This window comes from Camellia sinensis, chromosome 14 (assembly GCF_055761805.1).
Source record: "Camellia sinensis isolate YWXY chromosome 14, ASM5576180v1, whole genome shotgun sequence".
In the NCBI taxonomy this organism is placed as follows: Eukaryota; Viridiplantae; Streptophyta; class Magnoliopsida; order Ericales; family Theaceae; genus Camellia; species Camellia sinensis.
Genome location: NC_138974.1, coordinates 55965786 through 56109964, shown reverse-complemented (window position 1 = coordinate 56109964; position 144179 = coordinate 55965786). Strand labels below are relative to the sequence as shown.

General features: G+C 36.6%; 2 protein-coding genes, 2 non-coding genes and 1 pseudogene across 28 annotated transcripts; all 5 read right to left on the bottom strand.

Annotated features, from left to right (window-relative positions):
- Nucleotides 1-3722: 3722 nt before the first annotated feature.
- Nucleotides 3723-4610, bottom strand: LOC114288961 (mitogen-activated protein kinase kinase kinase 20 pseudogene; annotated as a pseudogene).
- A 72233-nt stretch (nucleotides 4611-76843) lies between these two features.
- LOC114272437 (putative threonine aspartase) lies at nucleotides 76844-83044 on the bottom strand. 19 transcript variants are annotated; one of them, XM_082906033.1, is made up of 5 exons: nucleotides 82914-83011; nucleotides 81554-81635; nucleotides 81269-81431; nucleotides 80548-80656; nucleotides 80012-80332 (listed from the first exon to the last, which is right to left on the bottom strand). In XM_082906033.1, exons 1-4 carry the CDS (start codon nucleotides 82949-82951, stop codon nucleotides 80595-80597), a joined length of 345 nt encoding a protein of 114 aa, XP_082762159.1. In that variant the 5' UTR covers nucleotides 82952-83011; the 3' UTR covers nucleotides 80012-80332; nucleotides 80548-80594. The 19 variants fall into 19 exon arrangements, 12 of the variants coding, with proteins under 12 accessions (XP_082762157.1, XP_082762163.1, XP_082762159.1 ...); XM_082906031.1 differs by lacking the exons at nucleotides 80012-80332; nucleotides 80548-80656 and adding an exon at nucleotides 76844-77208 and having other exon boundaries at nucleotides 82914-83014; XM_082906037.1 differs by lacking the exons at nucleotides 80012-80332; nucleotides 80548-80656 and adding an exon at nucleotides 77225-79130 and having other exon boundaries at nucleotides 82914-83015.
- A 5650-nt stretch (nucleotides 83045-88694) lies between these two features.
- On the bottom strand, nucleotides 88695-96368 carry NET4A (Kinase interacting (KIP1-like) family protein). Of its 7 annotated transcripts, none has more exons than XM_028214119.2 (6): nucleotides 96285-96368; nucleotides 96100-96139; nucleotides 95348-95510; nucleotides 92922-92973; nucleotides 91526-91637; nucleotides 88695-90736 (listed from the first exon to the last, which is right to left on the bottom strand). In XM_028214119.2, the coding sequence occupies exons 4-6, from the start codon at nucleotides 92934-92936 to the stop codon at nucleotides 89022-89024; spliced, it is 1842 nt and encodes a 613-aa protein (XP_028069920.2). In that variant the 5' UTR covers nucleotides 92937-92973; nucleotides 95348-95510; nucleotides 96100-96139; nucleotides 96285-96368; the 3' UTR covers nucleotides 88695-89021. The 7 variants fall into 7 exon arrangements, with proteins under 7 accessions (XP_028069920.2, XP_082762146.1, XP_082762149.1 ...); XM_082906020.1 differs by having other exon boundaries at nucleotides 96100-96194; nucleotides 96285-96349; XM_082906023.1 differs by having other exon boundaries at nucleotides 95348-95577; nucleotides 96285-96337.
- A 28022-nt stretch (nucleotides 96369-124390) lies between these two features.
- On the bottom strand, nucleotides 124391-124473 carry LOC114272569 (small nucleolar RNA SNORD34). Its single transcript, XR_003632767.1, has one exon. It is a non-coding gene; the product is annotated as a small nucleolar RNA SNORD34 (small nucleolar RNA).
- A 301-nt stretch (nucleotides 124474-124774) lies between these two features.
- Nucleotides 124775-124861, bottom strand: LOC114272567 (small nucleolar RNA SNORD34). The gene has a single exon (XR_003632766.1). It is a non-coding gene; the product is annotated as a small nucleolar RNA SNORD34 (small nucleolar RNA).
- Between the last annotated feature and the right edge of the window lie 19318 nt (nucleotides 124862-144179).

Sequence of the window (144179 nt, the reverse complement as noted above, 5' to 3'; positions counted from 1 at the left end):
AGAAAACAGATCTTATTTCATTATTCAGAAAATAAATAAAGTGGAACATAGCTTTACTAAGTTATTACTCACAGTTAGCTTCGGGTGCAGACAGATAGAGCAGGCTAAGCAAACGGTCTACGGCACGTGACCTACATTAACACATAACAAATACACACTTGAAACACACGTTCAAATTGTACATAACTTATTTCACTTGTTCTTAGTGTGTTTCTACTCTTATTCTTATTATGGTGACTTAATCATGGCCTAAGAATGCCTAGGATGGAATGAGGATGCAAAAATTGCATTAGAAAACATTTTTCAAAGTTTGCTGAAAACAGGGTCCACGCTCGAGCGTGGCTTTCCTCGCTCAAGCGGACATGAAAAAAGTGAAGGTTCGCTCGAGCATGACTTCCTTAACTCGAGCGGATTGTAAACTCTTAAAAAAGTACTGGTTGCTTATTTTTCACGTTCGACGGACGCTCGATCTCCGCTCGAGCGTGAGACTCAGGCCCTTGCTCGAGCGTGACTTCTGTCGCTCAAGCATGCTGCAAGATATATGAACTTCTGGATACATGCATTTCACGCTCGAGCGGGTATCATGTCGCTCGAGTGGAAGTGCACACATTCAGAGTGTTTCGCTCGAGCATGAACTCCTATGCTCGAGCGTAGATTCAAATTCTGAAATTTCCAGATTTGATCTCCAAGTTTCAAACTCAAACCAAACACTTCAAAACTCATCCTCTTGGGCCAAAATTCTGGAAAACATTTAGAAATTCACAAAACATCATGATTTAAAGATCATTTCATGAAATCAAGGCCCAAAAGCATACCAATTGTTCAAAAATTCAACCTAAACTTTATGAATTTTTATGAACATAATATGCATGAATTTCTTGATCTTGAGCTTCTCAAAACATGATCAAATGAACCTAATTATTATAAGTTATGATGAATTCCCAAAATCAAGTGAGACTTAGTACATGCATGAGGAAATTTTTTTGCAACAAGAATAAAACTCCAAGAAATACACATGCATGCATGGGATAATCATCTTTCTTACTTCTTTAACTCAATTCTCATGTTTAACCACTTAATCTTTTGAATTCCTCCACTAATGTCTAGAATGCAAAGCTTAAGAACAAATCCTCACCTAGAGTCTTCAATTCCTTGGGATTAAATAATGATTTGAGCAATTCTCCAATTTCCAAGCAAATTCCTACCAACTTCAAGGTTTGATCTCAATTCTTACCCTCTCTCTCTTTCTCCCACGCTTTCATCTCTTGGAGGCTTAAAGATGATATGAAAAAGAGGCTCAAGTGGGGTATATAAGCCTTATGTAGGCTTGAGTAGAAGTGTACTTAATTAAAATCAAGTATATGGACATTAAGTCAAACTAATTTAATCATTCCAAATCAAATTTCAATTGAATCTACCATAAAATTTTAAAAATTCTAATTAATACATAAATCAAGTCAATTTTTGAATCGGATGCCGATAAAGCTTTCAATTGGCAAAATATAGTAGAATCTCAAACAGATATTCCTACAATAAATAGATAGAAACACAAATAATGCACCACATATGCAATTAATTCAAAATCTGATCTTAATATCTTATTATGCATATTAAATCATGGATTATCATTAATCTTGGGTCGGGGTTATTACATTGATGAGGATGGGAAAAAGATTGGTCCTATATGCATTTAGTTGGCATAAGTAACAAATGCCAAATAGACAAGTGTGAAAAAGGAGAATGAAGTCAGGAAAAGATAAACATGAAGAAGCACTCTATCCTCTCTCCAGCATCGTCTTATTCCATTCATTGTGGATGTCCATGGTCTATGTGCTCTCATAATAAAGGCCAACCAATTCAAGTTGACATATTTGCATTGATTATGTTTTCCATCCAACCCATATATAGAAAACAAACAACATAACCATCCACCACATTACAGTCAGACTACACAATTAACTGATGACAAAAGTTTAAATGCTCTGTTGTGTTTCTACAAACATGGAGAAAAAAATTCTAAAATTGGTTCATATTTTGTTTCTCTATTTCAAAAAATGTTTATCCAACCTCAATTTGGAAGCAACCATTTTGTGGACAGTAGGTCCAATGAGTTAAAATAAATAAAAAATAAAAAAAGGAAAATTGGTAACAGATTTAAAAGAAAGAATTTTAAAAAAAAAGTTCAAATACGCTGTTGTGTTTCTGCTGGATTAGGCATATGGGACAAAAAAAATTCTAAAATTGGTTATATTTTGCTTCTCTATTTTAAAAAATGCTTATCCAACCTCAATCCGAAAGCAACTATTTTATGGACAGTAGGTCCAGTGAGTTAAAAAAAAAAATTGGTAACAGATTTAAAAGAAAAAAAAATTTTTAAAAATGTTCAAATGCTCTGTTGTGTTTCTGTTGCATTAGGCACAGTTTTGCAAAAAATTTCTAAAATTAGTTCATAATTTGCTTCTCTATTTTACAAAATGCTTATCCAACCTCAATTTGAAAGCAACCATTGTATGGACAATAGGCCCAGTGAGTTTAAAAAAATAATAAATAAATAAATAAAATAAAAAATAAAAGTTGGTAACACATTTAAAAGAAAAATTTTAAATAAATAAAAAATAAAGTTCAAATGCTCTATTGAATTCATCAAGAAGCAAAACGAAAGGGAATACAAAAAATATGAAAATACTTCATCAATTTGGAAGCAATCATTTCCAGTGAGTTTAAAAAAACATGGTAATAGATTAAAAAAAAAAAGACAAAAAAAACAATATTTGTTGGTGTATGATGTTCTTCGTTGAGTTCATGGAGAAGAAAAACGAAAGTGAAAAAAAAAAATAAGTTCCCATAATCACAGTTCACACAATTTGTATAGAGAAATTCGGGTTTAAACCTCAATGGACACCAACAAAAGCATTTTAGCACTAATCGAAACAATGACGGATTTTGAACATACACACGATAAACAAGTAAGATCTCGTACAAGGAGAAGAAAACCCCAAAATAAATCAAGTTATGCGTACCAAAGATGCAAACACAGAACAATGTTACGAGTAAAGAATGGTCGAGGCGTTAAGGAAGCGTTGTTGGCCTGGATCGGTCGTCCGATGTTATGCAGTCTTCTCCTCCTCTCTCGTTCTTCTTCGTCGCCGTCTGCTTGGTGTGTTTCTGCAAATGGAACCCTAGCAAATACACAGAGATGTGTATTGGTGTATATGGGATAATTTGGTAATTGTACATCCTCCTCACGTGTATGAATTTTTGGTAGTTTGTGATTTTCTAGCAAACTTTTGTCCACATGTGCTTGTATAGCTTGAAAACAGTTTCCAAACTGGGGTTAAATCAAATAAATCGCACAAGTCATTGTTTTTTAATATTATTATAATTAAACTATGAAGATCGATATGTAAGGTTCATACACAAAATTCTATATGAATGATATAGTAGTGATATTTAAAAAATTATAAATAAATTTAATAAATTTTTGGAAAAATTATTTATAAATCTTATTTTGAGGAATGGTGATTCGTTTAGTCCCAATTTTTTTTTTGGCCAATTAGTCCCATTGATTTTGAAAAGATAGATTTAATATAGGGAGATTTACCAATAAATCCCAAAATGTAAACTTATGAACCAATTGGTCTCATTTTTATTCTAGTAAACCGTTTAGTCTTAGAAAATTCTAAGAGACGTAATTGCCCTCATTTAGACACCACTAATCTCTCTCAGCATTCTCTCTCTCTCACATGGAGACCCAACCACACACATATCTTCTCTCTCTAGCAGACACAAGACACCATGAACACAAAACACCATTAACACACACACCATTAACACACACACTCAGCCCCAGCAGTCACACTCATACACACCATACACACAACACACACACACACACACAGCACACACCAAACACAGCACCCACACTGATACACACGCGCACACACACACACACACTAATGGCTTCAACACGTGCACACACACACACACACACACACTGATGGCTTTAACACACACACACACACATTCTCCTTCGTCGAGCACCGCCACGGCGGCGTTCCGGCCACCATCTCCGCCACCAAACACCCCAAAGCCCATACGTCCGCAACCGCCTCCTGCTGTCCGGCCACCACTGTCTCCGGCGGCATATACATTGGCGTACCTCTCAACTCAAAACCCACGATCTTCTCTCCCGATTTCTTCGCCAAACCAAAATCGGCGATCTTCGCGACATCATTTTGACACAGAAGAACGTTTTGAAGCTTGAGATCACAGTGAACAAACCCATTCTCGTGAATACATTGAAGACCCTTTAAAATCGACTCTGTGTGTCGCCGGACTTCGGATTCCGGCAAGCTCCGGTGACCGGAGTTCTTGAGCTTGTCAGCCAAAGAACCACCCATAGCGTATTCTAAGAACAGATTGTACAATTTCTCGCCGTTTTCGAAGCTGAAATCTCCTCCGAAACACTCGATAATCTGTGGGCCATCTTTGAGTTGTTGTAGAATCGATTTTTCATGATCAAGCAAAGCAGAGTGTGAAGACCCACAAGTTTTCACGGCCATTAATGGAGAAAATTGAAGGCTCTGACTAATTGGGTAAAATCGTCCACACAGTTACACTAAATATGGAAAATAGGATCAGCAAAAAACAAACTTCCCCACTGATAGGACTTATCCGAACAAAAGAATAAAGTTGGGACTAATTGGTTTAATAGTTTGTGAAATAGGATTTATTGGTAAATTTTCCTTTAATATATTATTTAAAAATTAGATTTACGGTTATATCTTATTTTTATTATGTTTCCTTTTTCTTTTCTTTTTTTTTTTTCCTTTTCTTTTAGAAAGGTAAGATACATATCCTATGAGAATCAAATTTGGAATGGATTTTTATATGAGAATCTTTTTTATTTGGAATGACTTGAAATGTAAGATTCTTCAAACATTTCAAAATGAGTACAAAAATAATTTGAAATATGAGATTCTTTAACCATTCTAAATGGATGTGAGATTCTTCAAACATTTCAAAAGGATTACAAAAACTCCTTAGTAAACTTTGGATAAATGTATAATTTCAAAATATAACACTCAAACATAACACTCCAAAAAAACTCCTTACTTTACCTTTCCTGAATGTAACACTCCAAATAACACTCTAAAAAAAATCATTAGTATAACACTCCAATGTAATACACTAAAAAAATTTTGGTATACTTTTTTCAAATGTAATACTCCAAAAAATGAAGTGGGATTCTTTACACCATTTTAAAAGGAGTATAAAATTTCTTTAAAAATTTCTTAGTGTAACACTTTAATATAACACTAAAAAAAAATGTGGGATTCTTTAAACTATTCTAAAAGGAAGACAAAAATTCTTTAAAAATTTCTTAGTGTAACACTCCAATGTAACATACAAAAAAAATTTCTTAGTGTGCTTTTCCTAAACGTAATACTCTAAAAAAAAGATGTGAGATTCTTCAAACTATTCCAAAAAAAGTACAAAAATTTCTTAGTAAGCTTTGGGCAAAATGTAAATTTTCAAATTGTAAGTGTTGCATTTGGAAAAAATAAACTAAAGGGTTTTTTAGTATTTTTACGTGTGTTACATTGAAGTGTGCTATATTAAAGTGTTACGTTTGGAATTACATTGATTGGAGTGTTACATTTAGAAAAAATAGACTAATTTTTTTTTTTTTGGTTACATTGGAGTATTACGTTTGAAAAAAATACACAATTTTTTTTTAATGTGTTATATTAAAGTGTTATGTTATTGAAGAGTTATGATCTTATTCGCAATGTGGAATTTATTTCAAAAAGTGAAAAAATTCAAAACATCTATAGTATAGATTGTCTAAATATAATTTCACATTTGAAGAATTCTATTTTTATCTCTCAAAAATTAATTTTAAATATGTAAATGACTATTTTTTTATTTAATTTCTATTTCAATGAGACTTTTAAATTTTAAAAAAATATTAAATAATTTACAAAATTATATTTTAAAATTTATTAGTGCGCCATCTTAAATTTTTTAATTCTGTTTAGTTTGATTCATAGTGTCTTTTCTATATGTTTTGGCATAAATGATAAAGATTTTTTTTTCTTGACCACTACAATCCCGATAAACACATGTCAATGAATGATAAGAGAAAAAAAAAAATAAAAGTAAAAAATTAACTAATCTCAATACATAGGGAGTGAGTGATGGGTCAGAGAAAAAGGAAGTCCAACCTTTTTCTATGTTTTGATTATCCAAAAAAAAAATAGTCTTAAAAAAATCAAACTAATGCATCACTCCTTACGAGAGATGGCAACAATTAGGGGTGCGCATAATACCGTCGAAACTGTCAAAACTGTCAAAATCGCACCGAACCGCACCGTCATGGCAAATTCGTTATTATTTGCCAATCGAACCGTCGGTTTTTGGTAAGAAAAATGACAAATTCTAGTGACACTTTTATCAATCCGCCGATTTCTATTTTTCTTCCAAACCGCACCGACCCGCACCGCTATTAAATCATGTTTTATAAGATTTTAAAAATTCTTTTGTACTTAAGTTTGCTTGTTGTTCTATACATTAGAATATAGTATTACATTACTGCTCGAGGGGAATTCAAGATGTCAGCAATCCAAAATAAAGTTGGATTCCAATTCACTTTTCAATCTTTTTTTTTTTCTGGCCATGTTGCAAACTTGCATCAGCTCACTTTTCAATCTAAATACTTTTCAACAGTAAACATTTTCAATATACTGTAAACCCTGAATGATATTAATTTTATATATTGTATTTGATCATTGTAGCTTCCACAGATGCTTGTAATGAACTGATGGCATAGTCGTTGATATTATCATGTTGTTGCTACACTTGCTGCATCAGAAGAAAGTTTCGCAAGATGCTTAACATCACGGTATCTCTCGTCTTTTTTTACTCTTTGATTTAAGTTTTGTAATTTGAATTATATTTTTTATAAACCGCTAATCCGCCGGAACCGCCAAGGCAAATCTACCATTATTTGTCAACCGAACCGCCGGTTTTTAATAAGAAAAATGGTAAATTCTAGTGACACTTTTATCAATCCACTACCCGTCATACGATTTCTATTTTTCTCTCAAACCGCACCGACCCACACCGCGCACAACCCTAGCAACAACGACAGAATCGTCTAAAAAAAATCAAACTAACCCATCACTCCTTACGAGAGATGGCAACAACGACCGAGGAATCTCCTCCATTCACACAGTCCACTCATCCCCTATCAATTTTTTTTCTCGGTATATATCGTTAAGGATTGTATGAAATAATTTAAATGAAGATGAATTATAAATATATTTTTTGAGATTTATTTTAATTATAAATTATTTTTTATAATTTTAAAATTATATTATGCCTTCTAAGATTTATAATTTCATAATAAATAGGTTATTTTATTAATAAATTATCAAGTTAATTAATAATTTTTAATAAAATTAAAATTTTATTTCAATTAATAATTCAAATAATTTTATTATCGTATAGGTGAACAGTTACAAATTTTAGTTTTTCAATTAATTATATTAAATAAAATTTTTTGATAGGAAAGTATTTGTAATTTTCCAAAACACATGGAGCAATTCATGTTTTAAGCAAATCTCGGGGATGTATTTGTAATTTACCCTTCAAATAAATATATTTTTTAATTTTTTATAAAAAATATATAAAAAATAAAATTGTGATAAAATTTAAATAAATACATTTATTTAGGGATTAGGGGTCACTGCATTGCGGCTTGCATAAAAGTGACTGTTGTGCGGCTCATTAAAATTATTTTGAGTTTTATTTTCATCATTCGAACCATTTAGTTTTTAAAAAACATTGAGTAGAACATATTTATAAAAAATCAAATTGATCGGATATCGATAGAATCTTCGTCAACTTGAATTTGTATATATAAAAAAATAAATATATAAGTATTAAATTAAATACAAATGTAAGTTGATGAAGGATCGATTGATATTCAATAAATTTAATTTTTTACAAATATATTTTATTCGATATTCTTTAAAAATTAAACTCTTTACATAATAAAAAGAAAATCTAAAATCATTCTCATAAATCACACAACAATCATTGTTGTGCACACCTTTATTATTTAGTTTATGCGAAATAATTAATAACATAAAATTTCTAAGTTGGAGGGATGGTTGCGGCGCTACTACAAAATGGGTGGGACCCAATGCTGCTACGGGGTGCTTCCGTGCGCGTCGTTCGAACGCGATTGGTGTTTTTGATTTGTAGTTTGAGATAAAGTTTTAAAAAAAAAAATTAAAGAAAAAGTTTAAATTTTTTTTAATTTGTTAGTTGTATATTTTGAAAATAGTTTTGGAGTTTGAAAATTTGAAATAATTTTATATTTTATTGTAATTTAATAAATGTATGTGAGGAAAAAGTGATTAAGAATTAGAGAATAAAGAGAAAAGTGATTGATTAATGTGTAGGAGAGATATTTTGAAAAAAAAATTAAAAAATTTGAACCAAACAAAATTTTTAAATTTTTTTCTCAAAAATTATATCTTAAGATATAAACCAAACAAGCCCGATATAATTGCACGGTAAAATTGTTATCCCGCTATTTATAGTTTCTCTCGTTATATAAACCAAACCAAACCAAACCAAACCAAGCCTTAAGTCCCATCAAATGGGGTCGGCTACATGAATCATTCTTCTCCACGCGGCCTTATCAAAGGCCATTTCATTAGTCAAATTAAGTAGATTCATATCTCTATTTAAAACGCTAGTCAACGTTAATCTAGGTCTACCCCGTCCCCTAACACTTCCATCTACCGTTACAGCATCGTATCTCTTCACTATTGCCTCTGTTGGTCTCCGTTGAATATGACCAAACCATCTCAAACGATTCTCTCTCAACTTATCTTCTATCAGTGCTACTCCTACCCATTCTCGAATACACTCATTCCTAATCCTGTCTTGTCTAGTCTTACCACACATCCACCTTAGCATCCTCATCTCAGCTACACTCATCTTATCTACATGTTGTTTCTTAGTTGCCCAACACTCCGTCCCATACAACATAGCTGGTCTAATAGCCGTTCTATAAAACTTACCTTTTAGTCTAGTGGATATTCGTTTATCGCACAATACCCCAGACGCACTTCTCCACTTACAACATCCCGACTTAATCTTATGGGCCACATCTGCATCAATCTCTTCCACTGTTGTGATAATCAACCCTAAATAACGAAAATGGTCACTCTTAGGCAATTCTTGGTTCTCAATCTTCACTTCTCCTCTGTTTTCATTGTTACTGTTACTAAATTTACACTTCATGTATTCTGTCTTAGTTCTGCTTATCCGGAATCCTTTAGATTCAAGAGCTTTTCTCCAAATCTCTAACTTTGTGTTAACTCCTTCTCTAGTCTCATCCACTAGCACAATATCGTCTGCAAAAAGTATGCACCATGGCACGTCATCTTGAATATTTATCGTCAACACGTCCATAACTGAAGCAAAAAGATAAGGACTTAAGGTAGATCCTTGGTGTAACCCTACAGTGATAGGAAATTCATTTGTCTCTCCAGCTGGCGATCTAATAGTGGTTATCACCCCTTCATATATGTCCCCAATCACGTCAACATAACCTTTTGTCACCCCTTTCTTCTCTAACACCCAACATATTATATCCCGGGGCACTCTGTCATATGCTTTCTCAAGGTCGATAAACACCATATGAATGTCTCTTTTCTTTTCTTTATACTTTTCTATTACTCTCCTCAAAAGATAAATCGCTTCCATTGTTGACCTACCAGGCATAAACCCAAATTGATTCTCTGACACCTTTGTTATATCTTGCAATCTGCGTTCTATCACCCTCTCCCACACTTTCATTATATGACGCATTAGCTTGATTCCTCTATAGTTGTTACAATTTTGGACATCACCTTTATTCTTATAGATTGACACTAAAATGCTTTTCCTCCACTCATCTGGCATGTTCGTAGTCAACAAAATTGTGTTAAACAACCTAGTCAACCAACCAACTCCCTTTTTACCCAAACACTTCCAAACTTCAATAGGGATATCATCGGGTCCTAAAGCCTTATTTGATTTCATCTTCTTAAGTACAATTTCCACTTCAAAGTTCTTAATCCTGCGATAGAACCTATATAGTCTTGGTTTATCGTATTACTGGCTATTTCTTCCCTTATTGTCGTACCTCCATGTTTCTCATTTAATAGTTTCTCAAAATAATTCTTCCATATTTCCTTAATCTCATCATTCTTCACCAATACCTTAGAATCCTCACTCTTGATGCACTTTACTTGATTAAAATCTCTTGTTTTCCTCTTCCGTATCTTAGTAAGTTTGTATATCCTCTTCTCTCCCTCCTTACTATCTAGTCTAGTGTATAGGTCATCATATACTTTCAACTTGGTCTCTCTCACTACTTTTTTGACCTCCTTATTAGGCAATCTATAGTTCTTAAGGTTTTCCTCAGTTCTATCATTCTGCTACTTTTTAAAACACTCTTTTTTTGCCTTAACTACCGCTTGAACCTCTTCCCTCCACCACCAAGTTTCTAGGAATGGCAACGGGGCGGGGCGGGGCGGGGCCGGGGATCACCCTCCCCGTCCCCGATCCCCGATGGCCAAAACTTCCCCGGCCCCGGCCCCGATCCCCGACGGGGAACCTTTCGTAGTCCCCATCCCCGTCCCCAACGGGGATCGGGTTTCCCCGACCCCGAAATTCCCCGATCCTCATCAACAGATCAAAAACCAACAGATCAAAAACAAACAGATGAAGCTCATCATCAACAAAAGAGATCAAAAACAAAAAAATTACAGCTCATCATCAAATTACAGATCAAAAAAAATTACAGACTAAAAAATTACAGATCAAAAAAAAATTACAGATCAAAACAAAATTTACAGATTAAAAAATTATAGATCAAAAAAAAATTTACAGATTAAGAAATTACAGATCATCCGCGGTGGAGATCGGCGGATGAGGAGATCGGAGGAGATCGGCGATGGAGTCTCCAGTGAGAGATCGAGTGAGAGAGTGAGAGATCGACGATGGAGATCGACACGAAGCTCTCCAGTGAGAGATCGAGTGAGAGAGTTGAGAGAGTGAGAGATCGGCGATGGAGATCGACCAGTGAGAGAGAACGAGAGTTGAGAGAGTGAGAGAGAAGAACGAGAGTGAGAGAGTGAGACCGAGTGAGAGAGTTGAGAGACAGAGAAGAACGAGAGTTGAGAGAGTGAGAGTGAGAGCTTCGGGGACGGGTTTATCATATATATATATATATGTTATATATATATATATATTATATAAGGGGTATAAAAGTAATTTTATTTCGGGGAATTTCGGGGACGGGGTCGGGGCCGGGGACGGGGACGGGCCGGGGCTTAAACACTGATCACCGTCCCCGGCCCGAAACAGATCGGGGATTGATTTTCAAATACCGTCTTCTCCCCGTCGGGGGTATTTTTCGGGGAAAAACTGTTAAAATCGGGGTCGGGGTCGGGGATCCCCGTCGGGCCGATTTCAAATTGCCATCCCTACAAGTTTCCCTAGAGCTGGGTCCCGTTCTTTTCGATTCTCCAAGCACTTCTCTTGAGATTCTCCTCATACAATTGGCCATCGAGTTCCACATAGTGTTAGCATCACCTTCTAAGTCCCAAGTACCTTCCTTATCCATTCGATTCTTAAATATGTCTAGTTTATCCCCTTTTAGGTCACACCATCTCGTCCTACGACGCCCACCATTCTACTTAGCTTGGTATTGCCCTCTGTACGGGGAGCAAATATTCCGGCGTGCCCGTATTCCTTTCTTCCAAGCTCCGTCGATGTCCGATCACCTGTGAGCAAATAACGGTGAGCTACCCGGCGGTGTGTGGCCGGAAAAACCCTCCGACGGTCAAGTTAGCACACACCTTAGAGGGAATAGAGAGAAGGGAGAGAGTGTTTGAGTGTAAGAAATCCTTACAGATGTGTTCGTGTCTCGCGTATGGGGGGGGCAGACATGCTTATATACCTTCTGAGCCCCATATCCACTCCCTGTCATCTCCTGACGCGTGGCTCTGCTATCCCATCTGTCAGCATAAACCATGCCATTCATCACCTGCTCTCAACTGCCTGTCAGCACAGCTGGAGCTCGGCAGCCGAGCTGCCCTGCCTCGGTCATACCATGCTTCATACCTCAAGCGCCTAACCGGATAAACACACGGAGGACCGGGCTAAGCGGCATCCCGGCCGAGCCTAGCCTGGACACTTCGATCGGCCTTCCTGCCGACCATACAGTCTCCTCGGCTGATCATGCCTTTCCGGGCACCGGCCACTCAACTTCCTCGGTTGTCCATGCCTTCCTGGGCGCCGGTCACTCGGTCAATCCGGCTTTGGCCATCCTCGGACCGGGCACCCTGGTCCGACCGAGCACTGCCTTACCGAGCAGTTTCTGTCCGGTCCGGGGTGACACTCAGCCCGTACTCTGCCCGGCCCAAATTCTGGCAGCCCACTTTGGGTAAAAAGTCGATCGTCCCGGACCTATGCACCGTTGGGCCCTCAACTTGCTCGGTCGATATCTCGGCCCAACTCCAGATCATAAATTACCCTCTCAATTGCCCCTTAATTCCGTCCGCGGAAGCGTGACTGGGATTACCCACTTCGACCGAGATAACATTTATCCGGTCGTCAAGACGCCAAGCCTTCATCGAGCTAATCTGCTATCCTTCCCCGGTCATGTTCCTCGGCTTAAAGCCTTTTCGTCGAAAGTAGCTCGGCTGGCTCTTCGTCTCTTCATCCCGTCGCTTCAATCCTGACGTAGCCTTAAATGGGGACCCGTGGCGAGCTCCCATTGGTCATCGAGAAGCCAACCCGCCGTTCTTGTCAGATTTTTGAATTTGGGCGGCCTTTCACCCTTACATATACAACACCCTCCTCAAGCCATTTCTTCCTACTGCCTTTATACTACCTGACGATCCAGAGCTCAAGCCCTCTCCTCTATCTCGACTGCCATTTCTCATTCTTGGAAGAACTGCCCCCAACCTCCAAAGGTAAGGTTTTCGATCCCCCTAGTTGCTATTTTCTTTCATTTTACACACATTAGGGCATAAAAATGTAGCATTTAGGGCAAAGGCCATGGAATCCGTCCCAAACGCCCCAACTGTTCTTGGTGTTCTTCGTCTTCCTGAAGAACACTGAAGAACTGGGGTGAACCGGGCTTTGGGCCTTCTTTTGATCCAAAAAACCGACCAAACCGGGATAACAACATGTTTGTTTCAACCAAGGCGAAAACCGAGATAACAAAAGGACTTGGCCGTTCAACCGGGCTAACATCTGGTCCGCTTGGGCGACCGGGCTCCTTAGATAGAATAGACAACCGAGGTGGTTTGGCACACTTAATGACCGAGCTAAATCCAGCACCTTCGCGCGACCGCGCTAACACTTGCCATCCTTTTCCTGCAGAGTCCAAGGGGACCACTGTCATTCCTGAGGCTCTCAGGACCGGGTAACATCCAATACCCAGAGCCAAACCCCTCAGCCGGGATACACTAAGCCGGCCAAAAATGGGGAAGTTCCACTTCCTAGTGGATACTCCGGCTGCGCTGGCTACGTTCAGGGAGGACTACGGCGTCCCGGCCGATGTCCACCTGCAGCTCGCAGAAGAGGAGACCACACCTTGGGGTAGGGAGGAGTGCCCCTTCACCGTGCTATCCATCGTTGAAGGGGGTCTTCGTTTCCCGCTCAACCCTCTTATAACCGAGTTCCTCCGCCGCACCGGGCTGGCACCCACACAGGTGTCCACCAACACTTATAGAATAATCAACGGCGTTCACGAATTGAACCAATGGCTAGGCACCAACTTAGGCCTAGCCGAGATTTTGAGGCAATACACAATGGGCCACACCGGTGACGGCCTAGCTTACTACTTGAAAATAAGACCAGGCAAGGAAAAAATCGTAACCGGCACCCCGGACAAAGATATGCACGACGATGATTTTTTTTGGGTATCCGGCAATTACGAAACAGCCGAGGTGCCGGGCTGGTTCATAAGCAAGGACTTCGGTTCTTCATGTAAGCCACTCAAACTTGCTCGGTGAACTTAATTCTTTAGTTTAACTAACCGGTTTCCCTGTTTCTTCTGCAGCTATCCAAGCCTTGCAAGCCAACTACCAATTCCCCAACGTCGAGGCAATTCGGGCCGTGCTTAGGTACCGTCACCGAGACTGCAACGAATTGCTCGGCTACACACCGACTTACAGATATTCTGCTCCGCGCCGGAGTAGAGTAACTGACTTCCTCAGAGCTCCTTCGCCACCTCCAGATCCAACCCTACCAGACGTCCCATTAATCCGGTTAACCGACGAGCAAGAAATGGCCAAAAGATCTCGGATCAAAAACCTTCTAACCGCGACCTCAGCCGAGATACCGAGCGTCACCACCCGCTCCCCGGCTGCCGGTCAATCGAGTGCAGCCGTGGTGGCCCTTGCTTCTCCAGCTCCAGCTGCCGGGCAATCTGCCAGAGAAGCGCGCCGGGCTGGAAAAAGACCAAGGGCAGATCCCTCCGCCGAGCTCGTCGCCGAGCTGACAACCGAACATCCAGCTGAAACTCCTGCTCCCGTGCCCGCTTGGCGTCCTCAGCTGAAGCACCGGGGACAGGATATCCCGGCGACTGCTTCGATCAAGGCTGACAAAGAACATTTGCTCGCCTTTGATCTCTCCAAAGCATTTCTCCTACCGGGCGACGTGGTAGGCAGTGACCACGTCCCTGACACCCGGCTGGTAAAATCTTCCGTGAAGTCCATGGCCAGGGTAAGTCGGCGTTCTTTTTAACATTTCACAAGTGTTTGCTCGGTCCTTCTTGCTCGGTCCCCTTTCTGATGTACTTTGCTTCTTTGTGCAGGCTATTCAGAAACAACATTTGGTCTTGGAGCGCATCCACCGGCTTAGGCAGAAAGCCAATGACACTGCCAGCCAGGTTGAAAGCCTTCAAGCCGAGCTCGGCCGGGCTAAAGCTTCTCTCGAGATGGCCAACCATGATAATAACAGGCTGCTCGGTCAACTAAATGCAGCCGAGAAAAAACAAAACGAGCTCCAGGCCGAGGTTGACACTTTGAAGAAGGCGAAGAGGAAGGCTTGCCGGGCTGCCAACAACGCGGGTTTCAACGAGGCCGAGATGAATTACAAGAAGCAAGTCTTTGCAACACAAGACATATACTTCAAGGCTGGCTGGAAATCCGCTTGCGAACAGCTCGGCCAGGGCTCTGACACCGACGTTTTTGCCAATCCTCCCAAAGCTTCACTACCGGTCTACCTCGTGCCATATGCCAACGATGTTTTCAGCGCTTTACAGACCGAGGCCGAGGAGGGACTTGAAGATGGGGACGGGGAGACAGATTCTGAGGAAGAAGAGGCCGAGGTGCAAGAGCAGCCCGGCAATGAGGAGCCCGGTGCCCCAGATACCGGTCCAACCGTTGACCTTGAAGCCGGCGAGGACGAATTCACTCATCTATCCCCTCTAGTTTAATTTTCTTCTCTTTTGTATTTTTGCTTTCCACACTGCTGATGTAACCGGGCTTGGTCCCCACTTTCTGTAATGAATTTCTTATCAATGAAAGTTCAAATTTTTGCAAGTGTATGCACGGTTGTAATCAGTTCTGTCTTCAGCAAAACATCTCGGTATAACTCACCGAACCGGAATACATAGCACGGTCTAAGTACTTCAGCAGAACAAGATCAATTCATGAACCGAAATAGCCATCTCGGCTGTAACAAAGTTGAACAAATCAACACTTCCAACCGGAATACACCATCTCGGTTGGGAATCCAAAGTTGGACAAGACACCAACTCTTCCAACCGGAGTACATCATCTCGGTTGGGAATCCAAAGTTGGGCAAGACACCAACTATTCCAACCGGAGTACATCATCTCGGTTGGGAATCCAAAGTTGGGCAAGACACCAACTCTTCCAACCGGAGTACATCATCTCGGTTGGGAATCCAAAGTTGGGCAAAACACCAACTCTTCCAACCGGAGTACATCATCTCGGTTGGGAATCCAAAGTTGGGCAAGACACCAACTCTTCCAACCGGAGTACAACATCTCGGTTGGGAATCCAAAGTTGGGCAAGACACCAACTCTTCCAACCGGAGTACATCATCTCGGTTCGTAACATAAAAATAATAATCCAAGTGCTAATGCAAAATGACTTCTATAATTTGACAAAAAGAATTACATTCTGCTTTGCAAGCCAAAAAATTGTTTTACAAAAAGAGGAAAGTAAAAAGCTTAAAAATAATACAATTTCAAGTTGGCCGCATTCCATGGCCGGGGTATGGCTCTTCCCTCTAGATCCTCCAAGTGGTAAGCCCCCTTGCCAGCCAGACCAGTGATCTTGTAGGGTCCTTCCCAATTTGCCCCTAGTTTGCCTTCTCCTGGCACCAGGGTGTTGCCCATAATCTTCCTCAAAACCCAATCCCCAACTTTGAACGGTCTGGGGTGCACTGTCTTGTTATACTTCTTGGAGAGCTCTTGTTGGTAGGCGGCCACATGGATGAGGGCTTTCTCCCGGCGCTCTTCCGCTAGGTCCAGCTCCAAGGCAATAGCCTCGGCATTTAGCTCGGGCTCAAAACTCTCGGTTCTGAGGGTAGGTATTTCAACTTCCAAGGGTATGACCGCCTCCATGCCGTAAGCCAAAGCAAATGGAGTTTCCCCGGTTGAACGTCGCGGGGTTGTTCGGTATGCCCAAAGTACACTGGGCAATTCCTCAGCCCACTTTCCCTTGGCCTTTTCCAGCCGTTTCTTCAACCCATCCAGGATAGTCTTGTTCGATGCTTCGGCTTGACCATTGGACTGCGGGTAGGCCGGGGTGGAGTTGTAGAATTCTATCTTCAGATCTTCACAAAATCCTCTGAATAGGCGACCGTCAAACTGGGTGCCGTTGTCAGAGATCAAAATCTTGGGGACGCCAAACCGCGTGACAACGTTCTGCCAGACAAATCGCTTCACGTCTTTCTCTTTGATGGTTGCCAAGGGCTCAGCTTCAACCCACTTTGTGAAGTAATCTGTGTCCGCGATGAAGAATTTCCGGTTGCCCGGTGCTGTTGGCAATGGTCCCACTATATCTAGCCCCCACATAGCGAAAGGCCAAGGACTGGTGAGGGGAAGAAGTTCCCTGGCAGGCTGGTGGATCTGATGGGCGAATTTCTGGCATTTCTCGCACTTGCGGACATATTTTTGCGCGTCGGCCTGCATGCACGACCACCAGTATCCCTGCGAAATAGCTCGGTAGGCCAAGGACCTGCCCCCGATGTGGCTGCCACAAATGCCTTCATGAATTTCAAACAAGAAGGCCTCCACACTGTTCGGGTGCACGCACTTGAGATAAGGACCGGTGAAGGACTTCTTATACAACGCGCCGGATGGAGAGAGCCAAAACCGCTCGGACTTCACCCGGATTTTGTGTGCTTCTTTCTTGTCCGTTGGAAGAGTCCGGTCTCTGAGGAACAAGATCAAGGGGTCCATCCATGAAGGACCTAGCTCGGCGCAGAGTACATCCGTCTGCCCGGCGTTTTCAATGCTCGGCCACGGAAGAAAGTCAATCAACAGGGGGTTTGGAGACGTACTATCGACCATGGAAGCGAGGCCGGCGAGTTCATCAGCCCGGCTGTTTTCTTCTCGGCCAATCCGTTGGACTCTGATTGCCTCAAACTGCTTGATATGGTCTCTGACCAGAGCTTGGTACTTCGCCATCCTGTCGTCCTTTGCTTCATAAATCCCTGAAACTTGGTTAACCACAAGCTGGGAATCACTATATACCAGAAGCTCGGCAGCCTTCATTTCAATTGCGCTCTTGAGCCCAGCAAGAAGCGCCTCGTACTCAGCCTCGTTGTTAGACGCCGGGAAGCCGAGTGTGATAGAATGCTCAATGGTTAGGCCGTCCGGGGATATAAGAACGATACCTAGGCCGACACCATGACGGTTGGACGCTCCATCAACAAAAAGCTTCCACATGTCCCCCACAAAAAGCTTCCAGCAGTCAGATGGGTCCTGAGAGTTGCGAAGGGCAATGGGATCACAACTGCTCGGCTGTGCGGTGTCAAGTTTGGTGTTGACCGGTTCAAATTCAGTGCCCCTTGGTGATTCGACACCGGACTCAGCAAGTTGGTCCGTAATGCCCAAGTCCATAGGCGAATCACCAGGTTGCGGTGTGAAGCCGGCCGCAAGGTCTGAGCTGCCTGGAACGATCATTTCTCCCCTTGAGGATTCGGCACCGGACTCAGCAAGTTGGTTCAGAATGCCCAAGTCCGTAGGCGAATCATCAAGTTCTGAGCCGTGTGGAACCATTCCTTCCCCCCTTGGTGATGCGGTACCGGACAGAGTGGATGGGTTGGTGATACACAACTCCGTCATCGCAGCACCGGGAGGTATTACCGTGCAAACTGAGGGAATTTCGATGGTGCGCGCTAACTCCGCGGCGCGACCTTCTGCAGCTGGTAGTTCCTCGGTTGGCATTGTGGGTGTCTCATCATCTGCCTCGGCAATGTCGACCGGGCATACCGGATGAGTGCCAGGTGAGAACTCGGCAACAAAATCGGCCAAGGTTTGCGCTTTGATTGCGGTGCGCGGCTAGAACTTCACATCGAACTGTCCCAACTCGACCGCCCATTTTAATATTCGGCTTGAAAAGTCTGCGCGCTCAAACAAGGCCTTGAGGGGGAACTCGGTCAGTATGACGATGGTATGGGCGTGAAAATAATGTGCCAATTTCCTCGAAGCCATCATCAGTGCCAACGCAAGCTTTTCCAGCGGCAAGTACCTCGTCTCAGCCGGCAGCAAGGTCTTACTTACGTAAAAAAATTGGGAGGTGCTTAATTCCTTCAGCCCGGACTAACACCGCACTTACTGCGTGCTGGGAGACGGCAAGGTAAAGGTAGAGTTCCTCACCGGGCTCTGGTGTAACCAACAGCGGCGGAGAAGACAAATAATCTTTGAGCTCGGCCAAAGCTCGGTCACACTCGTCATCCCATGAGAACTTTGACTTCAATGCTTGAAAGAAAGGGCGGAAGCGATCTGATGACCGGCTTATAAATCGATTAAGCGCGGCGGCCATCCCGGCCAGATGCTGCACGTCCTTAGCCGAGCTGGGTTGTTTCAATTCTTGCACGGCTCTGATCTGAGTAGGGTCTGCTTCGATGCCTCGGTTCGTGACTAAGAATCCCAAAAATTTCTCGGATCCCACGCCAAAGGCACACTTCGAGGCGTTCAAGCGCAGCTTGTGCTTCTTCAGAATGGCGAACATCTCGGCTATGTCGGACAAATGGTGTGCCTCATGTCGGCTCTTTACCACCATATCATCGATGTAAGCCTCCATTGTTCGGCCGAGCAAAGGAGCAAACATTTTGGTCACCATCCTCTGAAAGGTTGCCCCGGCGTTTTTCAAACCAAAGGGCATAACTCGATAGCAGAAGAGTCCCCTTGGAGTCGTGAAAGAGGTGATCTCTTGATCAGGCCTATGCATGGCAATCTGGTGGTAGCCGCGGTACGCATCTAAGAAACTGAGCCGATTGTGTCCAGCCGTCAAATCCACTAGCTGGTCAATGCGCGGCAAAGGGAAGCTGTCTTTTGGACAAGCTCGGTTGACTGTCTTGTAGTCGACACAAACTCGCCACTTTCCATTCTTCTTAGGCACCACTACCGTGTTGGAAATCCACCGAGGGTAGTGCACTTCCTGTATTGCTCGTGCCTCGAGCAAGTTCTTTACCTCCTCTGCTACTACCTCGGCGTGATGCAGCGCCGATCTCCTTGTTCGTTGGATGACTGGCTTTGCTCCAGGGAAGACATTGAGGTGATGGCAGATAAAGCTTGGGTCAAGACCAGGCATGTCGTAGGGCGACCATGCAAAGACTTCGATGTTCGCCATCAAAAACTCAATCATCTCGGTTCTCTCCATGGCCGAGAGACTTGAACCGAGCAAGAAGAATCTGTCCGGCTGCTCGGCATCAATCCGCACCTCAACCAATTCTTCAACAGCCTTGTCTTCTGCTTTGGTGCCAACATCATCCAAGACACTCCGGTCCTCCGGTCCCTCGATCATTTGAACGAATCCTTTGGCAGCCCGGCTCCCGTTGACCGCCACGAAGCACTGCTTGGACATGACCTGATCACCCCAAATCTCCTCGATTGCCCCCATAGCCGAGGGGAATCTCATCACCTGGTGGTAGGTCGATGCTACGGCTTGCATGGCGTGAAGCCATCCTCTTCCAAGGATAAGGTTGTACGTTGAAGGCACTTGTAGCACCCAAAACTCCACTTGCTTGACCACGGATCCCGCTTTGACCGGCAGGATAATCTTTCCCAATGGCCACTCCGGCTGCGAGTTAAATCCAACCAGTGGCGAAGTGGCCGAAGCCAAGTCTGTCTCACGGAGTTTGAGCTGTTTGAACGCATCATAATACATGATCTCGACCGAGCTTCCCTGATCGATCAAGATCCGTCTAACATCAAATTCTTTGACGCGTAATGTTACTACAAGAGCATCGTTGTGCGGCGTCTGGATACGCTCTAAATCCCTTGAGGTGAAACTAATCACATCTTTCTCCTCTGTCTTCCCCCTTTTGATGGCAGGCTGTACTGACAAAACTTCCCTCATATGCTCTGCCTTCTTGATCATGCCCCGGAGTTCGCAAACGCGCTCCGGTTCCACGATGCCGTGGATGACATTAATAACTCCTTGTGGTGGTGCATCTCGGTCATCCTGTCCCCTGGGATCGACCGGAGCCTGATTTGGTTTCACGCCGCCATCAATGTAAAGGTCAAGATGCCCGGCCGCGACCAATTCTTCCAAATGTTGTCGCAAAGGCAGACAATCCTCAGTCCGGTGGCCCCTCTCTCGGTGAAACGTACAACGATACCGCGGATTGTACCCCTTTTGTCCATCGCCCAACTTAGCAGGAAACCGGACATACTCCTCGTCTCGGATTTCACTAAGTATGCGATAGATTGGAATCTTGAAAACCGTGGTTATTCCAGTCCTTGCCTTCATTCTTCTGTTTGCGTCCTCAATGTCATCTCGGGGGTAGTCATCCCGGTCATTCCGACGTCCTCTACCCCGGTTTTTACGATTTGAACCTCGGTCTGATTCCTCTGCTCGGTCATTTGAGCGGTTGGACTCTTGCCCAACTGCGTGCACCTTGCCTGCTGTCTTCTTGTCTGTTCCGACCGGAGTGGCCTTCACGGTGGAAGCCGACGCATCATCCTCTACTCGGATGTGCTCATTGATGCGCTGCATGAGCTGGCCCATGGAGGTCGGTTGGTGCATGGTAAGCGAGTCCCGCAGTCTATGTCCGACCGGGAGACCGCGCTTATATTGCGTGATAGCAAGGTTGACCGGGCAGTCTAAGATCTCGTTGAAGGTTTCCCAATACCTTGAATTGTACGCCTTCAGTGTGTCGCACGGTTCCATCTTGACACTTAGCAAGTGATCGACTTCCTTTGGTGTTTTTGTGTTGGTTTTGAAGCGCGTAACAAACGCCTCGGCCACCTGATGCCACCTTTGTATGCTCCCTTCCGGCAACCTCTCGAACCACTTTAGGCCCAGCTCGCCTAAACTTGACGGGAAGATTAGGCACATAAGTCCGTCATTGCGCCGATGTCCGGCCATAACCTGTCGGAAGTGGCTCACATGCATGTACGGATCGGTTTTTCCGTCGTAAAGTGTGAACTTAGGCTGATGGAAGCCTGCCGGAAGCGGCGTTGTTTCTATTTCCAGGGAAAAAGGAGTGGCACTCAGCCTTGCCAAGTCTGTATCTTCGAATATTGGCATTGCCTGGCGGGGTGGAGGCATTCCGACCTCCTCGCTGCCGTGAACCCCGTAGGAGAGCCGCTGGAAAGCAGGTATTCTCTGAGCTTCGCGCCGGCGAGCCCGCTCCCTTAACACTGCCCGTAGGTCCTCTGACTGAGCAGAATAAGAGTACCTCGACGTCGTCGCCGGACGTGAGGGTTTGTAAGTGCTGTCTTGCGCGCTAGACTTTTCTGCACGCATGTCGGAATCACCAACCTGGTAACTCCTGGTGATGGAAATGGACTGAGTACGTCGCTGACTCTGATCGCCTGACTGGCGGGATGGGTTGCGCTCACTGTGGTCTCCCACTCCAGCTACACCTTTCCCTTTGACATGCCGCTTAAGATCCTCCATCTCCGCCGCCATCCGCCTGATGACAGCGTCTTGGTCCCTTAACTTGCTTTCCAGTCGCCTGGCGTGTGAGTCTCTCCGCCGGTGACCGTCTGGGCTCCGTAAATGCCCATGACTCCTTCCGCGCTTATCCCGCGCGTCTCCTGACTGTCCTCCAGTGGGCGTCCCCAAGTCAGCCATTGGATGGACGGCAGGTGGTCCCTCTCTCCTTCGGGTATACTCCGGGGTGGCTCCGTCGATGGCAGACAACGGGAACTCGTCGTTGTTCGCCATGGACGGCGATCAGATGAACCTGGAAGACAAGGTTTTGTCTGTCAACTTTCCCACAGACGGCGCCAATTGTACGGGGAGCAAATATTCCGGCGTGCCCGTATTCCTTTCTTCCAAGCTCCGTCAATGTCCGATCACCTGTGAGCAAATAACGGTGAGCTACCTGGCGGTGTGTGGCCGGAAAAACCCTCCGACGGTCAAGTTAGCACACACCTTAGAGGGAATAGAGAGAAGGGAGAGAGTGTTTGAGTGTAAGAAATCCTTACAGATGTGTTCGTGTCTCGCGTATGGGGGGCGCAGACATGCTTATATACCTTCTGAGCCCCATATCCACTCCCTGTCATCTCCTGACGCGTGGCTCTGCTATCCCATCTGTCAGCATAAACCATGCCATTCATCACCTGCTCTCAACTGCCTGTCAGCACAGCTGGAGCTCGGCAGCCAAGCTGCCCTGCCTCGGTCATACCATGCTTCATACCTCAAGCGCCTAACCGGATAAACACACGGAGGACCGGGCTAAGCGGCATCCCGGCCGAGCCTAGCCCGGACACTTCGATCGGCCTTCCTGCTGACCATACAGTCTCCTCCGCTGATCATGCCTTTCCGGGCACCGGCCACTCAACTTCCTCGGTTGTCCATGCCTTCCTGGGCGCCGGTCACTCGGTCAATCCGGCTTTGGCCATCCTCGGACCGGGCACCCTGGTCCGACCGAGCACTGCCTTACCGAGCAGTTTCTGTCCGGTCCGGGGTGACACTCAGCCTGTACTCTACCCGGCCCAAATTCTGGCAGCCCATTTTGGGTAAAAAGTCGATCGTCCCGGACCTATGCACCGTTGGGCCCTCAACTTGCTCGGTCGATATCTCGGCCCAACTCCAGATCATAAATTACCCTCTCACCCTCTAAAACATAAATCTAGTACCAAAATCCTATATTGAGAGACCAGACTCTCTCCAGGAATCACCTTACAATCATTGCATTTTAGGCGGTCCACTTTTCTCACTAAGAAGTAATCTATTTGACTCTTAACTAATCCACTCTTAAAGGTTATCAAATGCTCCTCCCTCTTCTTATACACAGTATTGGCCACCACCAGGTCAGAAGCCAACGCAAAATCTAAGATACTCTCTCCAGCCTCATTTCTGTCACCAAAACCGTATCCACCATGCACCATTTCATAACCTAGTTTATCTATGCCTACATGGCCATTAAAATCTCCACCTATAACCAAGTTCTCTCCTACGGGTATCTCCTGTAAGATCTCATCCATTTGCTCCCAAAAATCCATCTTAGTCTAATCATCTAACCCTACTTGAGGGGCGTATGCGCTAATAATGTTCACTATATTCCCTCCAATAACTAATTTAACTAGCATAGTCCTATCTCCTTTCGTAGTGACCGCCGTTACACTTTTCACAAGACCCTTGGCAATTATGATTCCTACCCTATTCTTGTGTCTATCCTTACCACTATAATATAATTTAAAACCGGTATCCTCAATTTCCCTAACTTTCTCTCCTGTCCACTTAGTTTCTTGTATGTAAGCTATACTAACTCTCCTCCTAATCATAACATCTACCAATTCCATCGTCTTACCAATTAAGGTTCCTATGTTCCAAGTGGTTACCCTAAATCTATAGTCTTGGACTAGCTTCTTTACCCGCGCTCGTCCAGAACAGCGCGAAAACCTTTACCCATTTTTCACCGCACCCAAGCGTTTGAAAAAATTATTAGCTGTTCCTAAGGCATCACATTACTATATCTTTTATTAATCATAATTTATTATATTTTTTCATATTCTTTAATTACTCAACATAAATTTATAAATTTCACATTTATCACTAACTATAACCTTATTGAGGACCACATAACGGTGCTCAAAGGTCCACCAATGACTTCTCCTCTGTATGGCCTTTCCACGTTACTAGATTTATAACTAAATTAAAGGGTTACATTTTCTCTTTATAATCGTTTTTTTGCCACATAATACTCTCATGTTATATTTGTTTGGATGGATATATGCTTGACATTATGTTAATAGTTTAATAAAATTATTAATTTAATATTTGGTTAAAAAATTAAAACGCAGATCAATAATTTATTCAGATATAGTATCTCATACATGATGGACTATTCAATCTCACAGAGAAAAATAGGATATTAATTGAGGGACTAAACCAAAACCTGGACTAACTCATCAAATGACCAAATTAACCCTAACTATATATATATATTGATTTTCCAAAGTTTCGTCTATACCTTCTCTGTCTTTCTAGAACCAATGCTGATTTTCAAAAAAGAAATATCACTACAACTGCAATCGTGTGCTATTGTTTTCTTAGGAAATCATAATTAATAGATTTTATTTATTTTTACCTCATTTAAATATTTTCAAAATATTTAAAAAAAATTCCATAAAATATTTTTTTTTAAAAAAACCCAAAACAATTTCAAAATGTGACTAAGAACATGACATTGACATATTCTTCTCTGGAGATGATCTAAGAACAATAATATTGTTATTTATAACAATTATGAATGGTACTATTCATTAATTACCGTCATAGACTTTTAATTCAACATATCTACAATTGGTATTTTGTATGTATCTTCTCATAAATATATCTGCTCCGTTTTCTATATTTTATGATATCATTATTTTTCTAAATAGCTATATTTCATAGTTGAATGATTTTTTATATTTTTTTGTACCAAAAAAAAAAAAGAGTTAAATTTTGTTTAAATGAATGTCTTTTTGAATTTTGACAGTGAATGGTTGGATGATTAAAATAGCAATGCATATTTTTTAATAGTTATTTGTGTATAGAAATTTTATAGTTAAATGATTTTTGATATTTTCTATTTTAAAAAAAAGGTTAAATTTTGTTCAAATGAATACTTTTTTGAATTTGGATAATGAATGATTAAAATAGTAATGCATATTTTTTAATGATTGCTTGTGTATATATAAATTTTTTAGTTGAATGATTTTTGATTTTTTCTATTAAAAAAAAGTTAAGGTTAAATTTTGTTCAAATAAATACTTCTTTGAATTTGGACAATGAATGGTTAGATGATTAAAGTAGCAGTGTATTTTTTTAATAGTTGCTTATGTATATATAAATTTTATAGTTGAATGATTTTTTTTCTATTAAAAAAAAAAGTAGGTTAAATTTTGTTCAAATGAATCGAAACGAATGTGGAGCAACAATAGGGAAATATATTTTTTTGAAAGTATAACACATGCTAGTGCAAAATTTTACAATAATTGTAATAGGGATATTATGATCAATATATTAGATGTCTCATGTCTTGTCATGTCCTATATATTTCAATTCCTTTAAACAAACATTGAATTAGATAATATTTTGTTAATCTCTTCTTATAATCCTAACTCAATCCAAACATATAATAGAATATACAATTTAAAAGGATTCGTAATCGTAAGACTATTAATCATAAGAATACTAATCCAACTTAATTCAGTCCGCTCAAGTAAACATGGCATAAGGTTGGGAAACAATGGATTAGCCCCGTAAATTGATCGGATCTGGTCGGATCTGATTTGACCCGATTAAATGTTCGCTCGAATCCGAATTCGAATCTAATTGTTCAGCTTCGTTAATGACCCATCTGAATCCAATCCGATTTATACAGATATGCGTATTATAAATCTGAGCCGATCCATTTTTTTGGAAGTAAGAACTGAGTTTGATGCAACAACAATTTTTTTTTCCTTCCTCTCAAATCAATAGCCATAACCAATATCCAAATGGATTTCTGACCTAAATTAGTGGTAGGTTGTCAACAAATTCCAATGAAAATCAAGAAAGGATGAGAATTCCAACATCAAAACCAGCGAAGTTGAAACTATATTCAGCTTATTAGCTCAAGAACTCTCTTTGAAAATCTCGTATAAAAGATCCTACATAACAGAAAAATAAAAACATGAAACAGAAGCCAACCTCTTGATGTCAATTCGAATTTCAATCCCAAATCTCGCTTTAATCCCTACAATCTAGATGTTGGTGGAGGCTTGATAATCAAACTTCATTGTTGGAAACACTATGAGGCACTCCAGATCTAAGATTGTTACGCAAAAGAGAGTGGAAAGACGAGATTGATTACGTATTGCAGTTTCATGGCCGACTGGTGAAAGAGCAATCGCAGATTGCAAATGGTGCAGAAATCAGAGAGAGAGAGCGCGTTTACATCTTCTAGAGCTAGTATTCCACGTAAAATCGGATTTGGAGATTTAATCGGACCGGGTCGGTGTTATTCATATCCGTTCTGTTTAAAATCGGATTATGTGGATTCGGGCACTCGAGTTTTCGGATTCGGATTTGGATTTTAATATACAGATCAGATTATTCAGATCAAATTCGGATCGGATTCAGGTAAAGTCCAGCCCGTTGACATGTCTACAATGAATAGTTCTAGCGTATATCAAAATCATAGCATAATTGGCATTTGATTTTTTTTAAATATTTTATCTCATTTTTTCTTACTTATTTTATGACATGTGATGACTCCAATAATTTTTATTTGTAATGACATTTTAAAATTTTAAATGTTACAAATATTATAATAAACTCCCACTTATCAATATCTATCAAACTAATTTAAACTTCTAAAATCAGTCAAAACATTTTTATAATTTTTTTTCATTTTTTATTTAATTTCATTATTTAATATTTATTATTTTTTCAAATAAATTTATTTAAAATTTTATTTTAAAAATAACATAAATTTTTATTGATGTTTTATTTATTTAATTTTAAAAATAAAATAAAATAAAATTTATTTAATCTAGCCTAAAAAATTAAAATATTAAAGACAAATTAGTATTACTATGACTTCGTAAACAATTAAAAATGTTAATATAGTCTATTGAACATTTATCTTTCTTCGTAATATTTCAATCAAACATTCTATTCAATAGGATAGTTCATTCCAAATATATAATCCAATGAAAAAACAAATACGGAATATATATTTTTTCCAAACAAATAGTTTTAAGACTATGAGCTCGTTTTGGATTTTTAATTTTTTTATTATTTTAGTCTGACTAAAAAAAAATTGTGTTTGTGATGTTAGTTGACTTTTTTTGTAATTAATTTGATAGTTCTAAAATAAAAAGTGAAATGATTATGATTTAGATGTGATATTTTTTATATTAACTATTTTAGTTTATGTCTTTATTAGTTATTTTAGTCAAAAAAAAACCCTCCAACCCAACTTGCCAAACACTTTTTTTCAAGATTAATAGTCCAATATATTATAATTTCTTTTTATCTAATCTGTTCAAATAAGCATGACATAGGAAGCTTCGAACCTAAAATCGAAAGAGTAGCAAACTATACATGTTGGTCTACTTTTTGCTCTAATCAGGAAATGAATAGACTTTCTCTAATCAATGAAATTTCATTGTTATAATATATATATATATATATATTTGTAATATATTATTCAAGACACTTATTTTACAATAATTATTTTTTTATAAATAATTTTACATTTTATTAAGTGGTAAAAGAGTGGGCGGTGGGTTTGATCATTCGAAATTAATTAAGATATATATATATATATATATATAAATTAATTTGAATACTCAGTTAAAAATATGTGGAGAGAGTAGTTGACAGATTCTTGTGTCTATCTTCCCCAAACCCGCCGTTTCCAGAATTTTCTAAGATCCATTGCACATGGCCTGCTCAGGAATGCTTCTTGTGAGTAGTACCAAGTACCAACCAACCAACCACCAGAGGGTACCAGTCAAACATAGATATCAGACACTAAACGCCCGTTAGATTTGACGGCGCGTTGTTCTCAGGTGATCAGCTACCGCATGCTTTGTTTGTCAACCACCTATCTCATTCAGCGTTTTAGATTTGTTAGTAAAATATATATTCTAATTGGTGGACTTTTGTGGCCAACTTGTAGTATCAAATTTATAGTAGAAAGCATGTTACTTTATTTTGGGAAATTATGTTATTTTATTTTGATTAATTGATTAAAAATTAATTTTTTAATTTTTTTTTATAAAAAATATGTATATGAAAAAATAAAGAAATGATATGACTCAAATGTTTTCAAATTACCCTAAATTTTGTTGATTATCAACAACATAAAATTTGCATTTATATTTGTTCATTAAATGACCCCTAAGTGAAGTGTAGGGTTAGAAAGATATTTATGAATAATTCAAATTTGGCTAATTTAAAAAACTTATTTAAGTACAGTAAATTTGTTAAATAAATAAATTTAAATAAAATATTTAAGCTTATTTAATGTGGGGATATATTTTATGAGTACCAACACGTGGCAAGGTAACGCCGACGTGTCAGCCGAGGTGCCACGTGTCCTGGTCGTGACGCTGAGGTGATCTCGGCAAGGCCGAGGTTTTCTCCGAAGATATCAGAATCCGAGATAAGTGGATAAGGGACAAGAGTCCTAGAATGAAAAGGGAACTCAACCTGGATGAGGGATAAGAGTCCTAGAATGAGAGAATACTTCAGTTTGTATTAAGATAAGACTCTTAGAGAGTTTATCCTAATCTTACTAGGAGTTTAAGATTAGCAGCAATCCTGAGTCCGTAGAAGTTAGGCTTCTATTGGGACTAGGTTTATGTTGGCTATAAAAGATAGGCACCCCCATGGGTCTAAGGTATACTTTTTTGGCTCAAGCTTGTAAGTTGAATAATTGATTATATTTGAGAGATATACTGACTTGATCGCCGGAGTGCCCCCGGGTGGACGAATCACCGCGGGATTCTTATATTTCTGTTACAGGTCAGTCAGGTGCTATCTATTCTGTCGGTGCTCTCCAGCTGAATTACTGAGTTGGCAGTGTGGTCGAAAAATTTTCCACACAATTTGGCGCTGTCTGTGGGAAAGAAAGAAGAATAGATGTCCAATGACGGACAGAAGGATCAGACTGGAGACAACGCTCCTGCTGGGAATGGGAGATCGATCAACCTCGACGTTGAAGGGGACAACAGCAACACAGAAACTCGTGACCAGAGTCACAGACTGAAAGACGCCGGCCAGAAAGGTGACGCACCAAAGACAATAGATCGAAGCGGATACTACAACGAAGATGACCTCCAGGTATAGAAGGATAGATACCTGCGGAGGAACGAAGACCCTTCCAGAAGGGATGCAAAGACAGGGGGCATGAGCGCTCCTAAGGAGATAACATTCAAGTATAGAAAAACTCATCTTGAGTGAGCAGATCCCGGATTCCAGGTCCTAGATCCCGGATCCGAGAAGACATGATCTTAGCCTAGACAAGTAGGGCCGAGAAGACGAGAGCTCAACCTAAGTGAGCAGATCCCGGATCCTAGAAGACATGATCTCAGCCTAGATGAGTAGGTCCGAGAAGAGAAGAGCTCAACCTGAGTGAGTAGATCCAAGATTCTAGCAGACAAGATCTCGGCACTTAAGTCCAAAAAGAGAAGAGCTTAGTGAGCAAATCTTAGATCCCAAAAGATAAAAAAGAAAACACACAAGGTTGGACTGCAGTTAGCCAGGTTGAAGACCTTTTATAAGGTTCGCAAAGAAGTATGTGGAAGCCATGCAGGGGGCAGAGAGAAGAAGAATATGTTTATCACTTGTTGAAATTTGTAGCAATTTACAAGTTGGTTAAACCGAGATGATGTTTACCACTTGTTGAAATTTGTAACAATTTACAAGTTGGTTAAACCGAGATGATGTTTACCACTTGTTGAAATTTGTAGCAATTTACAAGTTGGTTAAACCGAGATGTTGTTTACCACTTGTTGAAGTTTGTAGCAATTTACAAGTTGGTTAAACCGATATGATGTTTACCACTTGTTGAAATTTGTAGCAATTTACAAGTTGGTTAAACCGAGATGATGTTTAACACTTGTTGAAATTCTGTGTGAATATACAAGTTGAAGTTAAACCGAGATCATATTTAACACTTGTTGAAATTATGTGTGAATTTCCAAGTTGAAGTTAAACCGAAGTCATATTTAACACTTGTTGAAATTTGTAGCAATCTACAAGTTGGTTAAACCGAGATGATATTTAACACTTGTTAAAATTCTGTATGAATTTACAAGTTGAAGTTAAACCGAGATCATATTTAACACTTGTTGAAATTCTGTGTGAATTTACAAGTTGAAGTTAAACCGAGGTCATGTTTAACACTTGTTGAAATTCTGTGTGAATTTACAAGTTAAAGTTAAACTGATGTGATATTTAACACTTGTTGAAATTCTATGTGAATTTACAAGTTAAAGTTAAACCGAGGTCGTATCGAAAGAAGATTGGTTTAACACTTGTTGAAATTTTGAGAAAAATTTACAAGCTGAAGTTAAGCTGAGGTTATGATAAAGGATGATGGTTAAACACTTGTTGAAATTTTTGAGAAAAATTTACAAGTTAAAGTCAAGTTCAAGCAATATCTGTGTACTTGCCGAGACTACCAGGTTGTCAAAACTTGAAATATGAAAAACTGAAGTCTTGATAAAAGACATTGAGAAAGTGACAAGTCCTAAGCAACACTTGTGAAAATATTTGTTATAATATTTTCAAGTGTTAGGACAAGACCGAGATGAGCAAGATTAGAAGTTGTGACAGAGGTATTTTACCCGAAGAGATTGCACAGTCAAGGTGTACTTTGAAGATATGCAAATTATTCTAAGTATAGAATCATACAAGAGCGGAAAAAAGAAGACATACATTCAAAGAAGAAATCAGATAAATGCATTTAAAGAAGAAAGAAGGCACTTCGGCCTGAATATTGAAAAATAAATTATTCAGACTACAAAAATGCCACGTCGGCCGGATTAAAAGCATACAAAGATGGACAAAGTACAAGGTACAAGGTACAAGGAGTAAAAGAAGGAAACAAAACTACTCGGCATCAATGGCAAGATATAGAAGACAGTTGGGAAGACTTCTTAGCAGCCTTCTCGGTCTCGAGCTCAACATCAATCTCCCGAAGAGTTTGATCAAGGCTCTTCTCGGCGATTGGCACCTCGGAGTTTGAAGGCAAGGATTGAAAGCAAGAATTTGGAAAAAGACACAGAAAACAGAAACAAGAATGTAATTCATAATTAAGAATGATGATGAAACTATCAGGAAATCAAGACAAAAAGATTGCACAAGTGTGTCAAGCCAAGAACAGTGGTAGAAATCAACAGATGTATAAACAGTGTGTATTCAAGAAGATGATTTGGAAATAACAGGTAAAACAACAATGGTGATTAACAATGAAGCAGAGCTTCTTGGAAAGTAACAAGAAATAAAACCAGGAGGAACAGTGGCTTACCAGAAAGAGGGAAACCGGAATGAAAATTGCCGAAGTCTGACGACAATGACAAAATGACGTAAGCTTCACCGGAGGAGAGGAACGAAAACAGTTGCAGAAGCTTAAAAGCTTGGAACAATGACGGATTTAAGCAAAAGAGCTAGAAAGAGAAAAAGCCAGAGGATTGAATGAAAAAAGAGAAAAATAGTCAAGAAGACGACAAAGTTCAAGAATAAAGCCAAGTGCACAGGCACTAAGTGAGTATGTGAAAGACAAGAAAGTAATGACCTAGACATGATACTAGCAACAGAAAGCGGATATGACAAGAACAGTGCTAGGCATTCAAACAATTCAAAACTTGAAGACAGACGAAAATAGAAGGCAACAGATGGCAAGTAATCAGATTCAGAAGAGTTACGAAAGATTGAGCTTAATAGCAAGTAAAGAGTTTATGAACCTACAAAGTGAAATGAACGCTGATATGAAAATCGCCGGAGTCAAATAGATGACTGGAAATCGGGAACTCACCAGAGAGTGTGAGTGGAGCAGTTACAAAGCTCTTGGAGTTTACGAATTAATGGAACTAGAACCTCGGCTAGGAGGTGTGATTTCAAGCAGCTTGGAAAGCATGAAACTTGATTCTTGACACCAGTGGACAGTAAAGTCCAGGGAACTTTGAGGTCGGCGAGTTTGATCTCGAACAGAGGGGCACAGATGAACGAACAGTGTAGGTTCCATCACCTTAGAATGCCGAGATAATAGAATCTAGGGGGCAGTTGTGGGGATATATTTTCTGAGTACCAACACGTGGCAAGGTGACACCGACGTATCAGCCGAGGTTCCACGTGTCCTGGTCGTGACGCCGAGATGATCTCGGCAAGGCCGAGGTTATCTCCGAAGATATCAGAATCCGAGATAAGTGAATAAGGGACAAGAGTCCTAGAATGAAAAGGGAACTTAATCTGGATGAGGGACAAGAGTCCTAGAATGAGAGAAGACTTCAGTTTGTATTAAGATAGGACTTTTAGAGAGTTTATCCTAATCTTACTGGGAGTCCAAGATTAGCAGCAATCCTGAGTCCATAGAAGTTAGGCTTCTATTGGGACTAGATTTATGTTGGCTATAAAAGAGAGGCACCCCTATGAGTCTAAGGTATGCTTTTTTGGCTCAAGCTTGTGAGTTGAATAATTGATTATCTTTGAGAGATATACTGACTTGATTGTCGGAGTGCCCCCGGGTGGACGAACCACCGCGGGATTTTTATATTTCTGTTGCAGGTCAGTCAGGTGCCATCTATTCTGCCAGTGCTCTCCAGCTGAATTACTGAGTTGGTAGTATAGTCGGAAAATTTCCCACACATTTAATAATCAAGTTGAACTCAAATAAACTTATGGTTCGGTTTGAACATACTCCTAAATTTAAAAATATAAAATTAATATTTTATTTTAATAATATATCAAATATATTATTATTTTATTTTATAGGTTTGTGTTTGTATAAATTACAAATTTGATTGATGAAATATTAATAATATAAGATTTCTTTTATATTTTTCTTAAAATGTTTTTTTTTTCTTCTTCTTGAAGTCCACGTTAATTTAGGTTTGATTTTTTAGTTCAAAATCAAGCTCAAGATCTGTATATTTACGTAACTCCAGTAGAGTTTGAGTTTTTCAAATATATATTCATCTGAACTTAGGCTTGATTCTTTGAATCTGGTTTAAACTCAACTAATTTTCAGCGAGTTAAGCTAGAACACATTAAAATTCAACTTAGCTCATTTGTTGTTTTAATAAACAAAAGTGATTTGGACCTCTAAAAAAACACCTCTAATGTACCTCTAATTTGTCTTTATCTTCTCTTATTTTTGTCTTTTACTTCACTGTTTGTTTTTTTTTTTTTTTTGTTTTTTTTTTTTAATTCCCGGACAGCTCATTAGAGCTGTATGGAATCACCTCTAATTAGAGGTCCGTAGCAAGATTGTTTAATAAATTGTAATGATTCAAATTAATTAAGATTTGTATTTGTCGGTTTAATTGGGTTTAATCTAAGATCCATCATCAAGAAGTCCAAAGATAGTATTGTAATTTCCTATGCAAGATTTTGGCTTTGTTTGAGGGGGTTTTTTTTTTGGTTGTTTTGAGTTATTTTAGGAAGTTGGTTAAAAATTGATATTTTAACTTTTTTTTTAATTTTTTTTGAAAAAAAAAATATAAAAAATGTGAGAGATAAATGTGACCAAAAATAAGTTAAAAGTTGGAAAGTAATTATCAAGAGCATCCTCAGCAAATCTCGTATAATAGTTTTTTTGCTAAATTAAGGAGTTGATTCTCCTAAAATCCTTTCTCACCGGATCCTTTTTGCAACGCCTTAAATTTAGTATTGATATAATTGCCTCGTTTGGTAAAGTTGTGGGAAAGTGATTACAACTTATACCCTAACAACTTATAGCTTATAGCTGTGAACATAAGCTGATTTTTGACTTATAAATTAAGCTTTTCCTCCCTCACTCAAAGAACAAGTTAATTTTTGACTTACAAAAGTTATAAGCTGTATTGTTAAGCTGAACTAAATACATCAAAATAACTTAAATTAAGCTAAAAGCTGAAATAAGCCCTACCAAACAGTGCCAATCACTTCCTATTTTTAGGGAGTCACTACAACTCCCTCATACTTGACAGTGATCATCTATTCAGATGTCCCAGATGAAGTAATCTAGGCAAAACTTACTTCACTGGTAGTCTACTCGGACGTTCGGCCGGTCGACCGCCTCTTGGCTTCTGCTGCTCTTTCTTCTTCTGCTTTCTTCTGTGTTTGTTTAATTATTTTATTATTAAAAAAATATTCATATTTAAAAACGATTAAAAAGATTATTTTAATATAATAGAAAAAGAATAGATAATTTGTTGGGGGAAGTAGATAAAAAATAGATTCCTAAAATAGGAAATGAAATTTTTAATAATATTTTAAGATAAAATATAAGTAAGTTGCTAAGAATGCTCTAACCTACTTTCCAAAAGAACCCTTTAACCACAAAATGATAAAATAAGCTAAAAAGTTAATAAAACAAAATATCATATCCAAATTAAAAAATTTTTTTTCTCTCACAAAAATTAAAAAAAAAAAATTCCATCTCAAATAATTTTTTTTAATTCCAAACTAAAATAATTAAAAAATTAAAAACCAGCTCACGTTCTAAACGAAAGCTTTGCTGGTTCCACCACGCAAGCTTGCGATGGATGATGAAGGAAAAAAATATATTTGACAATAGAGTTTGGTGCAAAGTTCTAAAAAAATGTAGTGTATAAATTACCAAATGGTTTATTTTTATAGAAAAATGCTTGGGAGCGCTAATTAGTACTCCCACTAATTAGGTGGCAGTGGATCCCGCCATTAATGATGTGATGTTTTGGTCTTGGAGTTGTGCTCTTTTTTTTTTTTTTTACTTTTTTAATGCATTAGTGCTATTAGTGGTGATGTTTTTAGTGGGATGAATCATTGTTGATTTTTATATAATTTGTTGTCAGATAAAAAACATGGTGTAAAAAATTTTTAAAAATATAAAATAAAAAAAAAAATTAAGAGAGGAGGGTTGAAAAATTTGTGAGAGGAGATTCAAAGGTTTACCTACTACCACATATAGGGACGTGCTTGGATGGCAACCTAACACCCAACAAAGCGACCACGTCTACCCTATCGTGGACGTCACTCTTCTGTCAGTACTATCTAAGAAAAATATTATTTAAATTATAAAATATAATAATAATAAAAAAATCATATTTAGACATTATTTGACATCTCATATATTAGTATATTTTTTAAAATATTTTTATTCTTTTAAAATCATATTATTTTTTTTATTTTTTTACAAATCTTTCGTAGAAAATCAAACAGTATATTTATTTAGATTATCTTAAACACCTTCTTACTAATGTGATATGCAATAATGAAATAAGTCACGAAAAAAAAAAATCATATTTATTAATGTAAGAGCAATTTCATCCATACTCTTTATTTTTTATTAGTTTAAATATTAAAAAAAATATATTCTTTATTTTATCTAATTCTTTTTTATCTATGTACTCTAATGCTATTTTTTATTTTACTTATTTATAGACACAAACTGTTTAAAAAGTCCTTAAAGATTTTTCAAATGTAACTAACGCATTAGAGAGACTAGAATATAATGATACTACCTATAATAATTAATATACCTCATTTAAAAACTCTTTTAGAACAGTAATGAAATAAGTCAGATAAAATAGTTCCTCTGTCTGTGAGATTAACACCTTGATCTTAATTTAAAATGAAATTTATTACAATAATACAATAATTGTCATATTAATACATAAAAATATATTTATAAAAGTTATTAAGTTGTCATCTAATTATCAAATAAACTTATCCATCGCCAATCCATTGAGAGGTAGGGGTCTTTCGCAGCTTTTCCCTGCTCCACGATTGGAACATTTGATTGATGGAGAAGATAATTGGAGGCTGAATTTGATTAGACTCTTTTTCCCATAAAATTGTATTGATCATATTCTCCCTATACACATTTTTATAATAACTTTTTAATTTTTTTTGGTTAAAATATGATTAAAAAAAATTGATATGTTTGAGATGACTTTTTAATTTTTTACAAAAATGTATCCAAAAAGTACAGAGAAAATAGAATTTTTAATTTTTTGATATAAATTGTTAATTTTTTGATTTTTTTAATGACTTTTTAATTTTTAAACTAAAAAATAATATTGCCAAATGAGACCTACTGAATAAATAATATCTAAACAAGACTTGCTTGTAGCCAGGCCGTATACTCCCAACTCTTTATTGGGCTCTACACAAATTGGTCCAAAATGGACCTTATTTATTTGGAATTGCCTACCTTGCATACTACCAGTGCAGTGGAAACTAAAAAAAGAGAGGTATGGCGGTTAATTTGATGTGCGCTAGGTGTCATTTGGGAGAAGAAACATTGGAGGGCATGTGTTCTTTGATTGTCCATTTTGGCAGAGGGTGTGGAGGGGTTGAACATTGGGGCTCGATTTTAACATTGGAAAGCCAATATCTTTCTTTATGTGGTTCAAAAATTGGGTAGAGTAATTTAAAGATGAGGAGATGATTATTCCATGGGTGGCTATACTTTGGGCTATAATTTGAGATTAGATTAAAAGTTTTAATCACAATGTGGTGTCTCTCGACGCAAATGAATTTTTTTATTATGGCTAGGCATTGTATTAGTTCGGGTTCACATGCACACAATTTTAATATCATAGAGGCAATGGAAGTACAAACTGACTTATGTGTTTTGCGGCAAGTGGAAGATCAAGCTGGAGGTTCAAAACTTTGGACTTTCCTAATTGACGGGTCTTGGAGATCAAGTGGGATGGATGCAGGACCAGAATGGGTATGCTTCGATGAACACAGTCAACAAGTGGATAATAAAGCAGTGGCTGTCCACTATTTAACATTTCCTTTGAATGCAGAAGCTAAAGCTATTGGTATTTTTTTTTATAATAATACATGAAAAATATATAAAATAAATTAAACAAAAATAATAAAATTATTATTATTATTATTATTATTATTATTATTATTATTATTATTAAAGAATGAAATATACAATAAATTATAGAACTAAAAAAAAAAAACACATGAATAAATTAGATTACACCATGGAACATATTACAAGATGAATTCAAATGAACATATAAAATAATATACGATAAATTATTTAAATTTAAAATTTTGAAGAACAAAAGATAAAGGATGCAAACCAAAACTTGTGTAATACCACAGTTTCCGTAAAATAGATTCATCGCCTCCTGGTAGGTTCTAGAGGTACGCCGACGTCTGTCTCCCAAGATACGATAGTCGAAACCAACTAATGCAGAAGCACCATCTGAATAGTTTTGGTAAACTTGACAATGAATGCACTTTCTCTAACAAGAACCAAAGAAGGGGCTAGCAAAAGAAGATAATTTTTTTTTTTTTTTGGTGTAAAATAAATATCTCCAACTTTTTATCTCAAAACACCACCTCCATTTTCCATTAAAAAAAAAAAAAAATCTCTCTAAAATTATTCTTTTCAAGTTGGAGGAGAAAAGCCTCTATTTATATAAGTAGGGGAATCCCTAGCCATGAAGACTATACATCAATAGGACCATCAAATGCTATTAACCAATGCCATCAACTCTAGCCATTAGGGCTAGAGTTACAAAGGCTAAAAACCTATGGCCACTAATATGGTCATCAAATCCATCATCAAAAGATAAGAGTTACAAAGTTCTAAACCTCCATTGTTCTTGTTCTCATTGGTGTGTCCGGTTTGGCTCTAGAACACTAGCCTGGTTCAGTGAGTGTTTTTAAAGAATTCGGTCTCGTCAATTCTTAAAAAAACGGCCCCACTTCGCACTTACATAGGTGGCCTACATAAGGTATCTCGTTATACCACAGTTGACTATTTACGACACTTAGATCATTAAAAGCATCAGCTTAACCTTCTACCCCACAGGATATCACTATATAAAGGAATGGCCAAGAGGATTTACCTCTTTAGTGACTTACCCGTTACACAAAATTAGGTTATCCCTTTAAACCTAGATTTTGAGATTTCCAGTCAGCTAGGTTTGGTTTTCCATTGCGATAACACTTGTTAAAGTGTGACAACCCTCACTACTGATTAATGCTAAACTGAGAATGATTATGATAATTGATTGAATTGACTGAAATCCTGAACTGATTGATTGCCTGTATCTGTTTAAGTGCATTTCTATTTATTCGACTGTTAAACTATCTGTTCACGTTTTATGTTTAAACTGTAAATTAAAGACCTTATCGGCGGCCGAACCCGAAATGGATTAGTGTTATGCAATGATTAGAATTTATAAGATTTTATGGTATAATTACTTGAATTTGAATTTGGTATGATTAAATTAGATTAAAATAAGTTAAATTATACAAGTTGCCTTATTTACTATATTGCCATGCTAGTGGACCATTTAGGCAATACATGTTGAGCCTTATTACATGCAAACACAACATTTCTTCAACCCATTCTTGTGATCATAGCCGACTAGGGAGAGAGAGAGATAGGAGAGAGCTTGTTTCCATCTTAAATTGGCTTAAAGACTTGGAGAATTGGTAGAAGATTTGCAAAATTGAGCTTCTAGGCTTGGAATTGGAGACCTAAGGTAGAGAATTCAACCTCTCTTTAATGTATTTGTGTGTTGTCTTGCATGATCCACGAGAAATTAGAGATTCTAGCTAAGAGTTGGTTCATAATGTTGAATTGTAGCATATATCATGCGTACATGTCTACATTGTTGCATTTTGAGGTTGATTACATGGAATTTGGTACATGCATGTTCATATTATTGTTATAGTCCATGTTTTCATCTTGTTTTTGGAAGTTGAGGCTCATTTGAGCAAGTAATTGAAGCTTTAAATTGGTTTAAACTCATGCATGTCATGTTTGAGTTATGTTCATGAAAATTGGTTTGAAATTGAATTTAATTGAACTACCTTTGGGCTTTAATTTCTCAAATTGATCTTTGAAACACGTTATATTATGAGTTTTGAAGTGTTTTCCAGGAAATTAGCCCAAAATGATCGAATTTGGTACATTGAAACTTGTTTTTGAGCTTGAGGTTCAAATCTGGAAATTCCAGATTTTGGACTCACGCTCGAGCGGAATGATTGGCGCTCGAGCGTGAAATTCGTGCATCCAGCACTTTACACTGTTTTACAGTCCGCTCGAGCGGGGTATTGGACGCTCGAGCGAGGACTTGTGTCACACGCTCGGGCGGGTATCGAGCGCCCAATCGCGCGTGATTTTCACGCATCCAGTACTTTTGGCATGTTTTACAGTCCGCTCGAGCGGGGTAACTCGTGCTCGAGCGGAGTATTTTGTTTGCCTGTACGCTCGAGCGGGTAAACCCACGCTCGAGCGGGACCTCTGTTTTCTGAAAATATTTTTAAAGTGCATCTTTGCATCCTCATTCCATCCTAGGCATTCCTAGGCCTAGTTTAAGGCATCTTAATGAGGATATTGATGTAGAACCACACCGAGTCAAGATAGGGATTAAGTTATTATTTTCCCAACTGTGTAGCTTAGTGTGTGTTCACTCTGTAACTGTGTAGGGTTGGCATCCAATGACGCGTACTAGCTTATCTGTAGCCCAGAACTCTGTGAGTAACAATGTTGTAAAAATATGTTCGAAAATGAATATTTTCCGAATGATCATCTGAACTTTTTACTGTTAACTGAATGAATGTTTGTCCTCTATTCTGAACTGTATTGTAGCATCCTTAGCAACTACTGTTACTGTTACTGCTACTGTTACAGAGATCTCTGTCAATTCCTATCTTGGAACTTCTGTTTACTATTACGATGGCCATCATTGACTGTTCGGTCTTTTAAGACCTACTGTTTACTGTACTGTTCTGCTAATGGATGTACCACATATGACTGTTATGACTGAATGACTGATATACTGATTCAATGAACTGTTTTCGTTACTGTAAGGACATTCATTCTTAATCTCTTTACACATTATGTTATTCACTGGGCTTTAGCTCACTGTTTATATATATATGTAGGTGTTCAGGCACCAGACCGGAGCTAGGAACGTGGGTTAGATTCCCTTTTGTCAGAGCCAACCACCGTGCCTCACTGCGAGGTTCCAAGTCCTTCAAACTAATTTAAATGTTCATGCTTTACATAAGAGTCCTAAAGATCAAACTCTATTAACTCAAAGTAGTAGTACTAATGAATCAAATATTAATGTTCCTCAAATGATTAAATAGAAAAATATCGACTTACCTGATCAATGGGTTACTGTTAATGAAAATTACAAACATAATCAACAACAATCCTCAATTCAAGATATCCAAGACATTCAACAATACAATAATGGTTCTGTTCGAATCAAATTTAATCATAGTCAATCCTCTCGACATAGTACATCTAGTGTTCCGACTGAAATTGAAATTGAAGATGAAATGTTTAATATTCCATTATTTCAAAAAAATAGTCAAATTCATCTTGGTCAAACTTCGACTTGTAAACTAAAAGGTATTGATAATACTACTTCCTCTCAAATTAGTAAACCTGTTTATTCTACACACACACACATGTACCTGAAGAAGAAACTGCTTCTAATAATTCTCCAACTCAAACTGATTTTGACGAATTTATATCTCCAGTTAATCCCCAATTAATGACAATCAAAAAAGTTTTTCAACCTGATTTAGACAAATTACTTACTGAGTTTAAATCTTCTAAAAATAAAACAATCCGACATGCTTATTATGCTAAATATAACTCTGCTCAAATATTCAAAATTACTAGACAATGGTATGATTTTATGGTTGAATATGGTTTTGAATTACCTCTATTAGAATATGTTGACAAATATTACAAAAAGATAAATACAAGCACCAAACATAAATGCAAAACTTCTGACACTACTTCTGTTAGTTCTAGTCATCCTCCTTTAGAGAAAATACTTCTTACTCAACAAGGTTCTGAAATCCTTGCTTCACCTTTCAAATTGCCTGGTAATGATAATGAAATTAAAAAAGTTATTGAACAAAATAATTATACTAATCAATGTCTAAACACAATTGGTAAACAATTAAACAAGATAGAAACCAATTTAGAATCTGTTCAAATCACATCTACTAAACAACCTTTAGATCCACCTTTACTTAATCTACCCAGTACTCGTTCCAAAAGAACTAGTTTAGTTACCAATGATAATTCTACTGTCAAAGCTATTGAAAAATTATTTACTAAACTAACTACCTCTGATAATGCTTCACCCTCTAAAGATAAAGGTCTTACTGTTCTCAATCAACAACCTAATACTGAAACTATTTCTAACCAATCTGACACTGAAACCACTGATAATGACATAAATCAATTAGCTCAACAATCCCAATCTTCTAATCTTAATAAAATTCATTATCCCAAAGTTAATCCTCAAACTACCAAAAATTGGTATTCTCGACATACTCCTCTTGATCTCCAATTCGAAGAAACTAATCTTAATAATCAGTTTTCTGTTTCTGCTAAACGATTATATGAATGGAATATTGATGGTCTTAGTGAAGATTAAATTCTCCAAAAATTAAATCATTTATCTATGGTTTCCAATAGTTATCTCTCCAATTATCCCCAATATTCTCAACCTGAAATTGTTACTTTAATTACCTCTGGTTTCACTGATATGCTCAAAAATTGGTGGGAAAAATATTTAACTGAAGATCAAAGAGAATCCATAATTTATGCTAATCAAACTGATGATAATGGTCTGCCTATCTTTGATGAAGATATTGGATGTTGCCACCCTGATGGTATTAATGCATTAATCTATACGATTGTTAGACATTTTATAAGTACCCTTACTAATATTTATTCTCGCATACATGATCAACTTAGTAATCTTACTTGTCCAACCTTAAGTGATTTTAGATGGTATAAAGACGTATTTAACTCAAGAGTTACGTTACGCGAAGACTCTACTAAATCATTTTGGAAAGAAAAATTTATTAATGGCTTACCTAGTTTATTTGCTCATAAAATTAGAGATGTTCTTAGTCAACTTACTGGTGTTATTGAATATGATAATTTAACCTATGGTGATATAATTAGCACTATTCAAAAAGAATGATTAAAAATGTGTATTGATCTTAAACTTAGTCAAAAAGCCACTAAAGATAAACATAAAGCTAAATATAAATTAGGAAATTTCTGTGAACAATATGGTTTACCTCCAGTAGCTCCCTCTCGTGGGAAATCACATAAATATTCTAAGCATAAATATAAATCCAAATATTCTAATAAATATAAAAAGAATTATTCACCTTCCAGATCCAATGATAAATTTTATACTAAACCCAAGAAGAAATATTACAAAAAATCACATCCAAAATCTAAATCTAAATTTAACAAAGATATTACATGTTATAACTGTGGTCAAAAAGGTCATTATTCTAATAAATGTAAAGAAAAACAAAAATTAAAAGACAAGGTTAATCAATTACAAATAAATGATGCATCTAAGATTTAATTATTTGAAATCTTTCAATTAAACCAATCTGTTAGTAATTCCTCTTCCGATAATCCAGAAACCTCTTCTGGTGATCATTCAACCAGTACTGATTCTGATTCTGATAATGTCCCATTAGGATGTAATGATGTCTGTTGTAAACCAGTTAAGCAAATTACTGTTCTTACAAAACAAAATCAAGAAGAATCTGCTCTAATTGAATTAATTAGCAAGTTAGATGATCCCAATTTAAAACAAAAATATATTGAAAAATTAAAATCTTTATTAATTCATTCAGATAAAAAACCTAAGTTTGATAAACCTATCATTAATTTATCTAAGACTTTAGAAAGATTTAAAAACACAAATAAAGAAATTACACTTCAAGATTTACAATCTGAAATCAACCAAATTAAACAAACTATCAGAGACTTACAACATAAAGATAAAAAATTAGAAGATCAAATCATCACTCTAAAACTTAATCAAAGTTTAGATAATTTCCAACCTAATCCACATACATCACCTCATGAATCTGCACATAATTCTGATCATGATTCTGATCATACTAATCCCGATAACCTTTTATTTGATAATCGATCTCAATCTAATAACCCTGAAGAAAAACAATTAAATCTAATTAATAAAATTTACATCCAAAAATGGTATTCACAAATTAAAATCGTTGTCGAAGATTCTGGTGTTGATTTAAATTGCATACAAAAAGGATTATTTCCTACTAAATATTATGAAAAATGTCATGAGAAATTAACTTCTGCTAATGGTAGTCAAATGTATATTAAATATAAATTACCTAAAGTTCATGTTTGTCAAGATAAGGTATGTTTTAGAACTTCATTTGTTTTGGTTAAAAATATGACTGATAAAATTATTTTAGGTACACCATTTATCTATTTATTATATCCATTTACTACATCTCGTGAAGGTATCACTACTCATGTTTTAGGCCAACCTGTTACATTTAAATTTTTATCTCCACCTGAAATGCTAGAATTAAATCAATTAAAAGATTGTTCTATTTCTCATACTATTACCCGATTAACTCGACATTTAAATTTTCTTAAACAAGTAATTAATTGTAAACGTATTGACCAACAATTAACTGATCCAGTTCTTATTTATCAAATTAATGATGTTAAATTAAAATTAGAGTCAACTGTTTGTTCAACTTTACCTACTGCATTTTGGCATACGAAAAAACATGTAGTAACTTTGCCTTATATTAAAAATTTTAATGAAAGACAAATTCCTACTAAATCTAGACCTATTCAAATGAATCATGATTTACTTGAAATGTGTAAAAAAGAAATAAATGAATTATTAAAAAATCGAATAATTAATCCCAGTAAATCACCATGGTCTTGTCTTGCTTTTTATGTCAATAAAAATGCTGAATTAGAACGAGGTGTCCCTCGCTTAGTTATCAATTACAAACCATTAAATGATGTTTTAAAATGGATTCGATATCCTATTCCTAATAAAAAAGATTTGATTAAAAGACTTAGTCAAGCTGTTATTTTTAGTAAATTTGATTTAAAAAGTGATTTTTGGCAAATTCAAATTCATCCTAAAGATCGTTATAAAACTGCTTTTAATACACTCTTTGGTCAATATGAATGGAATGTCATGCCCTTTGGATTAAAAAATGCTCCTAGTGAATTTCAAAATATAATGAATGACATATTCAACCCATTTAGTCATTTTTCTATTGTTTATATTAATGACATCCTGATTTTTTCCAAATCAATTCATAACCATTGGAAACATTTAACTGCATTCTTTTACACAATTAAAAGTCATGGTTTAGTCATATCTGCTCCTAAGATTAAATTGTTTCAAACTAAAGTTAGATTTTTAGGTTATGATATTCATCACAATACTATTCTCCCTATTAGTCGCTCTATTGAGTTTGCGTCTAAATTTCTTGATGAAATTCTTGATAAAACCCAATTACAAAGGTTCTTAGGTTCCCTCAATTACATTGCTGAGTTCTACAAGGACCTTAGGAAAGTCTGTCAACCTCTGTTTGATAGGTTAAAGGATAATCCTCCTCCTTGGTCTCCTGTTCATACTGCTATTGTTAAACAAGTCAAATAATATGTTAAGTCTCTTCCTTGTCTTGGTATTCCTACTGAGAATTCTTTCAAAATTATTCAAACTGATACTTCTGATATTGGTTATGGTGGCATTCTTCTTCAGAAAGTCACTCCTCAATCATCTGAACAAATTGTTCGTTATCATTCTGGTGTTTGGAATAAAGCCCAATTAAATTATAGTACTATTAAAAAAGAGATTTTGTCTACTGTTTTATGTATTCAAAAATTTCAAGATGATATTTTAAATAAAAAATTTTTACTTCGTGTTGATTGCAAATGTACTAAATATGTTTTAAAAAAAGATGTTCAAAATCTTGCTACTAAGCAAATTTTTGCCTGCTAGCAATCTATTTTAAGTATTTTTGATTTTGATATCACCTATATAACTGGTTGTCAAAATTCCCTTCCTCATTTTCTTACCCGAAAATTTTTACAGGGGGGTAAAGAATGACTGCTACACCATTTATTTCCTACCATAAATCCCAAATTACCCATTTTAGAACCCAAATCAAACAACTTACCTATCGTATTCATCGCCTCAAATTAGCCCGACCAACTACTAAAAGAGCCCAATACATCAATTACCACTAGATCTAAGCCTGTCAAAATTTACTTGCTCACAATTACAACTGTTTACATCATCATCAGAATTATTTAGATCTTCTTTCTGGTTGCTAATTATTGTTTCTTGATTAACAGATGTCTCGTCCAAGGCCTCCCTCCAAGGCTTTGGTCCCTTTGGTCCCATCTTCTAGTAAACCTAATCAACTTCTTGTTCCTCCTCTTTCGGAGTCAATAACCCAATCTCACCCTCTTGAAATGGTTAACCGTTACCAAGTCCTTGGTAACATTTATCGACCCAATTACTCATCTGCTTTGGCCTCAGACCCTTTTGCTTCTTCCAGCCAAGCAGTCTCAGTTACTCCATTCCCTGCTAACCCAGTCAGGTCATCTCGATCTGATTATATCAAATCATATACCACTAATTTGTTCTACAAAGAACCTAGTCACCCCAAAGGTCAAGTTATCCATGAAATTGCTAAATCCTATTTTGGCTCTGGATGCCATTTCATCCTCTCACATCCAGAGAAAACACTCACCTATTACAAGGATATTTTGATCCATCACCAGTCAGTTTTGATCAAACCCATTTATCATCGAACCTATGCTAGCAAGGTTCTGTATCATTCAAATAAATTCATAACATTGTTTCCTTAGCTGAATGGGGTCCTCCTTATCAGCTTCGTGATTTACCTGGTCACTCTATTTAATACAATTACCATGATTACATTGATGCTTAATTCAAGATCTTCTTGTACCAAAATGAAACTTTCAGTCACTCCTGGTTCATTTCTTTTGATCAAAAATTTAAGTCAGAATTACCTTCCTGGTTTTTGAGATGGTGGACTCATTATGGCGCCATCTCGGATATCCTCCCTAGTAATCTTATTGAGCTAATTAATTATTTTGCTTCTGTTTACCCATTCACTGCTCATTAGAGAACATTTCCATTTTTGTTAATTTTTATATCCAAATATAAAATCCATTGGATATTTAAATGGCACTATGGAATTGATGATAATATAATCACCCGTCAACACTCAGTCAAATGGTGGGCTAAATTCAATTTGCCTCGCATAATTGAAATTGTTCAAGAAGAATTCTCCATTGATCAATGTGCTCCTACTCCTGCCATTGCTCAAGCCCAGCAGAACCCAACTGTTGCAATCAGCCAAGGAAGTCAGCCCAGTCTTCCTCCAATCAACCTTGGAAGCCCCTCATCCAGTGGTTCCAAGCCCAATTCATCCAAGTCCAAGAATCAGCCCACAACTGATAAAACAAAGTCCAAGGCTAAGTCCAAAGCTCCTGCAGTATCGGCTCAGCCCAAGACTCAATCAAAGCACCAATCAAAATCCAAATCCAAGGCTCAGTCAAAGCCCATTTCACCTTCTGCTCAACCCAAAGTCAAATCCAAATTATCCAAAGACGAAGTGCTCCAGTTGGTCCGTCAAATTATGAATCAAGGTGAAGCCCAGTCAACCAATTCAGAAAATTCAGAAGACAGTTCAGACCAGTCACAATCTTCTGAAGGTTCAACTACTCAACCCATCTCATATGGAAGATCTGAGTTCCAAGATGCTCAGGACCCATATGCCTGATCAACATAGGATTCTCTATAAATACGAATTAGCTTCAATCAATACTCTTTTGAGAAAAGCTGCCAATTTGTATTTATATTGATTCCCTTATTCACATGTTCCACCAAAAGTGATGAATAGTAAAAGTTACTGTTCACTTTTACTGTTCACCGTCACTATTCACTCAATCAACTTTTGATAAAGCTACTCAACTGTGCAATCACTCCACCGAAAGCAACCGACAACATCTGTTTTGCCTCATGCGCTACCAGCTGCCTTCATCAATCAATGAAGTCCCATGATATTTTGCTTTTCTTTTATATATATTGTAATGAAATGAATTCATTCGGCACTTCTCAGTTTTTCTCCATTCTTCAGTTCTTCAGAAAAAACAGAGAGCTCTGAGTGAAAATTACCTCTTCCCATTTGTAACTCCAATTAAGATCCTTGCAGTTACTACAATTGTAATTGTAAGTTATTTTCTATATTTTAATTACAAAGTTTTATATTAAATGATATTTGGTTAATTAGTGCATTCCAATTCTGTTGTTCAAATAAAATTAATTAGTTGATACCACTTCTAAATAGTATTATATTATATGTTTAGTATTTTATATATAGTTATATTATTATATTATATGTTTAGTATTTTGGTATAAATTATATATTTTATATATTATATATATTATAAAATAAAATAATAAAAAAAATCATTTGATGTCGGTCAGCCCTCGGCTGCCGACATGAAACATCAACCATGTATATATATGTTATTAGATTATGTTTATATTATTATTATATTATATGTATATAATATAAAGATTAGGCATATATTATTATATTATATGTTTTGGCTTATATAAAGAGGGAGAGACTCATCAAATAAGGGGAGGTTTTTGATTAAGGAGAATTAAGACAGTTAGAAGAAAAAGGAGAGTAACTTTGTCTACATTTCAATCTTGAGCCAAAATACTTCCAAGCTTCCATAGCTACTGAGGATTTGAGAACACACTTCCTACACTTAAAGGTGATCAAGAGGGAGCTTGTAAACTAAGGAGTTCATCATTTTCAGGTGAATTTCATAAACCTTTCATTTTCTTGCATTTCTTACTTATTTTGCTCTTTTGCTTTGATTTATTGTTATATTGTATATTGTTGTAATCTAATTGAAAATGGTGAATTGAAATCCCATATATGTTGTTTTTAGCATGACAAAGAGACCTTCCATGCTAAATGGTTTAATCTCTTAGGAGGTTCATTACCAGAGCATTACATCTCTCTCATGTCAAGAACAACTCCTTGTTTGACACTTTCCTCCTTTTAGAGGACTTAATAATCACTTTGGACAAATGGACTAAAAAATGAAAATGACTAAGAAAATTGATTTAAAAGCAATCAACATACAAAAGAAAATGAGTCATTGGGCTTGGCTGGACGTGATGCCAAGTTTATTGTGTCAAGGCTTGTCTAAACACCAATTCATAATGTTTTAGACGAATCTTGAAGCGTCACTTCTCATCCGTTTCTTTAAATTGAAAGTGATTTCAAATGGTTGATAGTTATTCAAAATATGAGCTAGAGATCTATGCTTAATGGCTTAATCTCTACGGAGGTTCATCACCAACGGTATAATCTCTCTTTTATATTAAGAATTATGTCCTATTTGGTGCACTTCTCATTTAGTGGATATAATCGTCACCTTGGACTTAACGAATTAAAGAATGGAAAGGACTAACAAAAATTGCTAAAATGCATCAATCCACATAAAGAAAATAAAATATATTGTTTGGATTCGGCCGGACGTTATGCCAATTCTATTGTGTCAAGGCTTGTCTACACATCAATTCATGATGATGGTTTAGATGAACTCTCTACCTTCCTCTTTGACTTAAATCTATGATAGAAGGGAGGGGTGGTTCCATTCATTTATTAATTTTTGTCGAAATTGTACCCAAAATCATCAAGCGATCAACTTGCTCATTAATGATTTTAGAAACAATTCCACCTTTCTCTCAAGGCTTTCCAATGATAGAGAAGTGTGAAAAGGACAAACAGAATTCGGAACACCCTGTCTGCACTGTTTTCACCTCAAGCACGAATAAACAGTCTTCTGCAAAGAAATAAGGCATGGTCAGATTTATTTGAGCTCAAATCGATTGCAGATCATCCAAACCCCAATATATGGAAAATCGTACACTTTTGGTTAGCAGTAGTGACTGCAATAGTGACGGAGGGTGAAACAGAACAGTTCCCAACAAGGCAAGGCAGACAGAGTGGCTTCCGAGGAGTATCACGTGAGCATTGCATATGTGTTGTTATAATAAATTAGATAGTCTTTTTAATTGTTTATTTATTTGGATTTGTAATAAATAGTTAATTTGGACACTCGGACATTCAAACCCTCCTATGTGATGGTGCAATTTTGTAATAATGTGTATGTCTTCCAACCGCATGTTTTTCTCCCTTTAATTTAATCGCTTATGATGGTTAGATTAGAGACATCACGTTCTATTTAGCATTATTCATGTTTGCATCCACTTGTCGTACATGCATCGGGACGCGGTTCATCATCTTAAATTGCTTGTTTACATACTTCTTTGAATACATGTTCAACTGCATACTATCAAATTGATTCATATGCCATATTAGTAGCCGAGCCTATTTAATTGCATATCGTATGTGTTACATTAGCCATATTGCATAGTTAGGATCATGCATTTTTCTAACTAGTTTCTCTTTTGGCTTGGAGTACGAGGTAAGTTTTTACGCTTTAGCATGTTGCATAAGTGTGATTGTTGCCATGTCTAGCATGCTTACCATGAGGCGAAGTGCTTAATTGATATACCTGCTTGTATGCCTGTAGATAAAGGCTAATTGCTTGAATTGGAATAATTTGAGTCATGCACATTTAAGCCTACTTTTCAAGTGGCAAATTCAAACTCTTTTCAAAAAACAAACATGACTCAAGTGTTTCAATTATTGCAAGTTAGTCTATACTTGTATGTGCGCATCACATAGTAATGCTAGATTAATAACCAGAACGAGAACATATAAATGTAAAGTAAGATTCATATCATGATTAGTAAAGGTCGATCTTTGATCGGGCGAGCGGGGGTGTTCAATTCATGATCTTCCCCTCTCGCACCTAAGTTCCCGAGCCGAGATAATCTTGGTGATGACAGACCTTTGGCACGAGTTATGGGTTTCCTAAATTTTTTCAAAATAAAACATTTAGGTGGTGACTCTGTATCTGGCAAAGCAGTCCATTTTTGGCAATTTGATTCAAAATTGATTTTCCAAAAGATTCGCCGAATTTGGACTCTTTGGTGTTTATCTATTTCACATTGCACTTATGGAATCAGATTTAGAACCGCGGGAGTCCGATATTGTAGGGCTTATTTCGACTTCTGAAAGGGGACGTGAAAAAGTCGAGCTACAGTTTCTGGCGACTCTATTGGGAAAAGTAGAGAACTTGACTTGAAATTCATGATGTGAAATTTTATCTACATTTATATGTTTCTTTGCATTGCATTTGCACTTGTGCGCCTAAGTCACTGTGTTTACCATCTGCTATTCCTGAACGGTTTGTGGAGGCTCGCCCAAAAGGCTTGCCTAAAGGCTGACCGGTTGCGGGATCTGCCACGATGGGAACACAACTCTTGGATCTGGACTACCGCTGTACCATTTGATGCTCCTTTCACTTCTCGGTGTTAGGTGTGAGAGGTATATTAGGTAGTCTTGCTGAGATACCCTTTTTTGACCATTCGACCTAGTTGCATATAATGAAGCTATAGTGACTATTCCAACTTAGGACAGGAGGCCACCTATTTGTAGGATGTTGTGAAACTTGTTGTTTGAAATAGTGCATCTTAGATCATGCCAAAAATCTAGGACAGGGTAACCCTGCCCCCTCATAGGGGTGTTTTGGTGCTGTTACGTGATAGGTGCTGTTACATGATAGGTGCTTTTACAGTGAGACTATATAGAATGGTTCATAGCAGCATGAGTTTAAGAACAGAGTTCAGTAGGGATTACAGTTCAGCTGTGTGTTATGATTGTTGTGAATTAGGGTCGAAGTGCTGTCCAATTTTGATTTTATTTTTTCTTTTCGCTAGGTAGTTTACCAACATAGCTTCAGAAAGACCTAATATCCCTCAAGTACTCTAGACCCGTGTCAGAAGGCTTTACAGAACTGGAGATCTTGTTAGGGGATAGCCTGTGTTTGCTTCGCTCCCACCAGTTACTAGACGGAGAAGAGTTAGGCACAGTTCACCAATCCAGTTTTTACAGCAATCACCCCTCAATTCATCTGCGTCTAGTCAGGCTCAGGGATAGTCTTCTACTTTTAGTCCAGCACGAGATCACTCACCAATTCTAATGGCACAGTATCTCCCAGTCAGTATAGAAGAAATGATACATCAATTATGACAAATAGTAGAAGCACTACAACAGGATTCGGCCCATCAAGCCGAAGTTACAACCCGTCAGGCCGAGGTCATAACCAGGTTACAGTAGCAGCAACTGCCACCGGCCTCTGCATCCCATGTACCCACTGTAACTATCCCTGCGCCTGGTGCTACTGCTAATATTGTTGTAGCTCCAGATCCACCAACTCAAGGTGTCCCGTGTTTTTCAATTCCAGTGGAACCCGTCCCGGCACAGGTTTTCAAAACTTCGGCTTATCAAATCGAGGCACCCTTCGAATTCGAGGTTGACCCAACTACACTCAAGGTCAATAAACTGGAGAAATTGTTCAAAAAAGCATAAGGAGTCAACTCCATTCCAGACATAGAAGATAGGTATACCGATTTTGCAATGACATTGCCAGATCGGTTCAAAATGCCGCATATCGATAGATTCAATGGTTCCGGAGATCCTATGGTTCATCTTTGGTTATTTTCAAATATCTTGCGGCCGATGGGCCTAACCAGATTGCAGAAACTCTCACTCTTTGGCCGCTGTTTGGTATAGTCGCCATATAGTATGCAAAACTGGAGGATTTTGTGAAGCAGAGTTGGGAGGAAATTGCTGAGGCCTTTGTTGCACAGTATTCATACAACACCCAAATCGAGGTCACAACTCGTGATCTCAAAGCAACACGTCAAGAACCGAAAGAGGGCTTCTCTGATTTTGTAACAAGATTGAGAGCTAAAGCCTCGATGATGACCACGAGGCCTTCCGAGAAGGATCAGATAAGGATGGTCATCCGAAATCTCCAAGGCAAAGCTATTACAGAAAATGATTGTTCTCCCATTATCCACATTCTTCGAGCTCCATGAAATAGGGCTTCAGATTGAAGATGCTATGAAGCAGGGGCTCATTATTGATGATAAAGAGCTAACCAAAAGGTCGTTTGTTCGCAGTTCCAATGCTGCCAGTGGGAGCACAGTTGCCAGGCCATCAGATGTAAGTGTTGTCACCACAACTAATACCACCAATCCTTTTGCCAATACAACTCCACAACCTTCAGCCAACCCTATCCAATCCCAGAGGACCTTTACCTCACTCTACATGACCCTATCCCAAGCTATGAAAGTGTTAATTAAAAAAGGGCACCTCAGACTGTTAGAACCTCGCCCACTGCCTGATTATCTTCCACCCAAACATAACCCAGCAAAATATTGTACGTTTCACCAACAACACGGTCATGATACTGAATGTTCCGACTACGTCATGAGATTCAAAACCTCATTGACAACAAGGTGATCACACCACCCGAGAAACCAAATACAATTACAAACCCTCTTCTGGCCCACAATCAAGTCCCACCACCTCGAAACCTAAATCTAATCCATATACTGGCCGTCTCGTATGACCCCAGTGTATATATTACCCCCTCCTATCTACCAAAACCAATGTTGTTCATTCCAGAAAGCACAGATCTGTGCATGATGGACACGTCCAACCATCCATCCAACCACCAACCTAAACCTATGGTGACACTTACAGTAGACAGGAAGTTGACCTTGGAGGAAGGTACGAGTTTGCTACCGGAGAGTTCTGAGGACTTGTCCAGGAAAATGTATGATCTAAGCTGCTACACCGTGCCAATTGTTCAAATCAAATCGGAATTGGTATTGCCAACAGCAGTGGAGGTCAATGTGATTAGAGAGGATGGCCCAAACCACGATTTGGATGATTTGGCGGAGTTAGAGGAGGATCTAGACAACCTGCAGTTCTTTGATGAACAAGATCAAAGGAATATACGGATTGACTAGTTTGATTTGCATGGATCAATGGACAACTCTAGATGGCTTAGTGACAAGCCAGAAAAGAATGAAAAAACTAAAAAAAAAACCAAAGGGAAAGGAAGCAAGAATTACTGGGGTGGCCAGAATGGCCAATGAAAAGGGGATATTACTAGCAAACATCAGTGTGGAAACTTCAGTTCAAGTACTGGGCATAATAAGTACTGCGGACATGGAACAAGAAGCTGCATTGAAACAGTTTGCACGAGCGAGAAGTGAAGTCAACCAAAAAGCCGTAATGGCGCAATACCCTGTGGAAGATGTTAGTAATGTAAAGGTAATCCGAACAGAGCCAGACAACTGTTTGTCGATTGCCGAAGGAGTCTGGTGTGATGACGACGACTTACAATTGGCTCACACTGATGAAGATTGGGGTGAAGACCTTCCTGACAATATCTGGTATGTGGAAGAAATCGACCACATGACAAGGAGTAGACGGTATTTCAAGCCGCCGTACTTAGATCAGGCTGAGGCATCCGGGAAGGATAAAGAGATTGAGCACCAAAAAGAAAAGCAATTGGAGGAAAAAGCAGTGTTAAAGCAGCTGAAGAAAATCCAAGCTGACATCTCAATCTGGGGGTAAGACCTCCCGGGTACATCGACAGGTAATACTATCAGCAATGGACAAGGCCAAGTTATCCATCGACACTACCCCTAAAAATCTTGTGGGATTGGTTTTCCCAGGTGGCACTAGCCCAACCCTAACCTTCTCTGACAAGGAGTTACCGCCAGAAGGCTCAGCACACAACAAACCATTGTATATATCTGTTGAGTACAGAGGGAAATGGGTGTCAGTGGTGTTGATAGACACCGATTCAGCGATCAATGTATGTCCTTCCTGTACAGCTTATGCTATCGGTCTTAAACCAGCCAACTTTGCGCATACTACCCAGGTAATTCGGGCATATGACAATACAAGCAGAGAAGTTATGGGCACGGTACAGATCAAAGTTCAAGTGGGCCCAACTCAACAGGATGTCGCGTTCCATGTTCTGGACGTCCCGGCCACTTTCAACTTACTGCTAGGAAGACCCTGGTTGCACTTGGTAAAAGCAGTCTCTTCTACCCTCCATCAAATGCTGAAATACCCTCATGGGAAAGGGGTGGCGATAGTCTTCGGGAATTCGTCTATCCATTCCCTTCCAGAAATAACTACACCGGTGCTGGAGATTGTCCATGGCGAATGAGATATATTCCTCTCAGGGTTCACTTTGGCTGAGGCCCGGGTAGTGCAGAATGTCTTGACCGCTAACGAGGGCATGCATGTCAGCGCCCAATCAATCTATGTCATGAATAAACTCCAGTATGTGTCAGGAATGGGACTTGGAAGAAGTGGCCAGAAGGGTGTTGCAGCATTGGCCGATGTGCTGCATAATCCACATGCCTTTAGTTTGGGCTATGTACCCCACCAAAAAGGATTGGGTCAGGAAAAGAGAAGGGATGACAAGCAAAGCTAGAGCCAAGCAAGCCGAGAAACGCTATAAGCTCGTTCACAGGCCGATCCGCAGAACACTAAATGGTCACTTTGTTTGGGAGGGAAAGGATTTCCCCTTTTGTGGTTTTCCCGAGCCTTGGATAAATTCTGCAAAGCAGCGTGTCCCCGGCTTCTAAATCTTCTTCGACTTGCAGTTATAAGAGAGTGATGTCAAGGAAAAGGTTGAACCGAGTGCTAAAGCTGAACAGGGCATAGAAAGTAACTCCGACAACAATGAGCTTGGAGTAGGGGCAGCACTGACATGTCTCCTTTAGATCCTTTGGTCGACTCAGAGAGCTTGGGGGATAACCTTACTATCTCCATGATCGGGAAAAAACCGGGTATGAACCCAACCGGTGGCATTTTGGATGCATCAGATGCATCATCTCTTACTTGGCAGCTAGAGAAAGGCGACATTTCCAGTTCTAAATCAGATAATAAGCTAGAATCTGATTCCACAGTCCGTCGGGTCGAGATCAGATTCAAGTAAGCTTGAGGGGTCTGCGTCAGGCATTCCTGGAGGTGGTAACCCGGATGCCAAGGTCCTGCCTAGGTCTTCATTTTCTTTTACTTTTGAGTCTGTTGTAACCGAAGACGTGGACCTGTTGAATAAGAACTCTGCAGATTTTAAGTACTTCTCTGTGCTGCTTATTTATTGAATTGACCAAGATTTTCAAACTCTTAATGAAAACGAAGAGGAAGAAATTCCTCTGGCTTTGAAAAACTTGATTAATCAAGAGGAGGAGAGGTATATTAAGCCCTGTATTGATAAAATCATTACCATTAATGTGGGTACTGAGAAGGATCCACGCATGGTCCAGATCGGGTCCACGTTATCTTCGAAGGAATGCGAGCACTTAGTCGCTTTATTAAAAGACTAGCGTATGCTTGTGCCTGAAGGCACGATACAATTAATAATGAGATTAAAATATAAATAAAAATTAGAGAGGAATGTATTCAAATATATTGTTTTTGTTTTTTTTCTTTTCTTTTCAAAGAGTAGGTAATGAATTCACAGGAATGAGAAAAATTCCTAAATGAAGACATGAAACTCAAATGAAACACCAATTTATTAGTAACCCAAATAAATTTCAAGAACCCCCAAAATTAGAAACCTCCATGACTCCCAAATTGATGCAAACCAATCATATGGACCAATCACAGGTGAGTGAGAGTTATAAAGTTGTATTTTTTTAAGAATATGTAGCATTTTTTATATTTTTAATAAAAAAAAATCTTTCCAAGATAAATTGCACTTCCCCTAAATTGCAATCTCTCAATTTTCTCACCCACTCTCTCTCCTCTTCTCTATTACCTCAGTCTCTCTCCCCCAAAGATTGTAAAACATTCATCTTCTCAATTGTCTCTCTCTCTCTCACCGACTGATATCCCCCCGTTCCTCTCTCTTCTCAAACGAAGACTCTCTGTTTCCTTAAGTTATAGATGATAATATTAAATTTTTTAAAAAAATAATTGTAAACTAAAAATAGATTGAACAATTTAATTCCCAATAGAACCCAAGCATCATATTAAAGAATATTAATGAGTTAATGTTGTGCACTAAAATGCTATGAACAACTGATAATTTTTTTTTAAAAAAAATCAAATAAAACTATCCATTTGGTTTGCTCATATGAACACACCATGAAATTAGATCAAGGGATTGGAACAATAAAGCAAGGACCACAACAACATCCATCTAGCAATGTAGCTGAAGAGAGTGAATATCCTTTGTTCAAAAAAAAATAATAATAATACGACTATGTAAAAATAAAAAATAAAATAAAATAAATAAAAAAACTGAGAGTACATTCGCAAAATCCACCCCTCCTTTAGTCCCACGGGTCTGTGAGCTTTGGATCTAATGAATAAATGGAGAAGATGATGACCGTGGAACTTTTAGGGTATTCTCTACACTGTTTCCACTATTGTTGTGGGTCAAGAAATTTATCAAAAAAAGGAAAAATAGAACTTGAAAAATAAAATACATATTCTCACACACATAAATAAACACAAACCTAGAGATTACAAACTTTATGCCAAGTTTTTGAATTAATTTTTATGAACAAAAACATAAATGCAACAGAAATGACAAAATTGGAGTTGATATGCACAAACAAAACCCGATAATTTTATCACACTTCAAACAACTCAAACCCAAATTAATAAAGCTTAACACATAAATTGCAAGATCAATTACCAACAGAAATGATGATCAAGACCTCAATTCCACCAACAAACTTGAAGATGTATCACTCTTGGACCAAACAAAAATTTGGCTATCGTTAGAATTAGAATATAATATGTGCCTTAAGATATATCACACCTGGGCCAAACCAAAAAAAAATTGATATATTGATATATTTTAAAAACACGATGTAAATAATGATATATTTTTACAATAAAATTATGCTATTGATATATTTTTACTTTTGAGGGAATAAATTTAGGCACGGGCATATGATCTAAATATCATTATTAAATTGAAATGTAATTGAAAATAAAATTATTAAATTAATGGTATTCCCTCAAAAATAATGTTTAGATCTATGTTCCAAAATTAATGATATTCTTTGTAGTAATTTTATTTGAGGTTATTATTGTAATAAAAAAAAACTAAAAATTAGAGGGTCCAAAATAATTTATGGGGTGCTAATAGCAGCACTCAAAATGAATCCCGTAGGACTACGGGTTAAGTGATTATTTTGCCCTTGTGTTTATTGCTAAATTTGTTATAAAACTTGGAATGAGCCTCATAATATGGCTCATGTAATATTAAATACAAATAATTGAGTAAAATTTTATTCATAGTTAGATTCTTTAATATTTGCACCCAAAAAAAAAAGGTGAAAATAACATTGAGTAAAAATTTATTGATACTTGGATTCATTAATATTAAAAAAAAAAAAAAAAGGAATAACATTGAGTAAAAACATTTTGATAGTTAGATTCTTTAATATTTAAAAAATATAAAAAAAGAAAAGAAAAATAACATTGAGTAAAAATCTATTTATTCTTTAGTTGGTATAATCCTAAATTTGATAATAATGTAAAGAGTATTTGTGAAATTTTAAATGGTTAATCCCACTCCTATTTCTCACTGAAGGCATGATATAAATAAAAATTACAAAAATTAGATCTATTTTTCAAATCAAATGAAAATTCATTAAAACACATTAAAAATCACAAACCCAAACCCAAATCCTAAAAATACAAATCCAAACTCAATAAAAACCTTTCATAAATCAAAACACATTTCAAAATAAAACCCATTCAGAGCTGATCGGAGAGATTTTTTTTTTAGGTAAGTCATAAATTAAAGACAAAATATTACACATTTACAAAGAACATATCCTGGTAATATAACAAATCCCATACCCAAAAAAGGAAACCTAATAAAATAACTAATTAAAACACCCCCACATCAACAAAGTACCCCAAGTACCCTCTATCATAAATATATGGACAATTATACAAAAAGTGGTTGAACAACCCACTAAACAATTCAGTAGAACTGCGGTTGAACACCACACAACAACCCACGGCCTAACGCCCATTTACTAAATTAAACTTGGGACCAAGACACTACCTTTCAAATAACAACCCACCAAACACGGTCTAAGTCCACCAAGTTTGCATCAACAGGCATTGCTTCATCTTCATAAGCCCATGTGGAAACCAACTCAAAATAATTCAAAAAACCCTCCAATCACTCCCAAAAATGGTTTTGGAAAACCATGGGCTACAAAAACCAGAGAGATGTTTGAAATAGATATTTTATTGAGAAAAATACTAAATACATCGTTGTAGTGCTGCTAAGAAAGAGAGAGAGAGAGAATCAGAGCCCTCAAAGATTTGTAGAAGTTGTTTGCCTCTTAATAGCTGAAGAAGATAACCTAACTTGGATCATCATTAACCTGAAAGAGTGAAACAAAGAGAAAAAGATTCATAAACTACCAATTTCAGATACATAAAAAAAAATATAAAAAAAAAGTGTTGTTTTTTAATGGATAATGGGAAATGAGTGGCAATGAATCGAAGATGGGCTATCGATTTCACTTGTAAACTACCAGTTTCAGATTCATCTCGCAACATCCTTCATTCCCGTGGTTTCTCTCGTGCTTCTCTCGATCAGGTCTCTCTCTCTCTCTCTCTCTCTCTCTCTCTCTCTCTCTCTCTTTCTTTGTTGCATTGTGGGTTTGAAAATCAAAGAGCGCTCGAAGATTTGTAGAAGTTTTTTGCCTCGTAATAGCTAAAGAAGATACACCAATTGATTGGAACAAAGCCCAACTTGGATCACCATCCGTAGATCATCATCAACCTGAAAAAAGTGAAACAAAGAGAAAAAGTTTTAGATACGGAGGAAAGTTGGGGAGGCAGGTGTTTTTGGTGGTTCTGGAAGAATAACAGAAAATGAGAAAGATAAAGACGAAATGAGGAGACGTGTAGCAGAGAGGGAGAGAGATGAAAACGGAATGGGGGAGGAGACGTGGGTAGGTAGGAGAGGGAGAGAGCACAAAGTGTTTGGACGGGAATGAAAATCATCTCAGCCATAGATGTTTATTAGAATTGATCTGAGCCATTTAAATAAAATGTATCTCACATATATTTTATACATTTTCAAAATCCCTCTTGCCTTATTATATAGATTTCAAAGATGTTTTTGCGTAGTCCTACGAAGACATGCCTGAAATCGATCTTGAGATTGTACAGCATCGAATCCCTCTTGACCTTGAGGTCCAACCAGTCAAGTAAAAGTTGCGTAGAATTCGCCCGAATTGGGCATTAAAGATCAACGAAGAGGTCACCAAACAGATCGAGGTAGATTTCTTGTTAGTATCCGAGTATCCAACCTAGTTGGCCAACATCGTCCCAGTGCCAAAGAAGGATGGCAGAATTCGGGTTTGTGTAGACTTCCGGGACTTAAACAAAGCCAGTCCGAATGATGCCTTTCCTTTACCACATATTAATGAGTTGATAGACTTCACCGCAAGCCATGCATTGCTTTCCTTCATGGATGGGTTTTTCGGATATAATCAGATTCTGATGGCTTCCAAAGACAGAAAGAAAACTGCATTTACTATGCCGTGGGGAACGTATTGCTACCGAGTCATGCCATTTGGCTTGAAAAATGCTGTGGCTACTTATCAGAGGGTTGCAACCACCATTCTGCATGATATGATCCACAAATAGGTCGAGGTGTACGTGGACGACATGATTGTCAAGTCCAAAGAAAGAGAGGGCCACTACACTGCCTTGGAGAAATTCTTTCAACGGATCAGAGAATACAGACTAAGGTTAAACCCGCAGATGTGCACCTTCGACGTAACGGCAGGGAAAATGCTAGGCTTTTTGATCACATAGAGAGGCATCGAGATAGATCCTTCAAAAATCAAAGCCATCTTAGAAATGCCACCACCAAGGACTGAAAATGAGGTACGAGACTTTCTTGGTAAAGTGCAATTCATAAGACGATTTATCTCCAAATTAACCTTGACTTGTGAACCACTATTTGGTCTCCTGAAAAAAGGAAAGAAATTCCAATGAGATGATCGATGCCAATTCGCTTTTGAGCAAGTCAAGCAGTACCTTCAGAATCCTCCTGTGTTGTCGCCGCCAGAGCCGAGGAAGCCTTTGATTTTGTATCTGTCAGTAACAAACACCACGATGGGATGCATGCTTGCTCAAGAATTTGAGGATAGGGTGGAGAAAGCCATCTATTACTTGAGTAAGAAAATGTTGGATTACAAGACCCGCTACACTCTATTAGAGAAAGCTTGCCTAGCCTTGGTATGGGCTACCAGGAAATTGAGGCACTACTTGCTAGCTCACTCTATAATTCTGGCTTCGAGATTAGATCCCATCAAATATCTCTTTGAGAAACCAATACTTATGGGTAAGCTAGCCTGTTGGTTGTTTCTTCTCTCCGAATTTGATCTAAAGTATGTTACTCGCAAGTCAATCAAAGGGAGAACGGTAACGGAGTTTCTGGCATATCTCCCAGTAGAAGGGGACAAAGCAGTAGAATACCTCTACCCAGATGAAGCCATTCTGCAAGTTGAGGAGAAGACTTGGACAATGTACTTTGACGGAGCATCAAATCAATATGGCTATGGGATTGGTGTGTTGCTGATAACACCTGACGACTCCCACATATCTCTAGCTTTCAAACTCTGGTTCAAAGTGTCCAACAACCAAGCAGAATATAAAGCGTGTATTACTGGTTTAGAAGCTGCCCTGGAACTAGGAGCAAAAAGGTTAGATGTTATCGGAGACTCGAACTTAGTTGTTTCTCAAGCAAATGGAGACTGGAAAGTCAAGGAAGAAAAGATGAAGGTCTATCACAACACCATGGACGTTCTAATTCCTAGGTTTGAAAAGCTGACTTCCACGCATCTACCGAGAGAGAACAACAGGTTCGCTGATGCTTTAGCAACTCTATCTTCCATGGTAGACATCCCGCTTAGAGTCCGGATGTGTCCTATCCTCATTAAGCAGAAATACATGTCGGCCTATGAAACTATCGCCATAATAGAGGAAGCGCAAGACAAAAATCCTTGGTACTTCAATATCTGGAACTTCTTGGAAAAGGAGGCGTATCCATCGGGGGCAAATGCCAAGGACAAACGAGGAATACGGTGAATGACCGTTCAATTTATCATCTGCGAAGGCAAACTATACAAAAAATGACATCTGGGAATGCACAAGTTGTATGTCGAGAAAGAGGAATCAAAGCACCTAATGGAGGCCATCCATGGGGGGGTGTGCGGAGTGCACATGAACGAAGTAATGTTAGTCCGGAAGATTCTTAGGCAAGGTTACTACTGGTCCACTATGGAGGAGCATTGCATTGGTTTTGTTCGGCGATGCCACAAATGCCAAATTCATGCTAATCGCATGAATATCCCGTCGTCAAAACTATATAACATGACTTCACCATGACCTTTCTTAGTCTGGGGAATTGATGTTATTGGGGCAGTCACACCGAAAGGATCGAATGGACATGAATACATTATGGTGGCAATTGATTACTTCACGAAGTGGATGGAAGCTTAGTCCTATGCAATGTTGAAAGTAGCGCATGTAGCTAAGTTCATCAGAAACAACATCATTTGTCGATACGGAGTCCCAAACGAGATTATATCAGATAATGGCTCCCACTTCAAGAAAGAGGTGATAGACTTGTTAGAAAAATATAATATGACTTTTCATAAGTCATCTACATATCGACCGCAAACCAATGGAGCTGTTAAGGCTGCTAATAAGAACATTAAACATATTTTGCAGAAGATGGTTGAGACCTACAGGGACTGGCCAAATAAATTGTCATTCGCACTTTGGGGCTATAGAACTTCAAACCGGACGTCTACAGGGGCAACTCCTTATTCTCTTGTTTATGATATGGAAGTTGTTCTGCCAATTGAAATTGAAGTAACATCACTGTGGGTTATGGCTGAGTGTCAAATAGCAGAGGTCGACTGGCAACAGAGTAGATTTAAGCAGTTAATGTTATTTGATGAAAGAATGATGAAGGCATTGTATCATGTCCAAGGCTACAAACGTAGAATTACTAAAGCTTTTAACAAGAAGGTTAAGTCTAGGAATCTCAAGGAAGGAGATCTAGAGCTCAAAGACAACCGAGCTCCCATCCATGACCCTAGAGACAAGTTCAGACCCAATTGGATTGGTCCGTACATCATCAAGTCTATCTGGTCAGGAGGAACAGTCATTCTCATGGGCCTAGATGGCCTAAAATTTTCACAACCAATCAACATAGACAAGTTGAAGAAATACTACCCCTGAGAGGCTCGCTAGGCCGAAACGAAAGGGCGACTTAGGCAAAAGTTATAGCATGAAAAATTAGAAATGAAGAAAAACTGAGCTCGCAAGGTTGAAAACCCTAAAGGGCGACCTTGACAAAAGTTAGAGCGCAAAAGGAGAGAGTTAATACTCGAGTGAACCTTAACCAAACTATGTAAGGCCTGATTCCTATCTTCCGAATACGTAGGTAACTTCATCCTGAAGTTCGAATGTAATCAATCCCAGCTCAACTGTCCTGTCCATTTTGTTGATCAGGTCATCTTTGTCTGTTCTTTACCTGAGGGTTCAGTTATGATCTTTACTCTGAGAGAAGAGCTGGGTACAATGCAAAGCAGTGGTATTCAATCAAGGGGCAGTTATGATCTTTTGATCTAGCATTATACATCTTGAAGATTGATTCTGTGCATGTCAAGTGATGATCCTTTTCAAAAATGGTTTTTGAGAAGTTTTGATAAAAGTTGATTTTGGTCAAATTTTACCTTTTACAACTTAGACCATTTTTGGACCAAAAGGAAAATTTTCAGCGCTCACAACTTTAATTTCATTGATTTCAAACTTAAAGTTCTCCAAATCTCTAATACAAATCAAAGTTACTTTTATTACAATCAACAAAAAAAACTTGAAAAGAAAAGTCGAAGCAATAAACTAGTGGCATAGAAGGAGCAGTGCATGACAGCTAAACAGCACTGACCAACCTCTTTTTGAAGCCCGGCCGGGTCTAGGTGGTGGCCCAGACCAATGCAAATGCAATAAAAGTTGGCCCTTTGTCCTGGCATGTCGCGACTATGTTTTGAGTACTGTTTGTACCAAGTGTCTTCTAGTATTTTCGAGTTGTTTTCATTTTGTTTTCCTATTATCAAGTTGTATTTTACATGTTTTTTCGGTTGTGGGTCGTTATCCGATTCAAGAACGAATGCAAGAGCAGGTATTCATAGTTTTAAGTCATGTACAATGCTACCATTCATCACACATTATGCGAGAAGACCATCCAAACTGGTAGGTCCAACCCCGATCATTGTTTTGCAAAGCAATAAAACAAAAGAAAAGTTTTCTAATACAGCGAGTCTATCTGAAGCTAGTGTTTAAACTACAAAGGAAAAAATAATAAAACCAGTTTTGTTCCTATAATTCGTAAGTTGATCTGTTATATTGTGTGCTGGTATTCTGTCCTATACCCATACTATCGAGTTTTTATCGCCGGAATGTGTTTCTGATGAGTGACCGACCAGGTGATTGAGTGGTATTGCTCTATCTTGCGTCCATTTTATGTCTATTTTATCACGTTTTGTCATTTCATTGAGTTTTAATTTGTGTAATAATCAATAAGAGGCTTAATTTTTAGTTCGGAACTGATTGCCATTCAGATTTGCAAAAAGAGAAAGAAGAAAAAACAACCAGAAAAAAAAACATATATACAAAAATAAAAGAAAAAAAACAAAAAAAAAACAAAAAAAAAATAGAAAAGAGAGAGAGAGAGAGAGAGAGAGATCTTTTTCTTCTTTCTTCTCCGGCAGCAGCCCGACGGTGAAGATTACAACCGGCTTCATTTGTACACAGCTTCGTTGCCCAACTTTACCATCAGTTGCCTCGCTTCATCTTTACTCCTTCAAAACTCTTGAAGACTCTGCCTCGACCTTGGCAGAGATTCTGAGGGAGATTATTCCTCGCCGGCCATCAAATTGGTTGTACGAAGAAACTTCGAATCGAGCCACGGAGGTGGCCTGTTGTTTCAGCTCTTTATTCTACTTTTTCAGTGCACTAATTTCTACTCGAGTGTCTTTGTACATACGTTGGAGGAGGGGGAGTTGTGCATTTAACTGATGTACCTCACACGTCCTGTTCTACAGTCGACGGGACAAGTTAGAAACTGCAGTCACAGTCTCCACACATGACCTCAGCGTATATGAGTTTGCTTCGATGTCAGACTATGCCACCATTATTTGTTCAACTGACATCGTTGGAAAGCTGAAAACAGGGAAAGGAGAAAAAACCCGTGGTTGAGGTTCAGGTGAGTCAAAATCGGTCATCTCTATCGTGGACTTGTTCAAGTCTGGAAAAAAAGTGAGAGAACTGTGTGAATAAGCCATGGTAGAGAAGAGTAATGCAAAAGAAAGAGATTGCAAAGTGGTAGCAGAGAAAATTTGCAGGCTTTTGCTCTGCCTTTATCTCTCTCTGTCTTTCTCTCTCTCTCTCTCTTTCGCAGGCCTCAACTTAAGAAGAGAGCGAAGAAGAAGACAAAGAGGGAGAAAGGCCGAGATGATCATTAGCAATCGGGGCAGGATTGGATAACCTGTCGGTCAGGCGCCGCAATTGTTGAAATCGCGCGCTAGACACGACTCTCGAAGAAGATGAAAGAAGAGAGAGTGAGACAAAAACAGAGAGAAAGAGGGGTATATATACGCGTATATGTATTTGTGGACACCCCCTCGGGCTTTATGCTACCACAGTTCAGACTCAAATGTCGAGGTTCTTAATCTGATCCCACAATGTGCGATGTGAGATTGATAAATCACCAAAGAGTCCAAATTCAGCAAATCATTTTAGAAAACTGATTTTTAAGAAAGAAGTGTCAAACATGGACTGCTTTGCCAGATACAGAGTCACCACCTAAATATTTATTTTTGGGGAATTTAGAAAACCCTGACTCGTTGTCTAAGGCCACGTGTCCATCATCACCAAAGTTGCCTCGACTCGGGAACTTGGGTACGATTGGGGAAGGTCAGCTATGTGCACCCCCGCTCGCCCGATCAAAGATCGGCCACTACTAAACATGATATCTTGTTTTTCTGGTTATTTAGCTAGAATTACTATGTGATGTGCACAACACACAAGTATAGACTAGATTACCTAATTTGGAACAAAGTATCGCATATTTGTTTGTTTGGAAATGGTTTGAAGTTTGCTACTCGCAAGTAGGCTAAAATGCGAATTTGATGAATTGTTCCAATTCAAGTAATCCAACCTTCACCCACAGGCATTTAGGCAGTTATATCACATAAGCAATTAGCCTCATGGCAAGCATGCTGTCATGTTAATACTTACACACATGCAAGATGCTAAAACATAAACACTCACAGTGTACTCTGAGCTAAAACAAGAACATGTTAGTAATCAAATGTATGATCTAAGTCCATGTTAAGATGGCTAATGCAACACATACGAAATGCAATTAGAATAGGCTCAGCTAATCTAAGATGGCATATGATATGCAGCAATTTGATGCACGTATTCAAGTTGGAATTGAAATACTATGCAGTTAGTATGATGCGCCGAGCCCGGTGCATGCAATACAAATGAATGAATGCAAACATGCATAGCATAAGGTATGCTAAATCAAATATGCCCTAAAACTAACCATCATAAGCGGTTAAATAAAAGGGAGAAAGAAGTGGGGGTTGGAAGACATATTGCACAACCAAATCGAAATAAATAACCAGTCTAAGTTATTAAAACGCTGAAATGGCCTCGAGGCGAGCAATGCATGCATGCTTGTACGGCTTCGCTCAGAAATCCATCGCCATACTCATACTGCCTCTGTTTACACTGTTCTGCACCTCTGAACATTGCGCAAGTCTCAAAGTTGCTTCTAAACTACTCCCTGAGGGTTGTAGGAGGTCACCGACCAAGAGGTGAGGCCACCGGCCATGGGGAACTGGTCATCGACCATTTGTGGTAATCTCGTCTAACAATTAATGGTCGGCCGGCACTGAAGATGGTTGACCGGCCATCTCTTCCAACAGAATCCTGTTTTGCTGTAGCAGAGGACAAACAGAGCATGGTAGTGCATTTTCAAAGCAATGTTTGCACCACCACCCTCCTTATCATGTTTAAGACTCAAAGGAGTATGGTTTTCGACCCTCGGGCCACCAATCACGCATCTCGATGCATGATGGCCAAAGGAGCCAAGTGTGCAAATCAATATGGAATGAAATGCACATAACACGTAAGGGGCCCCAACCTCTATCATGATTGATCAAGAGGCAAGAGATGCATGCTCGATGCTTTGCAACCTAAACATGCGAGCATACTAGTGCAAAATGAGCATACAAGCAACAATGTTACACAAGGCAATTAGCATATAACAATATGCAAAGACAAGCATGCAAACAAGCATGTGACTTCGTTCAATCATGTAACAACATATGAGGCAAACATGTAACAACATGTTAAGCAACGTATAACCAAAAGAATGCATGCCAAATGCACTACCGCTTAAGCATGCAACAACATATTAATACGCCAAGTATGCGACAACATGCAAGGCAAGCATGCAACAACATGCGGGAATGGTCTTAAACCAAAATGGGCAGCTCTCGAATAAGCCCAAATCAGTGGCCAAAATGCTAAGGGATAAGGGACAAAACCACATACAAACATGCATGCTAATGGCCCATCACTTTAAGCACAAAAGGGGCAACCTTTAAGCACACTTAAAAGGAATGAAAAGCATGAAAATGTGACAACATTACATGCTCTGAAATGAAGCTAGGAGTGATGCCAAATCACATAAACAAGTCAAGCATGGCATGCTCAAGACTGAAGCCTAAGACTAGTCGAGGGACTTGAACCAAAACTACACAAAACAAAGAGCATATGGCAAGTATGACCCAAAACAGCCCTAAATCATGCTAAAGTGAGCCTAAAACATGCAATGACCAAAGCCAAAACAAGCTAAAACAAAGGGGCAAAATCATGAAGCATGCAAGGCCATCAAAGAGGTGTTACACTACACCTAATACAACCAAACATGGCATGATTTAGGCAACCAAAATCACAGGTATGGCACGTCAAAATGAGCCCAAAAACCCACTTAGATGTCATCCCGAATACCCAACCATGTTGGCATACACAATGACACATTCATGAGGCATAAAACACAAACTCTTTAAGACATTAAAGGAGTGACAAGTGTAAGTTTATGAGCATGAAATATGGACTGAAATAACATTCTAAGTGATGTCAAACCACTGAAATGATCCACATAAAGCATGCTAGCAACTTGGACACTCAAAGCTAACAAGCTAGATTGCATGGTGGCTATACAAAACAATGCAAGTATAACCAAAACAATGAAAAACAGAGCTTAAGCATGCTACAACAAGGCTAAAAGCTTCATGGAGTTGAGCCAAAATCATGCTAAAAACATATGTTACAACATGATACATGTTAAGGCCAAATCATGGGATTACATGACAAGTGTATGAAACATACATGGCATGTATGAACCAACTCAAAACAGAGGTGTATCATGGCAAAACAAAGCCTAATACATGCTGACATAGAGCTAAAACAAACTAAACACACATGCTACCACATAAGTCATTTATGCAAGCATTAAAGACAACAAAGAGAGGGGATAACCCTCTCCTTTTTAAGACCTCAAAACCACCTCTCCACCACTGAAAATCCTTTGGATTTCAGTGGTAGAAAGGTCATGCAAAGACCAAAACAATGGCCTAAAACAAGGCCTAACAAGGCCTTGGAGGGGGGAGACAACCCCAAACCTCAAAGTGACCTTAAACAAAGTTCTAAAACACACAAAATCAGAACTTTTATCAGTTATAGTCGAAGCTTAAAACAATAAGCAAGATAGGCTAAAAGCTTGTGCAAAAATAGAGAATAAAGAATGTAGGTTCTCACCTTTGAAGAACCTCTTCAAGAACACCACTCCAGCACCTTCCTTGGATCAAAACCAGCCTAAGAACCCTAACAACAACCTTCTAAGGCCTCAACAACCCAAGGATGGTGTAATGCTAGGCGTTCTAGTGCAAAAGTAAGACAAAACTCACTTTAGGACACAAAATATAATCAAACAAGGGAGTATAGATACAACACTATATCTATCCTCTCTAACCCTAATTTTTCTGAACCCTGGAGGAGGGAGGAGGGGCTCCCTTTTTATAGAGGCTCAAATTCTAAGGCTTCCAAGAGAAGCCAAGCAAGGAGCAAATCCCTCCATACACGTGTATGGAGGGGGTGTAATGTGGATACCAGCTGTGACAGCTGGCATAAAATATCTACCAAAAGCAGATGGAAAAGGGTCGACCGAAAAATATGGCCGATTGACCAACAAAAATGGTCGGCCGACCAAAAACATTGCCGACCAACCAAAATCTTTGGCCGGTAGCAAGAAAACAGGGCCGGTGGCCTCAAGCCAAGGCCGATGAGGTGTGGGGATGGCCAACAAGCCATTCCCTACCCTCAGAAGCAAAAACACAAGTGTTTGGTGCACAACCAAGCACAAGACAAACAAGTTAAGAGGTCTTGAGGCAAGGCGCGCGACCGAAACCTCCGAGAACTCAAGACGAACATGAACATGGATGATCACCGAGTGTTCAAACGGTGACGTCTAAGTCTTGAGAACGGTCAAAAATGGGGTGTCTACAGTATTGTACATTTATGTATTATATATATTTGTTTGAATATTTGGTCACAAGAGTGGCTTGAGCTTAGTGGTTTGGCTCAGTGGTTGAGGACTCGGTTTGTGTTTTTCCTTTCTTTTTGCGTGTTTTGCGTACACACGCTGACGTCAGCAAACGAAATATGCCTTCTCAGTAACAGTATCTTCCCGCTGATGGCCACAATTCAAGCAAACAGAATATTCCCCTGAATATGTATATATATACTGTATGTATAAATCTGTGTGTATTTTGTATACGGTATTTGGTATTTATAAAAAAAAAATTCTTTTCGATATTTTTTTGAAAATAAGAAGAAGAAAAAAAAAGAAAGAGAAATCGTTCTATTATACCTTCTTCCACTTGTGTGAGACGCGTTTGGACTCAAATTCACCTTTGTTCTCTTCATGTGAAACGTGTTAGGATTTTATATTTACTTGGTTATATCACCTTTGTTCCTTCCACGTAAAACGTGTTACGATTTGATGTTTACCTAGTTAAAAACCCCCCTCTCTCCGTATGAGATACGGTTAGGTATGTCTGTTGGTTATGTTACAACCAAACGATATTGTATGTACGGTTCATTCAGATGAGCTCCGAATAAGTTATTCGTGTCTCGTGTCTCGGTAGGAGAACCTGCATGGCTTTGTAGTTGCGATCACTTTGTGCATCTATCGCACTCGATCACTCTGTGTATCTATTGCACTCGTTCACTTTGTGCATCTATTGCACTCAATCACTTTGTGCATCTATCACACTCGTTCACATTTACTTTGCGTATCTATCACACTCAATTCACTTTGTGCATCTATCGCACTCGATCACTTTGTGCATCTATCACACTCGTTCATTTTGTGCATCTATCGCACTCGTTCACTTTGTGCATCTATTGCACTCGATAACTTTGTGCATCTATCGCACTCGATAACTTTGTGCATCTATCGCACTCGTTCACTTTGTGCATCTATCGCACTCGATAACTTTGTGCATCTATCGCACTCGTTCACTTTGTGCATCTATCGCACTCGATCACTTTGTGGATCTATCGCACTCAATCACTTTGTGCATCTATCGCACACCTCGTTCACTTTGTGCATCTATCGCATTCGATCACTTTGTCCATTTATCGCACTCGTTCACTTTGTGTATCTCTCGCACTTGTTCACTTTGTGCATCTATCGCACACCTCTCTGTTATTTCTTAGAACGCGTGAAACGTGGCCTTTGGTGTGTTTGCTCTTGGGATACGTGAAACGCTATCCCAAGCAATTTTGTTTCTATCTTAGGATGTGTGAAGTGAGACCCTAAGCTATTTTTTTTTCACCTCGAGACGTGTGAAACACGACCCCAAGCGATTTTCGTCTTCTTGTTTCTCAAGATGCGTGAAATGCAACCCTGAGCGATGTTTTCTTTCCTCGCCCTGTGTTTTGGCATAGGTAGAGTTTTGTTCTGTATCTTTTCGCATTAAGCTTAAAGCTGCTCATTCATGTGCTGTTAGTTTGTTATCTTGCATATTGTAGTCATTATTGCTTATTGCATCATCTTGTATGATCATTTTCAAAATAGCCGACTTCGCGAAGCGTGTCAATCCGTCTTTCAAAGTTGCATTGTGCATATCATTTGCATCTTGCCCCTGAACTACGTAGGTTTGAGTCCTCAAAGGGATACGTAGACAACCCTCGGGTTCAACCAATTGTTTGCACATTTGTTTGTTTGCCCAAGTCTTATGGTCTTGTCAAAAAGGTCGTCTTCGGGTTTTGACATTCACTCACATCATGGAATGACTTCGAACTCTGTCAAAGAGGGGCAACTGTAGACATCCCATTTTGACCGACCCTAAGACTTGGGTGCTTTCTTTTGATTACCCGATGATGACAAGTAGAATGTGTTTCTCACAGAATCCTCAGTAAGAAAGATGAAATTTAAACTTTAATCCCAACCTTCACTATTGTAGCCAAATTGTTTTAAAATACTAAGGCCAAGTTTGGCAAGTTGAAAAAAAATCAAAAAGTCAAAAAGTTACTCAAAAAGTTAAAAAGCTATCACTATTCACCAAAAGTCAAAAATTACGGCTGTATAACTCCCAATCTTAATTTTTTCCTGCACACTAATTTATACAATTTTTTAATACACATTTTTCTATAAAAAGTCAAAAAGTTAACCCAAACAACCATGTTTTTTTCCTTAACTTTTTAGTCCAAAAAGTCAAAAAGTGCACTTATTTAGGACATCCCAAACAATCCAATATTTCATTAGTTTAGTATTTTTGTAATTTTACATCATTTTATGTATTTGTTCATATTTTTGGTGTTTTTTATATAAATTGGTATAAATTATATATTTTATATATATAAAATAAAATAAAATAAAATAAAGTTATATTATTATATTATATGTTTAATATTATTATATTATATGTTTAGTATTTTGGTATAAATTATATATTTTATATATTATATATACTATAAAATAAAATAATAAAAAAATCATTTGATGTCGATTAACCCTCGGCTGCCAACATGAAACATCAAGCATATATATATATATGCTATTAGATTATGTTTATATTATTATTATATTATATGTATAAAATATAAAGATTAGGCATATATTATTATATATTATTATATTATATGTTTTGGCTTATATAAAAAGGGAGAGGCTCAGCAAATAAGGGGAGGTTTTTGATTAAGGATAATTAAGAGAGTCAGAAGAAAAAGGAGAGTAACTTTGTCTATATTTCAACCTTAAGCCAAAACGCTTCCAAGCTTCTATAGCTACTGACGATTTGAGAACACACTTCCTACACTTGAAGGTGATCAAGAGGGAGTTTTAAACTAAGAAGTTCATCATTTCTAGGTGAATTTCGTAAACCTTTCATTTTCTTGCATTTCTTACTTATTTTGCTCTTTTGCTTTGATTTATTATAATATTGTATTTTGTTGTAATCTAATTGAAAATGGTGAATTGAAATCTCATATTTGTTGTTTTTAGCATGACAAATAAACCTTCTATACTGAATGGTTTAATCTCTTAGGAGGTTCATTACTAGGGCATTATATCTCTCTCATGTCAAGAACAATTCCTTGTTTGACACTTTCCTCCTTTTATAGGACTTAATAATCACTTTGGACAAATGGACTAAAAAATGAAAATGACTAAGAAAATTGATTTAAAAGCAATCAACATACATAAGAAAATGAGTCATTGGGCTTGGCTGAACGTGATGCCAAGTTTCATGATGTTTTAGACGAATCTTGAAGCGTCACTTCTCATCCATTTCTTTAAATTGAGAGTGATTTCAAATGGTTGATAGTTATTCAAAATATGAGCTAGAGATCTATGCTTAATGGCTTAATCTCTACGGAGGTTCATCGCCAATGGTATAATCTCTCTTTCATATTAAGAATTACGTCCTATTTGGCGCACTTCTCATTTAGTGGACATAATCGTCACCTTGGACTTAACGAATTAAAGAATGGAAAGGACTAACAAAAATTGCTAAAATGAATCAACTCACATAAAGAAAATAAAATATATTGCTAGGATTCGGCCGGACGTTGTGTCGAGTCTATTGTGTCAAGGCTTGTCTAAACATCAATTCATGATGATGGTTTAGATGAACTCTCTACCTCCCTCTTTGACTTCAATCTATGATAGGAGGGAGGGGTGGTTACATTCATTTATTAATTTTTGTCCAAATTGTACCCAAAATCATCAAGCAATCAACTTGCTCATTAATGATTTTAGAAACAATTCCACCCTTCTCTCGAGGCTTTCCAATGACAGAGAAGTGTGAAAGGGACAAGCAAAATTTGGAACGCCTTGTCTGCACTGTTTTCACCTTAGGCACGAATAAACAGTCTTCTGCAAAGAAATAAGGCATGGTCGGATTTATTTTAGCTCAAATCGATTGCAGGTCATCCAAACCCCAATATATGGCAAACCGTACACTTTTGGTTAGCAGTAGTGACTACAATAGTGACTGAGAGTGAAACAGAATAGTTCCCAACAAGGCAAGGCAGACAGAGTGGCTTCCGAGGAGCATCACGCGAGCATTGCATATGTATTGTTATAATAAATTAGACAGCCTTTTTAATTGTTTATTCATTTGGATTTGTAATAAATAGTTAATTTGGACACTCAGACATTCAAAGCCTCCTATGTGATGGCGCAATTTTGTAATAATGTGCATGTCTTCCAACCGCATGTCTTTCTCCCTTTTATTTAATCGCTTATGATGGTTAGATTAGAGACATCACGTTTTATTTAACATTATTCATGTTTGCATCCACTTGTCTTACATGTACTGGGACTCGGTTCATCATCTTAAATTGCTTGTTTACATACTTCTTTGAATACATGTTTAACTGCATACTATCTATAATAACCCCGATCCACAATTAGCCACTAACCGATAATTAAGGTTGTTAATTAAGCGAACAAATAAATTATGGGTTTATTATGTGATTTGCATGATATTTGGCTTTCTATCTGTTACTTATAGAAATATATGTTTGGAATTCCACTTTAATATGTAAATCGAAAGCCTTATCGGTATCCGAAACTGAAATTGACTACACCAATATGTTATTTGGAATTTTTAGAACCATATGGCGAGTTTTATTAAAAATTGATTCAGTCTGATTCGTTAAGTCGCGTTTGGCAAGCCTTATGTTCTAATTAGTGTATTTTAGCATCATAGCTTTATATGTGACCCTTAAGCTCATTTTTGAGCTCAATTCTTTTGCGCCCTTAGTGCTAAAATCCGGTGAAACATTTTAGAGAGAGAGGGAGCACAATTCTAGTGAGAGAAAGGAGGAGATTAAAAAGAAATTGAAGGCCATAGCTTGAATTGATCAAAGATTGTGCTAGAACAAGAGTAATTCAAGATTCTAGGTAAGATTACAACCTCTAGATTGTGTAACTAAGTCATTGAACATGAGATTTCTTCAAGATTATGTGTTTTAGGGTGTGTTTTAAGCTTAGAAGGAAGTTTTGAGTTGCAATTCATGCATGCATGTACATTTTCTTACAATTGAGCATGATTTCCATAAATCTCTCTTGCATGTTTGAAATTCATTTTCATTCGAGGAAATCATCAAGTTTCAAGTTGTTTTGTGGTGTTTGATCATGTTTTGAGAAGTTTGATACAAGAAAAATTCATGCATTTTGTGTTCACGAACATTCATCATATTTTAAGTTGAAATTATGAGTTTTTAACAAATCCTTGAGCCATGATTTTATGAAATGATCCTAAATTCTTCATGTTTTACAAGTTTACTATGTTATCTCAAGTTTTGGGGCCCAAGAGATGTGTTTTGAAGGTTGGAATTTGAGTTTTGAGCTTAAAGGTACAATCTGCAAATTTTAGAATTTGCATTTACGCTCAAGCGTGGGAGTTCACGCTCAAGCGACCAAAGGTCCGCTCGAGCGTGAATTGCAAGCTCCTAGAAGTTTCATGTCTTTTACAGATCGCTCAAGCGAAGGAATGTGCGCTCAAGCGACCATTTACATTTTGCATGTCTGCTCGAGCGAGGAAAACTACGCTCGAGCGTGGACCTTATTTTCAGAAAATTTACCAAGTGTTCCAAGGCATGTTTTGACATCCTCATTGCATCTTAAGCATTCCTAAGCCTTAATTAAGCCATAGTAATGAAGTTATGGATTAGAAACACACTAAGAAAAGAATGTACAAAGTTCCGAGACTGCAAGTATGTATGTGTTATGCAATGTGATAAGAAAGAATAAGAACTAATGTAATGAAAACTAAGCCTTAATGGCCACTTGAATGTTTATGGATAAGATGTGCTTGTGTTATGTATTTTGTGATTGTAGGTCAAGACTCAAGGATTGATTGACCATTACTGGGACCACTGTGAGTAACGTTATTGTAAAGATACGTTTATATGAATTATATTCCAAATGAAATGTGATAAGCTATGTTTTCTGAAATGATATCTGTCTTTGTGAACGAATATTCCGTATTTGAAATCTATTATGGCATCCATAGATAGTCCCAAGTCATGGGGGATGGCATGAAAATGCGGGTCCATGACATTCATGTGTTTACGAGATCTCGTTAGCCACTTCATTATGGTGATTTGTGTTTAATCGATATCCGGAACCGATTACTCTAGTCGGAAAACGTTCTGTGATGTGTTCTATGAGATGTGCCATTATTATGTTCTGATATGACAATGATTATGCTATGATCTGTTTTCCGCTTATGATATGTTTGGATTTCGTTCACTAACCCCTTTACCTTAATATTATTCATTGGGCTTTAGCTCATTGTGTGTATATATATGTATAGGTGAGCATTCTGGAGCCCGAGCCCGAAGGCTTTTGTCTGGATCTGTATCCTGTTGTCAGCCAACCATTGTGCCTCACGTGGAGGTTCCCGAAGTGTCCTGTGTTCAAGTTCTGTTGGTTCTATGTGTATGTTTGACTTGTTTTAATTCTGTTGGCTGGACTTAAAATACTGTAATGTGTGTGAGTATAATGTATGGTTGACTACCGGTTATGTATATAAAGTTTTAAATATTCTGTTTCATATAAGTCAGCACAACTCATTGGACAACTATATTATTTATGTATTTGCTTCCGCTAGCCCCTTAATCTTGTTAATCTGTTCAGAGGTCTTCGGTAATCCGAGGATTACTGGCCGGTTACGATGCTAAACCTATTGGGGCGGGTTTGGGTCGTGACACTATCAAATTGATTCATACGCCATATTAGTAGTCGAGCCTATTTAATTACATATCGTATGTGTTACATTAGCCATATTGCATAGTTAAGATCATGCATTTTTCTAACTGGTTTTTCTTTGGGCTTGAAGGACGAGGTAAGTTTTTACGCTTTAGCACGTTGCATAAGTGTGATTGTTTCCATGTCTAGCATGTTTACCATGAGGCTAACTGCTTAATTGACATACCTGCTTGTATGCCTGTGGATGAAGGCTAATTGCTTGAATTGGAATAATTTGAGCCATGCACATTTAAGCCCACTTTTCAAGTGGCAAATTCAAACTCTTTTCAGAAAACAAAAATGACTCAAGTGTTCAAATTATTGCAAGTTAGTCTATACTTATATGTGTGCATCACATAGTAATGCTAGATTAATAACTAGAACGAGAACATATAAATTGAAAGTAAGATTCATATCATGATTAGTATAAGCCGATCTTTGATCGAGCGAGCGAGGTTGCTCAATTCATGACCTTCCCCTCTCGTACCTAAGTTCCCAAGCCGAGACAATCTTGGTGATGATGAACACATGGCCTTTGGCACGAGTCATGGGTTTCCTAAATTTTCCCAAAATAAAATATTTAGGTAGCAACTCTGTATTTGGCAAAGCAGTCCATTTTTGGCAATTTGATTCAAAATTGATTTTTCAAAAGATTCACCGAATTTAGACTCTTTGGTGTTTATCTATTTCATATTGCACTTGTGGAATCAGATTCAGAACTGCGGAGTCCGATACTGTAGGGCTTATTTCGACTTTTGAAATGGGGCGCGAAAAAGTCGAGCTACACTTACATAACAAAATTCTTATTTTTATAAACTCCTACCAACTTAAACACTAACAATCAAATAGCTCATGCAATAACAACTAATTAACATAAAATAAATTTCATGAATAAATTATTAGAAATAAACAACTCAAAACAATCCAATAACTTTAGGCAATTAAATTAATTTTAATTCCAAGAGTTACTTGAATAAATTAAAATGAAAACTAAATTGTTTTTCCAAAAACTATTTATAAAAAATCTGTTTTAAGATTGTTGGTATTTTTCTATAATAATACATGAAAAATATATAAAATAAATTAAATAGAAATAACAAAACAACTATTATTATTTTTATTATTTATTATTAAAGAATGAAATATACAATAAACTATAGAACTAAAAAAAACACAAGAATGAATTAGATTATACCATGAAACATATTACAAGATGGATTCAAATGGACATATAAAATAATATACAAGAAAATATTTAAATTTAAAACTTTGAAGATTAAAAGATAAAGGATGCAAACCACAACCTGTGTGATACCACAGTTTCCTTAAAACAGATTCACCGACTCCTGGTGAGTGCTGGAGGTACGCCGGCGTATATCTCCCAAGATATGACGATTGAAACCAACTAATGCAGAAGTACCATCTGAATAGTTTCGGCGAACTTGATAATGGATGCATTCTCTCTAACAAGAACTAAAGAAGGGGTTAGCAAAAGAAAATAGGAAATTTTTTTCTTTGGTGTAAAATAAATATCTCCTACTTTTTATCTCAAAACACCACCTTCATTTTCCATAAAAAAATCTCTCTAAATTCTTTTTTTCAAGTTAAAGGGGAAGGGCCTCTATTTATACAAGTAGGGGAATCCATAACCATGAAGGCTATACATCAATAGAGCTATCAAATGTCATTAACCAAGGCCATTAACTCTAGTCATTAGGGCTAGAGTTACAAAGGTTGAAATCCTATGGCCACTAATATGGTCATCAACTCCATCATCAAAAGATGAGAGTTACAAAGGTCTAAACCTCTCATGTGCTTAATATATACAAATAAATATGTATATAATAATGATTGAATAAACCAACTAGATAGATCACAAAATGGATATTAATATTGGGTCACAACCCGATCCAAATCCAATTCTCAAACACACGGACAAACTAAGCCCAACACAACATATCTTAGTCCAAGTTTAAGATTAAGTCCAAGTCTAAGTTCAAGACCAAACCCAACACATGCACAAGCACAAGCACAAGTCTAGGCCCAGTCTAAACGAAGACTAAATCTAAATCTAAGTCCAACTTTATTAATGCACACTTTATGAGACGGTTCTCATTCATAACTCAACGATTTCGGCTCATTATTTTTATATTGTAATATTCTCAGTTGAGAAAATACAAAACCACTCAGACCCACCTCAACCGGCGGTTGAATCCCACTTTAATTTTGAATTAAAATTGCTAAAAAATTATTATTTTTCAACAAAAGCATGCTTGGAAGCTATTCGGTGGATAGCGGGGTAACGGTTACAAAGTGTTACTATAAAGACAGATTGTCAAGTACTAGTAAAGTTACTTCAGCAAAAGGGGACTGGATTGGATTGGCAGGTTGCGTCCATTATTAAGTGATATCACTATAACAAAATTGAATTTTTATGGCTTGCAATGCATGCCGTAAAAACTCTTTCACGGCATGCACACAAATGCCGTTATATGACATGCCCTAAAAAGTTGAGCATCATTTACGACATACAGGTAAAGTTGCAAAAAGTAATAAATTAAACATTAATGACATACTTTATATGTCGTATATAATTTTTTACGACATTTTTGTGATGCCATAAATCTTCATACTTTCCATGGCATAATTTTGCATGTCGTAGAAGGTTATTTTTAATATATTTATGACATACTTTGTATACCGCCTATGATATTTTACAACATTTTCTTACATGTCATAAATCATCACACTTTTCACGACATAATTTTACATGTCGTATGTCGTATATAATCTTTTACGGTATTTTCTTGCATATCATAAATCATTACACTTTTCATGACATAATTTTATATGCCGTATAAGGTTATTTTTAATATATAATATACATACAGGAATATAACCAAGCCTAACACTATGTAGACAGTAGCTTATAAAATGCAACCTGTTAACAAACCAAGCAGGCGTAGCAACTATGAAGTAAGCAAAAAATTCTAATATCCATATACCAAACAACTTGCATACTAATTTTCATCATCAACTTCTATCATATCAAGCTGATAACAACCTCAAACATACAAATCAAAAAAAAAGTACTCAAATCATAAGATTCATTTATCAACATGATGTACACTATGAAAGATGGCAAATTTTTGCCATCTGATTATGCATTTATCTAGAGTTTTAAATCACATGATCTACACTATGAAAGCACTGTCCAAGTTTTAGGATCCAATAGTGCCCAAGAGATGATTATGATCACCATCCTTTACAGCTGTTGGCAATGCAACACTCATCACTTAGCTGTAACAATCAGCTTTCTTGTTTATCAGACACCATGGTGTCAACATCTCAAGTCTCAGTCACTGAATTATCATTATCATCACTATCTTCACTTGCTACAGATAACACAACAACAAGCCATTTTGAGACCACCATATCTCCACCATTTATAAACTTTCATGGAGTTGGAGCTACTTGAACTACTTGGAAAAAAAATAGAGAGTTTTCAAAACTAGAAGGAAAAGATTTAGCTGCAAAAATGTATGACATATCATTAGAGGTGAAGAGAAAGGATAGTTGTTCATGAAATGGTGACAAAGAATCAGTTAGTATCATTTCCTTGTAATCTTAATTATCTTTGTAACCATTCTGACCTGAAATCAATTTCAAAGCTGAGACTGATAAAGAAGTGCCATAGTTTATTCTCTCAATAATGCTAAAAGCATGGGAAAATTTGCACAGAAAAATCAATGTCTACGTCTATAGGGTCATGCTTTTAGAAGAAGAAAAGGCCAACAAAGTTAGAATTTCAATATAATTTTTACACATTATTTATACATTTTTTGTTGTTATTTACAAGCCAAAGGGCTGCTATTGGCATTTTCTTTGTTATATTTATCTTCTTTAGAGTGTTTATTTAATCTGAATAAGAATAGATGGATAACTAATCCTTAAAATGATATATGATAATTCCAAGATTAAATTTCTCTGATAGGAATATATATTATTCAATGTTTAAGATAGGATGAGGTAAATAGTGGGATAAGCTATAGGGCCAACCATTTCTGACCACTAGATGGTGTGCGGGTGTGCCAAATTTTATTTTTCTCCTGCTAACTAGTCATAGGATATGACATCAGTTATACCCTCCATTAGTTGGAAGGTTGGTTAGACCCAATTTTTGGTAGCCAAAAGTTAGAATATGATATTACAGCTATTTGGATGAGGCATAATTGAAACAACTCAACTGTTAATTTAGTTGTGAAAAAACTTGAAATACTATGCTCATCACTTCTATCATTGAACCACATAATCCACTGAAAATAATACATGAACATTAAGTCATGACAGCAATTGTAACTAGCAAAACCTCTGCCCTGATTCAAAGTGAAAGCAAATCCTATGACTAGTTAAACTAGCATATGCCATATTTTGGTGAGGAAATGTTAAACTAGCATATGCCATATTTTTATGAAAAGGCAGAGCAAGCGCAAGCCCCAAAAACCATAGCTTTGATTCATAACAACAACATGCAGCAGCAAGTAGTAACAGCAGCCAGCCCCAACAGAAAGAAAGGAATGCAGTTTTACGTTACCAGCTGAAAGAAATAAATGATGGTGTCAAAAATACCTTTATATCATATATCATCCCATCAAAATCCAAACCATTTGTTTTTGGATCATGGTAGCGGTATTCAGACCAAGGAACTCTAGCATCGTTGAAAATATTCTTATGGTTACTTGGAAAATTGATCTTTATTTTAAATTATCAGACCTTTAGACAAATTTTACCAATTAGACTGACAATACTCACCCCAAGTTGGGGATGATATTACAACTTTTGCCCCAGGGAGATATCTTTTAATGAGTGCAACAGCAAGTCGAAGAGAACCAGTTCCTGAAAGACCTTGAACAGTAGCAACCTATATAATTTTTTTGTTTAAAAAAATGATTAGTTAAAAATGCCCCTTGACTGTGTCAGAGAAATTTTAAAATCATGCATACCCTTTGCTGTTCAATTACTGGGTTATCTGGGTCATAGGCACTATGGATCATACTAATGCTAATGTCCAGCAAAACACCAATGTCAAGCTACATAGAATAAATTGAATTCCTTTTTTGTTTTCTTGCATTTCTTCTTCTACATGAAGACTGTTGTTTTTTTCCTTATAGATATCCATAGAACAATGAAGTAATAGAGTCTGATGTGATCCAATCAATACTCTGAAATATAACCAAGCATTCCCTATAATTACCATTTTGTATTCTCCATTCATTTTTTTTTTCTTCTATCTCACTTTAAAAAAAAATAAAAATAAAAAAAAAAAGGTGTTCAAGTATCCATAAATTTTGACCTATAAGCTAAACATTTAATTGTATTAGTTTCAACCTATTTACTTTGTTTGAACAATCCATATTATGATATATAAAAGACTATACCACACAATTACTTCTCTAGAACTTGTAAACCATGATCGCTTACGTCTAACAATTTTAGAGTAGAAGGGATGATATATGTAAATGGCATGGAGTACCTGATACAGCAGCATTCTCTTGAGTGCCAGAAGAAAGTTCTTCATCAATTTTTTCTTTCATGGCTTTTGCATCATCCAACATTGATTTGTATTTTTCCCACTGTCTTTTTGCCTTCTCTGTAACTAGCCACTGTTTCCAAACGATGCACAACAAGTATAATAACTAATTCCAGAATAAAGAACAAATTAGTAAAGAAACTTAAAACCAACATATTCAAGAAAAAATATTGATGTATAGGGAAATGGAAATTTAGACAGATACAACAAAAAACTAGGAGAGTTTACTTCATCAACCTCCGATATACTTGCCAGCAAAGGAATACCCTTGGATTTTGCCCACATACATGCACCTTCACCAACCAAGAAGCTAGGAAACACAAAAAATGCCTCATAAGAAAAAAAAATCTGAGGGAGAACAACGAATGGCATGCCCTAGTTTGATGCACTAACTCCTCACCAAGGATCACCAGTGTAGCCAAGAAAAAGAGAAGTTAGTGCATCTCACTAGGGCATGCCATTTGTTGAAGTAAGAAACTAATTTATCATAAGCTTGGAATGGACTCCTCAATAAATCATTTCTTTCAAATTTTGAATTAAAAACCAAATCACTGTAACTAATTTCACCCATACCCTTCATGGTTTCACTTTATTTGAGTTTTACAAACACTAAACATATGAAGAAGGCATATTCGTATTCACTATTCACACGTAATATGCATTACATAACATCTCTAACAAAATAATGTTGCATACTCATAATTTCCAATGAAAAATCCCCAACTCCTAGCTCATGGACATGATATACAATATGAAATATAAACTGAGATGCAAAAGAAATAAATAACAAGTACTGTGACAATGCTGCCAGAAATAGGTAATTTGTATATCAAAATTCAAAGATAAACACAGCCATGATTACTAACAACAAAGATGGACTAAACATGCTCCAATAGAAATCCATATAACTTCTTCTATAAGGTCTCTATTCTCTCATTGGTCCCAATTCCATCTGCAACCAAGGCATCCAACCATTGATTAAACCTTTCAAGGTGCCTAAGGAAACTTGCAATTTCAAAGTCTAGATAAAGGGAGTATGATCTTATGTAGTTTGATGAGAACCAGCATTGCTTATTGTTTTGTGGTTAAGATTGTGACCTTGCGAATCTTAGGAATGTTCTGATCAGAGATAACGAGCAAATATGAGAAAATCACCATAAATTGGGATCAAATTAGAGAAAAACAAAATTCATGATGAGCAAGAACAAGAAAAACAACTCTCACATCAAGTATACATGATTTAAGCTCTAATCATAGAAAAACTCGAAACTAGGGTTTCGATTTCCAAAATTTCAATCGATGAAGAAGAGAGCATAGATATAGAAATTACATTGAGAATACGAAGGTCGAGACTTCGTAAGTGTCTTCGATGGGAGAGAGAGAGAAAGAGAGAGAGAGAGAGAGCAAGGATCACAGAGAGAAAGAGCGAACCTGAATCTAAAGCGAGAGAGACCCAATCACCAACGGCAACGGAGATGGAGCACTGTCTAAATAGTTGATTTGTTGTGTTTGTTGTATGTGAGAGGGGAGACCTAACTAACTATCAATGTGCCTAAATAGAGTGGGTATACAATACAGAGACCTCAACCTTGACCTCTTCGACTGTGTCTCCATTCTTAACCTCATCCTCTTCTTCTTCTTCTTCTTCTTCTTCTTCAGCTTTTAGGTCGACGTTGAATCAGAGAGGAAATTGTAGAGAGGTTGAACCACTAAATATTTTTAATTTTCTAAAAAAATCACTAAATTCAAAGAAATATAAAATTTAATATATTTTCATATATATTATATTTTATTGTTTTTTTTTTTACAAATATTTTACTTTTTATTCAGATTAGGCACATCTAAAAAGTTAAAAACAGAAAATTAAATTATTAAAAGAAGGAAAATATCAAATTCAGATAATTTTTTGAAAAAAATAATTACAAATCAATGAGAAGCAATATAAATATTAATAATTAAAATTATAAACTTTTTTATGAAGATGTAATTTTTTTTCCTAAAATCCCACTGGGTGCAATTATCCCTTAAAAGAATACACTATAAATAATGTATAAATTATTTTTTACGTTGCCCTCAATTAGGAAAATTTAATGTGAGAAGTTTGATTGAAAATTGTTAGCTTTTTAAAATTAAAAGCAAATAATCAGATTGAAATTTTTTTTAATAGAAGTTTTCACGACATCCTAATGCATGCCGTATAAAGTTATAATATTTTACGTCATAGAATGTATGTCGTCTTAAGTGTAAATATTTTATGACATATTTTTAGATGCCGTTAAAATATACATTTTTTACGACATACTTTTGAGTGTCATAAATATATGAAATAACGATTTATATGGTATGTATGTCGTTATTGAAAAATTATTAACGGCTTGCAAAAAAAAATGTCATAGAATGTACTACTTACGACATGCATTTAATGTATGCCGTAAAATTAAAGCCGTAAATAGTTAGTTTTGTTATAGTGTATAATATATTTTAACAATTTTTTAATTTTTTAAGGTAAGGAGAAATGTAATTAAATCGGTCCATGAGTTGACAACTAATGTAATTGGTTTTAATATTTAATGTTATGTGTGTTTCGTCCTTTAAAAAAACAAAAAAATTGTCAAATAAACTTGTTGGATTGTAGAATTAATGTAGGGCCTTTCATGTTAAAATCTCTGTTTACGGTTCATTTGAACAAAATTAATTCAGTGTTGATATGATATTTCGATTATAATAATTGGACCTTGTTGGATCAGTGAATCCCAATTCATGTATGTCTGATTCTACTGAGCTTATTTTCAAGTCTTATTTTACCTTGCATATATGCCTTCTTTTTGTTTTAATAATATTTGTGACTTCAATACTAATTTTGCAAAGTCCAAATTATTAAATAAATTAAAAAAAATCGTATTGAACCCATTACGATAATAAAATTTAAGAAATAAAAAATAAAGATAAAGTTGGAATGCCACGTGACCTTATTTTAAGATCACCAAATAATTTTTCACTTCTACCATGCATATCGTGTCAGTGTTATCGGAACTCAAAAGAGTAATGCTAGAGGTCCCAAAAATTCTACCAAAAGTTTTACCAAATGTCTCACATGGGTGTGGGACCCACACAATGTGGGTCCCATGTGGGTCCCACGCCCATGTGAGACATTTAGTAGAACTTTTGGTAGAATTTTTGAGGCCTCTAGCATTTTTGAACTCAAAAAGAGGGTGTCAGGTAGATTGTCGAATAGTTATTTGGTGGTTTTAATGCATTGCACTACATCATTTATTCAGGGACACTTGTTTTGTTATCTCTTTTAAAAAAAAAAAAAAAAAATACAAGTGATGAATTTTACTATTTTAACCAATAGAAATCAAGTCAGAACATCACCTCAACTTGTGCCAGGTACCAAATAATTTTTCTGGGTTCACTCGGTGGCCCAGCTCGTGTTGGGTTAATTTGAGGGAGACCTACTAATTCAGATTTATTCTTGGACACTCAAAAACAGATAAAATCATCCAAACCAAAGTTGGGGCAATGAAAAGTTTGCAATATGCCGAAAATGACTGACTTCTTGATCAATTGATTTTTACTGTCAATTTTTATTAACTAACTCTTCATTTTTATCAGTAGGTACAAAAGATATACCCATAATTCTTTTTTTTTTTTTTTTTTTTTTAATCAGTAGACAAAGTCAATGGATCCAAATGTATCAGGTAAAAATTACCTCTAGATAGGAAGTTAATGGACTCCACAAATGTTATAAAATGTGATCATGTGCAGAATGACTATTGGGAATGGAAAGATTGTATATAGATTTCGAATTTGTGAAACAATTTGTAGAGAGAAAAATTAAAAAGAAAAGAAAAGAACAGAAAAGAAATTTATAAAAAAATCGTAACTTGTCACTTTCTGTTATCAATTAGTATTTTTTTCTTTGTCAAAATTCAATCATAGCCTAAGAAAACAATAATCATAACTAGGGAGGTAATTAATTCGGTATGGTTGGTATTTAGATAAAAAAAAAATTACCGAATTGATAATATCAGTTTTATTATTTTGAATACCGATACAAATCGCTTCTCCCATCAAATCGCAGCGAACCGAACTGATTGATACGGTTTGATTTGGTGCGATTTTATCGGTTTAAGACTTTTTAAACTTTAGGCACTTTTAAATATAATTATTAATATATATAAAAACATTAAATTAGTTATTGGTCCACCATATCCACCATTTCAAACATATCCAATCCATTCATTTAATAAATACTTTTTAATTCTTAGATTAACGAAAATAAAAATAAAAAAAAAGTTAAAAATACTAAGGTTTTAAGAATAAAGAGTTAGAATTAAGGTCATATATAATAATGTTGTATTTGGTATGAGAATTTGGAAAGGGATTTAGAAAGAGAAAATAAAAAAGATAGGTAAAATATGAATAAAATATGTTTACATTTCACTTAGTTTTACACACTTTTTCTCTTTCTCATTCTCTTTCTAAATCTCTTTCCAAATTTTCTAACCAAATACAATTTAAGAGTTTACAAACTTAGGTTATAAAAATAATAAGGTTAATTAATTAAGGTTAATAATTTATTTTACTTATTAATATCATTATATTATTAAATTATATATATATATATATAAAAATATATGTTGAAATAATCGGTTTCAATTTAGTCGGTACACAAGGTACTTGAACTAATACTGAACTGAAAATTGAAAAAAAATCAAATTTAAAAATTTCACAGGCCAATTGTTGTTAAAAAAACAAATTAAATATAGTCAATTTGATCCTATTCAATTAATTTGATCAATTTTTTTTATTTTTTTTTACATCCCTAATTATAACTGATCGAAATGTGGATCCAATTAGTTTGATATTAAATTTGTACTTCCCTTCATTTTCTTATTGAGACCTTTTCTTTATTTATTTCTTATTTTAATTTCAACCATTGTTGTAAGAAGTCGTATTGAAACGACCAATCAAAGTGATGACCATTTCCTCTCACCAAGCAAATCACTAAAATTGGTGAATTTACTGCTATTTGTGAGCCGACTTGACATCTAAAGACCAGTACACAAATTAATAAATTTTGCAAAAAAAAATTTAACTCACAAATATTATATTAGTTATTCCTATTTTAAATACAAAATTTTATTATTACTTGTCACATGTACAAGCAGGGGCGGGGCGGGGTTATGTGCAATTCAGTGGTGTCAATTGGCACCACTGAACTTTCAAATTTTGTTTAAATATATATGAAATTTTATTTAATAGTTTTGGATTTTAACAAAATGATCCCAGTGTTTGGAGGTATTCATTGTTTAGTGGTGTCAATTTTAACAAAATGATTCCAGTAAATCTAGATAAATATCGCATATATCACATATATTTAGAGTTATTCATTGTTTAGTGGTGTCAATTTTAGCTCAGTATTCGTTCATTCATTTGCTCTATCAACGTTTCATTCTCTAACAACCATTGTTGCATTGTCATTGATGCATTCCTTCATTTGTTCTCTCTCTCCCTCTGAATGACCACTGAGGAGAATTCCTAGCTACGCCACTGTGTGCATGTAAATTTTTTTTATAAAATTTGTTACCCCACAAGTTATAGGAGGAATTTAAACTAAAACAATTTTATTCCATTAGGAAATTTTTGGTGAGGTAGAATAACAATATTATAATCTCTTTACTTTGTTTTTTTTTGTCAACATTTTAAATAGTTAGATTTGTAAGGTTATTAATAACGTTAGGCCTCGTTTGGGAATCTTTCTTTTTAGTCAAAAAGTTAAAAAGTTACTAAATTAGCCAAAAAGTCAACAACTCATACTAAAAAGTCAAAGATTCTCTTTTCTCTCTATTTTTTTGCACATCTTTTCATAAAAAGTTAAAAAATTATCCCAAACATACTAATTTTTTTAAACTCATCTTCTTTTACTGCACTTTAAGATGAAATTAAACGCAAACTTGTGACAAAGACCTTAATCATCTTCACCTTGTGTGGAACCGCAAAATTCAAGTATTTTGACAAATTCTTGGAATGGTCATTTCACCCTTGAGATGGGAAGCATCATTCCATTATTGATGGAATAAAAAAAATGGACAAAATCAACCAAAAATAAAATAAAATAAAAAAATTGGACAACTCACCATAATATCCAATGGTGAAAACATCATCAACGAAAACTTCTATTTAGAACTGCACTTTTATTCTAGTACACCATTTATGATTTGTTTTGAGAAATTAGTTAAAAATTAATTTTTAATTTTTCTTTTTAAAAAAAAAATATGTAAAAAAGTGTAAAGATGATATGACCCAAAATAGGTTAAAAAGTAAAAAACACCCCAGTTTGTCAAGCAAACAGTAGTAAAGTGAGAATAGCTTTGGTGAATAAAGAAGTCTTGACACATACTTGCTCCAAGACTATGGTATGAAATAAGAGCAATGTACTGCACACACTTACGAGTGTTTGGGTTTATTTTTTTGGTAATTTTTTGTTGGCTTATTTTCATATATAGTGAATTTTTTATAAAAAGAATTCAAAAATTTTAACTTTCTATATTCTCCTTGACAAAACAAAACGAAAATTTAAAAAATAATAATAAAAAAAATTCTATAAAAAATAAATGTTCAGAAATGACAAAAAAATCAACAAAATATTGGATTTTTTTTTTTTTTGTTTATTTTGACTTTTTCAATTTTTTAAATCTAGCTACACAAGACGGACCAAAAAAGTTATATATAAAAAATAATAAAAAAATTGACATAATTTTGAAGAAAAAAAATCACTAAGGACAAAAAAAAAAAATAAAAAAAAAAAGATGTGGCTTATTTAAGAGTTCCCAATAGCCCCTAAAATGTGTTTGGATCATAGATTTGGATAAAGATTTAAAAATAAAAAGAAAAATATGAGTGTTTTTCAAATCTTTATTTAAATTAAGAATAAATTACAAATACACCCCTGAGGTTTAATTAAAATATAAATCACCCCTATGGTTTTGGAAATTATATTCCACCTCCTGAGGTTTCTAATTTCATAATAAATCGTCTTTTTTATTGATTAATCAAGTTAATTAACAATTTTTAATGATATTAAAAATATGTTTCAATTAATAATTTATATAATTTTATTATTGTATAAGAGAGCAATTATGAATTTCATTTTTTTAGTTAATTCTATTAAATAAAAAATATTAACAAGGAAGTATTTGTAATTTTTTAAGTTACAGAAAATAATTTATACTTTAAACAAACCTCAAAAAGTGTATTTATAATTTATCTTTAAATTAATGATCCAAACGCAGCTTAAGAAAATAAAGAAAATCAACTTCATTTGTTTGGTAACTTAGATGCCCGTCGCCCAGTGGATGGAGCGTTTGTTTCCTAAGCAAAAAGTCGTAGCTGCTACCCAATATTTATTATTTTTTTGCTACATCAGAAAGAAAAAAGAAGTCTCACCCAAAATATAAAAATTAAATTACAAAACAAATATTGCACAAGGCCGTACTGCTGCTACTGCCCTAAAATAGCAGCAAAACAAAAGTAATCATAAGGCCAGCAGCCATGCCTTGTAAAACCAAAACGAAAACTCCAAACTTTCGTGAGAAGGAAAATTACAAGTGAATTCAAAATGGCAAAAAAAAATCCAAAAAAATTGAGAGACTCCCAGGAAGACGAATGTGCCCAATGTCAGATACTAACATTAGGCAGCCATCACTGGAAATCGTTTGTGCCCTACAAAAGCCTGTCGAAGCCGATGATACCCATTCCTATAATGCTCCAGTGAGAAGCACAGTTGCCGAATTGCCTCTCGTTTCTCTTCTGCCCCTTCTATTATCACCTCTCTTTGCTTCTCAACCTCCTCCTCCAGTTCTCTGACTCTTGATCTCAGTTCTTCAACCTTTCTATGCCCACCTTCAGTCCCAGCGATCAACTCAACGTGTTCCATGTGCAATTGCTTCAAATGCTGATCCATATGTTCAATCTGATCATCTCTAGCACTTACCTCAGCAATGAGTGTCGCAATTTTTGCATTGAGCTCGTCTCTCTCTTCCATCAGCGTGTCATATTCCAATTTAAATGTAACCTTCAATTGCTCCATTCCAGCTTGAAGTAGCCCTTCCATTTCTGTTTTACCAGCCTTGACTCGTCTGATCTCTTCCTCTAGAGATTGGCACCGATGTTCCCATTCTTTGAGATTATCCTCTAAATAAGAAAGTTCCTTCGACAATTTAGTAATTTCAGCCTGAAGCTGTGTGTTTTCCTCAGACAAGCTCTGGTTTGCGTTGGAAACCGTTTCTTTCAACCCCCTAATCTCTTGATCGCGATCTGACAAACTGGCTTTGTACCTCAACATTCTATCTTGCAGCTTTGAAACCTCTCTTTGCTCTTTATCAATCTTGGCTTTCCAAGTAGCAACATCTTTTTGGGCTGATCCTAGTTGATCTTGCAAACGTCGAATAGTGGATCCGCTATTCTCAAGTTCATTTCTCATATTTGCAATTTCTCTCTCCGAACCTTTAAGTTTTTCTTTTGTGATTTTCAGCTCTTCCTCAAGTGTCTGAATCTTGCAATCGGGGTCTGAAACTTCTGCTTTCAACCCATCAATTTTTTCACCGATCTCCATTGCCTGTTTTTGCTCCGTTTCCAAATTGGCTCCCAAACTCCTGACATCTTTCTCTGATAATTCAAGTTCAGCTTCCAAATTGTTGGTAACTTCTTGGGATCTGTTTGTCTGGACCTTGATCTTCAACCTGGCAATCTCTTCTTCTGAGAACCGGAGCTTTTCTCTTGCATCTCTCATCTCTTCCTCATATCCTGCAATCCTCATGAGTAGACCTTCAGAATGTACTTTTCTAATTCCCCTTGAAGAGCCATCTGTATTCTCTTCCTGTTGCATCCGAAGCTTCTCTTTCACATCACGAAGCTCAACCTCCAATTCAATAATCTTCCTACGCAAACCTTGTTCCCCACCATTGCCCGGTGCAGCTGAGTAATTGTTCACAGAGGAATCATCTGATTCTGAATCAGAATCCAATGTAGAGGAGTCATCTCCTTCTTTGTTGCACAAATCTGAGCTACTTCCACCAGAACCAAGGAAAAATTCAAAACCAGCAGCCCGGGGGCCAGATTTACGCCGAGTAAGCTTTTGGTCAGGCAAAGACCATGTGGAGGCCGGCTCAGAACCAACATCAGAGATGCCTGAACCTTGCGATTGGAGATCTGAGGGAACAGTCTTCCTTAGCTCTCCGGTAACATGATCATAACGCTCAGCCAATGAGCGGTACAAGCGGTAGAATTCTTCAACACGAGCTATCAATTCCGGCCTCTTCTGATAATACATCTCAGCTTTTTTAGCAAATGAATCTCCATCCTCTTCGATCAGTTTCAACATCCGTTTGACACTTTGGTCCATATCTGAGGTCAATGACTTTTTTGTCAATTTCATGTTCTTCATTTGGCTTCCCAAATTATTAGAGCAAGCAATTATTTTGTAATTTTAACTCTATAATTTAGATCTCACTCAGAACAACCTTCTAACACCCCCGAATTGATGGGATCAACACATATCAATAGCCATTTTAGGAAAGTGTAGCTATAATTATCCAATTGTGAGACCTATTTGCCAATTTTATAATGCCTATATATATTTTTTATGTTGTCTAAATGTTTCATATCAGATTTCACAATGCAGGTGATTAATATTTCAGCAATGAATCTTTAAACTACTGAATTACTCATACAAAGAATGACATTTCTCATCAAGAACATCTTAGTTTGCCTTCATGCAACATAAAATTAGATAAAATTCAATGAACAGGAAAATAAAAAAAATTTAAAAAAATGCAAAGAACTCGTGATGCAAAATTGCTTAACAAACATAGTTCGTGAAATTAGTTTCAGCATGTATGCAATCTACTGATTTAACAAGACAAAATAAAAAGGTCCCATTAAGCGTTAAGGTTGCACTTGTAATCAATTCAAGACATCCATAACAATATGTTGTAGAATCAGAAAACAACATGAGGTTTCTAGTTCAGTTGATGGTTGGTCCCAATTTAGTCTTAATCATTTGTACGTATTTTATATAGCATATCTTGGTTCTCTTCACCCCAGCTATTTTAGCATTTGATCTCTTTGCCAGGTGTGCATGGGATAGTTATGCATACAAAATATTAGCAGGACAATGTAATATCAGATGCTTACCCTCGAGATTTTCTACTAGCCACTTAGAGTTTTTGGGACTGATGTGGCTATCCCACCACCAGGAATGTGACTTTTTTGATTCTGTCCTCTTCATGAATTTATTCGACTTAACCTGAGATAAGGAGAAACAAAAGGGGAAGAACATTAACCATTTTAAGAAAAAAAGAATGGTCATATCATAAAACTGAATAGCTTAAAGGGTGTTTATATGTCATATAATATGTAAAATGCCTACTAATTCTACTCATGGAAAAAACATTTTAACAAATACATTGATATTGTCAGATGAAGACATCATCATAATCAATAAAAGGGTACATATGTTGAAATTATAGATAACGTCTTATTAATGCTTGCAGCCAGAGTATCAAATGTTTCCGTATAAAACACAAGAAGACAGGATTCAATGCTTTCTAATGGGAAACATTGATATCTTTATGGCCAATAACAATATGCATCATCACAGAAGAGGTTTAGAAAAGCATCCATGAGTATGAATAATGGGGAATACATCACTGAAGAACAAAAATTAAACCATTGATTGAATCAGGTAATCGAATCAGCACTTGATGAAATGGACCCCGAGAGGTGACCGTTGACTTAAACAAATCTGGTTGGGGGATATTAATTACGATTAACAGGAAGCTTCTTTTTTTTTTTCTTTTTTTTTTTTTTTTTGATGAACAAAAATTAAGCCATTGATTGAATCAGGTAATCCAATCAGCACTTGATGAAATGGGCCCCGAGAGGTGACAGTTGACTTAAACAAATCTTGTTGGGGGATATTAATTATGATTAACAGGAAGCTTCTTCTTTTTTTTTTCTTTATTTATTTATTTTTTTTTTTTTATTTTTTTTTTTTTTGAGAGAGAGAGAGAGAGAGAGAGAATTATTAAATATTATGATGATTTAAGACCAATCATCAATCATCATATGAGACCAAAATTGTCAAAGATAAATCGAGCCCATAATCATCCGTTAGCATAGTTTTCCGGAAAAAAAAATATTAAAAAGAAAAATGAATTGTTATAATAGAAGAAGTGAAAAATTGTAATCTAGGAAGCAGTTCGATAACAATTTTTAGCTCAAATGAAACGGAAGTTTGGAATTGTTTATTGCATCCAATTTCCTACAGGCAAACCATGTATACACAAAATACTGCCATGAAAAGTTAAATGCTAAGAATCTAGCAGCTTGCTAGGGTAATTTGTGTACAGGAAGAATAGTTCATTGAAAAGCAAAAGTGCTAAATTTGCAATCAAAGGCCAAAACCATGGATTTTTTCTTTTTCTCTTTTTTGGGAACTGATCATATGACAATTCCAAGGATTCCAATCATGTACTATAACATCATTAAAGGATTTTACATGAGATGGCGTTTAGTATAACTTGCTTACCAAAGATGAAGCCATTTCTGACTTGGTGACACTTCAGAGTTGATACAAGGACCTGGGTCAAAGAAATGAAAAGGATAAGTTTTCATAACAACCTTAGCTGAAAAATGCAGTACAAATTATTAAACTATAGTGTAGTTGTAATGCCAGTCTTGATGATGATGTTATGCAAATCTTCAAAATGAATATTTTTAGTTACATTTTTTGTGAGCATCATTTTCCTTTAGCATTATTAAAGACTTGTCCACAGATCAAATCTTCTTAAAGAAATATGGGGTGTCCCTATTATTTCATAAACCTCAATGGGCATTAACCTTAAATAAAAAAAGATTAACAAAAAAGACTGAGCTACATGCCTTCCTTAGGGCGTAGTCTCAAGGAAGTCATGAGTTTAATTCTCCTTAGGGGGTTGAATTAAGGGGGTGCAAACACTTTGGTACTTTGCCAAGGGTGGGGAGATTTTCTCCCATATGTGCTAATTTAACATCTAACAACTAATATTTTCTCATGTGTGCTAATCTAACATCTAATAACTAATATTTGCTGATAAAAAAAGAGACTGAGCCAACCCTCCCCAAAAATAATAAAATAAAAGAAAATATATTCCAAACTATAACCTGATATAACAAAAAATGTTTAGTTATTTGTTTAATTTTTCGTAAATGTATTTCTATTTTTTTAATCAAAAAAATAAAAAGAGTGCCAGTTTGTGGCCCATAAAGCATGAGGCACAAGGATCAGCAAACACTCCTTCAAGTAAAAGGAATTAAAGACTGTAGGTGAGAATGAGCTTTCAAGCACCATCTAACCTCATGTGGTTTTGGTAAATGTGTTTGACAAAGTCAGCATATGAACTTACTCACAACAAATAACTTCAGTATTAATTACTGTTAAAGCTACCACCCTCGGAGCTTTTCAACTGAACCTGTAATGAGTAAATTACTGTTTGTATACATTCTTTCTCATATATACGTTGGATCTACAATGGTGAATTCTACATAACCTGAGAAAAATAAATATACATTCTTTCTCACATATACATCCCATCTTGAAAGGTGAAGCCTACACAACCTGAGAAAAATAAACATACTACAATATATACTTGTTGCACATACACCCAGATATGAACAAAGTTAATCCTAACCCACTAATAGTAATAAAAAAAAAACTGAACACAATTATCAAACTATTATTCACTATTTCCCAATAACGCGAGTGCAACTATTCCTTATTAAAAAATAATATAATAATAAAACACTTCAATGGTCCATTGGCCCCGTTTGGTAGAACTGTGTGGGAAAGTGATTATAACTTATGGCCTAACCGCTTATAACTTATAATTGTGAACATAAGCTGATTTTTTACTTATAAATTAAGCTTCTCCTCCCCCACTCAAAGAATAAGTTGATTTTTGAGTTATAAAAAGCTATAAGTCATATTGTTAAGCTGAACCAAACACATCAAAATAGCTTAAATTAAGTTAAAAACTGAAATAAGCTGAAAATAAGCCCTACCAAAAATGGCCATTGTCCAGTCCATAACCAATTAAGAGCCAAGACTGAACATAATTTTTTTAAAAAAATTAACCACTGAACAAATATGTAACAATTCCCATGGATAACTCAAACTCAATACTTCAAATCTTATTCTTAAATTTTTAAGCCTCCTCGAGGCCAAAGTGAGCATAAATTTGAGTGAGACATATTTACTTAATAAAGTAATTAAATAAATCGACAGAGTACCAGCTAAATAATGTTAGGGTTGCTTTGAAAAGTAAATTAAAAGCAGATTAAAAGCTGAGTTTTTTTTATTTTATTTTTTAAAAATATATAAAAAATAAAAAGATGATATAACTATAAAAAAATTTAAAATGGACCTTAGTTGATCATTTGATCAATTTCAAATTATTTAATAATTGATTTTCTAAAGCAGATAAAAATAGATAGGTATATGTCAGCCCTCGATAATAAGGGTAATAATGGTAGGGATAGGGGTGGTTTGGAATGATCTAAATAAGTATATTTTTTGACTTTTTATAAAATATGAATTGGGTATGGATTGAGTTTGAAATGATGTAATAGAGAGGTGTTGTAACTTAAATAAGATGATGTGACTTAAATAAGATAGTAATTTTTTTATTTTTTTAAATTGTGACAAACAAGACTTAAATTTTAAGGGTTATTTGGAAGGTGTTATATTTTTTTATTTTTTACGGAAAAAAATGTAAAATATAAATTAAATTTGAAATAATAGAATAAAAAAGTAATATAATTTAAATACACCTAAATAGATAAGGTCTAAACAATCATAAATGACCAAATGTGTATTCCGTAATTTAATAGAAAATTTGGAATGTATAATATATTTTCCGGATAATGAAGCGGTCTAAGGACACGTGTCAAGATATAAAGTTGGAGATGGACACGTACCTTGATTTAAGTGGAGAGTGGACGACACGTCCCGCCAAAAGCGCGCCAAGGCTTATTAGAGAAGATATATACTAAAATATATGGAATTTGGACCGCTAGATTCACAACTGTCCAAACGAGGCCTCCAGCTATATCCACGCCATTCGGTTCCAATCGTCTCACTCTGCAAGACACAAAACACCAAAAACACAGGAAGACAATACCCCAAACAAACAAACAAAATATCAGACCTGCATAAATAAATAAAAATTATTAACGAAAAATAAGGAGATTGCGGTGATAAACACTTGTATTATGCCCTTGTTATTCACGCAAAACACGAAGACAAATGAATTTTCGAGGAGGAAAATATCTAAACATGGCCCAATTACTTTGATTTTTCTCGTAAATGTAAATCCTTACTTCGAAGAAAATCAAACTTTTATATGAAGAATTTTCTCTTTTTGGTTAGGAAGACACTAATATAGATAAAATTAGAATCGAAATGTTCAATATCGATGTGAGAGGGTAAAGTAGATATAAATCTATAGAGAGTGAGACGCTCAGTTCGTACTTGAGAGATCAGGGCTTGTGAATGAAAATCAAAGTGTTTATTGACAATTATTAGGGAGAAATCATGGGAAAATGTCCAAATAATTTCGATTACAATCGAGAAACAGCATTACAAAAAGAAACGACAGATTAGGAAATTTTGAAAAACTCTGGAAATTACAAAGACAAATAATATAGAACAAGACTTGAGCTGATCTGACCTTTTTCTCCGAGAATCTTGCAGATTCAGCAACACCAAAACTATAGGAGGATGCGAATCAGATTTGTAAGAAGAATGAAGAACGAATCCGAAACTCTGAGAGAGAGAGAGAGAGAGAGGGCCCCGATTGGGGAGCTAGTTTTTGATGGACAGAGGAAAGTGTAGAGAGGGTGGGAAAAAACTGACCTTTCTAATCCGACGAGTTGCTCCTCACTCGTATCACATGGAATTCCAAAGTCAAACTAGAGCTTTCATTCCCTATAAATATATGGGCAAATTACATATACACCCCTTCAGGTTTGGTTAAATTACAGATACCCCTCTGAAGTTTCGGAAATTACATCCCGCCCCCTGAGGTTTGTATTTTCATAACAATTTACCCCCTGGGGTTTATATTTCATAACAAATTACCCCCTAATTTCTTATGCAAATATAGCATTCATGGGGGAATTCGTAATTTCTCAAACCTCAGGGGTATCTGTAATTTTGTCAAACCTGGAGGGGTGTATATGTAATTTGCCCTAAATATATATATTCGGTGGTATTCATACCTTTTTTTTCTATTCCTTTTTCCTTTTTTTTTTTTTTTTCGAGTCGTACTAGGGAGCTCAAATTTGAGCCTCCGAATCCCCCTTATTCAAAAATGATGTCGTTTTTGAAAAAAAAAAAAAATTCAAAAGAAGAAGGAAGAAGAAGAAGAGAAGGAAGGAGGAGGAGGAGGAAGAAGAAGGACTGGAGGGGGCCAACAAATTCGGGGTGGAGGCGGAGGCGACGGCGGGGCTGCGACAATGAGCTGTGACGACGAGCTGCAACGAGGCAGGGCGGGCGACGATCAGGCGACGACGAGCGACGATCGACGGGCGGAGCTCCTCCTCTTCCCCCTCTCTCTCTCTCTCTTCTAAATTTCGAGCTATTCGGGAGTGAAATTAGGGGAAAAAAACATTTTCCTTTTTTTTTTTTTGTCATAAAAACACTTACACTTTTGCCATTCCAAAAAATAAAAACACTTTTGACCTTATTTGGGAGGTTGATTATTTCAATTAATTTTTTTAATTATTTTAGTTAATTAATTTAGTCAGACTAAAATAATTTTATTCGGAAAGTTAATTGGCTTTTCATTATAATTGATTTGATGATTGTGAAAAAAAAATGTAAAATAATTATAAATTGCATATGACATTTTATTTAATTCACTATTTTAACTTATTTTGTCTTTTAATGAGCTATTTTAACCCAACTCTTTTTCCAAACACTCCCTTTATATTGTCTTTATTCTACAAAAATATGTCTAAAGTAATGAGTAAAAAAAAATAAAAAATGGATATTTTTTCATAAATCCTTTTCACCTACGTATGTTTTATTTAGTTTACATTATTTTCTTATATTCCAATAAGTCTTATGGGTGACATAGTTAACAAAATATCTCTAATAATATTCACATTTACAGTGCGAATGTTCTGTGATGTAAATGTTCACACCATCAATATGAATGTTCACACCGTCAATATGAATATTCACATTGTAAAATATAAATGTTTATATCACCAAATTGTTAACCGTTCAAAAAATATTTGCAAGGGTATAAATGTCTATAAAATTTTTTAAATATGAGAATTATGATTGGGTAGATCAAATGTTCAAATAATTTATAATACAAAAATATCTTATAAACTAATTGGGATACAAACACTTAAAAAATGATTTTCTAATAAATCTCAAAAAAATAAAGGAAGGAAAATTAACATAATATATAGATTTATCATAATATATATAAATAACACCATCTTATATAATATATAGATTTATCATATTTTTGTATCTATGTTTATACTATCTTAAATATTGAAAATGAATATAAATAGTAGAACATGTCATATTAATTTTTGCCTAATTTTGGAACATAGTTAAAAATTAAATTTTGACTTTTAACCTATTTTGTTACATATCACTTCTTTATTTTTAATTCATTTTATTAAAAAAATTCGAAAAATCAACATTCAACCAATTTTTCAAAACAGCCATTTATGTTAACAAATTAATGATAAACATAATAGAATGAATCTAACATTTATTTTTACATTAACCATGATGACCGTATATCATATCAATATTTTTCAAGATGTTTTTCACAATTGATTTTATTTTTTTTTGAAATTTTATAAGTGAAAATGTAAGTTTTATTGGGGGTGAAATGTTAAAAATGGTAAGATGGGAAGTAATTTTCGAAGGTAGGTTTATATAATAATAAGTAATAAATTACAGTTCGGAAAGTAACTTCCGTTTCGTTTACGTGTGGGTCCCGAACCTCATTAGTAAGTAAGATTGACATGACGCCCTTCCTTCCTTCCTTCCTTCCTTACTTATTTCATGTTGCAATTTGCAGGCCTCAACCAATATCACTATCTTCTTCTTCTTTCATTCTATTTTTTAATTATAAAATACAAACAACTCACAATTCACGAAGTATTATAATGTTTAGATTTGGAACTAACTTGCAAATAATCATTTTTGTTACCAAAGTTATATGGCTTGACAATATTTTTTGAGTTAATTTAAAGAAATTTATATTTTTTGAGAAATTTATAAATTATTTCATTCTCACTTTTTGTGACCCCCTTTGTCGAAATAAGGCACATTTTGACAACTTTGGCTTTTTTTAGTTTTTTTGGTTTTTTTGAATCATATCACTTTTTTACTTTTCTATATATTTATAAAAAAAAAAAACTAAAAAATCAACTTTTAATCTATTTCCTAAAATATTCTTATCCAAAAATTCATAAACATCCTTTTTAACTTCAACATTCAACATTATCTTGTTGCTTACTTGTCAATAAAAAAGAGAAGGGGATTTAGTTAAAATCCCCTCATAATAAACTTTAATGTATTAAAAATAAGCACAAAAAATTTTGGGCAAATTACAAAAAAAAAAAAAAACCCTTAAGGTTTCGCGTGTTTTTCAATTTAAACCATAGAGTTTCAATGTTGACAAATTAAATCCTGGAGTTTCTTCCGTGTTTCAATGTGAAACCTTTGTCCATATCCATTTGATTGAACTAACGGAATTTAGGCAAAATTTTCAGATTCAAACACACATGTTCAAGCATTTGTATCTCCGTCGTCGTATTCTGTTTTGCCTCATTTTTGTATCGTTGGATTCACCTCATGGCCTAGTTTTCATTCCACCCCTTATACGCCTTGTTCTACCTCTTTTTGCGTGTTGTCGCAGCTCCGAAAGTTTGCCAAAAATAAAATTTTCTCTCTCTCTCTCTTTCTTTCTCTCTCTTTTTTTTCCCTTTATTTTTCTTTATTTTTCTCGTCTATCTTATATCTCCATACTTCTTCCTTCCTCATTCTTTTCAACAATTATTCTCTCTTTTCCTTTTCCTTCATGGCCCTTCCTCCATTCTTATGATTCTTTCCGTTCTTGTAAATTATATACATTCATACTCAACAACATCGCCACCATCAAAGGTTCGATAACCACCACGAGCACGGTTGAAGGGCCATGAAGGAAAAGGAAAAAAGAGAATAATTGTGGAAAGAAAGTAGGAATGAAGAAGTATGGAAATAGAAAATAGAAGGGAGAAAAAAGAGAGAATTTTTATTTTTGGCCAATTTTTGAAGTTTTGACGGCATGCAAAATGAGGTGAAATAAAGAGCATAAGGGGTGAAATGAAAATTATGCCATGAGGTGAATCGAACAATGTAAAAATGAGGCGAAAACAAAGTTATGATGAGAGATATACAAATGCTTGAACATGTGGATTTGAATATGAAAATTTTGCCCAAAGAGAAAAAAATCTTATTTTTGGCCAATGTCGGAGCTCCGACAGTATGCAAAAAAAGAGTGAACAAAGTTTATAAGAGGTGGAACAAAAACTAGATCATGAGGTGAATCCAACGACGTAAAAATGAAGCAAAACAGAGTTACGACGAAGAAGATACAAGTGCTTGAACATGTTTGTTTGAATCTGAAAATTTTGCCCAAATAGAGAAAAATCTTATTTTGGCCAACTTTTGAAGTTCCAATGGCACACAAAAAGAGATAGAACAAAGCATATGAGGGATAGAATGAAAACTAGACAATGAGGTGAACCCAACGACACAAAAATAAGGTGAAACAAAGTTACAACAAGGGAGATACAAGTGTTTGAACATGTATGTTTGAATCTGAAAATTTTGCCCAGATTCCATTAGTTCAATCAAACGGATCCAGGGTTTAATATGTCAAAATTGAAATTATGGGGTTTAAATTAAAAAACATGCAAAATCTTAGGGTTTTTTTGTAATTTGCCCAAAAATTTTCTTTGAAAAGTCTAACACATAGCACTATTACCAAAATATTAAACTTTAAAATAATATAACTTTTGAGGTAGATGTCAGTTTTTAATAAAATTAGTATTTTTAAGATCCTCTCATTAAGATCTATCAAATAAGATTCATGTTGACTATAAAATTCTTAAATAAAAAAAAAATTATTACTGCCGAAATTGATATAAACAGTAGCATGCTACTCTATTTAACAGTAACATTTATTCTGTCTCACAGTAACATTACTCAGTTTGACAATAACATATAATTCTGGTAATATTGTCCAATATATATATATATATATATATATTATTTTGTCCTTACTTAATTATGTATTTCTTTCTTAAGGAATTTATGAAACAAAATAAATTAAGTTGTTCTTTTCATCAAATAAGGGTCAAATTGAGAGATTTTGATTAAATTTCTCAAACGAGAACGCCGCTTCTAGCTCTCTCATATTAATAAATAATAACTAAGAATTAATACATGCAATACATATACAATTTAAATAAATAAAAATAAAATAAAATATTTTATTATATACTGTATATCACTCGAGTGATAAAAAAAAATTCATAAAAACTTAAAGTCAAGATTTACGTCTCACTTCTCTTATTTATCTCTCTTTCTTTTCCTTTCTTTGTTAAATAAAAAAATAAGAGACGAACACGACCGTAAATATTTGGACACAAAATCCAACTTTCATTAATAAAGTAATAATAATAATAATAATAATAATATAATTTTCGTAAGCTTTCAACATTCAACAGGTTACATATAAAAAAAGGTTTTATAAATAAATTTTCTGAGATTTTTGGCAAATATAAAAACCTTCCCTATAGTTTCAATAATTATAGTAACCTCTCCTACTTTGTCTGACATTCTCCAAATTTCCCCTTCTGTCAAATTAGAACAAACGGTGTTACTTTTTTTTATATATAGTAAATGACTTTATTGTCCTTCTTTTTAAAATATTAAAAAATATTTTTGGATTAGAGAACAAGTTTGAAAGAAACAAACAGTGTCTGGAATAGTATTTTTGGATTTATTTTTTAAAATATTAAAAAATGTTTTAAAAATTTTTATTTTTTATTTTAAATATATAATTTTTATTTATTTTGTAAATATTTTAATCTTTTTAATTTTAATATTTTAAACTCAAAACAAAACTTCACACTCAAATCGTAATCAAACACATAACTCAAAACTTATAGCGATCCCAGTTTTTCCTTACTTATTTACTGTATTCCGAATTCGGTTCCGTTGATAGTTGTGGTTGTCTGTATTTCATTTCTGTCCTTTAATGCTTTGGATTGGAGTTTAGAAATGTCTTGGGCATGTTTCGAATAGGTTGGTTGAGCTTTAGTCCCATTTCTTGTTGCCCAGATTTTTGATGGTCCGCTCAAGCGGATCCTTTCGCGCTCGAGCGGAGTTTGCACACCTTCAGTAGTTTGTCCGTCTGCAAAAGTTCTGCAAATGTGTTTTTCACGCTCGAGCGGATTTCCTTATGCTCGAGCGGGTCGCACTCGAGCGGGTATCCTTACGCTCGAGCGGGTGTTCAATGTCTGTAAAAATACTGGGAGAGTGTAATCTACGCTCGAGCAGATTTCTCTTTGCGCTCGAACAGGTGTGTTTTGCAATTGTGTCTTGACGCTCGAGCGGGTCCAGTTTTTGTGTTTGACGCTCGAGCGTCCTATTCTCCGCTCGAGCGAACTAGTCGTATATCAGATGGCAGCTGGGTGATTTTAAATCATTTTTTCAACTCTCACTCTCTCTCTTACTTTTCAAAAACCTATTTTGAGAGCTTATCTCACTACATTTCACCTTCTCTCTAAGGTTTGATCTAGTTCTAGTGTGTTTCTAGCCTTGTCCTTTTGTAAAAAGTATGGAGCTTGTCTAGGGCTACCTATCAATCCGAAAATTTTGAGATTTGGAGCATTTCGAATTTCTTCACCTTCTTCCTTTGAGCTCCGACTTTGAGATAGGGATAACTACTCATTTTTATAAGCTTTAACCTAAATGTTGAGCTTTTTGTATAAATGGTTTGATTTGGGAAGTTAGGGTTTGAGATGTATTATATTGGAAAGAGAGGTTTTGTTCTTTTGATTCAAACATATGTGTTTTGGGTCTAAAAATGAGGTTATTGATGTTGTTGATAATATTTGGATCTTTGGGTCAATGTTGAGAATAAGGGGAAAAATACCATGTTTGGGTATATTTGGGTCATTAGTGTAATTAATGACATTTATTATGGGAATATGAAATTGAGTGGAAATGATGAAATTGGCTCATTATAAGCTAGCATGGTGGAGTTGGATTCATTAATCACTCACCTTTGAAAATGTTGATAAATTATCTGTTGATATAATTATTGTCTGTTTAGAAATAATTACTTTAGGCTATCGGTGGAGGATAGTCTTGATTGTTGTAGACATTGCATGATGATTAGGCGAATTAAAACTAATCGGTTGTATGTCATTGATTATGATGAGTGAAATAATACATCAAATTTGTATATTGATTGATCATGTATATGATAGATGCTTATATACATTGTGTTGTGTGAGAGGAGATAGGGGATGTACTCCACGGTTTAGGGAAAAATAGAGGATGGACTCCTAAACCGGATCTTATTTGGGAGGAGATAGGGGATGGACTCCATTGAAACAGCAAATATGTGTATCTATTGAAGTGTTGATACAACGAATATGTGTATCTATTGTGAAGTATAGAAGTATTGTTGATATGAGTTATAGTCTCATTAAATTATTGGCCAGGTTCTGAGCCTTATTCATAAATTGAGAACTGGATAAGTAATGGAAAATGGAATGAAACATGGACATATTTGTCATGTAATTGAAATGAATTATGAATTGATTTATGTGAGTTAAACATTTATCAAATGTTCATGTTTTAGTTATTGCTCATATTATGTTTAGCATATCTCTATTGGGCGTTGGCTCACCCTATATGGGACATCATTTTCAGGTGCAGGTGCTATGCCACCTCCAAGGATGTAGCTTGGGAGGCATGAGGCTGTTAGATCCTTTTTGTTATTTTTGTTGTATTACATGTATATCAAGCCAAGGGCTTACTTTGTGTAGAGTTAGTACTCTCATTTTGTAACCAAGTGTTGACTTGAAAAGTTGTAAGTCAATAGGGCATTTACTTTTGTTGTCAACATGTAATACCTTTTGTAAGAATACTCTAATGATTATAATATGAAATCTCTTTTCTTTATCGTGAATGTATGATGTTATGGGTTTATTTTGAGGGCGTTACAACTCGGTATCAAAGCGTACTAGGTTCAAATACTTTGGGTACGCGGGAAGTGGTTAGTACCACAATGGGTTCGTCTCGCTTGATAGAGACTTAGATGTAGTGTTATATGCTGATGTGATAACATGTTTATGTGACTATTTGGGTATGGGATTTAGTTTCTAGGATGTTGATTGGATCGTTGGGTTTCTGTGGGTCTTGTTGGAAAAGTATTTGATCAATGCTGTTTCTAATCGGAACTCTAGTAACGCCTCGGGACTATCATTATCCAGAAATGAAATTCGTAGGTGTTTATGTGATTATGTGCTTACGTGGAATGAATTACAGTTGTCCAATGTTTTAGGACGCGAGTGTTATAGCTTCGGCACATTTGTGAATGTGCTAACGTTCTTCGTTACCTTTATTAGGATGTCAAGACGAGGACGTGGTGGTAAGCGAGGTAGGCCTAGGAAGCAGGAGATGCCTATACCGGATGAGGTTCCGGCGCAGCAGGAGGGTGTTAGTCAGGCCAGTGTGGCCGAGCTAGCGGGTCAGCAGGCCATGGGTGCCTTAGCCCGCAAGATAGCAGGAGCTATGAGGAAATCCATAGGCGTTCTCAGAGCTGAGAATCCAGTTCAGGCCCAGGTTGTTGATGCAGGGCCTTCCTTTTTGAAGAGGGAGTTCTTCCGATCTAATCCGGATGAGTTTGTTAGGGATCTTAAGGAGCCACTTAAGGCTAATGAGTGGCTGGAGTAGATGACGAAGACGTTTGAGATGCTTGGCATCAAAGATGGGACATTAAAGGTGACCTTGGCATCTTTATTGCTTAAGGGGGATGCGGGTCGGTAGTGAAAGTGTAACAACCCTCATACTGTTTACCGATTAATGACTGATTAACTGCTAATTACTGTTAACCGAGACTGATTATGACTGATAGTTGAACTGATTAAAGTACTGAACTGACTGACCGAAATTGAAACTGAATTGAATGAATACATCTGTTTGAATTGCATTCTATCTGTTGATTGTTTATTTTATCTGTTCATGTTTGAGCGTTTAATTGAAGGCCTTATCGGCGGCCGAATTAGTAACCGATTGATGTTTTATGAGCGTTATAATTAATGTAATTTTATGGTATATTTATTTGAAAATTGATTAGGTATGATTAGATTAGATTAAAATAAGCTAATTAAAGAGTTAGGCTTAATTACCTTAATGCCACTTAAGTGGCCCACTACTTGAATCATCTTTGAGCCTCATTACACTCATTCATACACATTCCATCAGCTCATTCCTTAGACTCAACCGACCAAGATAGAGAGTGAGAGAGAATTGAGTGGATCTTGAGTTCATTGGTAGAATTGCTTGAAGATTGAAGTGTGGATTGTTAATTTGAACCTCTAGACTTGCATTCAAGGAACCTAGGTATGAATTTCATCCTTTTGACTTGTGTTTAAGTTGATTCATGCATGGTTCATGTCTAATTGTAGAGCTAAGTCATGAATTGGTTCATTAATGGTGAATTGAAGCCCAATCTTTGCATGCATGGTAGTATTGTTGGATTTTGAGTTGTTTTCATGGCAAAATGTTACATGCATGTTCATGTCTTGAGTGTAGTCCATGATTTCATCATGTTTTGAAAAGAATTGGCTCTTTAGAGCATCAAATCGAAGCTTTGAAATGGTTTGAATTCATGCATGTTTGCATGTTCATCTTGTGCTTGAAAAATGGTTTAAATTGAGTTTGAATGAGTTTGAATTAAACACCCTTGGGCTTTGATTTCTTAAAATTGAGCTTTGAAACATGTTATTCTATGTGTTTATAAATGTTTTCCAGAAAATGGGCCCAAGAGGATTGGTTTTGATGCTTTTGAGCTTGGTTTTGAACCTGGAGCTCGAATCTGGGATTTCCAGATTTCAGTCGTCCGCTCGAGCGGGGGGAAGTGCCGCTCGAGCGGTAAAATCGAGCTTCCAGCATCTTGCACTGTTTTACAGTCCGCTTGAGCGGAGGATTGGGCGCTCGAGCGGAGTCATGTCTCAAGCTCGAGGGGGCGTCGAGCGGGGATTTCACCCATCCAGTACTTTTACAGTACGCTCGAGCGTGAAAGTTTACGCTCGAGCGTGTACCTTTGTTTGCTTGTACGCTCGAACGGGGAAACCTGCGCTGGAGCGGGACTCTGTTTTTCTGAAAATCCTGAAAATGCTTTTAAATGTGCATCTTTGCATCCTCATCCCATTCTAGACATTCTTAGGCCGAGTTTAAGGCATCTTGTTGAGGATATAGATGTAGAACACACCGAGGCATTAGGGATTAAGTTGTTATCTTTCCCAACTGTGTAGCTTAGTGTGTTCAATCTGTTAACTGTGTAGGGTTGGCGATTGGGGAGACACGCTCTAGCATACTGTAGGCCGAACTCTGTGAGTAACGATTGTGTAAAGATATGTTCACAAATGATTATTTTCTGAACAACTGAACTGTACTGTTTTCTGAACTGATTACTGTTAACTGAATGAATGTATATCCTATATTTTGAACTGTATTGTGGCATCCTTAGCACCTACTGTCTACTGTTACTGTTACAGAGATCTCTGTCGGTTCCCTTGTTGGAACCACTACTGTTTACTGACTGATGGCCATCATTACTGTTCGGTCTTCTAGACCTACTGTTTACTGTTATGCTAACGGATGTACCACATATGACTGTTTACTATACTGTTATCAGGGATTAAGTCCCTGTACTGTGTGATTGTAAATGTTGTGCATACTGTTCTATACTGTTTATGAATAAATGTATGATAAGTCTTTTTGCATACAGACTGTCACAGCTCATTGGGCACTGTTTATTTACTGTATTGGCTTCCGCCAGGCCCTGTACTCTGTTTTACTGTACTACTGTCCTACAGGCCTTCGGTAATCTCGGATTACTGGCCGGTTACGGTGCTAAACCCATAGGGCCGGGTTTGGGTCGTGACAGAAAGTTCATGAGAGGTCGTGTTGGTGGTACATAGGAGGCTTTTGTAGATGCTTTCCAGGAAAAGTTCTTATCTCCAGCTGTCAGGGAGAAGCTAAGGGACCAGTTTTGTCAGCTCAAGCAGCTGAGTTTATCAGTGGCCGAGTTTGAGGCCGCATTTACTAGTTTATCCAGGTTCGCACCTAAGCTTGTGGCGTCTAAGGAACGTCGTTGTATCGAGTTTAAGAGGAAGTTGAGGCATGGCCTCAAGATGAGAGTTGGGGGTTCTATGACCGGGGACTATGGGTGGCTTGTGGATGCTACGGCCCATATGGAGATTATGATGCAAGAGGAGGATGAGAGGATGAGGGGCTCCAAGAGGAGTCAGGATGCTCAGGGGGACAGTAGGAGGCAGAGGGGTCCTAACCCTCAGCAGTCCCAAGATGCTTTTGTTAGATCGACCTTTCCAGTGCCGAGTGCAGGCTCTAGGAGAGGCAGTCAGGGAGACATCACCTGTTACAAATGTGGTCAGCTGGGCCACAAGTCTCCAGCTTGCCCACAGAGGGGAGGAGGGCAGAGAGCGGTTTCATCTTCGGCTCGACCTCAGAGCCAAAGTCAGGGTAGAGGTCAGTCGCTTTTCTTGCTACCAGTGTGGTCAAGCGGGGCATGTGAAGAGGTTTTGCCCGCAGTTGAGTGGCACACCTGGTGCATCTGGGTCAAGGTAGAGTTTTCAGCCAACTCAGTCAGTTCAGGCCTCAAGGGCCAATCAGGGGGCTTCATCGTCCCAGTCTGTGTAACAGTCTTTTGCTCCGAGAGGAAAGCAAGTAGATCAGGGGCCTACAGGGCGTGTGTATGTTGTTACCGCGCAGGATCTAGTACCGGCTCCATCTGTTGTGAGAGGTACCTTTTTGTTTTGCAACTCAGTTGTCAATGTGTTGATTGATACGGGTGCATCTCATTCCTTTATATCTGCTGTATTTGCATTTGTTTTGGGGCTGGAGTTAGCACAGTTAGCATCTCTTATTTGTGTAGTATCACCTGTTGAGGGTGAATTGATTTTGAAACAAGGGTGTAGAGGGTGCGATATAAAGGTCGCATATCGCCGACTTCCATTTTCATTTGTAGTTATGGCTATGTCGAGTTTTAATGTTATTTTGGGTATGGACTGGCTATTTTCATACCGGGCAGTTATTGATTGTTATTGCCAGCGGGTCACAGTATGTACCTTGAGCGGGGATTGTTTCCATTTCTTGGGAGATCGGGTTGGTAGTGTGTTACCACCGGTGTATGATCCACGAGGGCGGAGTGAGCTTAGTGGTCTTCTCGCTAGCTTTATGAGTGGTGAGTGTGATGAGACCCAGACTGTATTGCCAAGAGTGGTTTGTGAGTACATAGACATTTTTCCCAAGGATCTTGTGAGTTTGCCACCACATTGAGAGATCGAGTTCTCTATTGACTTAGTGCTTGGCACGGCGCCGATTTCTATGGCACCTTATCGTTTTGCCCCAGCCGAGTTGAGTGAGTTGAAGATTCAACTCCAGGAGTTACTGGATAAGGGCTTCATTCGCCCTAATGTTTCGCCGTGGGGAGTACCGGCCCTCTTTGCTAAAAAGAAATATGGTGCCTTGAGACTTTGTATCGATTACCGGAAATTGAATCGGGCTACGGTTAAGAACAAGTACCCTATGCCTCGTATAGATGATTTGTTTGATCAGTTGAAAGGTTTCTCTAAGATAGACTTGAGATCGGGTTACCATCAGTTGAGGGTTAGGGAGGAGGATATTCCGAAGACAGCATTTCGTACGCGGTATGGCTACTATGAGTTTCTAGCGATGCCATTTGGGCTCACCAATGCACCAGCAGTGTTTATGGATTTGATGAACCTGATCTTCTGGGAATTCTTAGATCGTTTTGTAGTCGTTTTCGTGGACGACATTCTGATTTATTCACCGTCTGACGAGGAGCACGAGAAACACTTGAAAGTGGTGCTTGAGTTGCTTAGAGCCCATAGGCTGTGTGCCAAGTTTGGGAAGTGTGAGTTCTGGCTAGGAGAGGTCAAGTTCTTAGGCCATGTGGTTTCCAGGGGAAGGGGTGTCTGTTGATACACCCAAGATTGAGGCAGTGCAAGATTGGGCACAGCCTAAGAGTGCTTTTGAGATCCGCAGTTTTCTGGGATTAGCTGGGTATTACCGCCGATTTGTGAAAGATTTCTCCAGGCTAGCTTCACCGTTGACTAGATTGACGCGGAAAGGGGTCAAATTTGTATGGAGCGAGACTTGTGAAAAGTCGTTCCAAGAGTTGAAAATTAGATTGACCACCGCTCCGGTTTTGATTATTCCGGAGAGAGGGTTGGGTTATGTGGTTTATTGTGATGCCTCATGAGAGGGTTTGGGTTGTTTGTTGATGCAAGAGGGGAAAGTGGTAGCCTATGGCTCACGACAGTTAAAGATTCACGAGAGGAATTACTCTACTCACGACCTAGAACTAGCAGCAGTAATTTTTGTCTTGAAGATTTGGAGGCACTACCTTTATGGTGAGAGATTCGAGGTATTCTTAGATCATAAGAGTTTGAAGTACCTGTTTACACGGAGAGACCTGAATTTGAGGCAAAGGAGGTGGATGGAATTCATTAAGGACTATCACTTCGAGTTGCACTATCACCCAGGAAAGGCCAATGTTGTGGCCGATGCCCTTAGTAGGAAATTCATTAGTGATGTAGCTTGTATAGCCATCCGAGAGTGGGAGATGTTGGGTGCACTTGGCGAGTTTGATTTGCTTCTGGGCGAATCCGTTAAAGCTGCGGCTTTGTTTTTTGTTGTTGCGCAGCCTACCTGGTGACTCAAGTGTTAGAGGCACAGAGAGGTGACCTTGAGGTAGAATCCCTCCGAGAGAAAATCTCCAGTGGGAAGGTTGAGAAGGGTTTGTCTGTGTATCCCAACCGGAGTGTGAGATACTGAGACCGTTTGTTTGTGCCGGAGTCTTGCCGAGAGGAGGTACTCTGAGAGTTTCACCATTCACGCCTTACGGTGCATCCGGGAGGCACCAAGATATATCGTGATTTGGGTCGCCAGTTTTGGTGGTGGGGTATGAAAAAGGATGTGGCAGTCTTCGTATCGAAGTGCCTTACTTGTCAGCAAGTGAAGGCTGAGCATCAAAGGCCAGCGGGTTTGTTACATCCCATGCCTGTTGCCGAGTGGAAGTGGGAACATGTCACTATGAACTTCGTTGTAGGTCTTCCGAGGACTCAGCGGGGTAGTGATGCTGTTTGGGTGGTTGTAGACCGGTTGACTAAGTCGGCGCACTTTATCCCTATGCGCGTGAGAGATTCGATAGATCATCTTGCCGACTTGTATATTCGGGACATAGTGAGGTTGCACGAGGTCCCAGTGTCGATCGTCTCAGATAGAGATTCATGTTTTACTGCTAGGTTATGGCAGAGTTTGCAGAGTGCCTTGGACACTAGATTGACATTTAGCACGGCTTATCATCCTCAGACTGACGGGCAGTCCGAGCGTACTATTCAGATCTTTGAGGATATGCTTCGAGGTTGTGTCCTTGACTTTAGTGGGTCGTGGGAGAGGCACTTGCCCTTAGTGGAGTTTTCCTACAACAACAGTTTTCAGTCGAGTATCGGTATGGCACCATTTGAGGCCTTGTATGGCCGACCGTGTAGGTCTCCAATTTGTTGGGCCGAGGTGGGTGATGTACCTTTGTTGGGCCTGGAGTTGGTGAGGGAAACGATGGAGAAAGTTGAGCTTATCCGTAGGAGGTTTGTTACAGCCCAGAGTCGCCAAAAGAGTTATGCCGACCGTAAGAGGAGGCCTTTGGCATTTGAGGCGGGTGATCATGTTTTTCTGAAAATACCATCTAGGTGGGGTTTGATGAGGTTTGGGAAGAGTGGGAAGTTGTTCCCTCGGTTTATCGGTCCCTTTGAGATCCTTGAGATGATTGGGGAGGTTGTGTACCGTTTAGCTTTACCGCCACAGTTGTCTGGGGAACATGGCGTATTTCATGTTAGTATGCTTCGGAAGTATGAACCGGATCCATTGCATGTTTTGGATTGGACCGACTTAGAGGTAGATGAGGATGCCTTGTATGAGGAGAGACCGGTTCGAGTCTTGGATAGGCGAGAGCAAGTCTTGCTAGGCAAGACCATTCCCTTGGTAAAGGTTTTGTGGAAACATCACGGAGTGGAAGAAGCCACTTGGGAATGTGAGTTGGAGGTCCGTGAAAAATATCCGGATATGTTTGTTGATGTGTAATCTTGTATTGGGAATTTTGTAATATTGATGAACTTTAAGAGCATGGGATATGTCTTAAGTTGTAAAACATTGTATATGTTTTGATTTATGGAAGTATTTTGGAACTTGCCTTGAAATGGGAGTTTATTTTAACATTGTATATGTTAATTTTGTTTTAAAAAAATGCAAATATATTATTGGCATTGAATGTGAAATTGAATTGTGGATTATGCATTGAAATTTGTTGAATTTCAAGGAAAGCATGTTAAAAATGCATATTGGGTTATATATTGTGATTTGCCTCTTGAAAAGAGATGAGATGACCGGTAATGGGTCAGGTTTTGGAATGTTGATTGGTAATCACTACGCCAAAACAGGGCATTAACGGCGGTTTTTTTAACGGCGGTTTTTTTAACGGCGGTTTTCATTACCGCCGTTAATGATACTATTAACAGTGGTAACGAAACCGCCGTTAATGTATCTTTAACGGCGGTTTCGTTACCGCCGTAAAAAAATTGTCACTAAAGTACCTTTAACAGCAGTAATGAAACCATCGTTAAAAAAACTGCCACTAAAGTCCTCTTTTAACGGCGGTAATGAAACCACCGCTAAAGTCCTCTCATTACCGCCGTTAATGACGGCGGTCTTTGCCGGCGGAGCTCCGGCGAGTGGTGATCACGCGCGGCAAGAGGTTGAACATGACCATCTACAATAAAGCAAAAGTAATGTTTAAATATTTATTTAAGAAATATATATCACATAGAGTGGCTGTGGTGGAATGGTTGGTGTGTATGAATTAGAGATCAAGGGTTCAAAACATGGGGGTTGCAAGAAGAGAGAATTATTTTTTTTAAAATTTGAACCTATTTACGGCGGTAAAGAACCGCCGTTTTTGGTCGACTTTTAACAAGGGTAATTTACCCTTTTACGACGGTTGTACATTTTCCGACACGAGTATAAACGGCGGTAACGAAATCGTCGTTAATACCGCCGTTAAAGGCTTTAACGACGGTTTTACATCCTTTAACGGCAGTAAAAAACCGCCGCTAAAGCCCAATTTTGGTGTAGTGAATGTTATTGAGAATTGAGAAAAACTTGTTTTTGAAAACTTGTACTTAATTTCAGGGGCGAAATTCCTTAAGAGGGGAAGGTTATAGCGATCCCGATTTTTCCTTCCTTATTTACTGTATTCCGTACTCGGTTCCGTTGATAGTTGTGGTTGTCTGTATTTCATTTCCGTCCTTTAATGCTTTGGATTGGAGTTTAGAAATGTCTTGGGCGTGTTTCGAATAGGTTGGCTGAGCTTTAGTCCCATTTCTTGTTGCCCAGATTTTTGGTGGTCCGCTCGAGCGGATCCCTTCGTGCTCGAGCGGAGTTTACACACCTTCAGTAGTTTGTCCATCTGCAAAAGTTCTGCAGATGTGTTTTTCACGCTCGAGCGGATTTCCTTACGCTCGAGCGGGTTTCTCTTTGCGCTCGAGCGGGTGTGTTTTACAATTGTGTCTTGACGCTCAAGCAGGTATTCTTACGCTCGTGCGGGTCCAGTTTTTGTGCTTGACGCTCGAGCATCCTATTCTCCGCTCGAGCGGACTAGTCGTATATCAAATGGCAGCTGGGTGATTTTAAATCACTTTTTCAACTCTCACTCTCTCTCTTACTTTTCAAAAACCTATTTTGAGAGTTTCTCTCACTATATTTTACATTCTCTCAAAGGTTTGATCTAGTTCTAGTGTGTTTCTAGCCTTGTCCCTTTGTAAAAAGTGTAGAGCTTGTCTAGGGCTGCCTATCAATCCGAAAATTTTGAGATTTAGAGCATTTTGAATTTCTTCACCTTCTTCCTTTGAGCTCCGACTTTGAGATATGGATAACTACTCATTTTTATGAGCTTTACCTAAATGATGAGGTTTTTGTATAAATGGTTTGATTTGGGAAGTTAGGGTTTGGGATGTGTTATATTGGAAAGAGGGGTTTTGTTCTTTTGATTCAAACATATGTGTTTTGGGTCTAAAAAGGAGGTTATTGATGTTGTTGATAATATTTGGACCTTTGGGTCAATGTTGGGAATAAGGGGAAAAATGCCATGTTTAGGTATATTTGGGTCATTAGTGTAATTAATGACATTTATTATGAGAATATGAAATTGATTGGAAATAATGAAATTGGCTCATTATAAGGTAGAATGGTGGAGTTGGATTCATTAATCACTCACATTTGAAAATGTTGATAAATTATCTGTTGATATAATTATTGTCTGTTTAGAAATAATTGTTTTGGGCTACCGGTGGAGGATAGTCTTGATTGTTGTAGACATTGCATGATAATTAGGCGAATTAAAACTAATCGATTGTATGTCATTGATTATGATGAGTGGAATAATACATCAAATTTGTGTATTGATTGAACATGTATATGATAGATGCTTATATACATTGTGTTGTGTAGGAGGAGATAGGGGATGTACTCCACGGTTTAGGGGAAGATAAATGATGGACTCCTAAACCGGATCTTATTTGGGAGGAGATAGGGGATGGACTCCATTGATACAGCAAATATGTGTATCTATTGAAGTGTTGATACAGCAAATATGTGTGTCTATTGACGTGTTGATACAGCGAATATGTGTATTTATTGTGAAGTATGGAAGTATTGTTGATATGAGTTATAGTCTCATTAAATTATTGGCCAGGTTTTGAGCCTTATTCATAAATTGAGAACTGGATAAGTAATGGAAAATGGAATGAAACATGGATATATTTGTCATGTAATTGAAATGAATTATGAATTGATTTATGTGAGTTAAACATTTATCAAATGTTCATGTTTTAGTTATTGCTCATATTATGTTTAGCATATCTCTACTGAGCGTTGGCTCACCTTATATGGGACATCATTTTCACGGGCCGGCTCCTTTAGAGGCGCAGCGAATCAATTTTTGCCCGTGTGACGCTCAAACTTCACCAAGTTTAAGCTCGCCATAGCTTGTTGACAAATCGAGTGTTGATGATCTCACCCGTTTGAACATTAGGGCCCAATGCTTTGTCAAGCAAAACAACTCCACAAGGAAGCTCCGTCTTCACCCGGATGCCACAAGTAGGCCTGACGCCTCAAGTGTACCAAGCACGGCATAAGTCGCTTCATAGCGCTAAGCTTATCTCCAGCAAGGTGCTCGCCCAACTTAGGTTCATGTCATCAAGGTGCCTAGCTACACAACAATGTGCTAGCAAAGGTCCTCAACTAGCCGACAAGCCAACATTGCATGCTGGGTCTTTAACAGCGTCTCGAAGTATCGCAAGGTCAAGCATGCCTCAATAGATGCATATCGGATGGCCACTCAGTCATGCGAAGCCCACAAGCCACCGAGGGCCAATCTCGTGCCCACGGCGTAGTCCTCGTGCCAACACGTGTGCTAGATTCCGCCTAAGGGCATTGCGCACCTTAGCGTTGCACCAACGCGTAGCATGAGTAAGGCGACGCCTCAATCCGTAGCTTGCTCGTAGCATAATGTAGTCCCTCAATGGACGTAGTCATTGCATAGCTTGATGCCTTCATTCGATAGCCCACATATGTGGTGTCGTCTTCCAACCGCTTAGCTTAAGCCACGGGATCCCCTCGTGCAAGGTCGAACCCAAACCAAGCACTAGATTTGGCACACGAGGCCTTTAGTGGTGCCTCGATAGCCCGTTCAGTCCAAAACGAGTCCCAAAGATATCGTATTGCGTGGCATAGTGGAAACAACGTAGAGGACCTCTCACCCGGGAGGGCCGCGCAGTGCCTACATCATTGCACCGTCCACGGGGCTCCTAAACCCACATGGAGACTCTAGACACCCCTCTGGATGCCTAAAGCCCGCCCTTGAGTTGTCCCAAGGTTGCTCACTTCAAGCCCAGTTTGGGCGGGGAGGCAGGTAGGTAGCACACCATGCCCCCTTATAGTAGCTTGTTAGGCCCTTTTTCATCTGGCAGGAGGAAACATCATACATGTCCGAGGAGTCATAATGATTTTTCATAAATTCCATAAATTACGAAAAATCATGAAACTTGGTCGGGAAAACACTTCTCCTAAGACCTATCTCCAGTAAAAATTTCAGCCTAAAACTCCTCTGTTTGGATGCCGAAACAATGCGCCAAACTTCTACACTGCTGGCTGCCACTGCTGGCTGCTGCTGCTGGCAGCGCTGGTTGGCTGCTGGCACGGGCTGCAGCCTTGCCGTTTGCTGGCTATTTGTGGCCTACATGACTTGGGCTACTTGGGGCCAATATTAGGCCACGTTGGGGGCACTTCCAACGGCCACACTTGAGCACTCAAATGGCCACACCACCGCGAGCGAAACGCCACGAAGTTGGCCTTGCAAGGCAACCCGTGACACTCTCCTCCACTTCAACCATCAACGTCCTCGTTGATGTAGCACAAAGCTGATGCTGCAGTGCGTGTACCGGCTCCTCTGATGAGTCCAACACCTCTGTGTTGATGGCCTGCCTTCAATGTCCAACTCTTTTAACCAAGCTCCCCTCTGAAAATGGCCTCTGCAAAAGCTCCTTTGAGCGTCTTTAACTCTGCCCATTGCCAATGCTCTTGAAATGCCAAGCCCTTTTCTCAAATGGCCTCTCTGCCAATGCTCCTCCGAGCAAACTCCTCTGCAAACTCAAGCTCCTCTGAGCTAACTCATGCTCCTCTAAACTCAAGCTCCTCTAACTCAAAATGGCCTCTCTGCCAATGCTCCTCCGAGCAAACTCAAGCTCCTCTAAGCAAACTCACAGTGGGTTGTCGCATCGCGACTTCCTCCTCCACTCGAGTTGTCGACGCCCTCGTCAACTCAATGCAAATCATCAATTGCTGCTCAAAATGATTCAACAATGCCCTCTGGCAAGCTCAAAGCCCTCTGGCTGATATCTTCAACAAACTCAAGTATCTCTGTACTGTGCCCTCTGGTGAAACAAAAGCCCTCTGGTTGCTGCCCATTAGCAAGCTCATGCCTCTGAAGCCTTCTGGTTGATGCCCTCTGGCAAACTCAATCTCTGAAGCCCTCTTGGCTGTTGCCCTCTGGCAAACTCAAACTTTGAAGCCTTCTTGGCTGTTGCCCTCTAGCAAACTCAAACTCTGAAGCCCTCTGGCTGTTGCTCTCTAGCAAAATAAAGCCCTCAGGCTTAACTCAAACTCGTGCCCTTTGGCAAAGTGTACACCTCTGTCTCACTTCTATCTGCTGGCTAGAATTAACTCATGCTGCCCAGTACCTCGGCCACTGCTTTCACCCGAGTCAACTATCTCATCAAGCTCAAATATTTTGCCTTTCAAAGGCTCGCCGCTCCTACCACCCACAAAACTAGCCATTTCAACGAAGCTGCTCAAAACGGTGCGTTGATCCTGGCACCAACTCATGTCTTGACTTTACAATCCCGCTACATGGTTGTCCTCCAACGACGATGATTTCATCCATCACCCCGCTCTCTAGCAAGCATGTACACTCGGTGCCTCTGCACACGGGAATCAAGAACTCAAATTTTGTCTTGAAAATTTTCTGAACAAACCCTCTAAGAAGTCAACAACCATGCGTCTGAAGATGCAAAACCACTGACAAGCACAAGTTGCAAATGCCACCCCGAACGGTCGAAACATAGGCCCCCTGAAGTGAACCAGTGATAATGCCATAGCACGTGCACAGCTACCAACGAAAATCCGTCTCTAAGGCTCAATAGCTGAAGATCACCTGCCCACAATCTGATACAAGCATTCCACAAGTCCAAACTGCGGTAGAAATCCCCATGTAACCAACAAAGTAACACAATCATGCCAACCCTGCTGGTTAGGAAGCAACCCGTCCACAAATGTAGCATACTCGCGCCACAGTGTGCCCACAGTGTAGAAATGCTCATCAAGTCTACAAAGTGAGAGGGGAAACACCAAGTTAGCATGGAAACACTAGATGCCACAATGCTGCTCAATTCGCACCCTCGAGAACAGTTGCTGCGTTCAAGGCATCGCTGAGAAATAACACAATAGGCACGGATACCCCAAGACATCACCAATCAGCTCCCACAGTTCAAACATGACTAGAAAACCAACGGCAGTCTTGTTTAGAGTCTAGGATGTCAAGCACGTCCCCCAAGTTGAGTTTCATGCATACTCCTTCAAACAGCGGCATCGAGGTCCACGGAAGAATGATAACACAAGATAGTTGCATGTCCGTTCTAGATCGAACTCACCCCAAATGAGTGATCTATGGGACATCATTTTTAGGTGCAGGTGCTATGCCACCTCCAAGGACGTAACTTGGGAGGCTTGAGGCTGTTAAACCCTTTTTGTTATTTTTGTTGTATTACATGTATATCAAGCCAATAGCTTACTTTGTGTAGAGTTAGTACTCTCCTTTTGTAACCAAGTGTTGACTTGGAAAGTTGTTAGTCTATAGGGCATTTACTTTTATTGTCAACATGTAATACCTTTTGTAAGAATACTCTGATAATTGTAATCTGAAATCTCTTCTCTTTATCGTGAATGTATGATGTTGTGGATTTATTTTGAGGGGGTTACAAAACTCAATTCAAAAATTATTTTCAAATTTCATAACCAAACACATAACTAAAAACTCCCTACTATTTTCAAAACTCTACACTCAAATCATAACCAAACACATAACAAAAAAAATAAAAATATTTAAAAATATATTTATAAAATAAAATAAAATATTTAAAATAAAAATTATATATTTAAAATAAAAATAAATTTTTTTAATATTTAAAAAATATATTTAACATAAGTTTGTGTTTGGTTTTGAGTTTTGAAAATAATTTTTAAATTGAGTTTTGAATTATGTATTTGGTTAAGACTCTATGAGTTTTGAAAAGGTCTTGGAAAATTTCTGATTAGAATTGTGATTCGAAAAGACAACCAAACATGTTTGTAAAAAAAATCTTTTTTCCAAACATGTTTTTAATCAAAACTCAATTTAAAAAATATTTTCAAAACTCATAAACAAACACAAACTTAAAATTTAATTCAAAACTCTTTTCAAAACTGAAAACTCAAAACTCAAAACCAAACTTTTTCCAAAACTCTATTTTAAAAGAAAAAATTATTTTATTTTTTAAAATTATTTTTAGAATTATGATTGGAGTGTATAATCATATTTTGAGCTATGAGTTTTGAAAAGAAATTTTTTTTTTGATTCTAAGTTTTGAAATTTTTTGAATTTATTTTTTTAGGGGAAGTATTTTATATTTTAAATATTTATTTATTTATTTTAATGTGCATTATATTTCATACATTTATGTGTTGTATTTTTTTAATATTTGAAATATATTTTTTAAATATTAAAAAAATTAAAAAAATCATTTTTATTTTAAATATATAATTTTTATTATAAATATTTTATTTTATTTTATAAATATATTTTTAAAAATTTTAATTTTTTTGTTATGTATTTGATTACGATTTGAATGTAAAGTTTTGAAAGTAGTGTAGAGCGTCAAGCTATGCGTTTGATTATGAGGTTTGAAAATAATTTTTTAATTGAGTTTTGAGTTATGTGTTTAGTTACGATATAAGTGTAGAATTGTGTTTTGAGTTTAAAATATTAAAATTAAAAATTAAAATATTTACAAAATAAAATAAAATATTTAAATAAAAATTATATATTTAAAATAAAAAATAATAATTTTTTTTAAACATTTCTTGATATTTTTAAAAAATAAATCTAAAAATACTGTTTCAAACGCTGTTTGTTTCTTCCAAACTTGTCCTCAAATTCAAAAATATTTTTTAATATTTTAAAAAGAAGGGCAATAAGGTAATTTACAACGGAAAAAGTAACATCGTTTGTTCTAATTTGACAGAAGCAAGGAATCTGTGAAATGTCAAATAAAATAGAAAAAGTTACTATAATTATTGAAATTATAAAAAAAATTATTCAGTGTGTTTGGTTTGAGTTTTCTGGATTAAATTTTTTGAAAGTTGAGTTTTTTAATTTTCTTATTTTTTTGTTTTTGGTGAATATTTTTAAAATTTTAAACATTTTTTTTACTTTTTTAGATGCACCTTACTTAGATGTACCTAAAAGGTAAAAAAAATTGTGAAAAAATATTTTAAAAAATTAGTAAATACATAAAAATATAAAATATGTATTGAATTATTGTATTTTTTTTTTTATATTTTTAGTATTTAGTGAATTTGTAAAATATTCTTTTTATAATTTTTTTACTTTTTAAGTGTATTTATGTTAGATGTGTCTAAAAAGTAAAAAAATTACTTAAAATATTAAAAAAATTTAATAAAAATAAAAAAATACGAAAAATAAAAAATATAATTTTTTAAAAAATAGAAACAAGATTATATTTATCAAAAATCTCAAGATAAGTCAGCCTAATTTACTCATAAATAAACAAATAGCAATGAGAGAGAAGTTGTTTGTTTTGTGTGCTTCCACGTGGGGATGCAGTATTCCGGGAGCATTGACAATTTTCTAGGCCGGATGCACGCCTGTCTCACTTGTCTTTTACTCAGTCGCTCCATCCATCCCTTCATTTTATTTTATTTTTGGGATGGGGGATGGGTCAAGTTTAATGCAAATTATTTGGCTTATATTGGCACGTAGATCATACGTGCTGTTTAGCTAATGAAATTGGGAGGTGTTGGTGGTAGATAAGCTAAGCAAAATCCAACCCACACATATGGCTATGGCTCCGTTTGAGATGAAAAAAGTAAGGTTTTTTTGATTAAAATAGTCACAAAAAATAAAATAGACTATTTTAGTCACAAAAAATAAAATATCAAATTCAACCCATAATTATTACAATTCTCTCTTACAAAAAAAGTTAAAAAAGTTAAAAAGCCAAAAAGCCCTTCCCAAACCAAGCTAAAATAGCCCAGGCTAAAATAGTCAAAAAGCCAAAAAGCCAACCCACTTCCCAAACGGAGGCTATGTTTGGCATGAAGGTTTGAGTTGGATTGAATTGCGTTGCAATTATTTTAGTTATAAAAAAATAAAATGAGTTTTTTAATTTAATAAGATAAAATATTACATTAAAATTATAATTATAATTATTTTATTTTTTTTCTCATAAAAATCATAAAAGTCAAAAGGTCTATCCCAAATAAGACTTTTTAATCTCAAATTATAAAAATTAAAAAGTTAAAAAGCCAACTCATATCCTAAACGAAGGCATAATACTCTCATCTATTTTTTTTGCCATGAAATTTAACTTCTTGGTAACCAGCCCCCCTCCATGGACAGCTGATATCTCTATTTTGATTAAAATAAAAGTTAACAACAAAGTTTTTCGATTAAGTTTGAACAAACAATTTATTTTCAGGATACAAGTATTAAATTGTAGACAATAATTCTAAAGTTTCTTACAAAACATTTTACGAAAATTATATTTGAACATTAGAAAATATGAGAGAGGAGGAGATTCAAATCAAAGTGAGTAATTTGCTTTTCATTTTGAGATTTTGAATTGAAAGCTATTGTTGTTTGCCGCAACAACAAAACAAAAACAAAAAATAGTAATGAAGGCATCAATGGCACTTTTGCTACGAAATCCACTACCTAATTTTTAGGTTACACCCACCTCCATATCTCCCTTTCAATAGGTGCAGAAAGAAATAATGTTTGTATTTGGAGATAAATTTTCAATTTTTTTTTTTGAGAGTCTAAATTTTTTTTTGGTTTATTTAGTTGTATATTTTGAAAATAGTTTTAGAGTTTAAAATGATTTGATATTTTGTTATAGTTGAGTAAATGCGTGTAAAAAAAAAAGTGATTGAGAATGAGAGAAGAGAAAAAAAAAATGATTGATTGATATGTAGGAGAGATAAAATGATTTTGAAAAAAAAAAATAAAAATTTGAACCAAATAAAATTTTAAAAAAATTTCTCAAAAATTATATCTTAAGACACGTACCAAACAAGCCCAATATACCCTACCACTTCTAATGTTCACATGGATAAAATTCCTCCTGTCCCAATACTCAATAACTTTAAAAATTAAAGAAAAATTCCAAATCTTCATAATGGCTCAATAGCATTATTGATGACGGACCCAAAATCACCATTTATTTCAAGAGAAGGCGACTGATCATTCACTTTATACTTAAATGACCCATCAACCTCCAAAAATTAGTGTTTTGGCTGGGAAACTAGAATTCTCATTTATTTAACATAAATCCCCACAGCATATATCTCAACAAATTAACAAGCACTAGCAGAATGAAAAAAGCTCCTTGCTATCGAAATCACCTCATTGTCTTTTAAAATGTAGACAGAAACACCCCCCCCCCCCCCCCCAAAAAAAAATTCTTTTTGAAACATAGTATTGAAATACTGGTCAGTTTTATATCGACTACATAAAAATCTTCTAAAGAGAATAAGACTTATTTTGAGAAGATGGTAAAAATTGATTTTTTGACTTTTAACCAAGCTTGGTAAAAAGTGACTTTTTGATTTTTTTAATTAATATTTATTTATGATATCAAATCATAATAAAATGACTAAATTATCCCTATTTAGTTTAAAATATTTACAACTTTACTCATGTAACACATTTTGACCCATGAGGGGTAAAATTGTAATTTCACCATTAACTAAAAACCAACTTTCCAAATAAGAAAAATTTAAAAAAATCAACTTTTAACTTTTATTACAAATCAAAAAAAATAAATAAAAGTCAACTTTCCAAAACAAGCCTAAATGTAACTTGCCGCATCATGTTCCAGCCTTCCGGCAACCAACATGGGCTACAAAACCAGCCTTGATTGGAGCAACTGATCGCCCAAAACCACACTACAAGTGAATGAAAAAATAATCATAAACAATAAAAGTGAGTCAATTTCCCAGAAAAGGAAGCAAATTTTCAAGTCAGCAATAATTTTCACACTTCTAGATCAGAATGCAATAACCACCATGTGCTTTGGTTGGTCATTTGCAACTAGAGCACATAAATCTACCCCTAAAAAAAAAAATGCAAAAAGATGAAACACAAGCTGATGTAGGAAAAGATTTTAAGAATTTTTATATTTTTAATTTTAATATTTTTGATATATTATTTATTAATTTTATTATTTTAGAATTAGATTTTGACTAGAATTTTAAATAGTTTAGAATTTTAGTTTCTCATTCTCTTAGGTTTTCTTATTTGTATTGATTTAAGTTTCCTAGTTTAATTTAGAATTACTTTTCCTACAAGTATTAGGTTTAGTTTATTATAAATAGTTATGTAAGTCCCGTGGAAAATGAACTTTTATTCATTCAATCAATAATATTAAGATATTTTCTCTTTCTTGTGGATTCAAGTTTCTATTTTTCTCGTATTTTCTCGTGAATTCGAGAGCCCCTTTCGTCTACCAAAACGATATCTAGTCCCCATGTGTTCCGCCACGTCAAGTGGTATCATGATCATGAAGATATATTGTCATATACAAATCAAGATACCTCCATGGACTTGATAAATTGTTTTAATGAAATTGTAGTTGCGAAATAAAAGAATTCACATCCAAATATTACTTGTGGTGAGATTGTTTGTAAAACTAATGAAGAAGATACAAAGTCTTGTTCGAGTGTTGATGATGCATCAACACATGGTCATTTGAATATTGGGGAGAAATTTTTACAAAAAAATCATAAAAATATTAAGGAAAAAGGAGATCTAATTAAGCCCAATAACAAAGAGAAATTAGAAGAAGAGATAATACAGCTGCTAAATGCAACAAAGAAATTGATTGATGCTACACTTGATATTCTAAGGTATTGAAGGATCAATTGAATCTGGGATGGTGCAACATTAAGAAAGCGTGCAACATCAAGAAAGCATGCAAGTTCTACATGAAGTAAATTTAGTTGATTTTCTTGATGTAAAGCAATTTAATTTAATTTTCAAAGTTTGTCTAATTGATTTTGTCAACCAGTTAAAGAATATAGAGAATAACTTTCGAAAGTAGACTTCTCTGCATATAATTTTTGGAAGAGGGACAAGCAACTGAAATATTCCAAGTATCTTTTTATTTGTCATGGAAGATGACATATCTCTAATATGAACTCAATGACGAGTTATTTCAAAGAAGAGGAGTCTGATGTAGGACAAGATTTTAAAATCTTTTATATTTTTAGTTTTAATATTTTTGATATATTATTCATTTATTTTATTATTTTAGAATTAGATTTTGACTAGGATTTTAAATAGTTTAGAATTTTAGTTTCTTATTCTCTTAGGTTTCCTTATTTGTATTGATTTAAGTTTCCTAATTTATTTTAGAATTACTTTTCCTACAAGTATTAGGTTTAGTTTATTATAAATAGCTATGTAAGCCTCATGACAAATGAACTTTTATTCATTCAATCAATAATATTAAGATATTTTCTCTTTCTTGTGGATTCAAGATTCTATTTTTCTCATGGATTTGAGAGCCCCTTTCGTCTACCAAAACAATATCTAGTCCCCATGTGTTCTGCCACGTCAAGTGGTATCATGATCATGAAGATATATTGTCATATACAAATCAAGATACCTCCATGGAGTTGATAAATTTTTTTAATGAAATTGTAGTTGCGAAATAAAAGAATTCACATCCAAATATTTCTTGTGGTGAAATTGTTTGTAAAACTAATGAAGAAGATACAAAGTCTTGTTTGAGTGTTGATGATGCATCAACACATGGTCATTTGAATATTGGGGAGAAATTTTTATAAAAAAATCATAAAAATATTGAGGAAAAATGAGATCTAATTCAGCCCAGTAACAAAGAGAAATTAAAAGAAGAGATAATACAGCCGCTAAATGCAACAAAGAAATTGGTTGATGCTACACTTGATATTCCAAGGTATTGAAGGATCAATTGAATCTGGGATGGTGCAACATCAAGAAAACATGCAAGTTCTACATGAAGTAAATTTGGTTGATTTTCTTGATGTAAAGCAATTTAATTTAATTTTCAAAGTTTGTTTAATCGATCTTGTCAACCAGTTGAAGCATATAGAGAATAACTTTCAGAAAGTAGACTTCTCTGCATATAATTTTTGGAAGCGGGACAAACAACTGAAATATTCTAAGTATCTTTTTATTTGGCATGGAAGATGACAGATCTCTAATATGAACTCAAGGACGAGTTATTTCAAAGAAGAGGAGTAAGATTTTAAGAATTTTTATATTTTTAGTTTTAATATATTTGATATATTATTTATTAATTTTATTATTTTAAAATTAGATTTTGACTATGATTTTAAATAGTTTAGAATTTTAGTTTCTTATTCTCTTAGGTTTCCTTATTTGTATTGATTTAAGTTTCTAATTTATTTTAGAATTACTTTTTCTACAAATATTAGGTTTAGTTTATTATAAATAGCTATGTAAGCCTCATGACAAATGAACTTTTATTCATTTAATCAATAATATTAAAATATTTTCTCTTCCTTGTGCATTCAAGGTTCTATTTTTCTCGTAAATTCGAGAGTCCATTTCGTCTACTAGAACGATATCTAGTCCCCGTGTATTCCGTTGCGTCACAAGCACAACTTTGATTGAACTTTTTAAGACGGGTGAGCATTCATGTGGCCTCAGAAAAGTTCAGATTCCTCCGTCATGGATATAATCGGGCAATGTAAGCAAATATTTAGATCATCATAGGCCTCAAAATAATTAACAAATAAATCTGCCAAAAAAAAAAACAACAGATCAAACACAATTTTTTATACATATATTTCTTGGGTTCAATATATAGACAGGTAAGCAGTCATTAACAGGCCTCAGAACAATTCCAGGTTCCTCCATCATGATATGACAAGATCAGACGATGTAGGCAAATCTTTAAATCATCACAGGCCCGGAAAAAATGAGCAAACAGAAATACCAAAAAAAAAGTTACTAACAAGGTCAAAGCACAACTTTTATTTGCTTCCTAAATTCAATTTTTAGGACAGGTGAGCAGCATGCATGTGGCCTCAGTACAGTTTACAGATTCCTCCATCATGACATGCAAATCGGACAATGTAGGCAAATCTTTAAATTATCATAGGCCTCAAAGAAACATTGCAAGTTTTATCATCACTTTAATATGAAAAAGGTGGAAATAACAAACTTCTTACATCTTAATACCAGGTCACATTTCTCACCCAAAAAAATCAAGTTGCAAAATTTTCAGCTTTTCAAGTTAAATGTACACACACAGGAAGAACAAAACAATAACAATATGTTCAGTAAACGAAACAACCTTACATTTTAATTGGTTATTCCAACCTCATTGAATGGGTGAATCTAAAACATTAGCACTACACAAACCTAATAACAAACGTTTTGAGACTCTATTTATGTGTTTCAAAGTGTTCTATCATATTTTTAAGCTAAAAGTAAATGCAGAGCAAGATCATAAGCCACCGAAGGGCATCTGTAAATTAAATAGAGCCATACTACCAACCCAGTATTTGCATTGGTTATTTCAACTTGTTTGGATAAATGAACGAGTCCAGCCAGAACATAATGCAACAGAAAACTAAAAAAAAAAAATGAAAGAAAAAAAAAATGTTGCTCACACCCATGAAACTAATGTAATTTCTGTCTCTTTAACTTTTGTTTGCGGCAATTAAAGGGTGATGCAAAATAATAACAAAGCCAGCACAGCATGTCAAAGCAAACAATGCTAACAAACATAACCAAACCCTTCATCACACACACAAAGGGATCATAGAGTAATACCTTCTCACATCTAAGAAAGAAGAGATGATTCTCCTTTGAGAGAATTGTGTCAGGACTTTTGCAACCATTGCAAATGACATACTCATCTGCACAATAGAAAAACATATGTAACCACCAAAATACAATTCAAGGGTGCAAAGAACACAGCAGAAATGTGGTTAAATGAAAATTAATAAAATGCAGAGGACACCAGAATTCATGCCGATAAGTTTTAGCTAACTGGTAAGCAAGCAAGAAAGGAGCCCACTAACTATTAACACCCAATTTGGCAATTATCTAAGTTATATTTACACAGACGGAAGTTACTGACATATCTCCGCAGGATGCCCTCAAAATTTTTTGGTGCAAATCTTCCCTTCACAACTTATCTTTGTTGTCCATCAAGTAATCCACTCGTCCCCATTTCAGCCAGCAATAATGTCATAACATGCTCTGGTTGCCTATGCATACTGGCGTAACAGACAGACGTTAAAAAGGACTCATAATAGAATATTTATAATAATAATAACAACAATAATAACAATAAAACAGAAAAAGAACACAAAACCAAGCAATATGTTTTCTGAGTTAGAACTGTATTTCATTTTTAGTTCAGTAGACCCAAACTAAACTGTACCTCATTTTTGCCAATTAAGTAAACTATTAGCTTGATCAAACTACTGAACCAAATCTTTCTTAAAGTCCCAATGTCTACGCACCAATCAAATTGCTGTTCACAACCCACAATTCTATTTTACAAACAATCTAGCCCTTCTAATGTTTCATTAACTGAAATGTTCTGTATTTCTCAAAAAGTGATCCAATTTATGGTGTAAATCAATCTCTTCAAGGGTTTCGTAAGCAACAAAATCCTCTCAAATTAGAACACACATGTACAAGCAAAATCATTGATACGAGATTTCATCACATCACTATAAATAAACAAATAAATAATCAGAATATGCATTCACAAACAGCAAACACATGGACCATAGACAAGGTAAAACAACATCTATGAAATCCATCTAGAATAGATAATGAATAACATTTAAGGAAATCAAAATGATATTTGCCATATGTCTTGCATAGATCCATAAAGTTCACAAATACAGTTTTCTTTGTGCCTTCACGAAGAACTTGAGGAGGCGGCCTCATGACTGTTCTACATCTCCAGCAAGCTCCGGATTATTCTCACGAAGAATATGGAACACACGATCCAGAAGCTGCACACATTAATGAGAAGATAATTAGATCCATAAATAGAGAATCAGGCTTCATTTGTCTGGATGGCTATCAGGCTTCATTAGATTAATTTTTATAAAAACACAGGAGATTAAAAATTATAGGTGGATTGAAAAACAAGAGGGGAAGATAAATTACAGATAAAAGAGAAGTATTTTATAAGAATCATTGAAGAATTAGAACACTTGACACGAATTCAAATAACTATTTTTACATTGTTATTTCAAATACACACCTAACAAAGCTCTTAAATACAATCTTGAAGTCCCATCTAAACTATCAATTATAAATTTGAGCTATTCTCTTTGAATGAATAAGTGACAAATCCTTTCATATAAATAAATCCAAACATAATGAAAAAAGAGCAACTTGACATTAATTAGAATAAAAAATCCATATATTCCATAACTTGAACATCAAGATATTATTCATATAACAATTGCATTCCAAAGAATACAAAACAATTGTAACACATTGAATACACATGATGTATTCATTCATCTTAGGAGTATCCGTGATGCTTAGCTTCTTGCGGAGACACCTAGTTATATGACAGCCTAACATGAAATAAATTTATGGAGACAAGAAAATAAAGTCAAGAATTATACAAGAACAGAACATTGTGACAGTATTTTTATCTTTCAACAACTAGGCCATTTAATATCTGACATAAACTACATGGTGCAGATGTAATACTAATGCCTCACATTTCAAACATGGCAGTCCGCATTGCCATGGAAACTAGCACATACTCGAAGATTTCTAGTAAACCTCAGAGTCAAAATTTGATGGGTGCTACAAAATTCAAATATTCCATCACTAATGACGAAATGACATATGCAAATAAATTATTTTACAACCATCACAATACAAGAACAATGAAGAGCAAAGTTATTACAACAGAACAGAACGGTGATGGGGGAAGAAGAGGAAAGGGATTGTACCTCTTCATATTTATAATCTCGGTCATTCCCTTCCCATGGAAACTGTGGTTGCAAGACCATTCCTTCTCCTTCTTCATCCTCTCCAATATGATCTACAAAGTGGAGGGAACTTTAATCTTACGTGTAACTTATTATACCATATAAACTTAAATCCACCAGTTCATTAATTGCAAGAGTTGATAACAGAACTTCTTACCAGCTAAATTATCCCCTGCACTTTCTTTCTGATCACTCAACAAGTCAGTATGCACTTGAATTACATACAGTGGTCACCAGACCATCCGTAAATTGTTTCGAAAGACTCTAATCATTCATTATAGGTATAATAACTAACCGATTTTTTCTTCTTCTTTTTCAAGCCAGAAAAGGTACTCTGAAGACCATCAGAAACTGCAACAAGTGTAAAGTAATGCATGTAGCAACATAATAAGAGATCCTTCAAGAAAGAAAAAAAAAAACAAGGTATGTAAATTACGTTTACAGTAATTCTTCGTTGTAAAGTTAATATACCTGATAAACTTTCAGTTTTCTCAGACAAGTTGTCCACAGCATCATTTGCAGGATCTTGAATTACAACCTCCTCCTTCTTCTTCTTCTTCTTCTTCTTCTTCTTCTTCTTCTTTTTAGTTGGATCAAATGGGGCAATCTGCAATGTAATGCAGAAATCGAATAGGGAAGCAACAGATTCACAGGGGCGTCAAGGGGCACAACTTTAAAGCAATGGTAATAAAAATATTGATGCTTAATTGACAAAGTAACAAACTCAGAACGGCACAGAATCATCTGTCATCCGAACTCTACAGCATTTAAGTTTGTTGCATTTCCATAATTACTTGTAAGAGAGCAAAACAGTAATAAATTAATACTAGTTAATATCCCAACCTGAGCATACCAGGGTTATAGGGTCATACATATATAATAATTTTTTTGGAAAACTTATGCGTACATCGTAATAGATTAACTTATTATCTAATCGGTTCTATAATAATTGATGGCATTTTTATTGCATACTATTAAAAAAACATTACTAATTATTAATTTTCAGTCACAGTTTGAAAATTGTCACAAAAAATATCACTAATTATAAGTTTTAGCAACAGTTTAAAAAAATCATCACAAAAAGTCACTAATTTTTTACTTTTTAACCTTTTGAAAAATTTATCATATCACAAATTGTAAGTTTTAATGGCAATTTATAAAAACCGTGATAAAAAAAAATCACTAATTGTCAATTTTTAACAATATATAAAAAATCGTTACAAAAAATTATTTTTAGCAACAATTTTATAATAACTTATTTTTAACAATACTTTATGAAAATTAAATTTAACTATTATGACCTATTGATAGTTTACTCTAATAAATAAGAAAAATGCTAAAGGCTCCAAATATTTTATCAAATGTTTTAACTAAATATCTTACATGGGTGTGGGACCCACACGACGCGATTCCCATGTGGGTCTCACAATTTGGTAAAATATTTGGAGTCCCTAGCATTACTCAATAAATAATTAATTTATAGTAGTGTTGCATGCACCAATTAGTGTACTAACTGATGTACCAACATTAGTTATAATATTATTATTAACTCCACTCATTATATAAATTACAAATACTAAAAACTTTTTAAATTATGTCATATTATTAATTGATCCGTTAATTAATACATTAATTAATGTATATGGCACATTCCTAATTTACATATATAGTATTATTCATTAATTTAGGCCAAGTTTGGGTAGTTTAAAAAAAGTCAAAAAGTCAAAAAGTTACTCAAAAAGTTAAAAAATCATCACTATTCACCAAAAGTCAACAATTACGGCTGCATAATTCTCAATTCTAATTTTCTCCTACAAACTAATTTTTACAATTTTTTATTACACATTTTTCCATAAAAAGTCAAAAAATTAACCCAAACATTTATATTTTCAACCTCAACTTTTTAGTCTAAAAAGACAAAAAATACACTTATTTAGTCTTCCCAAACTTGACCTTAATATGGACCCTCGTACCAACAAATAGGATTATCATTAATTTTGGAATACAGTGAAAGGCGGCTGTCTGATTAATCAGGCCGGTTGTGAATGGTGCGATGATCATCCATCATTCATCCATTTTCGTATCTGTTTGGTCATCAGTCAAGAAGGAATCATGACCCTCAAAAATAATTTTATTTAGAATAAATTACAAACACACAAACTTGATTTATAATATGAATTAAATTATAAATATTTTCTTATCATAATTTTTTATTTAATAGAATTAACAGAAAAAATAAAATTTTTAATTGCTCTTTTATACTCTGAATTATTAATTGAAATATATTTTTGACATCATTAAAAACTATTAATTGACTTGATAATTTATTGATAAAAGTAATCATTTGTTATGCAATTAAAAAATTAAAGACGGAATCTAATATCTAATATCTAAAATCACAAAGAATAATTTATATTTTAATCAAATTTGAAAGAATATATTTTTAATTTATCTTTTTTTTAATTACAGTTACATAGAAATTATGTTTTTTTTTTATCCCATCTAAAAAAAACATAATGTTTGATTTAACCCCTAATTATTTATTACTTATTTCAGGTGGTTCTGATTTGTAGTTTTTTCCTTTTTTCGGGATTGCACCCTCTTTTCTTTCTCTCTCTCTCTCACCAAAAAAAAAAACCATTCATATGGAATGGTCACCGTTAAAAAAATTAAAAAAAAAAAAATTAGTAAATTCCAAACAGAGAGCACGAGTTGTCGGTAACCCCTGGCAATGGTAGTCTGTGATCGTCATTGCTAATGCCTCATATGTGTATATATATATATATATTTTTTTTTGGATACATCGGAAAGGATGTATCTAAAAAAAAAATTATATTTATTAATTGATATATATTATATGCCTCATATGTATTCTATCGAATAATATTATATGTATTAATTGATATATTAATTAGTATATTAATAGATAATTTAATATAATTTTAAATATTTATAATTTATATAATAGATAAAATAAATAATAACACTATAACGTATGTTAATATAATAATTGATTTGTGTATAGCACCACCGATATTCCATTAGTTCCGTCCATGTCTCCATATTTATGTACAATCCCAATATTTGGATTCAAAAACCAAACTTGACACATATTTTATCATTTTTTTAATCTCTAAATAAATATTTAATAATGTTATACTTGTTCTATCATATCATATATCATATAATATATAAGTAACAAAAATGTTAGAGATTTTAAAAATTCTTCCAAAATTTCTATCAAATGGCTCATATGAGTGTGAGTCCCACATAGAATCCACATGCTGTGAGTCTCACGCCTATGTAAGACATTTGGTATAAATTTTAGGAAAATGACTTGGACTCCCACAATGGGGCACCCCTACGACTCCCTCTCTCTTTGATTGGCCAATTTTTTTTTTCAATCATCAGTCCCCACGTATGTATAAGGGTGGTGATTGGAGGGGGTCTCAATCACTTCTCTAAATTTTAATAAAACTTTGAGAATCTATAGTATTACTCAATTAGTAAAGTAGAGTCTTCTCTTAAAATGAGCCATGTGTCACCTTTTCTCTTAGAATTTTGTCAAGTATCATTTCTAGAATTTAAGATATGGCTTTCCATCTTTTAAGCTTTTCCTCTTCCTTTGGTAATTTTTTTTTATCACATCTTTATTTTCTTTTTTTTTTTTATTTCTCTTATGATTTTTCTTATTTTCTCTATAATGTATTTTTTGTATATATATTTTGAATTACTCCACCTTTGAAATACTTTTACGAAAGTATGATAAATCAAATGTAAAATGTTATAAAAAAAAATAAAGAAAAAAAGAAGATTAAAAAATAAAAAAACAGAGAGGGAGGAGGAGAAATTTGACAATATACTTATAGGAGAACATGCATAAACTTAGTGAATAATATAAATTTTAATTAAAAACTAATTTTTACGAAGACATTTCAGTATAAAAAATAAAATAAAATAAAGTTTATGGTCAATGACTCTCATCATTAATTTTCTTACTTCTATTAGTTTTATAATAATTTCACATTAGAAACAAAATGTGATAATTAAGTTGTGTAAGTATCATAACATTTACACTCATTTTATTTGTTGTAAAATGTTTTCGTTAAAAATAATTTTCACAATTTGTGATATTTGACCACATAAAATGTTCATAAAATAACTTTCAACAAATTATTTTACATTGGATCATATAAAATCATTTACAAAATTCTATTTAGTAAAGTCATTTTATGGGACACTACATTGTGTTTTGATTTATTTGAAAATATTTTCTAACAAATATTAATATTCTCATCAAAGAATGTTTTCATCATGCTTCTAAATAATAACTTAGTAATGGGACAATCTTATTAAAAATTATTTTATTTTAAATATGACGTTTTTGTTATATTTAAATTTATAAACTTTTCTATGGCATTTAAAGTGTCCTTAATTGGAAAAAAAAAATGATTTTAATCAAAATAAATAACTATGTTTATATTAAAATAAATTTAGTTTAGAAAATCTATCTTAAAATCACTACGATATATTTTATAATTTTCATTTGAGATAATAGAAAAAATGTTGATAAGTTTTTCTTCTTTGATAGGTATTTTTTTTTTCTTTTAAAAAAAAATATTGAAAATACTTCTATAGTTTAACTATATAACTAATTGGTATATGTATTCATATTTATTATATAATAATATTTGTATTTATAAATATAAATATATTATATTTAATTATTAATTTTGAAAACTGGTTTATATTCTATATTATATTTATTATTATTTTACGCGTTAACACAATAATTCCGATGCAATGTTGAAACTTTTAGACTCACCCATCAAATAATAATTATTACATTTAATCATGAACATGCGTGCGTGGCACTCGATATTTATAAAATAAAAAATAAAAAAATTAATGGGACCAACATTTTTTTGTAAGATATTTGTCTTGTGTGGATTCATGTAAGTTAAAAATAAAAAAATAAAAAATTGATAAAACTTTATTTGATCATATATTACTGTTATCATATTTGTACTGTGTGGATGGTTACCACGTTGCTTGCCTAAAGGCAATGCCACATTTCTTCTTCCTTTACCATGACTCACCACCACCACCAAGGATCCTCTAGAGTGAAATTTTCCTAAAGTTTCCTAGAGTGCTATATTGTGTGGTTGAGATTTACTGACAAGTCACATCAGAAAAATTGATGTGACTTGCCAGTAAATCTCAACCATACACTGTAGCACTTTAGGAAACTTTAGAGAAAAATCACTCTAGAGGATCCTTGCTCCACCACCACACCTGTATATAGGTAGGCAACTAATGCATTAGTGACATCTGGCGATGTCTTTTCCAAATTGAAGGTGACAATTCCCCATTTATATTTACACTTTGACTTTCAAATTTTTTACTAATTACATTATTTTACAAAATTATATATAATAATACAAAATAAATCATATATTTTTCCAACTGTGATTAAGGCCTTGTTTAGGAATTGATCATTTTAATAACTTTTTAGTTTTTTAGTTAAAATATGAAATAAAAAAAAAACTAGTACGTTTAGAATAACTTTTTGATTTTTTATGAAAAATGTGTAAAAAGTAAAGAGAAAAGAAAATTTTTGACGTTTTGGTATAAGTTATAGACTTTTTGATTTTTTTAATAATTTTTTGACTTTTAAACTAAAACTATAACCTACCAAACGAGGCCTAAATAATATTACTATAAATTTTAAAAAATAATTAAAAATCTGGATTATTATAAAATGAATATAATTCTACACTTAAATTTTAGGAAAAATTTCAAATTAGTGTAAAACTTGAAAAATAATTACAAATTAATGATAAATTTTATCAATATTAATAATTAAAATTATATATTTCTCCATACATATGTAATAATTTTTCTCAACTTACCACTAAGAGATAATTTTCTCTAAATTTTAAGTAATTTCAATTTAAAAATAATTAAATTACAGAATTATATGATTGGATGGAAGTACATCGCCATTTGCAAATAGTTAGGTGGACGACATAATATATATATATATATATATAAAATAATTAATCAATTTGACCTTGTACTAACAAATAGGATTATCTTTAATTTTGGGCTACAGTGAAAAGCCATTGTCTCATTTATGGGTGGCCACGGCACGAGTTTGGAGCGACTTGTCATTTTCCGTTTCCACTTCCGCTTTCAAACCTCACCCCCATCCTTGCCCCCGCCCCAACCCCCTTATAGGTGGAATGTTCCAACCCTATCCCTACTTTCACGATCCTTGATACGGTGAGTACCTGATCACATTTTAAATAAAAAAAAAAATTTGAGAATCATTTAAATCATTAACACACTAAATACTTTTTCTTATTTCTATATATACATAAACAGTGAGATTTTTAAGATTATTATTTATTTATATTTAAATAAAATTATAGACTTTTAATATTCAAATCTTATATCTAATTATATATATATTATTCAAATATATATATTATTAATTATATCAGGTCGTATTTGAATCGGGAGAAACGATACCCGCTCCCGCTCCACTCTTGTTACGAGTGACCAAAATATAATTCATCATGTACTACATAAATGTTAAATCGAGTAAAATCTATTTCATTCAAATGGATATAAACACATCGATCAAATTAAAATGGCGCTCCCTAATCTCATTGGTTAGGCCGGTTGTGAATGGCGCAATGATCATCCATCATTCATCCATTTTTGTGGTAGTTTTTGTTACCTTTGTATCTGTTTGGTCACCAACCGTACGTCTTGCTAAATCCATTTCCTTTTAACGTCGTTTCAATGGGTAATTCTTAAATATATAAGTACATATCATATGTATGTGGATAAATTTTTACAGATACAAGTAAGTTATCTAATAAATTTTCATAAATATACATAAATTATCTCACAAAATTACGTAAATTAATTTATAAAAATTTAAAAAATCACAACTTACGTATATTTGTAAGAATTTACCAAAATTTTTAATGTAATTTATATATATATATATATATATATTTGTGAAAATTTATCAAAGTATATATAGTATTGTAAGAGGAGCTAATTTAAGCCAAGTAAATTAATTAGGCCCAATAGTCCAAGATTGGTGGGCCCGAATTTATCGCAAGTCCAAGATTGGTGGGCTCGGATTTATCGCCATCAAACGGGCTGAATCGTTCTAAGCCTCGAAGGGGTTCGGATCCACGAACTTAGAGACTTAGAGACTTACTCGGGCCCGGACTCGAAAGGATATTGAACAATCCTAGAGATCCGAGGCACTTGGACTCGAAAGGGTTCGGATCCACGAACCTAGAGATCCGAAGCACTTGGCTTCGAACGGATTCAGACGCAATCTAGAAGTCGCTCCGTTAATGAGTCCCAGAACACTTGCGGGCTCAGAGCTTTCCGGGATCTATGCACCAGAACCATGGGCATAATGGAGTTCGAACAAAGGACCCGATCCCGAGGACGGTGAGTGGAGATAAATTCACTCTTCAGTTAAACTAGCCTATACCCGGGTCGAGGTGGCACGACCCCGGGGGGTCCATGAGACTCGGCAATATTTTGCGGCAGGACGTCCTCTGGGACTACCCCTGACCCTTTGGGATGATTGGGGATCATTGGTTAGGTGTGGCTAAGAAGAAGGGTTCGCCGAGGGATTGATCTCCTCTTCGGGGTTTTCTCATCCTCGGAGAAGTCACCTCCTCGGAGAAGTCACCTCCTCGAAGAGGTCACCTCCTCGGACAAGGTGGTTAGAGAGAATATCCCCCATGTGCCTTGCACATGGGCTCCATCCTACATCATGAGGTGCCTATAAATAGCACCCACCCATAGCTTTACAAGGGATGGATTTTTTGGAGATTTTTAACTCTTGGGAAAGAACTAATTTCCCTTCTCCATTATCAACCTTGAGAGTGAAAGTGGGAGATCCATGGGAGAACCTTGCCATTATTCTCTATCTAGCCATTTTGCCTTCTTCTTCACCCAATCTCTTATCTCCATCATCTCCTTTGTTGTTGTGTTCCTAAGTTGAGATTATTGAAGAATCTACGCCTCTCATCATATTCTAGAGAATTCGAAGTTGTTCTTCAAGGATCTTCGAAGATCTTCGAATTTTCCAACTCCTTTCTTGAACCCTCTCCTACATTTTGGCGACTCTGCTGGGGAGGCGGATTGGTTAATGGTCTCAACGAGATCTGGAATCCACACAACTCCAACAAGGATGGCGGGAGAAGATGAAGTTCACCAACAAGGATCCTCTAATGGTGGTGATGACAGAACCATGGCTCCAGATCAACCACTTTTGCTTGAAGCCATTCAAGGACTTCAAAATACTCAGCAAGAGATTCTTACCACTCTTCAGAATCTCACTCACACCATGTTAGTGATGAGTTCTAATTTTACACCGGCGCCAAACGGAAATCAAACGGGTGGTGGAGTTATTCCCGCCGGAGCGCAAAATCAAATCCAAGGAGAAGCAGGCCCCAATCAACCTATGGCTCATGGTAACACAGCCACAGTAACACATGCTCAAACCACAGTAGGCGGCAGCAGTTTGCCCATGCCCGGGCTCCATGGCGTGCCGAGCCAAGATCCAATGGTGACTAGGGGAGTTTCTGGTGTAATGAATGGCACTCCAACGACTGCTGGTGTCCAGGAAAACATAAGGAGCATGATGGCGCAAAAGGGAGCTATGCCCGTACCTAATCTTGTTACGCCACCAGTGAATGTTACCCAAGCACCAAGCGGGCCTCCTTTGGTGCCGACAACAAATCTGCAAGCACAACCTGGTATAGCGGCGCCGTGCGGTGGACTCTATGGGCCTCAATTCAATATCCCATCACCAACTGGCTTGTCTATAGGCGCTGATGGCCAGTATCGTCAAATGTCCTCACCAATGATGAATTCGCAGCACCAGAATGGCCAAGACGCCCCTAGCTCAGTCTTCGGGTACATAAGCCAAGTCCCGGGAATACCACCATCAAACTCTCTCCCTCAACAGTTTCTCACTCTCGCCGATGTGCAGGCCATGTTCGATCTCGAACGGGGCAAGAGGACCTTACCCTCTTTGCCTGATCCAGACGTCAAGCCGTCTTACCCCATTGAGATGTTGAGTTATCCATACCCTGAGGGGCATACAGTGCCAAAGTTCATCAAGTTCGACGGCAAACAAGGAAATGCCCGAGAACATGTTGTGCGATTCATTGAGACTCTAGGTATTCATGGTTCAAACCACGTCCTCCGACTGAGAGAATTCTCTAAGTCCCTCACCGACCGAGCATATAGTTGGTATGTTAATTTGGCCCCAAACTCTGTCCGAAGTTGGGAGGAAATGGTTAAAAAATTCCACTCCAAGTTCTTTCAAGTGGCGGAGAAGGTGACCACACTTACATTGTGTAAAGAGAAGCAACAAGAAAGTGAAGACATCCTTGACTACGTCAAAAGGTTTCAGGACAAGGCCGTGGATTGTCATGAAGCAGTTGAGGAGAGTTATTTGGTTCAAATTTGTCTAGAAGGGGCATTGAGCAGGTACAAAATGTTTCTAGTTAACCACAAGCTACCCACATTCTCGGCATTAATAGAAGCAGCTCGAAACATTAGCATTCCTCAGGCTCAGGAGTCCGGATTTAAAGCCAGTTACAAGACTAGTTTCAAGTCATCTCGTGGACCTATCGTTGCTGCTGCCTCTGCCCCGGATACCCGAAATTCACAAGGAGGAGGTCATAGAGGCCAGAAAAGAAAGCAATATAATGGTGAAAAGGGGAATGTTTCTTATCCATGTGGAATCGAGGAAGTGAAAGCTCTAGTTAAGGAATGGGTGGCTGACGGAGAGCTAAAATTGCCTTATGTTGAAGAAATGCCATCAAAAAAGGACCGTGAGAGCCCTGAATTTTGTGTCTACCATCGTACATTGAAACATCCGACAGAGAAGTGTTGGACTCTCAGGAAAATCTTCAGAGATAAAGTCGAGGCAGACGAATTGAGGTTCAAAAAGCGAGGGACTCAAGACATCCGAGAACAACCATATCCTCAACACCGAGACAAGGGCAAGAATGTTGCTATGATAGCTTATGAAGGCCCAATGATCGAGGCTATCGCTAATCTCGATGACGATGACTGTTATCTGGACGACATCCTCGAGCCAGAGGGTGAGCAAGTTTACTATGGAAGTGCTCTCGATCCAGAGGGCAGAACATTTATGACTCATGACGAAGATCCCTTTGATCCAGAAGGAGGAGAAGAATACTATGGAAGAGGAGGACACCATGTTTATGTGGCATCTTATTTTGAGGAGACCGAGGAGATGGTTAACTACGAGCCTCCAAGAGTGGAAAAAGATCCGGATCACTATGCCAAAACCCTGCAAGACTGTGTAAAGTTCAAGCAGTTCTTTGACCAGCTTGGACTTTCCAGGGAGGCAAGAACGGAAATCACCAAGTCTATCATTAATATAGCCGAGGCACACCATGAGGAATGCATGTCGACTGAGGGGTCTATCCCGAGGAAGGCAAAAGAGCAATCTAGTGCCATTACTTTCTCCGAGGCTGATCGAAAGTATCCTTTTTCTCACAATCGCCCGTTTTATGTGACTGTTTTTATTAACGGGGTTGAGTTCAAAAGGGCCTTTCTAGATAGTGGAGCCTCTATCAACATTATGACTCGCGCTACTCTAGAAAAAGCCGGAATCTCTGAAGAACGCATTGTGAAGCAGCCGATAGTCATCACTGGCTTCGGTGGAGAAAGGAGAGTTACTATCGGATGCGTAACAGTTGATTTAGCTGTTGGAGAGATTCTCTCGGCCACCAAGTTCCATATTATCGATTCTGAGGCAAATTATCACATCATTCTAGGGAGGACCTGGATGCATAGATATGGGGCTATACCATCGAGTTATCATCAGTGTGTTAAGGCTAAATGGGGAAAGAAGACGGTGACAATTCAGGCTACAGAAAGGCCTTTCAAGATCCATGAAGCTCATTATTCTGATGCCATCTACTTCACCGAACTGGCTGTCGAAGAAGTTCCCACCACCTCTAAGCCTCGAGGGGTCAAAATTCCTCGTTGGGAGGATATCAAAGATGACAAGGAGCCGATGGCAGAGTCAAGTAAGCGGGCAATGTCTAGAACAGAAAGTCCGCCTATTCCTCGGAAGGTGATGAAAGTTCGAGAAGGAGGAAAGATGGTGTACTATTTATGAAGGTGCGAGGAGTCGGTTTCTTCAGTCACCGACTCCGAGTCAAAAGAAGAGCCTCCTGACAATGATATAGTAATAAAGCCTGAAGTGGCTCCAGAATGTATGCAAGATGGGCCGAAGCCTCAGCCCGAACAACTTATTGAAATAGATCTGAGTGATGGACAAGATGCACCGAGGCCGGTATTCGTAAGTTCGAGCCTTAGCCCAGAGAAGCGGGAACAGTTGTTAAAGTTGATAAGCTGATACTCAGATGTGTTTGCTTGGTCATATAAGGAAATGCCCGGACTAGATCCTGACCTAGTCTCCCACTATCTTGATGTGTTCCCAAACTCCAAGCTAATTAAGCAAGCTGCTCAAAAATATCATCCAGATCTCAAAGAGAAGATTAAGGAGGAGATTGAAAAACTTCAACAGACTGGTTTCATCCAGCCAATACAGTACCCCACGTGGTTAGCAAACATCGTGCCAGTAAAGAAGAAGAATGGCCAAATCAGAGTATGTGTAGACTTTCGAGATTTGAACAAATCTTGCCTGAATGATGAATTCCCTCTTCCTCACATCGGCACCCTCGTGGATACTACCTCGGGACACCAGATGTTCTCATTCATGGATGGATTCAGTGGATACAATCAGATTAAGATGGCTGAAGAGGACACAGAAAAGACTGCTTTTAGAACACCTCTCGGAAACTTCTTCTATACAGTCATGCCTTTCGGACTAAAGAATGCCGGTGCAACTTACCAGAGGGCTATGACTGCAATCTTTCATGACATGGTCTATCATGAGGTGGAAGATTATGTTGATGATCTAGTGGTAAAATCCAAGAAAGAAGAAGACCATCTCCGAGACCTTGAGAAGGTATTCAAGAGGTGCCAGAAATTCAAAATGAGGATGAATCCTCTCAAATGTGCTTTCAGGGTGACGGCCGGGAAGTTCCTCGGGTTTCTTGTACATAGGCATGGTATCGAGGCAGATGAAGACAAGGTCAAATCTATCAGAGCAATGCCTCCCCCGCATTCTCAAAAGGAGTTAAAGAAGTTCCTCAGGAAGGTGTCTTATATTCAGAGGTTTATCCCAGCACTTGCAGAGATCTCTGCCTCTTTCGGCTCATTGTTAAAAGGAGATGCCAAGTTCGAGTGGAACCAGGAGCACCAAAAGGCCTTTGAGAGAATCAAGGCGGCCTTGACCTCGCCTCAGACCATGATAGCCTCGCAGCCCGGGATGCCTCTAATGTTGTACTTAATTTCAACCCCCAAGTCCATAGGGGCATTATTGGTCCAAGATGTAGATGGAGCAGAACGCCCGGTGTATTACATCAGTCGAAAGATTCGAGGAGCAGAAGTCCGATATACTCCGGTAGAGAGACATTGTTTAGCTTTGGTATTCACTGCCCAAAAGGTCAGACATTACTTCTCAGCACATCAGATTCAGATTGTTACTAGAAGTGATCCAATCCGATACCTCCTCAGCAAGCTTGCTCTAACCGGGAAGGTGGCAAGATGGTTGTTAGCACTGGGTGAATTCGAGATCACATGTGTAGCCCCCAAGGCGATCAAAAGCCAAGCCTTTGCTGACCTCCTTGCTCAATTTCCAAGTGGTGACTATGAACCAGTGAATGAAAAATTAAGAGGAGAGGTGCATGCAGCTATGGCTTCCGAGGAAAGCTTTTGGACATTGAGCTTTGACGGAGCAATAGCCGGAGGTAAAAGAGGAACCGGGATAGTCCTTACAAGTAAAAGTGGGGAAAAGTTTTATTTATCTTATAAACTGGATTTCCATTGTTCGAATAATGAAGCCGAGTATGAGGCTCTTATGTTAGGCTTGATAGCAGCTGAGAAGCACAGTATCAAGAAGATTCAGAGGGACTCAATGTTGATAGTGAAGCAAGTTTCAGGACAGTTCATTTCAAAAGAGCCTGCCTTGGCCACATATCGAACAATAGCCCAACGGCTTCTTGACAAATTTCAGAAGGTTAAAATAGAGCATGTGCCTCGTTCCGACAACAAGTTTTCAGATGCCCTCGCAACATTAGGGGTAAGAGTTGATATCCCAGAGGAGGAGGCGACAATTATTATCAAGAAGAGAATAGAGCCTTCGATAATACCTGAAGACAAAGGCCTTCCGGAGGACTGGAAAGGAGAAGTCCTCGAATAACTCAGAAGCAAAGTTGGAAAATTGACTATGGCCAAGCTTGCCCAATTCATAATTATTCAAGGTGAACTTTACTTTCGAGGAGGTACCGGATTCCTAGCCCGGTGTGTTGGCCAACAAGAAGCAAGTTTCCGACTACAACAGATTCATGAAAAATCCTGCGGGGATGGAGATATCAGTCTGTACAGAAAGATCCAAAGACATAGCTATGATGGTATATGATGGCCACAACCCGAGCAGCTGGTGAAAGCTTTCCAAATGATCTTGCAACTCTAGGGGCAAATTTCAACATTCCGTGGAAGAAGTCTATCTATGACATTTACAGTTTGTATTTACTACATTGTCCAAGAAGTTCTATCTTTCTTATGTTATGAAGAAATTTATTTCCTCCATATTATGTATCTCCATTAGAAGTTATTTTCTCTACATTGTATATCTTCATTGTGTTATGTTGCTTGAAACAGTTTTCAATTTTTTACTGCCCCTCGAAGAAGAAAGAGGAATAGTAGACTCGGTTACCAACCTGAAGAGACCTTTCTTGACGTAGTAGAAGTATACTCCCACTCAGACCTCCGAAGAGCAGCTATTGCTTCCATCAATGTAAGCTTTGAGGGTCTTTCTTATTGAAACAGAGTGTGTGTTCCCACTCGGACTTCCGAAGAGCAGCCCTCGCTTCTATCAGTGCGAGTCTCAAGGATCTTTCTTGCTGAAGTAGAGCGTGTGCTCCCACTCAGACTTTCGAAGAACAGATCTTGTTTCCATCAGCGTGAGCTTCAAGGATCTTTCTTGTTGAAATAGAGTGTGTGCTCCCACTCAGACTTTCGAAGAACAGACCTTGCTTCCATCAATGCGAGCCTCAAGGATCTTTCTTGCTAAAGTAGAGTGTGTTCTCCGCCTCAGACTTTCGAAGAACAGATCTCGCTTCTGCCAGTGCGAGCTTTGAGGAATAGCCTTTGCTTCCATTAGCTGCCGAAGTAGAAGTGTGCATCCACTCGGACTTCCGAGAGACAGCCTTGTTTCTGCTCGGATTTCTGAGGGAGAGCCTTCCGAAGGACAACTCTTGCTCTCATTAGTGCGGGTCCGAAGAACAGCCCTTGATTTCATCAATACGAGCTCCGAGGATCTTTCTTTTCAAAGTAGAGTGGACTCTTACTCGAACTCCCGAGGGATAGCCTTTGCTTCCATTAGCTGCCGAAGTAGAAGTGCACATCCACTCGGACTTCCGAGGGACAGCCTCGTTTCTACTCGGACTTCTAAAGGACAGCCTTGTTTCCGTTCGAACTTCTGAGGGACAGCCTTGCTTCTGCTCGGACTTCTGAGAGATAGTCTTTACTTCTGTTGGTGCAAGCTTGGTAGACTCGGTTATCTTCCAGAGGAATCTTTCTTGCCAAAGTAGGGTGTGTGCTACTTTCGGACTCCCGAGGGACAGGCTTGCTTCTGTTCAGACTTCCGAGGAACAGCCCTTGCTCTCATTAGTGCGGGTTCCAAGGGCCCCGAGGTCGTGGATTTCAATCAAGAATTCATTTGCCTGAAATAGCAAAGCCGACAACTGAGACAAACAATATCAATTTCAGATCATGATTCAGGCATTATCAGAATGGGGCAACATCAACAAATAATAATTATCTATTTAAGCTACAACAATTTTATTACTCTGAGCAAGTTCATGAAAATACAACAATCAAGTTTTTGTCTCTCCGGGCTGGTTCCTCTCAAGCCGACGTAAAACTACAACGGTCACACAAAATTTTGGCATCAGCTATGTATTTCCTAAGCATCCACAAGTTAAACAAACAACAATATATCATCTTTATTATTCAACGAGGTATTTCATCATATCAACAAGTCCTACGATGAATTCTACATCAGGAGTTCAAGCATGATATCTAATATTCTCGGGGTTGCAACAATCAATCATTCGATAACAAAATTTATATTCAACATTGCGAGTTTCATTACTGAAATCATTCCATCGAGTATCAACAACAACAACAACAACAACAACAAAAATTTTTGTTTGTTCTACTCCTTTCAATACTATCAAACATGGAGTGATAAATATATTTATATATTCAACGAGAGGAAGAGGGAGCCGAATTTCATACTTACAAATTTGGGCAGTTAGAGAGGTGAAGTCCGAAACCGATACTGGAAATTTAAGCTGAAATCAGAAAGGCTTTACAGACTGTAATCAACAAGACTAGGCTAGGCTTAGCAGGACCACACACGTTACGTTGAGAGGGCGAACGTGCGTGGTCGACGTCGGATAAACTGAAGCCGAAAGCAGCGATGTGGAGCTAGGTTGGGCAAGACCACACACGTTGCGTTGAGAGGGCGAACGTGCGTGGTCGACGTCGGATAAGCTGAAGCCGGAGGCAGCAGTGATGTCGCAGCGGAGTTGGTGACCACACACGACGCGTTGGAAGGGCGACGTGTGTGGTTGGCACTGGAACAACTAGGCAGACCGACACCACGTTGAATCGGTGGTATGGTCGGCGTTGGCACGTCGCGGCTAACAGTGATGGATTTCAGTGGGCGAGAAGGCATATCGACAGACCGACGCCACGTTGAGTGGGCGGCGTGGTCGTCACTGGTCAGTTGCGGTTGGGCACGAGACAGACAAGCCGCGCAAGTTGAGGTGGTCATGCACAGAGCAGCGCCGTGGTGGGTTCGCGCAGAAGCCGACGGTGGCGCTCGAAGGGTTCAACATCAGACCTGTATGTATGTCAAAATTATTGTCAAAATTATCGGCACAGATTCAAGACAACAAAGTTAGATTTTTTTCAATAAAATTAGCAAGGATTCAACATTGATTATTCCAATATTCACACAAAAAAATCAAGATCTCTTCATCAAGATGTGCAACAGCAGAAATTTATGGGTTACATTATCCAAAAATTTATAAATCAGAGTTTATACAAATAAGAAGTTCAAAAAGAGGACTTCAAATACTTGCTCACAGATCTGATGTAACAATGGTTAAGGCGTGAAGCTAAAAGAAGGAAGAAACAACAAATGGCATAAGCCATAAGTCAAGATTGTCCACGCAGGGCAAGACTGCGGTTGGTTCTCTTGAAGGCCGATGG

Bases quoted from the DNA above. Each gene is read 5' to 3' on its own strand.
- NET4A (XM_028214119.2), bottom strand. The intron at 90,737-91,525 runs GTAAGCATCTGA...CATTGACCTCAG, and splicing joins GCTAGTAGAAAATCTCGAGG to ATATGGACCAAAGTGTCAAA.
- LOC114272437 (XM_082906025.1), bottom strand. From the start codon at position 82,951: ATGAGGTTAAGAATGGAGACACAGTCGAAGAGGTCAAG. The intron at 81,636-82,913 runs GTTGAGGTCTCT...TGTGTTTCCTAG, and splicing joins ACACAGTCGAAGAGGTCAAG to CTTCTTGGTTGGTGAAGGTG. The intron at 81,432-81,553 runs GTAAACTCTCCT...TTCTGGAATTAG, and splicing joins GTATATCGGAGGTTGATGAA to TTATTATACTTGTTGTGCAT.